Source organism: Calliphora vicina, chromosome 3 (assembly GCF_958450345.1).
Source record: "Calliphora vicina chromosome 3, idCalVici1.1, whole genome shotgun sequence".
NCBI classification, from domain to species: domain Eukaryota; kingdom Metazoa; phylum Arthropoda; class Insecta; order Diptera; family Calliphoridae; genus Calliphora; species Calliphora vicina.
In genome coordinates, this window is record NC_088782.1 from 72,505,279 (window position 1) to 72,640,204 (window position 134,926).

General features: G+C 30.4%; 2 protein-coding genes across 4 annotated transcripts; both read right to left on the bottom strand.

The window, feature by feature from the left end:
* Positions 1–708: 708 nt before the first annotated feature.
* Positions 709–118,988, bottom strand: stet (stem cell tumor). 3 transcript variants are annotated; one of them, XM_065504454.1, is made up of 8 exons: positions 118,853–118,988; positions 118,683–118,772; positions 118,520–118,543; positions 118,279–118,455; positions 15,645–15,875; positions 4,796–5,060; positions 4,371–4,517; positions 709–1,071 (listed from the first exon to the last, which is right to left on the bottom strand). In XM_065504454.1, the coding sequence occupies exons 3-8, from the start codon at positions 118,520–118,522 to the stop codon at positions 776–778; spliced, it is 1,119 nt and encodes a 372-aa protein (XP_065360526.1). In that variant the 5' UTR covers positions 118,523–118,543; positions 118,683–118,772; positions 118,853–118,988; the 3' UTR covers positions 709–775. The 3 variants fall into 3 exon arrangements, with proteins under 3 accessions (XP_065360526.1, XP_065360528.1, XP_065360527.1); XM_065504456.1 differs by lacking the exons at positions 118,279–118,455; positions 118,520–118,543; positions 118,683–118,772; positions 118,853–118,988 and adding an exon at positions 39,845–40,070; XM_065504455.1 differs by lacking the exons at positions 118,279–118,455; positions 118,520–118,543; positions 118,683–118,772; positions 118,853–118,988 and adding an exon at positions 39,841–40,070.
* On the bottom strand, positions 111,037–112,910 carry LOC135954660 (uncharacterized). Its single transcript, XM_065504875.1, has 4 exons — positions 112,737–112,910; positions 112,268–112,671; positions 112,089–112,208; positions 111,037–112,028 (listed from the first exon to the last, which is right to left on the bottom strand). Exons 1-4 carry the CDS (start codon positions 112,893–112,895, stop codon positions 111,059–111,061), a joined length of 1,653 nt encoding a protein of 550 aa, XP_065360947.1. The 5' UTR covers positions 112,896–112,910; the 3' UTR covers positions 111,037–111,058.
* Positions 118,989–134,926: the final 15,938 nt, after the last annotated feature.

The following is a 134,926-nucleotide window of genomic DNA, read 5'->3' on the forward strand; positions in this document are numbered from 1 at the left end:
AATTTTTTAATTAAAATTTTTTTTTTTAAATTTCTTTTAACTAATTCAATGCGTCTCTCAAAGACCTTTCATATGATACCAAATTTACATATACTTCCTTTGGAAGAAATATGGAAAAAATGTAAAAAACCTCAAAAAAGGACCTTTTTATCCTTTGATCCAGCTCGCCAAATATTGACCCCAGGACGAAAAAATTTCAAAACGTAGTCTTAGAATGAAGCAAATTTTCATTTTAGGCGGGAACATCGATACCTTATTTTTTCTCCATACAAACGGGGCCACCCTAATGTATATAGTTATTTAGTTGTGTTGTATATAAATGCATAAAAATTTATGTTATTGCACACAAATCAGTGTTTTTTTTTTGTGGTTTCAAAGTTGTTTTTAAAAACAAAATTCTGAAAAAAAATAATCATAAACAAAATAATTCAAATAAGGGATTTTATTTTAGTAAAACAAAAACAAAATAATAATAAAAACAATTCAATGGAGTGACAAGTTTATTAATATTTCTTTTTTAATAAACAAATAACGAAAATAAAATATGTATGTAATACAAAAATAATACATTAGAATGTATACATTTAATTAATTCATTTAAATTTTTGTAATGAAAACAAATAATACTGAAAATACAAACTTAAAAATAGAAACTAAATTAATTCATTAAATTTAAGAAAATAAATACTTAAACATACATAGTAGAATACGTATGTATCTAAGTGGGCTGTATAAAAAATTAAATTAATACAATAGATAAATTAAAGCTTTTACATCAAACTTGAAAATTATTGTAGTACGTTTCTGTTGCGTAAATCGGTTTCGCTTTAAGACTCTGCATTATCGCACTATTGAGAATGTTAAAGATGATGGCGAATATAATGCAGGCTGCATAGATGCCCAAAACAATCCACCACAGTAATTGTTCGTGCAGCTTTTGTTCGAAATTCTTCAACACTAATAGACCGATTGTTAGACCAGCGAAAGCGCCAGTTAAATGGGCAATAAAAGATACGGAGGGATAGTCATCAGCAAAACGAGCATAAACTGCAAAACCCACATCACAGGAAGCTAAAAGTGCAGTTACAAACAAGTAGACGACAGTAGATAAAGGAAATTGAAGAAAAAAGAAAAGAACGAACGAAAATGATATAAGAAGAACAGTTTATTTTTAGTTAGACAAGATAATTTAAAGTTTTAGATAAACAAATTATAAAACTAAACACAGTGGTTTGTAAAAGTTTTCAGAAATTAAAATACAGTTTTCTTAATTTTTTTTAAAGGAATTAAAGATTTTTAATGACGGTTAAAACAACGGGTTGTACTGCCAGAAGATCAACTTTATACACAGTACAAAACTCAATATATTATGCATAACGTGAACATTATAGTGTCCCTTATAAGCCAAAAATCTGTTCAGAATATTATAGTCCAGGTAATTTTAAATATAGTCTGAAAGTCTACCTAAAATCGGAAAACACCATTTCTCATCGGGTTGGTCTGCTAGTGTTAATCTTCAGAACGTAACGGCTAACTTTTCTGTCTACATATTTTATTTTGCGTTGCATGTCATTGTGTTGTTTGGGCAGCTATGTACGTCAGCTTACACAAGGTAATTCAGATCCCATTGTCTATTGGTGATGCTCCACAACTTGATGTTATGCTTTAAGAGAAAATATGGAGCGAAACCGGGGCACGGATCTTATTCCTGGTAAAATTTTTGTTTTTAAATTCGAAGCCCAAGGACTTTTTGTCAAGTAGGATCGTTGGTGAGGTCACTTCGGTGAGCACACTGTGGTTGTGGTTAAAACCCAAAGCGGGAAGAAGATCGTTGGTTTAAGTACTGATGTTTGGGCTAGTGACATACTTCGGGGCAACAAATGGATCTTATTAGGGTTGTTGCCAAAGATACTGAAAGTAGCAGATACGAACTAGCGTTGTGCTCAGGAAATGTATTGGGGTTGTAGCAGCGTGAACAATTTTACAATATTTAGTGTGGGGTTCTGCAAGATCAAGTCCAAGAAATTGTGCTACTTCTACTGGGTGAGTCTATAAAGCCACTGGAAGTAGTAAAGTTGGGTTCGCTGAACAGTTGAATATGTGGAGGCTGTCATGGGGACCCTGACCACATGATGGGCATAATTTGAGGACGGCACTGTTTATGCGGGACCAGAAGTTGTTAAAACTGTTGCTCCATCCTGATCTTAGTTGTGCCAGAACGACTTTTTTACGCGGCAGAATCTTCCTGGCGTCTGCTATCGGTGGTGGGCGACCTCCATGTACGACATTCATGTTATATACGAGCTGCGATCAAATGGATCCTGCACATACCTCTGTATGCTTTCCTCGTATTTTCTGAGATCCTGTCTGACATGCCACGTGGGAGACTCCAACTGCGTGATGTTGAAGTTTGGATGACTCCTCCGGTGACATCCCAGAAGGAACTGTTGCGTCAGCATGACGTTATGGCGATCATTAAGGCTGCATTTTGATGGCTTTGAATATTTCTACACTGAATATCACTTAACACTGGAGCAGCATAGTTAACCACTGACCGGCCAATCGTCTTGTAGGTTGACAGCAATGTTTCTTTGTCCGTACCCCATTGTTGCCGATGGCTTCGTTGTAGAGTTGGGTTTATTAGCTCAGTGAAGTGACCGTTCTTTTCAGCTTAGCTCACTGAAATGAACTAGATCGCTCTTTTAGCTCATTACCTCAGTATGTTGTATAATGACCATTTCATTTTGAGAATTGCTTGTAGTGAATTAAATCAATTATTTCTGTTGTTAGTTGTAAAAACACACAGTCTTTTGACAATTAGAGATTTATGCGTGAAATAATTGATTAAAATTTTAAAAAATCAAATTGTATTTAATTTAAACTAATATTTTTGCGGAAAAAAGAGTTAATTTTTATTATTTCTAATTTCCGATGCTAACCAAATGTTCAGACAATATTTGTTAAGCAGAACATTCACTAACTATAAGGCATTCTTTTACCACAAAATAATAAAATTACCAAAAAACTCAAGATATTAACTAATATATATGATCAACAAAATTTCTACTAAAAATACGAAAGAAAAATAGTTTTGTGATACAATTTGTATATTTTCAACATTAACTTAATTATTTTATGATATAACAATATATAAATAGAATTTCTGAATTTAAGGAATAAGATTTTATAAATCTTATTCCTTAAATTCAGAAATTCTAAACTGTCATTCCAAAAAACAGCGAAAAACCCACGATAGGTCGCTACTTTCAATTACAATTATTATTTTAACAATAACAATTATGTATTTCCCTTTTTCATTATTTCACCATACCATCAATAAATTCACATTCATTCAATAGCACAAACAAAATCGCTCAGTTGAATACGCTCAGTGCTGAGCTGAAAACGCTCAGTATGATGAATGATTCACTTCGCTCAGTTGAGTGAATAGCTCAATTGAACTAGGTCATTCATGAGCTACATAACTCTACTTCGTTAGTGATAGCTGCAGGTTAAGTGCTGTGAAGAAATTGTGGATTTCGTTAGGATAACCATTTACCAATGATGTACTAGTCGTTGGGCTTGGTTCTCGGTCGTGGTCAATAGTGTGTGTTATAGTACGCTCACATTGACTTTTATCGGCTGGGAGCTTTTGAAGTCAGAGACCATGCATCGGACTGGATTACCAGGCCAGATGTTGATAATTGTCCTGGGGTTGTTAGATGACTAGCTATGGGTGCAGGGATTAGATAGAACGAACTCTCAAGCAAGGGGTTTTTGCATTGATCTGTGCAGTCAACGTACAAGTAATTGCCGATTGAATGTTCCTTGCAAGTCATTCAATGGCGGTGATAGACCCATTAAGAGCATTGTTAGGTTAGGCCCGTACGGCAGGTATTCACGATAATCTTAGACACATTGTCTATTGCAGAGAGCAAAATTTCTTCTATGACAATGAGAGGATGAAAAATGGCGGAATTTTCAAAACATACTTGAGACAAAATAATATTACAAGTACTACTCCCATAATGTATATTTATGCAATATGCAATCTAAATTTTATAATCAAGGTTTGCTACAGTTACCGCTAAGCTACAGTTAACCATAAAATACACTTTCAGCTTAACTATAAATAATTTTAAATTAAGAAAACCAATTTCAATAACAGGGTTTATGAAATCATCAGAATTAAAAGTGTATTTAAAATTTATATTTATTTCATAATAAATTTTAATAAGTTCGAAATTACTGTAATGATGGCCTATTGCTCAGTAAAACATTTCCTTATAAACCACTGTGCTCACAATTTAAGACTCTAAACTCTAAAGAATAATAAGAAGAAAAAAAGAAGAAACCAAGAAAAACTTTACCAAAAAATAAAATGGCTGCCAAACGTAAAATTCCATAACGCATTTGATGATAGTTTATCATAACGTTAGCCAAATGGGCAGCTAGTAAAGCGTAAACACCACCACTGGCGCCAACCAAATAAACATCCGGATCAATTATGCTGGTGCCTGCAATAATATCAACAAAAACAAACCAACAAAAAATTGTACATTACAACAGAACACAAAGATATATACATCCATCCATATGTATACAACTTTTGCCTTGTTTCCTTCCATTCATGTTTCCTCTGACTTTCGGCCATGGACACACACTCACACACATGAGACACATGAACAGGAAAGGAAACAAGACGTATGAGCAACACATAATCAAACTGTGATAAATGCACTGGAAGTTGTATCGGAGAAAATGAACAAACAATGGATGGATGGCCACAACTTACCTAATGAACCTGCCAAAACACCAGAGAAATATATACAAGCAATACGACCGGAACCGTGTACCATCTCTAATGGTAGACCAAACACCAGTTGTATCAGCAAATTGAAGCCCAAATGAAACCAACCTGCATGCAGGAACATATATGACATGAAACGCCATAACTCATGACGTTTATCTGGATGGTATATAAACAAAGAATCGATGGGCACCGGACCCACGGGATCAGCTTCTCCTGTATTTAAGGTGTGATACGTAAATAACGTTAACTGCAAATAATCAATGAAACCAACAACAAAAAAAAAAGATACAATTAATTGAATTCATAAGCGTAGCATGAGTAAACTGCTCAAATGTTTATTAATACAATTTCACATTTAAATTCTTTTTATTTTAATCAAAAAGCTGAAAAATTGATTTAAATTGTGTACAAATTTGTATTTATTTGTTTGTTACCGCCTTTGACGAGACATTGCGTCGCGTCTGCATTTTAAACAAATTCATAGACAAAAAAAACTGAAAATACTAAAAAAAAAAGATTTGTTGACGATGACATCCATACAATTATACATAAATCATAATTTGCATTCATAAATATTTTACCATCATTTGCGTTTCGTGTTTTTTATATTGTCTAAATGCAATTTACTTTGTTTACTTGTAGATTAAGAAGACACCGTTGCGGCGCACAGTGGGAAGTTTTCGAAAAATCATCACAGCAATAATTGCCATTTGTTTATTGTGAAACACCAACAAATTGCGTGTTGTTTTTGTAAAAAGTTGACACTAACTTAGTGTCTAAATTTGGAGAATACTTAGCCAAAATAAAATTCATGGTTAAATTTAATTCGTTTTTTACTAAATCTGTATAATTTAAAAACTTCAGGTTAGTGCTAGCTTCAGGTTCTGTATAGTGTCCTTATGAAAGTGTTCGTCTCTAATTTGACTAAATGCAGGACATTTGTCCAGTGTTACGTCCTCCTCTACAGATATAATCGAAGGATATAACCCTAAACGCTAGGTGAGAACTCAGCTCTTTACATACAGTTAACACATAACTATATAGGTTCAGAATCTCCTTTGCATTCTCTTGGTTTGGGTTTCCTTATAGAATGTCGGTTATTCTGGCGACTGTAGAGTTCTGCAAGTTTCCGACATGTTAATTTATTTCCCCTTTGTTTAGTTTTTTCTAAAACTTTGAAATGATGGCATACCTGCATGATCCATCTTACATTATCCGATTCCGAAAATGACCATATGTCAAGTTTGGCGGTCCAGGAGACGAAAGTATTTACCTATCTGTATATATTAGGGTGGGTCAATTTGTTTGACTACTAAGCGTATAGCAAATTCGTAATCTACGGAAAATTCTAAGAACTTTTCCATGATTCTAAAATCAAAATCGAACTTCCGGTTTTTAACGAGAAGATTTGGAGCTCAAGACCTCTTTTGCTAGGAGACCTCGGGTATTTCAAAAAAATTACATATATGTATATAGAATCTTCTCGTCGAGTACTACATATAACATCTCGTAGCTATCAATTATATCTTATAGCGTAAGAGATATTGGCATTTGAATAATACATTTTTAATATTTTTACCCACCCTACTCCAGTTTTTTGGTGACCGCGGTTTCAAATATTTGCCGATTTTCTCAAATTTTAATTTATAGGACTAACAAGAAATTCTCGTGAAAAACCGGAAGCTCGATTTTTATTTTAGAACCATGTTTTATTCTGGAAAAGTTCTTAGAATTTTCCGTATCTAACCAAAATTTGAAGATGGAGTTTTGAAACTGTCGTTAAAAAAATTTAATTTTTTTGGTCATACCTGCGAAAACGTTAACGGTATCCTACAAATACAAAAACTCATATACAAGTAAATATATATTTTAAATAAAAATGAGCTTTTGTTTTAATATTTATCAAAATATGTTAATTTTGTTCCTACATTTCTTGTTCTAGTTGCCCGAGACACGTTAATGGCCTGGCGAATTTTTAGTAACTTTAACAATTTTTGACCACTTTCTATTTTTTATGTCTCATTAGAACGATAATTGCGTACACATTTCAATTCTTTTAAATTAAATTGCAAAAGTAATTTTTTAATGGCAAAATTTTTACAAAACCCCAACCGATTTACCTAAAATTTTTTCAGGATGATTTTTTAACTAATGTTCACCAAACTGTGGGGTAAGAATGGCCAAAATCCAACTTTCGTTTATTAAGGGCCACCCTAATATACATTTATGTTTCTGAGTAATTTTTTGCTATTTTTATTTCATCCGTTTCGTCCGCTTCCGGTATTAAGGACTGAGATCGAAAAATTCTTAACACACGTTTTTCATTAAAACTTTTAACCCAAGTATTAACTATTTAATTTCTTTTTTTCATCAAATTACCATTGTAAAGCATGTCAGTTATTATGTTTAATGCCAATTATATTCATTTGTTGTTAATCTGATTAAAATTCGTGACCAGAAAAAAGTGCGTATTAAAATTACACTGTTCTAGTTGAAAAAACTGTCAAGCGGGGCACCCGGTGGGTTCGAAAATGGAGGTGGTTGTACAACATATATTCGCGTAACTCAAAAACGGTTTAGTTTATTGAATAAAATGAAAAGAAAGAAAGGCTTAACATTTTTTAAAACGGCATGAAAAATTGGAAAATGAAGCTACTCTGTTAATTTTTTCAAAATTTTTCTAAAAAAATATTTTCTTTTTGCCAAAAAAAAATATATTGCTAAAACGACGGCGAAGATTAAAAACATGTTAAGCCTTACTTAAGGGTAATTCCATTGTGAAATTTTTTGAGTTACGCGAATATACTATGTTGTGCAACCTCCTCCATTTTCGAAATAACGGTATATCTCGAAAATTCGAGCTAACCTAAAAAAACGGTTAGCACCACTGAATTCAGCGTACCCGAATTAGTTTAACCCATTGGGTGCTCTTCTTGAAAGAAAAAAGTGTCAATTTCGTGCACAGTGTAATTTAAGAATATCGTCATTTCACATTTGCTAATAAAAAAGGTACTACACGACGTTATCGAAGAAATTTATAAGTATTACCGAACCCTATGGACTCCAATAAAATAAAATTGCTATATCTGTGAGAACCCCCATATTTTTTAATATACCGTAGTAAGTTTTTTTTTTAAATCAGGAGAATCATCATTAATAATTGGCATATATGTTGGAGTTATTAAGAGGGAAATCTTCGCGAGAAGATACAAACGCAGATTTACAATATAGACTATTAATTTCCTCCTATCCATAAATACATACGTAAAGTTTAAGTTAATCACCAAAATCTAAATTTTAAATTTGATCTCATTAAATCATTAAAGAAATACTTTCAAAAAAAGCTAATACTAAAATATATTTATGAATGCGCTTCTTTTGAATTTTGTTTATTAACTCATTAGCGTTTTATTACAGCAATTATCGGGACACCTAGTTATGTGTAATTTATTATTATTTTTTATAAATAAAAAATCCCATTAAAGAAAAAAGTTACAAACTAAATAAGTACATAATATTTATACAAGTAAGTAAATGTTTTGTAAATAATTCTAAATATGTGTATTACTTATCATGTTTTTTTTATTGTTTAAATAATAAAATGTGTAATAAACCCAATTAACTCAATGATTTATTTACAAAACTTGTTAAAACATAATTTGAATAATGAAAAAAAGAGTTAAACAAAATATTTCTAGTGAACTGTCGGACTAAATTAATATTCTGTGGTCATGTGCGACATAAAAAACACATTGATTTTTTTTTGGTTTTTTCTTCTTATAGAACGAGCAGGAATTAGCGGCATTTATTTGTTTGAACAAAATAATTATTATTATAAAAACAAACTTCAATATGAGTTTGTTATTAAACTACAACATTATAAACACACAAATTAGATTTTAAATAGACTATTAATGAATATTTAAAAAAAAACATTTGTTTTATTTTTTATGTGTGAATTTCATATAAATATAAATACATATGTAGATATAAACATAACCCAAAAAAAGAAATACTAAAACTGTTACAAATCAAAAAAATATTTTATATATTCGTTAAAATCATGAACGTTCTACAATTTTTTGGTAAATTTCATTTGAACAATTTTTAAAAAATAAAAATGTAACCTGTGTTGTACAATGTACATACAGCATTATAATCTACATAAGCAAATATTCGATTTAAGCTGAGAAGCAGAATTCTTGAACTATGAGTATTAGACTGCACAGTGGGTGGTTGCATAGAAGCAAAATATTTTGGAAATAAATTTTGACGTAATACCGCACAGACAATCCACGGGAGGCACTATGGGTATTTCTCAGATATCAATAAATTTTAAACGCTTGTTTCGTACGATTCTGATTAGCTAAACAATAAAATATATAAAAGAAGTTACAAATATATAATTAACACATTAATATTTATTTTCTAAAAATGTTTTAATAGTTTCAAAAAAGTTAATAATAAATAATTTCACCCAGCTCCTTCCGAATCTTACTCATTTTATGTTGAAATTTTAAATTTAGCCTATTTCTTCGAAAATCTTAAAGACGAGAATCCTCAATTATTTTAAATAAATTAAATTGTTTTAGATACTCTATTCTATTAAAGAATACATAAACTTCGGGCCAAATTTGGTCCTAATGGACCAAAATCTTAAAAACCACAGATTTGAAAAATCCAAATTCCTTTTTAAAATACAATTACATAATTACCGTTCTGACAAGAATAACGAAATATATCGTAAATTGTGCACGATATTGTGAAACTGGACCTGGACCAATAATTGTTACCGTACAAAAGTTAACTCTTTTATTTCTAGGATCAAAATTGTCTAAAACATTAAATTTAAAAATATCAAATAGATGAACTTTATTTGTTAAGAACCATTTCTGGACTTTATTTGGGTTCTTATAAAATTCTAAGACGATCCAGCAATGTCAGTCCGTCTATTGAAGGCATGTTTGGGCCTCGAGGGAAGAACGTAGGAGGTATTCTTTATTAAACAGAAATGTTTGATATTGAAAATTTGTTTGCTATTTTCTTAAAATATTGTTACGTTTTAACCTTTTGAAAACGGGGGTTTATTTCTTTTAAATAAACAGGATACTTTTGATTGCAAATAAAATAAGTTTAGTAGTTTAAAATTGTAACAACTCATTATTTATTCAAATGTACAACAAAAACAGAATTAGATAGTTTTTATACACGTTTATAAATTCGCAGAAATACAGACACCCTTTATAATGTACAAGGCAGTTGATGTTAACTCTAACAGTGCTTATAATAAACTTATTGACGACTGCAACCTCTGCCACAGCCGGTTCTACGCACGGGAATGACCCGAGTTCACTCGGCCAAGGGCTGTCAACTCAGCAAACACTGCTGCTACTACAACAACAACATTGTTGAAAAGTAGAAGCTTCAACTGATGGAAATGTTTATAAACACGATGAATGTTGCTGGCAGTTGTTACCGACCGTTAAATTCAAATCGCTAGTGCAAATTCGGATTCATAAGATTATTATGTTTTATTAAAATATGGTTAATTTTTCATATCAGCTCAATAGTAAGAAAAAGTCATTACATTTAGGTATTTATGGAAGTCAAAACTAGTGTTTATAAACCGGTTAACCTAAAAACCGGGTTTTCTTCGAAATCTCGGTTTTTTGCGAACCGGTTAATTTAAAATGTAGATTTTCGGTTAACCGGTTTATCCGGTTTTTATTACTCGGTTAACCGATTTTTAAAATTTGGGACTAAAATTAATAAATCTCACGTTTTTCTGCATTTTTTATATTCATTGTATACACATTATTGGTCTGATTTGAAACCTAAACTGCTGATTTACAACACAATCCTCTTTGGATTAATATTTTTAAGAATTACAATGATTCAAAATAGTAGAGGACGATGGTTTACTTAAAAACTTTTTCAGAATAAATTGCACATAATGAAACTATTAAAAATTAAAATTGAATTCCGCATAATTCTATAAGTTTAGGCTAAATCTTACTAATGATTCATTAAAAACTTAGTAATGATTTTACCACACTTAAATTGAATTCGATGTTCTTTCAATAAATTTGACTTCATTAGTGAGTTTTGTTTTTAAAATTTATATTTATTAATCATTTCGTTAGCTTTTCAGAAATATTACAGGAGAAACAAAAAACGTTTTAAAATCCATGATGTGAAATATTTTCGAAATCTGATAATGGAGTATGATTTACAGGGCAACCAAAAATATGCTCTAAAAAAAGTGTTTTATGCGCATAAAATATGCACTTAAAAACGAAAAATATGCTCTTAAAATATAAAAAAATATGAACTTAAAAATAGTTGGTTATTGTTGTATTTCAATGTTTTATTAAAAATAATATAAGAAGTAAATAAAAATTTGTTTAGTAATTAGTTGCATAATATTGTAGGGAGAGGATATTAAGAATTTCTCGAAATGTTTTTATTCTACATAAAGTTTTAAAATCTACTTTTTTATCATTTGAATTATGTTTCAAAATCGCTATAGAGAGCGTTTGTAATTGTTTGGTAAAAAATTGCAGTTGATTTTGAAGCATTTATCATATATGAAGATTAACATCTAAATTTGACTTCCAAAATTTAAACAGAATTATCAAAAAGCCATACAATAAATTTGAAATGATTTGTTTTCTTTAAAACTGCGGAAAAATAAAAAACCTTTTTTGCATTTTTATTATTGATACTCAAAATACCGTGACATTTCCTATGAAACATGAAGAAACTTCCTTTCTCAACAATTGATTGTTTTTTAATGATTTCCTAATATCTTTGTTACAATTTGTAACAGACGTGATATTTTCGATATTTTTGAACATGGATCTCAATATTCTGAACATTTGCTGAAAAGTTGTTTAATTTTACATTAGTGGTAAACTGTTAATGCCCAACCATAACTGTCTCAAGCAACCTTAAGTTTTTTTTTAAATGTATCCAACATTTTGTTAAGAAGTTGTCCATTTTCTTTACTTTTAATTTTGTATGTATTTTTTACTATTTGTTAAATTTTGATATTTGTGTGTGAATATTTTTAATTTAATTCAAATATATGGAAACTAAGATCCCTTAAGTCAATGAAAATTTAATGAAGATAAGTCGATTATGGGTACTCTATTTTTATCTTTAATTAGCTTAGGCAAATTATCATTGGACCTTAACAAAATTGTAAAATATAGAAATGAAAAATTACTATACAAGCAAAAAATTATATTTACAAAATAATGGAAATAAAGAAATTATGCAACAAAAATATGCAGTTATGAGTTAAATATGCAAAAATATGCTATAAAACGCAAAATATGCAAAAATATGCAGTAAGGAGCGAAATATGTAAAAATATGCACTAACAAATCGATGCCAAAATTCTTATAATTGTATGAAACGGATAAATAACTAACTCATATGTTTATACGACGCACAGCAAAAAATATGATATTGCATATTTTTGGTTGTCGAGGTGATAATAACTTTCAAAATTATAAAATATTTAATTAAAAAATCGATTTACATTTTTTGGTTGAAATTCAATGAATAAACCAATAATTAGAACAAGTATTATATATTTAGTAACATATTTATACTCAATTCCATTTGACTGAGATAATTACTTTGAAATTTTTACAAAATAAAATGGACTTAGCACTTTTGTATATTTATAGTTATTTAATATTAACCATTTAACATTAACCTGACTACTAAAAACTACAAATTTTAAAGCTGTGTATACTTTATTGGACATTTTATGTTTTCTTCACATATATGTCGGTTAACCGGTTTTTTCGATGTCGGTTAACCGAAAAACCGGTTTTTTAAAAATTACCAATTTTCGGTTAACCGACAAACCGGTTTTTTAAAAAGTCGATTTTTTATAAACACTAGTCAAAACCAATTTTGTAGAATTTTGAATACTTTTTTAGAGCACAATTTTTTTCAGAATTTAAAGCTCGAAAAAATTTAATATATAAAAATTTCACGTACTAAATGGTTAATTTTTTAACTTTAACTCCTGTGGGCGTTAAAAAACTACGAAATGCAAAAGTTTGTATGTGCTTTTTAAAAATATTTAAATTTGTTTCCTAACTTTTTTAATAAAATAATCAGACAACTACCGCGATGTATGAATACAAATTAGTATCAAATAAAAGCTTTAATTTAGCTGGATACCAAAATCCTGTGGGCATTAAAATATTTTAAGGACTTAAAATTTTATCAACCAAAATATACTTTTATAACCTCAAAAAATATACTTAATATATTTCGAATTTGAAAGTATTGAATACTGTATCTCCAGTAAAAAAAAATATCATAATACAAATTGTTATTATTTTTTTTACAATCACACGATTGCCGCAATACACCAATTTTATACAATTTTTATTGTGCTGAATTGGTGCCCAATAAAGAAAGTGTCCCAATCAAATTCTCTGCAATTACATGATTGCCTCATCTATATATGTATATAAAAATGAAATGGTCCATGTAAGTAATGTCATCACGTGAGAACGGTTGGAGCGATTTGGCTGATTTTTTTTTATTCGATTAAAAATTTTCAGGAGATGGTTTGGAGATTGTTTGTAAAGAAAAAAATCCAAAAATTCCGGGTAAAACTCTGAAATTGTTTTTTTGTGAGTCCAGTCAACTGTACTAAAAAAGCAAATAAATAAGATCAGGCTAATGTGAGTGGGTTGGAGAAACTTGAAGAACTAACATTAGTAAATGCTACCGGGCGAAGCCGGGGCGATCAACTAGTTTTATATAAATTTGATTGTCGTAAATTGCCGCAAAAAGGTTTAGTGACAATAATTGCCGCATTCCAGTCACACGATTGCTCTAGAATACGGCAACTATGAGAAACAGCTGTTGTGCTAGATGTTAAATTTTGTTTTGTTTACATAAATATAACAAATTTTAATATATTTGTGAAAAAATGATTTGTTCACTAAAAGAAAGAAGAACATTGCGTCGGCTTTAATTATCGTGTGTGGACTGATGAAGAAAAAAAGTAATAAAAGAAAAGAAGTATATGAGTCAGATAGTGGCTCATAAGAAGAAGCACTGATGGCCTTCTTCTGTATTGCCCCTAACACCATATCACTTTTTTAAATTATAATTATAATAAATACAACATGAAAACTTATTTTACTTTCAAAAATAAATGCTGCTACAAATAAATATTTTCATTTAAAAAAACAATGGAAAATTAAAGTCAACGAGCAAAAATGTACACACATTACATTTACATTGCGTAGAGAATCATGCCCCCCTATTCATATCAATAACCAAACAATAATTCAACAATCGGAAGTGAAATACCTCGGAATACATCTCGATCGTCGCCTTACATGGAAAACTCATATAGATGCAAAGTTGACTCAAATGAAATTGAAATCAATTCAAATTAATTGGCTTATTGGCAGAAACTCCACGCTTAGTTTAGATTGTAAACTTCTACTTTATAACATGATCATAAAACCGATATGGTGTTATGGCATACAGTTATGGGGCACGGCCTCAGCGTCAAATGTAGAAAAGATCCAAAGACGCCAAAACAAGTTTCTAAGAATGATCACAGTTGCCCCCTGGTATATCAAAAACGCGAATATACACAAAGATCTAAACGTGCCCATTGTAAAAACTGAAATCTCGAAAAACGTACAAAAATATTTAAAAAAACTTGAAGTTCACCCAAACCCGCTGGCCCGCAACATATTAGATAACCGTGGCCACACTCGATTAAGAAGGAGGGACACAGCAGACCTAATCTAGAAGGAAGAATGCCAATTTAACCAAAACAACCATGAACACAAAATTTGTTCGTCCGGCACTGGCTGGACTAATTAAATAATAATATTAGATATAAGATTTGAACCACTTATTGTTAGTTCATTAAATAATGAAGATACAATAAATAAATGATGGAAAAAAAATTAAAAAAATTAATATTGGCATTGTCTTCTTTAATTGCCGCACTAGGGTTAAAAATTTTAAACCTAAGTTTTTTTCATAAACAACATTTTTTTGTCATAAATTCTTTTTCCAACACTTTTTTTTAAATTAAAAAAAAATTTGAAAAAAACTTTTTTAAAAATAATTAAAAAATTTGAAAAAAAAAAATATTTTTTAATTTTTTTTGAAAATATTACTACTTTGATACAATACTCGAAGCTTTATCCGATTTTGCTTCAATTTCCAGGATTTGAGGGCAATATAAGGGTCACCCCAATGTGCAGTAGTTAAAAACGAAGTCCATTCATATCATTTCAAATATCGATATCTTCAAATTAAAATTTTGATATTATGTGGTACTTTTAAGAAGTTTTTCTCAGAACACAATAAAACTATATTTTAAAAAACAAAACAGAGCACTTCTTTTACTTTTCACTGTAGTACTGAATACGTACGTGTCATTGTGATGGTGATATTGATGTCTTCTTCTATTGTTTAAAATTTTGCATTAAATATTCAATTTTATATTTCACGAATATGAATTTGTGTATTGTTTTCTTTTTTATTGCTATTATTAAATATGAATTTTATTATATTAATAAACTAATAAATTTCATAGAAAAATCAACAACATATTTTCGAAATTCTATGCGTAGCCATGGAGCATAATAAATAATATTATATTTCATTTGAATTGAATTCGTTAGATAGAATTTAGGGAGTGAATTGTTTAGATCATCAATTTTAATGATGGTGTAGATGGATGGATAGACGGACGGCAAAAAGTTGACAACAATGATGATTTACTACTTGAAAAAAAAAAACGAATAAAAACCAAAATTCTTACCTCAATAATGGTGATGAGAATTATAAACCATGGCGGCGGACAGCATGAGTAACGATCTGCATAATATTTGCGATCACGCTCTTCGGGCAGTATTTCCATTGCAATGACATGAACCATTTTTTTAAAGAAGGGCGGTTCTTCTAAAACCAAATGAAAATCATTCTCAGAACAAACTTCACGATCGCGATGATGTACTGCACATTTAAAGCTGCGTGTGCGTTTACCACTCATCTGGAAAATAAGAAAAACAAAATTATACTTGTAATTTCTGAACAATTTGTGTTTTGCTTTTTTTTTGTAAATTTAAACAATAAATTAATACGGTAAGATGTGTGAAATAGAGTTTTAAAAAGTTCGCAGTCTTGTCAAGATTTAACAAAAAGAACAATCAATTAGTTTGTAATAGAAATTTTATGTTAAAAGGTAATTAAAAGGTTTAACGCCATAAAAATGTTGCACTAAACACATTAACCCTTTCAGGTCCGTTGTTGCAAAAAACATTGATATTTATGCTAAGAACTCCAATATATTTATAAGTAATTCGTCACTATAATCTCGACAACTTATTTGATACCAAACGACTTGAAAAACTGTTTATTGCTAATATCATTTTTATACCCTTCACCTTCGTGAGAAGGGTATATATAAGTTTGTCATTGCGTTTGTAATTTCCACAATATATTTTTCCAACCCTATAAAGTATATATATTCTGGATCCTTATAGATAGCGGAGTCGATTAAGCCATGTCCGTCTGTCTGTCTCTCCGTCTGTTTGTTGAAATCAATTTTCTGAAGACCGCAGATATCTTTTGGATCCAAATATTCAATAATTCTGTCAGACATACTTTCGAGAAGTTTCCTATTTAAAATCAGAAAAATCGGTCCACAAATGGCTGAGATATGAAGAAAAAACCAGGACAACCTCGATTTTTGATTTAATATAAACAATATGGATATCTAATGATAGATATTTTAAAGACCTTTGCAACGACGTATATAAGACCATAGTAAGTTGGACCTACAATGGGTCAAAATCGGAAAAAAATTTAAAAAAAAAATTTAAATTTAAAAAAAAAAATAACAATTCAAAAAAATGTTTACAAAAAATTAAAAAACAACTGAGGAAAAAAAAATAATTTTGTTTACCTAAAAATATTTGAATTTTTATTTTGAAGTATAATTTGGTGAATCGTATATTAGATTCGGCACAGCCGAATATAGATCTCTTAATTGTTTTTCTTTACTTCAAAGCGTACGAATGTCACTTTTGGGACCGTAGAAATGCCCATAAATAATTAAAGGTCCTTATTTTAGTCTTAACTACACAATAAATTGTATGTTTTACTGATAAAAATATATAAAAATTAAATTTTTAGTCAAAACCTAACCCCACACCTGCCACAATAACTATTCCAAGTTTCCTTTGAGACGTTAATTCTTATTCTTTACAAAAGTTTTCACATTTTTTTTCACTCATACAGAACAAAGTGTGCATTTGATACATTTTTTGTTTCTAATTGTTAAAGCAAGAATTTTATTTCTTTTGCATTTTTCTATAGAACTGCTACTACTTGTGGGGGGAAATTTGAAATAAAGAAAAATGCAGCAACGAAAAAATCTCCATAAATTTCCCACATGCATATTGTGTCATAAAATTATACATATGTACTATGTACTAGAGAGTGAGTTAGTCAATTAGGAATGTTTAGAGAAAAACAAAAAAAAAAATTAAAAGAAAAAATTTCATGCATGGGTTTTTAACCCCTTTTATGATGTACTTGCATATTCCATACATGGAATGAACGAATAATGTTGAGGAAGATGATGTGCTAAACATCAAAATTCATGCAATCGTGTTACCACTTTAGAAACTCAGAGCAGCAAGAGCAGATAGAGTGATTCAGTAGGAGATGCAAGAACTGCTGGGCTGCATTAATAATGTCCTAGGCAGAAGTCAATTAATTAATTGCAAAAAGAGACTGTCTGATAGCTGCTCGAGGCATGGGTTTTACATACCGGTTATATAGAGTCAGTTACGTTACTAGCTACCCAACTGGTTACTTCACTAGCTACATAACTATACAGAATAATAGTCTGCTCTTAATATTTGACTCATTCCCATGGAACTCACGTATTAGTTACAAAGAGACAGTCCGATAACCGTTTTCTTTTAAACAAACCATCCTCCTATATCTTTACTACAATTGAACCTATCTTCCTTATATCTGGTATAATAGGATGGTAAAATAACCAGAAATGCTGGGAACCAGATTGTATCGTATGATAGTCGGCCAGTATAATGATAGTTGACCCGATAGGAAGTAAAATAGCCTGTCATTAAAAGCATGTACAAAATTTAATAAGACAGTAGGGACAGTAACTTTTGTCTGCTAAGGGTTAATCAAATACGATTGACCGACTCTATATTATTTGGCTTAAGTAAAATAACTAGTCTCTAAAGTACAATATAAAATTATTTTCAAAGTCACATTTAATGCAAAGTATTAATTTTAATGATGAGTAAAGTAGATAGTCCTTAAATATAAATTTAATTAGACTTTTGAAACAAATACAGATTGGTCTAACAAAGGACATTAAAATGATAATACATCCAGCATTATAAGTATAGCTAGTAGTGAGTAAAATGGTTTATCCCAAAAGTTGAATCAAAATAAAAATTTAAATCTACTACATTTGTAATAGCAAAAGAGATTATAAAAGGACACTAAGTGGAAGTTCACTATCCACTAGATTACATATGGTGGGCACAATAACTACTTTCAAAAATTACACCCTTGACTACTTAAATGCACTAAAGTGAACATTGACTTCACGCTAGATTACCAGGGACGTATAATCTTCTCTATGCTTTTTATAATGATCCAAAACCTGATGTCAGCCAAATGATCAAACATTAGTGTAAATGACTGTCTGTAAAACTACTAGGTTGAATGTGTTCTTTTCGTTTCGTTTCTATTCAAATATGGACAATTCCATGTCATCGTACGTGATATTTGTACGCCTATAAAGTGGAACCCATTTTGCAAAAATAAGAGTTTCTGAAAAATAATTTGGTATTTATGTTCCATTCAGAGGGTACTTTTTTTTAAAATAAAAAATAATAAGTTCTTTAGAAACATTGTTGTCCAAAATATCGAGCGAAATAAGAGTATATCGTACGTGACATAAAACGGAAGTAATTTTGAGGTGAATGTAGAAATATGCGAAAATATTCTAATCGTGATAGGCGTTATGTTTTCTTTTATTTCTTACACTAAACCAAATATTTTGCCTTTACAATCCGTTATATTTAAATAAAAACAATCTTTGGATGATTTTATCTATATATGTATATAAAAATGAAATAGTCCATGTATGTAATGGCATCACGTGAGAACGGTTGGAGCGATTTGGGTGATTTTTTTTCAAAAATTCCGGGTAAAACTCGGATCTTTTTTTTAGTCCAGTCAACTGTAATAAAAGAGCTCCCTAAAGTATGCAGTACAAATTTAGATATTTTATTTGCAAATAAATGAAAACAGGCCGGTGTATGTGAGTTGGAGAAACTTAAAGAACTAACATTAGTAAATGCTACCGGGCGAAGCCGTTCGTGCCAACTAGTAATTTTTTTTTTTCATCATTTATTTATTGTATCTTCATTATTTAATGAACTAACAATAAGTGGTTCAAATCTTATATCTAATATTATTATTTAATTAGTCCAGCCAGTGCCGGACGAACAAATTTTGTGTTCATGGTTGTTTTGGTTAAATTGGCATTCTTCCTTCTAGATTAGGTCTGCTGTGTCCCTCCTTCTTAATCGAGTGTGGCCACGGTTATCTAATATGTTGCGGGCCAGCGGGTTTGGGTGAACTTCAAGTTTTTTTAAATATTTTTGTACGTTTTTCGAGATTTCAGTTTTTACAATGGGCACGTTTAGATCTTTGTGTATATTCGCGTTTTTGATATACCAGGGGGCAACTGTGATCATTCTTAGAAACTTGTTTTGGCGTCTTTGGATCTTTTCTACATTTGACGCTGAGGCCGTGCCCCATAACTGTATGCCATAACACCATATCGGTTTTATGATCATGTTATAAAGTAGAAGTTTACAATCTAAACTAAGCGTGGAGTTTCTGCCAATAAGCCAATTAATTTGAATTGATTTCAATTTCATTTGAGTCAACTTTGCATCTATATGAGTTTTCCATGTAAGGCGACGATCGAGATGTATTCCGAGGTATTTCACTTCCGATTGTTGAATTATTGTTTGGTTATTGATATGAATAGGGGGGCATGATTCTCTACGCAATGTAAATGTAATGTGTGTACATTTTTGCTCGTTGACTTTAATTTTCCATTGTTTTAACCATTTTTCTAATTCAAATATGTGGTTTTGTAAGTAACGAGACGCTTCTTGAGGGTTTTCATGAATGCTTAGAATAGCAGTATCATCAGCAAATGTTGATGTATGAGTGCGATTGTTAGTTGGCATATCAGACGAATACATCAAATATAAAAAAGGTCCCAGGATACTGCCTTGGGGGACTCCAGCTTCAATGGGTTGTGCAGTACTTAAAAAGTTTCCCTCTTTAACCTTAAATGTTCGACCAGTTAAATAGCTTTCCAACAGCTTATGTGTGTTTGCCGGTAAATTTTGACTCAATTTGTATATTAATCCAGCATGCCATACCTTATCAAACGCTTGAGAGATGTCAATGAAGAGTGCAGAACAGGGTCAACTAGTAATAAATACAATTTAATATCGTACCGTAAGCGTAAAAAAACTATAAAAACTAAAAAAATTAATAGAAAATACATATATTTTCGGTTTCTATAAACAATTTGATAATAGCAAAAGAAACAATCAGAGTCAAATTCATTTCATACTACATGCTAATTGGGAGCTTAGTTTTCGCCGCAATCTTAGCCTAAAACAATTAAGTTTTTTCAGTCGTGGTTTTCACTCTCGTGGAATTGCACATATGTTAGGTTAGGTTCCATGGGTAGCCACTCTTCAAGCAGCTCACTTGGGTCCATTCAAAACTGATCCCATTGTGCTGGGTATTAATTATACATCCATTGTCTCCAGGCTAAACCAACCAGATTCTCTGATGAAAGAGTAGATTCGTCTAAGACTCAACCTTGATAGCTCATCTAAGCATGATAGGAATGGTAATCCGAGGATGCGTTCCCTCAGGTTTATCAGTTATCAGGCATTGGCATAATAAGTGGGACACCGTCTCCTCCTCTTCGTCGTTATGACAGCTCCTACAGTAGTCATTGTACCGTAGGCTCAATCTCCTAGCATGTGTCCCAATTATACAGTGTCCTGTAATGAAGGAAACAATTAGCCTTATTTGCTCACGACGAAATTCCATAAGTAGATTCGTTTTGCTGGCATCATATACGGGCCAAGTAGACCTCGTTATAACACAGGAAGACTCATTGGTCCACCTGCTTTGTGCAGATTCATATAGTATCTGCTGGACAGCCATCTTGCAATTAACAAGGGAAATACCAGACAAGGGTTCGATCTCCTCATCATTCATCATCGCACCCCTTTTGGCCCATATATTTATTTGACTCCTATCTAGAAGGTTGCTCTATTGTATTTTTTCGTATCATGACTTTCTAAAGTGCAACACAAAAATAAATATTTCAAAATTACTACACTCTAGATTACTTAGATTACATGGGATGTAAGATGCAAGATTACATGGGAAGTAAATATACTTAAGTATAAATAAAATATACTGTACGAGAATTATACCACCACAATTTGCATAAAACCAAATGTGATAAAACGTATCACTTAAAAAACCGCGGTACAAAATAAACCTTTAAAGTGACTACACTTTAGATTACTTAGAGACAATTAAGCGACAATTGAATTCATGGGATGTAACAGAAAGACAATAAACTGTATGAGAATTATATAAACACAATTTGTATAAAACCGTTTGTACGATTTACTCACAAAAAAGTGTAGTGCAAAATAAATATTTAAAGTGACTACACTCTAGATTACTTAGAGACGCTTATGTGACAATTGTATTCACGCTAGTTTACATGCTATTTCAGAATAATACATTTATCGATGCATTTTATTCTTATCAAATATGTGAATACACATTTTGAAATAACACTTCTTGCCAAAACACTCTTTAAAGCTTTATAATAATATATATAACATTATGAATTGTTGTTTGCAATGCATTGTTGCATGTTGTTTGCATAGAAAACGAATGTTTTTGTTGTTTATTTTTATGGAAAATTAGAGAAACAATTTAAACAAATATTTTACATTTTGAAGAATCTGTTTGCAGAATCGTTTTCTTATTATTCGAATTAACTATAAAAAGGGGCATTTTTAATTAAAAACCAGGTGCAATAAATATAAATATTATATAACTTTGTGGTGTAACTTTTGATGATCGGATAACATTAATTCTTAAGTTTCAAAATTGGTTTACATGGGAAACAAATTTACTAAAATTTCGTAATATTTTTTTAATATTTGTAACTTTTCATAAATAACTTAGGGCCTGGGTCACTAAATGCGAACGAACATTTTCTTTCTTAATTTATATTGAAAACAATAAAAAAAAATTCAAATTTATTTGTTGTTTTCAATATAAAATACGAAAGAAAATGTTCGTTCGCATTTAGTGAACCAGGCCCTTCATAACTAAACTTGCATTAAAATGTAATTTTGAAACAAGTATTTTATACCAATGCTAAAAACTGGTTTCAGGACAATGGTGTCACAGTAATGGAATGGACTGTCCAGTCGCCCAATCAAAACCCAATCAATGATGAAAAAATAAAATTTGTTTATAAGCTCGCATTATTTTAAGTGCGAAAAGAAATAAATATTGATTAATTTCTATGGAATTGAAGCTATGTATATGTACAGTAGAAGACAAAACTGTTCACGATTAGATGAAATTTTAGTTTACAGATTATTTCTTGCACATAACAACTGCTCCGATAACATTTTCCTTTTGTAAAATGTTAAGCACTCTATTTACTATTATCGGGTATCTCACTCTGAAACTAATGGAACTTTTATACGTTTTTTGAATCACAGCTGAACGAAGTTACGTGTGAACAGTATTGTCCCCCAATAGATTTTGTGAAAAATTATATTAAATTCTGATATTAAAAGCAAGAAATTAAGTAAATAATCTCTTTAATTTCTTTATTACAAAAAAAACCAGGGACCGTAAATAACGGTTATCCAGAAAATTTTAAATCAAAAAATCACTATGTTAGAGTCAACGGAGACATATAAAAATCACTATGTTAGAGTCAACGGAGACATATACACTTATATACCAATAGATTCGAATTGACGTGCTCTTTCAGAATCTATGGTGATATTAAAAAAATGATCCCAACTCCAAAGTTAACAGTTATTTTTCAACGTAAAAATAAAAGTTCGCGTGAAACTCTTAAAAAAAGAGTTTTAAATATCCGTCATAAATAAAAGTCTTTTGAGGAATTTTATTTTTTCCGTCAGAAAAAAAATCATTTAAGGACTTATATTTTTTTCCGTCATAAAATAAAAGTCATTTGAGGACTTTTATTTTTTCCGTCAGAAAATAAAACTCATTTTTTTCTTTTCTTCTTTTTTCAGTCTCTTTTTTATTGAGTTTGTAGTTATTTATTTGTTAAATTTAACGAACATAATTTTTTCCAAATTTTCTGCAGAAAGATTTGAACGCATGTCACTCAAAACCAATTTAAGAGCAGAGAATTATTTAAACGTTTTAGACTCCAAGAAACGCATAAAAACATGCGTTTTTAAATTGTTATTGTTTTATCTCTTATCTCTTTATGCAGTTAGAATTGAGTTTTATTTAGCTGGTTATGATAAATAAAGAGATACGATGAATCAAAAACAATTTAATAATAGGAATCAATCAATAACAAATTAAAAACCCACATGTTTTTATTTTAATGACGATTTATTTAATTGCAATGCAAGGTGCTTACAAATTGTAATGATCTGACCAACGACAAGCTATTTAAAAAATAAAAGTCCTCAAATGAGTTTTTTTCTGACGGAAAAAATAAAAGTCTTCAAAAGACTTTTATTTATGACGGATATTTAAAACTTTTTTTTTAACACTTTCATCGGAACTTTTATTTTTACGTTGAAAAATAACAGTTTTAGATGGATTTTTATTTTTAGAGTCACAAAATAACGGTTATAAAATAACTTTTTTGATATCCCTTATAACCGTTACGGTCCCTGAAAAAAACAGAAAATAAAGCACTTTAATAACTTTTCAGTTCTTTATAATGTGTAAAGCTATACATTTTTTTGGAGCAAAACACCCTAGAAGATTAATTGCGAAAAATACAAAGTTTCTATCGGACTTATCAATAAGATAAAAAAACAAAATAATTTATCAGTCCTACGAAATTATGGTGGTCGTCCACCAAAGTTATTTATCGAAAAGTATATATTTTCGGCCTATTTAGCACAAGTTTTTGGGAATAATAGGTTTTCTAGAAAAAGTAATTCATAACTATAATTTGTTTCTTCTAAATTTTAAAATTGTAAATGATGATATTGTCAGAATAAATCTAGAGGCTACAAAACCCAAATCGCTTGGATCTAATAGAGCTAGAATTTTCAATGCTGCAAACTAAAAAAAAATTGGAAAATAATTATTGAGTTTGGCATTAAATTAAATAGTCAAAAATACTAAAAACACAAAAGCTCATGCTATTCCAAAATAACTTCTCCAACTAGGGTTGCCAGCCGGGCTGGACTTGGCTGGATTGTCCAGCTTTTTTATGCCTGTCCAGTTTCAAGCTAAAATTGAATTTGTCCAGCTAAATAGAATTTTTCGACAATAATATCCATAAATGAATTTGAATATGACTATTTATTTTATTTAATACAGAAAACATTATTAACTAATAATATTATAATTGTTCAATATGACGAACTCATTGTTAAGATATACGTTCTTTTTTTTAAGAGACGTAAAGAGAAGAAGCAATTAATTGCCTATATATTAATTGTGTTATTTTCTTTGGAATGGGATATATTGTAGAAGGAAAGATGGTGAAATGAGGAGAAAAGCTTTTATTTGACAGATGATTGTTAACAAATTTGTTATTTAATATGTATTACAAAATTATTGTTTAAACAAGTAAGAATGTATGGTCGTTCAAGCCCAGCCATATAACACCCTACACAAATTAAATATGCAGAAACATTTTTTCTTTAAAAATTTCAATAATTTATTTTCGTAAATGATTTTCAGAAGAGTCTTTGTGTAGGAGCTAATTATAATTAATGCTGATTAATTATAAACCCATCGCCAAGAAATTAGTTCGTGTGATTTATGTCTACATTATTATTTCTGTAGAATTTTATATTTATACAAAAATTTTCTAGAGATTAATTGCGAATTTTCGGAAGCGGGCCTTATATGGGATATATAGGACTTATTTGGAGCGACATTTGTGTAGATACCTATATAAATTAAACATTTATTACCGCTAAAGTCCAATTTCGGGAGGACATTTGTATGAGGGCTAGGTAAAATGATCAATAGACTTCGCCCTTGGGCCGAAAAAATTACAGGTACCAAATTTTAATGCAATATCAAAATTGCGACCTGTACTTTGATTTACATGGACAGCCAGCCAATCGAACGGACGGACATCGTTTAATCGACTCAGAAAGTGATTCTGAGACATATTTTTTCTATCTAAAAAATCGCTTGTTGGTGCTTTTGTAATTAAAAAATTAATTGTATTGACGAATATGGTAATTAATATAACAATTGATTTGTCGTATTTTTTTTGCAGTCACTTTTGCTCCATAGTGTTTAATGTTTGTTAATTAATTTTTCGAAGCTGCCTTATATAAGAGCTATGGTCAATTATAGACACATTTTCACAAAATTTAACAGTGCGATTTTTATTCATAATGATATGTAAATGTATATGGCAAAAATTACCATGAGAAAGGCTTAGAAGGGAGTTGAAATGATCTTACTAAATTATGTTTGAAGTTTTACTAACAGAGACAAAAGGAAAATTTTCACAGATACATTCATACTTATTGAACTTTAACCGCAGTATAATCAGGAGGTTATTAAATAAGAATTGAACCACATAGGTGCGGCACTCCAAGAGGTGAAATAACTAAAATATTTATGGAATTTGCAAATTTAAATGTCAGTTTCGAGGAAAAATTCTTTAGTAGTCAAAATGATAAATGATAAAATGAATTTTGGATGGGTACACATAATACAATTAATGAGTTTAGTAACCCAGAGAATCCGTAATGAAGCCTTAGTGGGAAGTCTGAAATAATTTTGTAATATGAAAAAATGTTTTTTATGGAAAATTGTACTGAGGAAAAACGTAAATTTCACTCTCTGTTTGTTTGCGGGAATAACTCTGTCAGTAGTCTACATTTCTTATATGATGTATTTGAAATTTATGCAATTCCCTTGCCAAATAGTCGCGGCGCACCTGTGCATCTTGTACCAACACCACCGACCTAAATGTCGTGAATGCATGTGAATTTTCGTACATGTGGGTACGAGTATTTGTTTTATTATTTTTTGTCTTTAATTTTATTTAAGTCTTTTGTGGTAAGGTCAACAATAAAATTGTGCAACTTTTTATGTGTTTGGTTTTTTTCTCTCCTGTTTTGTTTTTTAATTGTTGTAATTTTCACAAGGGTTTAAAGAGAATGAATGAAAAAAAAACAAATAGGAATTAATTCTTAAAAAAAATAATAATAATTTATGCTTTATGCTGCGTAATAAACATTTATGTATAAAATACACTTTTTTATGCTTTGGCATCAACATTGTTTTAGTTGTTGGGGTTTGCTTTTGACCCCTGGCAGAAACAGTTTAATTTAATTCCACAATTAAATTACACAAAGATCTAACAAATTGAAATGACATCTGATTAAATGTTTAAGTCATCCAACAGTGTGGGAGTTTAGGAATTTTACACAAGACAATTCTTAATGGGAAATGCATGTTCACGAACAGACTATTTGTTGCTGCAAGAAATTTAAAATATCTTCTTGTCGTGTTTAATGTTTACTTTCTTATTAGTTGACGGCAAGTGTTTAATCTGAGATAAATATAAATTACGAAATCACAATGAATTAAACATTTTAAATATGAAATATTTTTTGACACTACAACTGACTTTTGACAAAACAACTTTAAGTGGAATTTTCAAATATTTCAGGAGAGCGTAAAAACTGAATTGATCGATAATTATTTTCTTATTTGTCCTTAAAGAATTTCGGAAGGTTTTCGTATCAAAAAGTCTGAGTACTGAGCTAACAGGACTGCTTTGCTAGCGGTTGTGTTGGGAGCTCTTTTGAAAATGCTTTCTATTTATTGCCTTTAGAAACATTATGTGGACTATTCCTTCTACCTGAACCAGGTTTTCTATCAACGGACCATAGTTCTCCTGATACTGTTTAAAACACTGGAATCAGTTTAGCGGCAGACCTTTTCATGTTTGGCCAATTTTTGTAGGACCAAGTTTGGTTTTGTTGAAAATATTTAATAATTTTAGTACGCACTTTTTTCTCGTCACTCATTTTAATCAGATTAACAACAAATAAACATAATTGACATTAAACATGATAACTGACATTCTTTACAACGGTAACTTGAGCAAAAAAAAAACAAATAATGCTTGGGTAAAAAGTTTAAATGAAAAACGTGTGTTAAGGTTTTTTCTCAGTATATCAAATGAGGATACGTATGTTATGCATGTGATGTCGCGATACTGATTAGATTTTATGTCAAAATGGATAAATGTAAACCCAGAAAAAACGGAAATTTGTATTGCGTGTGAGAGATGGTTTCTGCGGTTCGTATGGGTACCATACGAATTGAAGCCGGGAGACCTTGAATCACGATTTTGCATGTCCGAAATTATTCTTGAACGCTATATAATAAAATCATTTTTACACCGAATGGCAAAATAAAAGCTAAACATTTGAAAAAAATCCACAAATCCCGAGAAAAATCCAAATTATAAAGGCATTGTTTTTCAAAACAATAAAATTAATGAATAAAGACAGATAAACAAGAGTACTATTCGATTAGAGAGAGCACATTGAAACCAGTGTAGAAAAGCATATAGAATATGGCCTTTCTGCAGATGAGCGTTTGGCTAGAAATTAGGGTTCCTAAACGGGAAAAATTTCCCGGGAATTCCCGGGAATATTTTTTTGTTAATTTTCGGGAAATGTTTGTCGGGAATTTTCGGGAATTTCTTCATAAGTTTTCATCTAAAAGTTACAATATTCAGATACGTTTCGATGGCCAAATTTGTTGCGAATTGAATAATTATATTATATCCATAGATTTTTTCGGTTCTAGCAACAGATAGTCTGTTGGCTAAGAAGTATTACTGTTGAAATAAGCGAATTTTTTGTTCACTCAACTCAAGCCACAGCAGAAAAATTTGGTTGTTAAGAATGAAACAAATTTAAAGTTTTTTGTTCTTAAAGAAATTATTAAGATGCCTAACATAACAACTTTTAGGGATATTCAATGATTATTATTCATATTTAGAGAAAATAATAACAATAATAGTGGTTCAAATTTGTTTATCTACAATCAGATTTAATAATTTCTCTAACTACGCATGTTTTAGAGATTTAAATTCTTATGTTTTTTAATTAAACAAAGAATATATTAATTTTATATTGATTAAAACTACTAGAAACCCTTATAAAGGCTGGACCAACATCGTACAACCAAATATAGTTATTTTATACTTCATTTAAAACCCTGGTGAAATTATAAATCAATTAATTTGAAAAAAATTTTCTGGTTTTTGGTTTAATTTAGTGTTAAAAAATTCCCGGGAATTCCCGGGAACGAAACGATTTTTTAATTTCCTCCCGGGAAAGAAAAAAGTCCGGGAAATTAGGAACCCTACTAGAAATGGGAAATAAACCTTTCAAATTTTTATAAGTTCTTACAAAAGCCCTTAGCGCCAAATTATCGTAAACGACATTTTCTAAATTTTTTGTATTGCAAAAACTAAAATTTTATGGACCGACTGATGTTTTAGCGTTCTCAGAATATCAAAATTGTTAATAACTTCAAAATTATAGGGGGAATTTTATCGTAAGCGACACACAGTGGTATAGAAATAAAAAAGGGGGAAATAAATCTGTAACTTCTAAATGGTTAGATTGGTTTGAATGAAATTTCACATGCGCAAAGAAGTGTTGTTGAGTTTAAGTTTTGAACGTGGACCTAATGGGACCACCAGGGGCGCGACCAAGGTTCCTCAAAGTAGGACACCTCGGGTATGTTACATTTTTACGATCCTATTTCTTCGTTTGTGTTCCGATTTAAAAATACACATATAGAGCACTACAAAAAACCTAGTCGTAGCTATCAATTATCTCTTATAGCTATGGAGATATTCGCATTTGAAAATTAAATTTTCAACATTTTTAACAACCCTAGTCCAGTTTTTTGATAACAGCGTATCCAAATATTTCCCGATTTTCTCCAGTTTTCCTTTATTGGACTAAAAACATATGTATGTGTCAAATCGAAAAAGAATTGTTTAAAAATAATGACAAAGTCCAGATTTTTCGCTAATTTTTTGGGAAAAAAATAACTTTTTTCCTTTTAAGTTATCGCAAAAAAAATTCTAAGAGGATGTATAAGGAATTTGTACTTTCTGAAACTTCCCATTTTTGGAATTTTTCAACACTTTTTTGGGAATTGCGGGATTGCTGTTAATAAATTTAAAAATTCGTTTTTATTTTTCCATTTTAAATAGAAAAATCTTAAAAACTGAAATTTCATTAAAAACTATTCATAAATAAAAATTTAATTTCAATTCGAAAAATTTGTATCTTTGCAAAAATTCAATAAAAACATTTTTTGTCATATTTTCCTATAAAGTATTCCATGAATTTTTAATTGTCAAAAGTTATAAATATTTTTGAAAAATAGACTAATAGCTTGAATGAAATTATATTATACATATCGCATCATAACATTTTTAATTCTATGTATAAATTTCAAAATAATCAAAAATAATAATCCTGTAAAATTTGTGTTTTGTCGCTTACGATAAGGGCTGGATATTATGGTCACTGTAATACAGAAAAATTACATGCTTTATCCCCATTAACAATTAAAACTTAAGTTGAAGTTAATACTTACAGTAGGTCTCAATTTAAAAAAAAACTCAGAAATTAACCCAAAATAAATGTGGCTTAATTTGACTTAAAATTGTGGTATGAAAAAAACTTAAAAATTGTTCAACATTTTTGATATTAAGAATTGTACATGGTGCAAACTACTGGTTAATACTGATGTTTAGCATTTTATATTTAATAAAAAACCTAAGTTTGAAAATGTAAAAACTTAAAATTATCAACAATTTAAAGTCCTACACTGATTTAAAATAGACAATTAAATATATAATTCTTGTAACGACATCTAAGAAAAAGAGCAGGAAAGTACGAATTAATGCTAATTAAAACAAGAAGAAAATAAAAATATATAAAAACGAATTAAAGTTTTGTGACATTACAGCAATTAGTTATGAGCTGACCAGACGGCAAACAGTGAACTATGAATTACAAATAGACAACTAAACTTTAAGCTAAATAAATAAAAAAAAACGTAGAGCAAAAATACGAAATCTACAAGATAAATTGCTGTTTCCTGTCGCTGGTTTGTCTATTTTTTTTTTATCTCGTCCAAAATTTGTATTCATTTCCATGGCAACCTCGGGCACATTCAAGATGATGATTTTATTTTGTCGTTATTTTAAATCTCTCTTTTTATGTTTTTATTATATAGTTGCTACTGGCAATTTACAACATCTACAGACTTATTATATAGTTCACAGACAATGTTCCTTCCTTCCCTCCTGCACTACCTCCCTTAGATATTCATGCAACAGAATCCAATGTAATTAGTTGTCGGCGACAATAATAAATAAATCTTACGTTTAAATTATTCCCGTTTAATGTCAACGAACAAAAAAAATCTGGCTAATTAGGAAACCGTAAATGGTTTGTATATTATTTATAGTTAAACTGTGTATTAGATATTATCATTAGAATACACTTTTTATATGAATGGAAATTATATCTACATATGTATGTATATACAATTATTTTTTAAAATTATTACTAAGTGTGAAATAAGTTTATTTTGTGGAAAGTTGGATTTAAAAAAAATTGCAAATCTATCTAACAAATCGCAAAATGTGGTAATAAATAAGAATCTTCTAAACCACTGGTAGGAGGATATAGGCTTTAAGAAAATTAAATTTGTGACCACCCAGTTAGAATACAAGGTGAGATACCGGGTGTCAAAGTTTACCACATCGGGTTAGCAAAACTTTGTACAACTTGTCACATCTACTTATAAACACAGATTCCAATGAATAAAACTTTGTTGTAAAGCAAATGGGAAAGTAAAGAAATTCAAATTTATTTCAGTAGTTTAAAAGATATATATTTTTTTTTTTTAACGTTTTATTGATTTATTGAATCTGTCTATTTTGACCTTACAATAAGTATTTAAATCTTATAACTAAAATTAAAACTATTTGCTCTTCAGCAAGAGAGCCATTATGGTAAACTGTCACTCATCTTAGCGGGGTGGTAGATCTGCTCTACGGAGCCTGGATCGGGTTTGGGTCTGCACAAGTTGTCTTGCAAGCGTATTGGGATGGTTTCGCAGCTTCACAATATATTTCTCACGGACTTTCTCGAACTCTTCCTTTACCAATGTCACTTCTAAGTCTCTGTGGATGTTTTCATTTCTTATGTACCATGGTGCTCCCGTCATGGTCCTAAGAATTTTAGATTGGGCCCTCTGTATAAGATCAATACTGGTGTTGCTAGCCATTCCCCATAATTGAATTCCATATGTCCAAATTGGTTTTAAAACGTTCTTATACATGATGACTTTATATTCAAGGCTTAATTTTGATTGGTCACTGATTAACCAATGAAAGCTAGAGGCTTTTAACTTCATGTGAAGTCTCTTGGTTTCTATGTGTCGGCGCCAAGTAAGCCGCCTATCTAGATGAATACCAAGGTAGGTGACATAATCAGACTGCGGTATATTAACGTTGTTGAGTGTGACAGGTGGGCAATTTCCTCTCCTTAGAGCGAACGTAACATGTTTACTTTTCAGCTCATTTACCTTTATTCGCCAGTTTTTCAACCATGACTCCACACGTACGAGGTAATTCTGTAGTTGACTAGATGCCATGAGTGGGTTTTCGTCTGAGCTAATAATGGCGGTATCATCAGCAAATGTTGAAATTGTTAGTTTATCGCACGTAGGGAGGTCGGAGGTGTAAATCAAATATAGCGTAGGTCCTAGTACACTTCCCTGTGGAACGCCAGCTCCAATCTTGCATTCTCTCGTCACATAATCATTGTACTTAACTCTGAAAAGTCTATTCGATAAATAAGACTCCAGCAATTTATGAGTACATAGTGGTAGTAAACATTTGATTTTATGTATTAGACCCTTATGCCATACCTTGTCAAAAGCCTGAGCAACGTCTAAAAAGATGGCAGAACAATATTTCTTTAATTCAAAAGATTTTCGAATCTCTCCAGTTAAACGATTGACCTGTTCAATGGTGCCATGATGTTCACGGAAACCAAATTGGTGTACTGGGATAATGTTTCCATCATTCAAAAAAGGTATTATCTTTTCCTGGAATATTTTTTCGAATAACTTCGACAAACAAGGGAGTAGGCTAATAGGTCTATAAGAAGATGGCAGGGTTAAATCTTTACCCGGTTTAGGTATCATTATTATTTGAGAAATTTTCCAATTTTTTGGATAAATTCCTAGTTTCAAGATCGCATTAAACAATATAGATAGCACAATTATTGCCACATTTGGTAGGTTCTTAATCATTGATGGCGTTATTAAATCATATCCCGGTGATTTTTTCAAGTCTAATTTATTTTTAATTACTCTATTAACATCCTCAGGACTAATATCGAATTGGGCTGCATTAGCCATTGTTGAAGCTGGCAGTTCTTCTAGTTCAAACTCATTTGCCGTGGAGTTGGGTTGAAATACTTCACTTAAATGTTCAGCAAATACTGAGGCTTTTTCTATAGCACTTCGTGCCCAGGTTCCGTCAGCTTTTCTTAAAGCGCTTTGTGCCTCTACCGGTGGCTTAATGGTTCTCGTTGCCTTCCAAAGAGAGAAATTTGTGTATTTTGTACTCGTCATACTTTTAATATAATTTTCGTTTATGCGATCCTCTTCTAAATGATGGGCTCTTTTCAATTTTTGTACTGCTGCGGACAGCCTCTGCTTTGCAGCAGGTGATCTATTATGTTGCCATTCTCTTCTGAGTCTTCTCTTTTCGAGAAGAAGTCTTTCAATATCCGAACTTGAAATAGGCGTATTAGTTTTTGGAGGGATCTGGCACCTAGAGTGTTCCAGAGCCGAAACAATCAATGACGTGAAGTCATTAACGGTCCTATCTATGTCTTCCTCACACTGTAAATTAGGATTTGTGTGGATATGACTGCTGATATATTTCCTATATTTTAGCCAATTTGTCTTAAAATACAAAGAGTCCTTAGGAAATCTTGGGGTGTTGGGTCTCTCACAATAATTAATAATTACAGGAGAGTGGTCAGAAGATAGATCATAGGATATTTCTGTGGATATTGCATTCCGAATAATATTTCTGCATATGGCGAAGTCTATTAGATCAGGAATTTTTCTAGGATCAGTTGGCCAATAAGTTGGGTGTCCAGGAGACACAAAATCTAAGCAATTTTTGCGATCAACTAGAGCTTTATACAGCTGTCTACCTCTGGGATTTACCAATCGCGAACCCCAATATGTATGTTTGGCATTGTAGTCTCCACATGCCAGAAACCGATCTCCTAGTGTTATAAAGAATTCTTCAAATTTTTCCTTGGTCATCGAAAAACGTGGTGGGCAATATATATAGCTCAGAGTTAGGTCTCCAGCTGGGTATTCAAGGCGAATAGATGTTGCTTGCATATAATCCTTTGAAAACGCTTCTAGGGCATAGTGTCTCAATCGGTTTCTAATTATGATACCGGTACCGCCATGTACCTTACCATCCGGATGGTTTGTGTAATAAAATGAGTATCCTGATATATTAAAGTTATATCTATTTGTAAGATGTGTCTCCGAAATTAACATCACATCGATGCTTTTATTTAACATAAAATGGGAAATTTCCGATTTGTGCTGGTTTAAACCATTTGCATTCCAGAAACATATCTTCAAAAAATTCATTTTCTTGTTAATAGAATTTGAATCATTTGGTTCTGTGCTCTCAGAAGCTCTTGTATTGTGTTTTGCATGGATGACATGAAGTTAGTCATATTTTGATTAAGAGAGGAAATATTCTCAGTAAGTGTTTGCATAAGGTTTTCCAACCCTCCCATATTTTGGGGGACTTTTGGCTTTTGATAACCTGTTTTTAAAATACTGGCGTATGAGCTGGCTCCAGCATTAATTGTAGCTCCCTGGCCATTTTCCTGTGATACTGGATGAGCCGCATTTATTTTATCATTTGAAAAATCTACTCCAGAGCTTAGTGGTCTAGATGTAGATACCGAATTTGTAGGTGTTGATTCAACTATTTCACCTCTCAACAGCTTTTGCCTCTCTCTTAATCTTTTTAGTAACTCCTTGTAGACCGGGCATCCGCGATAATTAGCGGAATGATATTTGAATTAAATCAAGTATTGAAATCAAAAATATGTATTTTCGTAATTTTAAATTATTTACTGAATAGCTGTAACGATATTTAGAGGTAACAGTTCTACGATTATATCGGTAACGGTAATTGCAGTTATTTTGGTAAATCTAGATAAGCGGTAACGGTAATTGAGCTGATAGGGTATTTTAGTGTTAACGGTAGCTTAGCGGCAACGGTATGCAACTTTGTTATAAAAAATGTTGCGATCCGATTACAAATATTAAAGACTAGTTGACCGCCCCGGCTTCGACCGGTAGCATTTACTAATGTTAATTCGTCAAGTTTCTCCAACCCTGTCTGTTCTTATTTATTTGCAAATAAAATATCTAAATTTGTACTGCATACTCTAGGGGCTTTTTTATTACAGTTGACTGGACTCAAAAAAGCCGGTTTTAGCCGTAATTTTTTTAATTTTTTTTTCTTTACAAACCATCTCCTGAAAATTTTGAATCGAATAAAAAAAAAAATTAGCCAAATCGCTCCAGCCGTTCTCACGTGATGACATTACATACATGGACCATTTAATTTTTATCTTATATATAAATAGGCCACACGTTTTTTTGTGGTACACTTTTAAGTATGTTATTGTCCACCAATATTGATGAAACATATATGGTTTTGAAGGTTATTTTCTCTAGATGTGCACAATATATATTTTTTCCAAAATTCTTTCTCTAAAAGTTAGCATAAAGAGTTTAAAAAGTGGTCGAATTTTGACCACCAGGCGATCCTAGTATATATAAATATGATAAAGATAGTATTTCAACTTCAGAGGCATATAACTCGGAAAATATAGACCAGCGACAAAAAAAATTATTTGTTTTCCAAAAACAATCTCTAGCATAAAATGTTGGTATCCACATAAAATTCAACAGAAATATGTTTCATATGGATATTTCAAATCACGCGACCTAATTTCATGGCGATTTTTATAGGATAATTGGTCATAGATCCTATAAAAAGCCAACAAAAATAAATTATTAAATAAACAAGTAAGAAAGTATGGTCGGTCAAGCTCGACCATATAATACCCTACACTAAGTAAAAGAGGAAAAACATTTTTCTTTTAAAATTTCAATAATTTATATTTTTGAGTGATTTTCGGAAATGCACCTTATATGGGGACTATGACCAATTATGGACCGATCACCATGAAATTAGGTCGTGTAATTTATGTCTATATGTTTATGTCTAAACTTTACTATGTTGAATTTTGTGAGTATACCAACATTTTTAAGCGATTTATGAACGTTAAAGTGATTTTCGGAAGCGGATCTATATGGGAGCTCTGACTAATTATGGACCGATCGTAACAAAATTTGGTGACATGAATTTTGTGTATATAAAACTAATTTGGAGCGGAACTTGTGGAGATACATATATAAATTAAACATGTATGACCGATAAAGTCCAATTTCGGGAGGACATTTATATGGGGGCTAGGTGAAATAGTGGACCGATTTCAGCCAGTTTCAATAGGCTTGGTCCTTTTGCCGAAAAAATAATATGTACCAAATTTGATCGGTACATATTATTAAGGTGGGTGTTAGACTAATATTTTTGGGCGTTACAAACATCTGCACAAACGCATAATACCCTCCCCACTATGGTGGTGTAGGATATAAAAACAACAGGCCATTAACGTGTCTCAGGCCACTAGAACAAGAAATGTAGGAACAAAATTAACATATTTTAATATATCCTATTTACTTGTATATGAGTTTTTATCTACCAAAACCAAAACAAAATATTTTTTTAACGGCAGTTTCAAAACTCCAACTTCAAATTTTTAAAAATTTTGTTAAACAAATTTCAGAATTATCATCACATGGGGATTTATTTACAACGTAATAGGGAATAAAAATGTGTAAAAAGTATGTCAATACCTCCTATAGGTTTTCCGTACCTGCGATATAAATTTTGAGATTTTCGAGAAAAAATAATTTTTTGGTCATATTTTGGAGAATGAACCCAATTTCCTTACTGTTATTAATTTTAAGTAAAATCTGTTCAGAATATTTCTGTTTTTGGTAACGTCACGCAGTCACATATTTTTGCTAATATGTTATTTAAATACGTATTTACTTAATTTTTACTTAAAATTAAGTTGTATTTAAATACAGTTTGAGTTTTTCAGTGCTACATAATAAAAGATAAAAGTATGGCAGCACTACTAAATATCAAAAAATTATCGATAGTTTTGCTTAAAACAGCTGTTCAACCAAAACAAAAATTGTTACATTTTGCCCAATAAGAAATGAAAGTTTATTAAACAATAAAATTATTGGTAGGAAAATGCACAAAAGAAGCTCCAATTGCCCCGCATCGGAATTGTAGTTTTTGCAAGACGCTTTTTTTTAGCAAAACGCTGCAGCGCGCTGCTGTTTGGTTTTTTTTCATTACAATAGAGTCGAAAAAAAAACTAAACAACAAAAGTCAGCTGTCAAAAACATATGGTAGTTTATGAAACTTAAATAGAATTTAAATGGCCAACGTTGGCCATTTAAGCATCATTTAAAAAAGCACTGAGAAACTCATTTTCGTATTTAAATAGAACTTAAATATAATTCATATTTAAATACGAAGTCAAAAACTGGCTCTTAAACACCTTAGGGTCAATTATTGCAATATTTTATCTGAATAAAGTGGTACTTAATCAGTGTTGCCGTTTTCGTTATTTATAACCAAAATTGGTTATTTTTTTTCCTGATGTGTAGATGTGTATTTATTTTTAATTTTGATTACTTTTTTCAAAACATTTTGTTATAGACAGATTTTTCAATATTTAAATATACGATCCTAAAGAGATCAACAATTGAAAAATTTATACGTTTTTTCATATATTGCATGCAAAATGTGTTACACCTAACTTTCTGTTAAGACAGTATGTTTTTGAATTTAAAAATTACATTTCCAAGTAATTTTTATTAAGCATTATATCGCCAGGTGATCTAAAATACCATAAAAAGATGGAGCAAAATTAAAAAAAAAAAAAATAAACCTAAATATCTCTTCAACTATTAGAGATAACCTAACATATAGGCGTAGATCTTCTTAAACACTATTTATATTTAAAATTTCAGCTCATTCGGATCATAAATGGATCTTTGGCAATTTTTTTAAAAAATTGAGACCCGAGCTGACCAACTTTGACCAAACATTAGCATTTTTAGCTATTAAGAACTTATTTTCATAATATTCTAAATGTTGAAATCTTGACATACAATTTATCTTGAATGTATTAAAAAAATTAAATTTCAAACTTCTGTTCATATTTTTTAAAAAAAAAAGTTAAAAACATGACGTCTGTAATAACCCAGCAAAAACTTTGATTACCTAGTAAGCCAGCAAGTATAATTGGAGCAAAGCGATAACTACTTATTATTTGACTGAAACACTACTTACCGTTGTTCGAGATTTTTAAAAAATTCAGGGGTCAAGCTTACAAATGTACTTACAATCAGTTGAGAAATAAGTAGTAAATTCACAACAAGAATATGTAGCTAAAAAAAAAACACAAAAAATATTGCGTTGTGTGGGAATCGTACAGTCACATTATTTGCTTGTGTTTGATAGTCAAGCTGCTAACTCACTGCTTATTTTATTGTAAGTTAACAATAGTTTTAACATCAACATATAAATGAATATGATATGAACAAAAAAATTAATGGCTTTGACAGGTGGCGAACCACTAACCTCCCGTTTTCCAGTCAAACACACTAGATAGCTGTGCTAAATGCAAAAGTTCATTACCAGCCTGCATAAAAATAAGTACTTATTCTAGTAAATAAAATAATGTGCTGGGTAACCACCACTCCTTACAAAAGAAGGCATGAAATAACTAGTGGTCATTACAAAAATTCACAAATTTTTTCCTGGGAATCCTTTTTTTTTGGTTACTTTTTTAGCATTTTTGTTATTTTTGTAATCAAACATGGTTACAAATATTATAAGGTTGTGGCAACACTGTACTTAATTACTTCCAAAAATATAAAAAAAAAACTTCTTACAAATTTGACTTTTTCATTATTTTTTTAACATTTTGTCGTACAAATGTCACGTCACGCCATAATGGAAATGCCCATATGTAGCATCACTGAATTAGGGTCTATAGTTAAAACCAGGGCACACTTAGAAAGGTGACTGCGATGAAACAGCTGATTATTTTTTTATTCAGTTTGAATTGTCAATTCACTTGTGGTTGTTGTGGCGAAAAATACAACTAACCCAAAAGCAAAAACAACAACAGGCAACTTTGACAGTTCACCTACTTTTTAACAAAAACAAAGTACCTGTTGTTTTTGTATTGTTGTAGTGATGCAGTCACCTTTCTAAGTGTGCCCTGGTTAAAACCAAGGCATATTTAAGCAGGTGGCAGCGTAACGCCAGCTGACTATTTTTTGCTCTACTCATGTTTTGTCTTGTGAAATGTCAAAAACTTGTTTACAAGCATTTTTAAATTTGTTATAAGATTAAAAAGATTATTTTATGTATATTTAAAAAAGTTTAGTATTTATATGCAAAAAATATTTAAAAGTGGTAAAAAAAAACTATTTCATTTATAAAAGTGCGTTTTGTGAATTTTTTTTGACACGGTTTTACACAAACAAAAATTACTATTGTTCTTGTATTGTTATAAATGTCTTAGTTTAGGTGACAGCGTAACCTTGTTAATACATCTTTGTTAAAACAAAATGTATACTTGTCGACTTTTTTCGAGCTTTCAAACGATCGACTTCTTGATAATTTATGAACATTCGACTTTTTTATTTGATTATTTTCGACTTTTTTCGATATCTTGTTTCTGCATTTATTGATACACATTTTATAATGTTTAGCAATAAAAATTAAATTTATCAAGACGATAATGTATAAAATAATTTAATTTTTGTTTATAATAGTAAGATTTAAATTTATAAAATAGTAAACTAATTCGGCATGTTTATTATTTTGCAATTAAATTTGTCTAAAAACTTTTAGTTTTTATAGAAAAATTTTGTGTAGAAAGATCAATATTCTATAAACATTTATTTATTTATTTTGCAATACACTAGAAAAAATGCAAGTGTACTAAATTGTTTTAGTATTAAATATTTTTAAAAAATCAAAAACTCGACTATATTCGACTTTTATCTACTATTAGAATTTTGAGATGACTTAATCGATTGTTTGACTTTTTCCGACCAAAAAGTCGAACAAGCAACTTATATAACCCTACACTAAATATTACTTTATACCGTACATGGCAACACTTCTCACTCAACTCTTTTTCATAGTAAAAAAAACAACAACAAAAACATTGTAACGGTAAATATTTCATTCAACAAGAAAATTGCCAAATAAAAACAACAACAACACACCAAATGAAGTTAAACAAAAATCAATGAATAGAAAAAATACTCACTCACACATCATTAATGAAAAAGAAACCGATACGACCAACGATTATTCAATTAATTTTTCACGTGAATGTAAGAAAACAGTTTGATATAAAGAAAAGGATTGACACAAACAACAACAACAAACTCGCGAAATTTAATTGCGATGAATGAAGGAGACGGATAAAATTCTACAATAGGAATGGAATAGAAAATAAAGAAGAAAACACACACAAAACAGACCGAACGTACTTTCACAGCTGATGAGCGCGATAAACTAAAAACAATTTGAATTTCTTTTTCAACACGGCTGCAAATTCAAGTACTTTTTACATATTTGTGTGTGGGACGAAGGGGTTAAAATGGGTAGAATTCAAATAGACAGTGATATACTACGTAATTATAGGACAGTGGTGTTTAAGTGTTTTACATCCAGTAAAACCTTTTTAATATAAATTTCATTGCGTTAATTGAACTTCATTGTTAAAAGGTGATTACTATTCCAATTAAAATATCACTTTAAAATGTGATTTAGGGTTAATTTAATTAATGCTTATTAGTATCTGCCCTAGAACACTTTTAGGGAAGTTGTTTTATGCCTACAATGAAATATATCGGACACCCAGTTAAAAAGTGACACAACTCAAAATTAATTTTTCGGGTTATATAAACCCGAAAAATGAATTTTGAGCTTAAACTATGCACAATACACTTGTTTATCTATACAAAAAATATCAGTGCATTCTGCTGCTGTTAACTGTTGCTAAAAAAAAACTAATGTCTTTCATTATGTTTCAATTTTCGATTTCTGAAAAATTAAAATTTTGGGTTGTGTCACTTTTGAACTGGGTGTGCGATATGTACGTATATCTAACGCCTCTAAACCCCTGTCTATACCTGATAAATTTGTATCATGATAAACTTCAAAATGGTTGTCAAGTTAAAAAATTATTAGGTACAGTCTCCATTTATTAGTATTATTGCTTCGTTATGACAAAATTGTCTTGACAACAAACGTTATAATAAATATTTGTCAAGTATAGGCAGGGGGTAATATACGGTTGTCATATTCTTACAAAGTTGTCAGAAAATGTTCAATAAATGGTTAACACCCATATGTTTCAACATAAATTCTCATGGTTGTGTTAACCATTTTCTGAGCATGTTCCTGACAATCTGACAACCGTGTGTACGTAACTTAACACAGCCCAAACGCCTGAAGCTAGAGGCATGAGATTTTGACTGTAGATCTCCCGCAATATCCAGTAACCAAGGTATTTTTGGAAATTCGCATGTATGATTGTTAAAAAGGATAATTTGGTTACTAAAATAACTTTTTTTAACCACGTGTTTATTCTAATAATAAACCTTAATACATTTCTATAACTTGTGACATGTTTTTCAATCGAAAAAAAATTAAAAATTCTTGCCGTTATAGTTAAATTTACCATTTTCTATTGCTTAAAGTTACCATTAACTATAACGGCAATTTGTAATAATGGCCCTAAGAGTCATTCCGGGTTTAACAAGAAGTTTAATTGTAAATTGTTTGAGTGAAACATTTCTCACTAGGGTTCTATAAGTCGATTGATTTTCATAAATTACAAAATGTCGAAAAGTCAACTTTTTGTTTCAACTAGTATGGAACCATATTTCTCACATACAATTTAGAAACGTGGTACATTGGTACTTTTTTGGAATTCGACTATTTGTTTCAAATATAGAACCCTAAGCAGCGTTGTCAACTTTAAAATTTCAAAAAGCTCCAAATTCATGAGAAAAACGCGTATTTCTCGTAAAAAATCACTAAGAAAATTAGTTTCCAATTTTCAAAGAAAATGTATATATGACACCTAAAATGCAAAAGACCCTATATAAAAAAAATTGTGAAGACGTGTGCCTTGATGCGCTGTACCAATATTCATTAAAAACTCAATTTTGAATTTTTTGGTTGTTAAGCCCTTGTCGTCAAATGTTCCAGGAAAAATTTAAGAATTTAAGTGCTAACAGATACAGTTTAGATTCTTGAATAGCAACCTTGGAACTAGTGATGTCACCATTACTTCTGGAACCATTTCAAGGAACATTGTTGTGATTCTATAATATTTATAATAAAGAGTTTTTAATGACCTAATTCTTAAACATTAGTTACTCACTACATCAATAACAAGGACACATACATATGTATATTAGCTTCGAAACAACTTCTTGGAACCGGTTCAAAAAAATGTTATAAAATAAAAATCAGTCAAAAATTAAATTAATTTATTTACTTCGAAATAGAAAAATGAATTAAAATAAACCACGAATGTACCGATAACAATAGTTGTAAAATATCGTCTTCAGAATATATTCACGTTTATCTTTTTTTTAATCTTTCAAGTATAACGATTTTTTTCACTTTGTTTTCTAATTATAATTATGTACATAGTTCAAGAACTCTTTTAAAGAAGTGGTATATGTTCTCTAAAACTAATTTTAGAGGTGACATACCAAATACAGAATTTTATTATTCATTCTAGTAACTGTTTCAAATTACATATGTTTCATATTAGGTCTGTTCATTTACTTTCCCAGTAAATACTTGCAACAAGAGAATAAATTCAAAATTTACAAAATTACTCTCTTAAATTCTCAAAAGTAGTAAAAAGTAAATGAACGATTTTCCAGTAACAATTGTTTTATAAGCTAGGTACTCTGTTCAAAATTCCGTGCGAAATGCTGTCAAACTACATATAAAATATTTGGAATGAAATATATGCGAAATAATTTCGCAAAAGCAGTACTCTGTTTTTATTGTGGAAAACATGTGAAATACATCTGGCAACCTTATTTTTCCACACGAAATAACATACGCAGCACATCTTTCGCACGAACAGCTAGCTGTCAAACAGCATGTACAATTTTTCGCATGAAAAAACCATAGTTTTTCGCAGATATGAACAGAGTACTAGGCTTAAAAATAAAAGTTCCGATGAAACTGTTAAAAAAAGAGTTTTAAATATCCGTCATAAATAAAAGTCTTTTTAGGACTTTTATTTTTTCCGTCAGAAAAAAAACTCTTTTGAGGACTTTTATTTTTTCCGTCATAAAATAAAAGTCATTTGAGGACTTTTATTTTTTCCGTCAGAAAATAAAACTCATTTTATGTAAATTGCTTGTCGTTGGTCAGATCATTACTTTTTGTAAGCACCTTGTATTGCAATTTAATAAATAATAAAGATATACGAAAAAACAAAAACAATTTAATAATAGGAATCAATTAATAACAAATTAAAAACACACATGTTTTTATTTTAATGACGATTTATTAAATTGCAATGCAAGGTGCTTACAAATAGTAATGATCTGACCAACGACAAGCAATTTACATAAAATGAGTTTTATTTTCTGACGGAAAAAATAAAAGTCCTCAAATGACTTTTATTTTATGACGGAAAAAATAAAAGTCCTCAAATGAGTTTTTTTTCTGACGGAAAAAATAAAAGTCCTCAAATGGGTTTTTTTTCTGACGGAAAAAATAAAAGTCCTTAAAAGACTTTTATTTATGACGGATATTTAAAACTCTTTTTTAACAGTTTCATCGGAACTTTTATTTTTACGTTGAAAAATAACAGTTTTAGATGGATTTTGATTTTTAAAGTCACAAAATAACGGTTATAAAATAACTTTTTTGATATCCCTTATAACCGTTACGGTCTCTGGAACAGAGTACTAGGCTATACACACAATTTTCTTATTTTATTCCTTTTAAAATGTATATATACTCACATTTTCTACAATTTTATTGAAAATTCTTTTTTTTTTTACATTCTTTCACCACAAAAATAAAATTGTAAATAAATAAACAATAACTCAAAACATATGAAATATAAGATGCTAACTATTACGAGTTCAAAATAGAACTTGTAATAGTTTGCAACGAGAGAACATTCTCTAAAATTTGATTTTTTCTCTACTTGCAAGTATTTGGAGTTAATGAACGCTTTTCCAGTAACAATTGTTACTAACTAGTAACAACTTTTAGTTATTGAACATAGCTATTATTATTCCAAGAAAATTGATTTAAAACTAACATTTCGCTAATATCTGAAATGTTATTTCCGATTTTTCTTTTGTAGGTATTTAACCAAAATCATTCTTTAATTTCCAAATAAAAACAAACACATCATTTACTTCCGTATTTAGGAAAATTCTCTGGAATTGAATTGTTGATTTCTAACAAAGGAACGAAAATAATTTGTATTGCCAACAATTAAACACCCAACACGAAATGTGTTTTTCAATTCTCCAAATGATCGTTTTTGTTTCCATAATTGTTGCCATAATTGATCTGTGATTGATCAATGAATGAATTTCGGCAATTATCAAATGAACTCAACAAACAATTAGAGTTCAGGCAGGGATCAAACGTCAAGACCGCATTAGACTTTAAATTGCAATTGTTGCAGAGATGAGCAAATTTACCGCACACATTCAACTCAAGCGTGCAAGGATTTGGCTTGGCCCTTTTCTGTTGCCAAAACTCAATACAAATTAAAGGTTAGAGACAAAATAAAACAAAAAGACAGTAAATTATCGAGCAAATTACCAGACTTCTTCTAACAGTGGTGGTTGAAATCAGAAAAGAAATCAAATGTCCTTCCGTCAGTCTGTTTGTTTATCATTGTTTATGTCACGCACATTCATACTCTTATTTGTTTTAATTTCCTTTAATTATTTCAACAAAAACAAATTCCAACTAAACTCCATTAAAGGCCAAAATTTAGTAGTACATAAAACAAACAAAAATCACCTTAATTTTATATTCTGGGTGATAATGTAGTTTTTGTGTTTTATTTTTACATTGTCAACGTGTTTTTTCTTTATTGGCCCGTACTAAATACAAGGTTTGTTGTAGAATTTTCATTATGGTCTAAAATAGTGTAAATGAAAATCCTTTGTTACTTATATTGTCTGTTTTTTATTTGTTTCGTTAAATGCAAAACACGCAAACATCACAACATGACGTCATTTCGGGTGATTATGCCGCCGTAACCTTGTCCAATTTTTGTTTTATTAAGTCAATACTTTAAGAAAAAAGTTATTTTATGAAATGTTTGTTACTCAAAAGGTTAAATTGGAAACTATTTTTCGAAATATTAATAATAATTTATCTAAAAAAGTAAATCCACAAGCTAAAGCTTGTGAAATTTAATATTGCACAGAAAAAAGAAATTCCCAATTGGAAAGATTTTTTTTTAAATATTATTGTTTCCCCAATCTTTTTTCATTTAGAATAACAACATGTTCATAAATATAATAAAATTGTACATGACGGAAATTTTAGCTTTTATATATAAATTAGTTGGTATTTTATAATAAACTAGCTGATCCGGTGCGCTTCGCCACCCCAATTAGAAGAGTGAAATAGTACTATTAAGTCTCCCTTTGTGAATGTCTAATTTCATATTTCTGGGTCCATTATTATAGAAAATGCAAAAGAAAGTTACCACTAAAGTCACCTTTTCTGAATTCAAATTCATTCAGAATCATGTGTGCCTAATTTTAAATGTTTAGGTTTATTATTATAAAATATTCAAAAAGTACCATTGCAATAAACAAATAGTACCATTGATTATCACTTTTGAATTCGCATTCACTAAACCATAACCCGTCAAGTTTGAATTTTAAATTTGTATAGCCTTTCCTATATTATCAACTAATTTCGTTTCTATAACAATTAATATTTAAAAATTATCACAAAACCCAAAAAAAAACGAAACCGCGGTTTTGAAATTCTTCGGTTTTTTGGAAACGCTAGGTCCATTATTATAGTAAATTCACAAAAGTACATATGAGAACAAAGAAAAAGTACCAAGAAGTATGGCCTTGAATTTTCACTCACTTGGGACCATAGACGCCTAATTTCATATTTCTATGTCCATTATTACAGACAAGTGCATAGGTTTTGTCAAAATTGAATTTGTCAAATAAAAAATAAATTTTATTTTGGCATCTTTTAAGCTGGAGGTCCACACCACGCGTTTTACGCTTTCTCACATTCTACGCGGCTGTCAAAAAAGTAGAATCAATGTATTTGTACACTGCAAGTTACAAGTACTAAAGCGTTGAATGCCATGACGCGTTGAATGATATACTTTCTACTTTTATAAGCGTCACAAGAGGCGCACGAACATGTCAGCTGATTTTGACAATTTATATTCTTTTTTTAATGTGTATTTTTCAATTTTAATAAATTAAAACAAGTAACCCCCATTAACACGAAGTCTGGTTATGCCTTAACTAATAGTTATATTGTCGGTTAAAATTATTTTTGTATGAAAACTGTCAGTATAACTATTAGTTAAAACATAACCAGACTTCATGTTACTGGGGGTAATAATAATAAAACAAAAAATTTACACTTAAAAAGCATCGCATGTAACTTGAAGCGTATAATACGAAGTTGGTATGAAAAGCACGCAATGCTTTGACGCGAAGACGCGTAGTGTGCAATTTTTGAGTTAAATTTTATTGATACTCACCTGATTATTTTGTATCTTTTATTTATTATTTTTATTAAAGTGGATTTTAGCAAAATTTTGCTTCAAAATGTTGCTTTTCAGATTTTTGTTAGAATTTTTAAATTTAGTTTTTATGTCAACACACAATGTGAATAAACTTTGTCAAAACCGTTACCAATATAAACACAAAGCTTTTGTTATTTTTGCATAAAAACGGCCATTAAATTTAAATTATATTTGAAAAAGAACAACGGTTTAATAGTGCTTTATCCAAATTTCATTATATGAAATCTTTTTATTCACATTTTCATTCATGTTTTTTGATTTAAAATATTTTTTCTTTGAAAATAAAATTTATTATTTTTTCAAAATAATTTCAGTTTGACAAAACTCAAGCACTTTCAAAATAAAATAAAAATCTGAAAAAAAATCTCAAAAATACTCTACCCTATAAGCTTTCAAATTATGCATGAGCACTAGAGTGACAATCAGTTGTATGGAAAAAAATTTTTGTTAAAATTTTGAAGAGTGACGGGTGGAATATTGGTACACTAGGCCTAAATGTTAAGTGCTGAAAATTTGAGCCAAATCGGGCAACGATTTCTGGACGCGCATCGAGGTCAAAGTTCAGATATATGCAAAATTTTACTGTTAATATGGAATAAATAGGTGAAACTCGTTAATTTTCTGCATTGTTTTCTAGAAATATGTAGATTTATTTATATTAATGAATGTTACATTAAAAAAAATAATTTGGAAATTAACCCTGTATCTCCTTTGGTTCAAAATGACCCAAAAACTGTATTATCGCTAAAATTAGAGAAAAATGCAAATTTTTAAGTTTTTGAAAAAATTTTGCTACTAAATAAATACTTTTGCAATTGAATGCAAAAGAATCGAAATATGTACGTAATTATCGTTGTAATGAGATATAAATGACAAAATTTGATTAAAAAATTTTAAAGTTATTACAAATTCGCCAGACCATTAACGTGTTTTAGGCCACTTGAACAAACAATTTAGGAAAAAAATTAAGATATTTCGAGAAAAATTAAAATAAAAGCTAATTTTTACTTAAAATATGTCCATATTTACTTGTATATGAGTTTTTGTCTTCGTAGGATACCGTTAACCTATTCGCAGGTATGGCCAAAAAAAATAATTTTTTTTAACGGCTGTTTCAAAACTCCATTTTCAAATTTTTAAAAATTTTGTTAAACAAATTTCAGATTCTTTCGATCATCACATTGGGGTTTATTGAGATCAAAATAGGGAATAAAAATGTGAAAAAATTATGTCAATACCTCTTACAGTTTTTCCGTACCTGCGATTTAAATTTTGCGTTTTTCAAGAAAAACTAATTTTTTGTCCATATTTAGGCGAATGAGCCCAATTTCCTTACTGTTATAAATTTTAAGTAAAACTTATTCATAGTATTATAATCCTGGCAATTTTAAATATGGTCTGAAAGTTTTACTAAAATCGGAAAACGTTAACCTTTAAATCGTGAAGGTCAAAGGTCAAATTTTTCAATATTTTGAATTTCTAATGAAAAGATAGCGAAATGTTATATATTTTTGGGACGATTTTAATGCAACTTAAGGAAAATATAACATAAAGTCTAGAATTTAAAATAACAGCACAAAAATGGAAATTAACCCTTAGCAGCACTTGGGGTCCAAATTACCATCAACTTTTAAAATCACGAAAAACACAACCATTTTCACCCCAAGTCCTCTTAAAGGTTAAAATCCATTTTTGCACTGTTGTTGTAAATGCTAGACCCCAATATATATTTTCCTCAAGTTTCATGAAAATCGGCCCAAAAATATATAACATTTCGCTATCTTTTCATTAGAAATTCCAAATATTGAAAAATTTGACATTTGACCTTCACGATTCAAAGATTATCGTTTTCCGATTTTAGTAAAACTTTCAGCAAATATTTAAAATTACACGGACTATAATATTATGAATAGGTTTTACTTAAAATTTATAACAGTAAGGAAATTGGGCTCATTCGCCTAAATATGGACAAAAAATTAGTTTTTCTTGAAAAACGCAAAATTTAAATCGCAGGTACGGAAAAACTGTAAGAGGTATTGACATAATTTTTTCACATTTTTATTCCCTATTTTGATCTCAATAAACCCCAATGTGATGATCGAAAGAATCTGAAATTTGTTTAACAAAATTTTTAAAAATTTTAAAATGGAGTTTTGAAACAGCCGTTAAAAAAAAATATTTTTTTTGGCCATACCTGCGAATAGGTTAACGGTATCCTACGAAGACAAAAACTCATATACAAGTAAATATGGACATATTTTAAGTAAAAATGAGCTTTTATTTTAATTTTTCTCGAAATATCTTAATTTTTTTCCTAAATTGTTTGTTCAAGTGGCCTGAAACACGTTAATGGTCTGGCGAATTTGTAATAACTTTAAAATTTTTTAATCAAATTTTGTCATTTATATCTCATTACAACGATAATTACGTACATATTTCGATTATTTTGCATTCAATTGCAAAAGTATTTATTTAGCAGCAACATTTTTTCAAAAACTTAAAAATTTGCATTTTTCTCTAATTTTGGCGATAATACAGTTTTTGGGTCATTTTGAACCAAAGGAGATACAGGGTTAATTTCCAAATTATTTTTTTTAATGTAACATTCATTAATATAAATAAATCTACATATTTCTAGAAAACAATGCAGAAAGTTAACGAGTTTCACCTATTTATTCCATATTAACAGTAAAATTTTGCATATATCTGAACTTTGACCTCGATGCGCGTCCAGAAATCGTTGCCCGATTTGGCTCAAATTTTCAGCACTTAACATTTAGGCCTAGTGTCACAATATTCCACCCGGCACTCTTTGAAATCTTAAAAAAAAATCGGCTGTCACTCTAATGAGCACCCATGAAAATAAGAAAACAAACTTTTTTTGGGACACACTAATATACATAGAAGTCAGCCTAGTGATCAGACATTAGTGACAATTACTGTCTATAAGGGTACTGCTACACGATCGCTATATCACAAATATCACAATATATATTGAACGTGTAGCAGTACCCTAAGAGATACATTGACTACTTGCTTAACTGCTGGGTTAGTTGTCATCAAATTTTTTAAATATGTACATATGTAAATAGAAAATGCTTGACGTTTCGAATAATAAAACCATCAGATGTTTGGAAGTTTTTCCTTTTGTATTGGGATAATTAATGATGAATACCTGTTGGAATATATTACAGTATTTTTTTTTTATTTATCTGCCCGTTTATACGTCGTAAAATATGCTGGTATTTAAAATGTAATTTGTCGTTTTGGTTTTCCGTTGCTGCTGCCGCTGCCACTACAACTTATAGTTCAGTTCTATCAAAAATGCCCTGCATCATTTTAGACGGACTACTACTTGGTACGTAAACAATTGAAAGCACCAACTAAATGCAATAACTCCGGTAGATAGATACACTTGAATGTCTGTACTTTGTGGCAATGAGTACGAGTCAGTAAATTAATCATTTTGAGACTCATCATTAAACACCAGGATAATTATAATACATACACACTTATGTTCTTATGTATGTTAGTAAGTACAAACACACATAAACTAACTTCCAGCAGTGACTGAGAAATGGGAGAATTTTTCCAACAAACATTACAAAGGACGTATCTATGTATTACGGAAGCCATAAAGACCAGCGAAAGATGTGGTCATTACAATTGTAATTATTCATGATCAAAAAGTGTAGACCGCAGGAGCAGCAAACGAAAGACAAAAACTAAATAAAAAAAGGTGTCCTTGATGAAAAATGTGTTGATTTATGTAATTAGAAGAGAATGCATGATAAGGTTCACCAACCAACTTAAAAATTACTGACTGACTGAATGATTGAAATCCTTCATGGATTCGATGTCTTTAAAGGGGTGTAACTTTCTGACAAACGAAATTTCTTACCTTTTATTATCGGCATAAATAAAAAGTAAACAATTTAAAAGCCATTAAAGCAGTTGCACATCCTAAAGAAGTCATTAGAAATATTTCAAAAGCCATTCCGATTTGGTGGTTATTTTCTTTATTTATTCTTCTTATTTCATTGATAAAACTCTGAGACGTGAACAACTAGGGTAGTAAATACGAGTAACAAAATTACCAAAGTCAACAATTGTTAATAATCTATGATGATTCCTTCTCTTTAGCTTTTCTATTTTGAACATGTTGTAAATGGTTGCAATTGCAATTCAGAGGCTTTCCAGAATATCACGTATTAACTCCCACAACTGCAATTTGCAGAGTATGGCAACATGACAAGTGGTGTAAAACCTTTTGTGAAAGGTTTAGAATTTACTATTTAATTTACAAAATAAAACGAGTTTGGAATAATGTTATACATAGAAAAATGTAGGTGAAAATTGCAAGGTTTAGCCCCTAAATAACCTTTAAGCTCGACCACCGTTACTTGTAAAATAACGTTACCGAAATAAGTACAATTACCGTTACCGCTTAAGTAGGAGTACCATTATGAAAATACAACATTACCGTTATTATTAAAGTACAGTTAGCAAAAGAAGCCAAACAACTGTTATCTGTAAATTACTGTAACCGAAATAAGCCAACAATAATCCAAATTAACGTTACCGTTACCTTTTAACAGCTTCGAGTCGGTAGTCGACCTAGGAAAATTGACTTAAATTGATACCCCATAATAATTCTAAGGTCTTCAAAATAATTGCAATAAAAAGTTCACAAATAGAGAAATATTATAACGGAACTGTTGGTAAAAGGAGATGAAAGTATTTTTATCTGACCAAATATTATTTAATATTTGAAGGAAGACAACTTTCCACTTCTACCACAATAAACAAATATATAAAGTTGAGGATACAATTGAATGTTGGTAAACAAATTTTACAAATTGGAAACTTCAACTTTAAATGTTTTCCAGACAAAAGACTGTATACTGAGACTTCGGTCGTTCCGGAACGACTTTGGAGTCACTTGAAACAGTAAGATCAAACAGCATTTTAAATAAATAAAAGAATTCAAATATATTTTATTTAGTGGTTACGTCTTTTTAGTCAAATATTTGCCATGTGTGACCCTACCTTAAGGGTTATGCATGTAGATCAAGTCCAAGGAGTTGTGCTAATTCGGCAGGATGAGCTTATAAATCGTCTGAACGTAGTACTGGCTGGACGGTGACGGTACGGTCTATGAGGGCTAGAAGGTATTAAGTCTCCTTAATCCATTCTGATCCGCTTTAATACGGTATCCTACTACCACGGAATTGAAGACGTCTCAGCTGCGATCAAGTGGATAGTTCCTGTCTGAAATACCTCCAACTGTGTGATGCTAAAGTTTGGATGACTGCTCCGACAACTTCTCAGAAGGAATATGAACTTGTGTTTCTTGACCGGTAGAACTGTGAAGATGGTGTTCGAAGTTAAACACTGCATTTTTACAGCTTTGAATATTCCTCCACTGGGTAACACTCAACGAAGGTGACTACACTGGAGTAGCATACCTGGTTTTCAAATAAAATCGGTTTCTCAAAAATAAACTTTCAACCGAAATACATTTCTATAATATCGGTTGTAGGGGACACAAAGGATTGCAAAGACATAGAAGTCTTTGTATATGTATGTACATTAGAGTGCTCCATGATTGTATGACCGAAAAAAATATTAAGGTACAGGCACTAGAATTGTTCTATGAATTGTAAGAACACGATGCTACATTTCTTTATTTAATTGTAAACATAGAATTTTGTTTAAAAATCATTATTATCGAACATTGCCTGCAGTAGAGTGCACGTTTATATCGATTTAAAAATGTATAATTAGTAACTTTTGTAGCTAGTTCTTATGAATATCATACATTTTTTAAACATCTTTGAGAAAAATTAAAAAAACAAAAAATTAAGTTTAATTTTTGATTTTATACCCTTCACAATCATGAGAATGGTATATATAAGTTTGTCATTTCGTTTGTAATTTCTATATTTTTCATTTCCGATCCTATAAAGTATATATATTCTGGATTCTTATAGATAGCGGAGTCGACTAAGCCATGTCCGTCTGTCTGTCATACATACACGATTCATACATCAATATCTCCGGAATTCTTCCGGCTCCACAAATGACTGAGATATAAGGAAAAAACCAGGACCTATATCTGCATTACTAAGTCATTAATATAGACAATATGGATATCTAATGATAGATATTTCAAAGACCTTTGTAATGACTTATATAAGACCATAGTAAGTTTGACCTACAATGAGTAAAAATCGGAAAAAATATTTTTTAACCCGATTTTTTTTCACCAAAATTTTTTTTCGTTAAATATTAAAAAAAGGTAAAAAACAAAAAAAAAATTTAAATTTTAAAAAAACAATTCGAATAAATTTTTTTTACAAAAATTTAAAAAACAACTTTGGAAATAAAATAAATTTTGTTTACTTAAAATTACTTTAAAATTTTTATTTTGAAGTATAATTTGGTGAAGGGTATATAAGATTCGGCACAGCCGAATATAGCTCTCTTACTTGTTTTTTTAGAGGTTTTGACAAAAAAAGTTTTGGAGAACATTATTAGTTTCTAGAAAAAAATGTTGACAACTATTACGAAAGATATTTGCGAAAAATAAAGTTAAAGTAAAAATCGAAAATTTTCAAATTGAATATTTTTTATTATCGAGGGTTTATATTCAAATAGACTTATAAGGAAAATCAACATTTTACAGGAGAACGAAAAAACTGTTTTTTCGTTAACTATAAGAGTAATAACTAAAGTTTATTTTACAATTGGTCGATTCACAAGGGTTCCTATCATGTCATATTGTCATAATGTCCTAATATTTCATAATGGTTTAAAAATGTTGTTATTGCATTTCAAGCCAAAATTTTCCTAAAATAATACTACTCTGTATGCTATGTTTATTGTGTTATCGTAACCAAACAGCAGATACCTTCGCCGAACGCCTATGAGTCGGTTAAGCCGAACCGACGCTTCGTGAAACATTAGAACATTATGACAATATGACATGTTAGGAGACCTTGTGAATTGAAAAAATGTTATTGGGTGCCCGGATAGGCTAGTCGATAGTGTGCTGGACTATTAATCTGAGGGTTGCGTGTTCGATTCCCGCCAGAGACTCTGGGTGTAGCTGCAGACAAGCAAAACGCTTCGCAGTTTGTGTTTGTTTTTTTTTAAAAAAAAAAAAAAACGACGTATAAATCCTACATATGTTTAGTTTTTATTAATTCCTGATATTCGGGCACTTTTACAAGTTGAAGTTTTTTCGATTCTAACAGTGAAATAAGCAGATAGCACTATTTGAACAAAAATAAAAATGAGCTTTAATGTAAACTTTGAGGTTTTTATGTAAGTAATGGAGCTGATACACAACACCATCAATGATGTGCCATCAAGTGATTGTGCAATTAAGCTGGACACACGCACTGCACCAGCATGCTGGTATAAAATAAATTTTTTATCAAAAATTGTGTGGAAAAGGTTGTAATGAATAACGATAAAAATTGTAATGCATTTATTATTGCTATTATCCTAAAACGAAAAAGGACTAATTTTACAACACTCGATTCAATCATACTGGTACAATCAAAAAAATATCAAACTATTTTTGATAAAGAACCAGCAGCTGTTACAATCACACTACAAACTCATAAACAGCCAATCAGCTGGCACAATCACTTGATTGCAAATTCATGATGGTATAGTGTATGGGCCTTGTAACACGAGTTTTTATTATTTGCTTAGTTGAATAGGATATAGTTTTACGTACATGAAGAACTTCGTAGTTGTAAGAAAATTTATACATAAAGCTAATCAACTTTCTAGAATTTTCCACAGAATTTCTTTTTGTGGAAATCTAAAAGAGTATTCAAAGATAAAAAATTGAAAGGACATTTTTAACATCTTTTGATCCTGATAAAATCAAAATAATACAAAATATTTTACAACCCTTCTTGATCATGTGACATCAAATTTGGCATAATAGGATGATCAGAAGTATTTTAAAACATGTTTTCAAAAATTTAATCCTCTGAAAATTTGAAGTCTTTTAAAAGGAAACAGGATCACGAAATGCAAAACTGAAAACCCGGTTAATTTCTAGTTTTAGGCGTATATCATCCGGTTCGTGTCTAATATTGAGTGTCGTACGGTGTAACACATATTATCTTTATATATATAATTCTTCTGTACGTGTGTTAGTAACTGAACTCCTCCTTAACGGCTGGGCCGATTTCGATGAAATTTGTTGTGTGTGTTTAAGTGGGTCCCTGGATAGTTTAGATTCACAATTGACCTATATAGCTACAACTGGCGTGGCACCTCCCATACGAAATAAAAATTTATTATTGCATATATGGAGTACTATTATAGTGGGAGTCTTCAAAATTTGTGTGAGCTATGGCAGAACAACGTTTGCCGGGACAGCTAGTATTTTATAAAAAACACTTTTAATATTTTAATATATACACGAATATTTCATATGTATATAGCACTTTTTTACTAACAAAATAAATTGTGTGTTAGATAGCACAATACAAATTTTATAAAAAAAACCATTGGAAATATTTTTTTTTTAAATTTAAATGACAGATTAGTCAGGGAATACGATGCTATAAAAAACTCATTTTCGAGAAAATGTCGTATAAAAAAAATCATTTTCGGGAAAATGTCGTATAGCACTATTTGAATATAAACCCTCGATACCATTTTTGCTTCATACCGAAAAAGCATGTGAGTTGTGCAAATGGTCAACTTTGACATCCTGTATGTATATCACATACTAGACAATATGTTAACGTTATGCTACGAATACAAAAACACATATACAAGTAAATATGGATATATTTAAAATATAAATATGCTTTTATTTGAATCTTAATAAAAATATGTATGTATGTTGATTTTTTTCTATATTTATTTTCAAGGGCATTTTCTTCCCCTTGATCGTATTTCTTCAATACATAGAACAATTCTAAGGGTGATAGTCGTCCAATATTCGAAATTTCCTTTTTTTGGAGCACTCTAATGTATTAAATGTCTATACATAGAATCATGAGATGGTTGGCTGGTTGGTCACATGTTTCAGTTAGCTTATCGTACCGGATGTAAAACAATCAAAACAAATGGCTACCAAATTGACCATTGACCAAGAAATGTGCATGTGTGTAAGTTTAACCCATTGTGTTTCTGAAACATAAACCTACTACTCCAACACATGCTTTTGCATTTACATGCCCCACATACATATGTCTGTTCATATGCATCCATAAATATTTAGATAAAAACAAAGTATCGAAATACATATTCGTGCATTCATTCATAATTTATAACTAACAGCATTTGTGAATGTGCTGAAGTCATTTAGATCTTTGTGGTAGTGTTGTTTTAGTTGCAGGCGTTTTTTTTTTTTTTTTGCTTAATACCGAAATTGTTTCAATTCAATTAAGCATATATTGTTTGCATAAAAGTGACTCAGTATTTTGTTAATTATCCCTTGATTTTTATTACTGCTCTACACAGTGACGATGCATTGAACCAATTAAATAATGAATCGTTATGTCCTTTGAAATATTTTGGCATTCCTTTATAAACGCATCTGATAAAGTGTCCGTACAATTTCCCATAGGTTTTCAAGGGATCGAAATCGGTCGATTGACCAGGCCTAAGACGTACCTCATTGGATAGAAACCACATTGACGTACTGGCTGGCATCTCCAATCTAGGGGCATATTTTCCATATGGATACAAACATCGTTTTGATGAATCTGTATCCGATTCTATTTATACTATCTTTCATTATTGGTCACATACTTTGATATGAAAAAGAGCCCCAATATTACCACCCCCAAACTTGACTGTCTTATTTGTATACTTGGGGGTCCACAAATAATCTCACATCACTGCCTCTTAAATTGTATTTAGATTCATCTGAAAAGAGAACAGTATTCCATTTCTAACTGGACCAGTTTAAATGTTCTTCGGCAAATTTTAGTTCGATTTTTTAGAATTTAGAACCCAGATCAGCCTCATTTCATAATGTTCAATGTGTATTTTTGGCCTTCTATGGGGACTTGAATCAGTTATGGTCCTAACTCTACAGAATTTGATACAGTGATCAAATATGAATGTTCAAGTCACTTTCTGAGGGAGACCTTGCATGGGGACTAGGGACCATAGATGGGCACTTTGGAGTACCAGTAAAATTTCAGTAAAAATTGATTTTTACTGATTACTGAAAAAATGTTCAGTATTCCATTATAATGTTTTACTGATTACTGAAAAAAAACAGTATTCAGTAAATTTTTACTTAAATTTTTTATTACCAGTAAAAATGTTCTGAATACTGCAATGCTTAATGCATTAGAAATATAATGTATGCTAGGGAGAAATGTTGCACGATTTTCGCCATACTTTCAGAGTACTTGGACCTAATTTGTGCAAAATTGTATTAAAAAATAAAACATTTATGACTGCTGAATCAATATTCCGGTGGGACATATATGTATATGAGGGCTTGGTGAAATCGTGGACCTCTATTGCCCATTTTCAATACCAAACAACCCTTTTCAACAGAGAGTAGTGTTTTCAACAGACAGACGGACATTGTCTTAGAATCTTATAAGGACACAGAATATATATAGTTTTTGGTTCCACGACCAATATTTCGATATTGGATAACAAAAATTATTGAAATAACTGAAAAACGTGATGATTTTACATCATTTTCTTATATATTCTATTTGCTTATGATTTCTTTCTTGCAGGAGTTTCAAAGTTTCAACTAACTAAATTTGAATTTTCAGCCAACTAAATTTGAATTTATCTGTTTTTGAAACTCTATATTAAAGTTAACTATGTTTAATTTTGTGTGTATAGCAATATTTTTAAGCGATTTATGCACGTTAAAGTGATTTTCGGAAGCGGGTCTATATGGGAGCTATGACTAATTATGGACCGATCGTAACAAAATTTGGTGACATGAATTTTGTTTATATAAAACTTATTTGGAGCCAAATTTGTGGAGATACATATATAAATTAAACATTTATGACCGATAAAGTCCAATTTCGGAAGGACATTTGTATGGGGGCTAGGTGAAATAATCGACCGATTTCAGCCAGTTTCAATAGGCACCAAATTTGATCGAAATATCTTCAAAATTGCGACCTGTACTCTGCGCACAAGGTTTACATGGACAGCCAGCCGACCAGCCAGCCAAACGGACGGACATCGTTTAATCGACTCAGAAAGTGATTCAAAGTCGATTGGTATACTTTAACAAACATCTGCACAAACGCATTATACCCTCCCCACTATGGTGGTGTAGGGTATAATTAATCGAATTATTGGAATAATTTAAATATTTTTAAAAAAGTAAAGAATGAAGTTTTGTTGTCAATTTTGAATATTTTATTGTTAAAGAAAAACAAAAAATAACGTTAAAGATAACAATTCAATTATTAAAAAACATTCGAAAACAAAGTCCATCATTAAATTTTCATCGGAAATATCCTGATCAGATTCCCTCCCGAACAATCTACAAAACAGTTGACTTGCAAACTCTTTAGTTTTCATTTAGATGATCATTTTGGATGATCATTCAGCCTTTTTCTACTAAAAAACAAATATTTTATTCCGTATCTTTTATTTTCATTGGATCAAGCCCTAAATTAAATATTTTGAAAGACTTGTTTTTAGAATTGTAACTTCTTGCAGTAAAATTTATATATTTATAAATATATTTATATTTAAAAATAGAAGGACCTATAAGACCAATCATCTACAGTGATCATAATTCAAAATTAAAATAAGTAAGTCATTATTACTTATTTAAATTTTGAATTATGAAAAATTTTAAGCAATTTTAAAATTGTACATTAAATTGTTCGAATAATTATTCGTTAGAATTTATTCGATTAATCGAACGATCATTACTCGAATAAATACCCTAGTAATTACCTACTTTCAACTAGAAATATTTTTAAACAAGTTAATATTGTTACGAAATTGTATTGGAATTCAAATATAACGGTTTTAACGGTTGGTTTAAAGTTGCATCTTTTTTCTCAACCTTTCTATTTCTGGAGACTTCTAATTGTGGGCAATACTGTTTACCGGCCGATTAACATCAGTTAACATAACTGTTTATATTATTAACATAGCTGTGGAACATACAACATTGAATAAAAGCTTTGATCATTGTTTGTTACTTACAAATTGTAAGTATTACAAAACTAAGGTCCATTATTAGAACTTGCCTTTATGTTCGTAATAGTAAAAGGTAACTTTAAGCAATAGAAAAAGGTACCCTTAAAGTTAACTTTTACTATTACGATCATATAGCAAGTTGTAATAATGGCCCTAAATGTTTAAGCTGCTAACATTAACATTGAAGCTGTTAAAAGCTCTAGAATTCGAACATTATAATTTTATCTGTTAATAACTATCATGATGTTACGAGAAGGAAGATGGCGCTGCGGTTGCAGTCGGAGATTAGTTTATGATAGACTCTGTTAGAAGTAACATCGACTGTATTAACCCTCCGTTAATCGCAATCATTTTCCATCGAGACTAGTCGCAATGTATCAATTTGATATCAATAAAAAAAGACGCGTTTGAAGATAATCTTTTCACTTTTTATTTCGAAAACATAAAAACAATATTAAATGTAATGTATTTAAAACAGTAATACAAAAAAACTGCAGTAAAAATATTATTTTATCAAAAAATTTAGGGTGATTAAAAAAATTTACAATAAAAAAATGTTTGCCTCTATCAACCAGATCAGTTGTGAGTAACGGAGGGTTAATAGTGTATACTTGACTTTTATAAAGTGTTTACAAAAAACGTAACAATATACATATTTGGTCAATTCATAATGTCCTAATATTTCACAATGTTTTTATTGCTTTTCAAGCAAAAAATGTCCTAAAATAATACTACTCTGTATGCTATGTTTACTATGTTATCGTAACCAACCAGCAGAGACCTGCGCCGAATGCCTAAAGGGTGGGTTAGCCGACTGTAATGTAATGTAACCTTAACGGAACGGAACAGCTGATCGTTTCTATTGTGTGTAAAGTAGTTAAAGCAGTTATAGTGACAAAATGTAACGTAACTGTAGTCTGAACCTGTTAAAAACATAATTTCTTTACGTTTCAACGTGACATTTACTAACGGTGTTGTCAACTTGTTGATTTTAAAAGTCTTGTATAAAAAATACTTATGCTCAGAACGCTTAACAATATTTTCAATGTTCTAAAAATGTTTTAAATATTTCAATAATATAAATACATAAATAAAAAACAAAATGTAAGAAAAGATAAGCTCACTGTTTATTGTTGATTTTTTGTTTAAGCTTTGATATTTTTACAAATAAAGCTTGAGTGTCTGTAATTCTCATTCACTCTATAGTTTGATTTGTATATCTTTAGTTTTTCTAAAGCCTTTTGGGAAAAGGTTTCCTGATGATCTGGCCTAAGCAACTAGTGAAATGCGCATAGTCTACGTTTACAATGCAGAAATTGAAAGGTAGACAGACGAAGTTTAAAGGCGAGGTGTTGAAGAGGTACAGTGTGTATTAAACAGGTTTAGGTTAGTTCAAAATGAGAGAAAAATGTCTGCCTTTGAGAAAAATGTCTGCCTTTCAATTTCTGCATTGTAAAAGGGGACAAAAGAACTAGCATATCCCACAACAATAAATGTCATTCCCACAACAGCCAGTTCTACGCACCGGAATGACCCGACTTCACTCGGCCAAGTGCTGTCAACTCAGCAATCACTGCTGCTACAACAACAATAAATGTCAGTGAATTTATCAATAATTGGGAAATTTAGCACAATTCTTACTAAAAACAAAATTTTTTTATTGTTATGATAATATTTACTTATTATACAAATTAGTTCACACAAGCATTTATAAAATGTATACTAATAATAGTCGAAAGTAATAAGTTTGAAAATATTAAATTAATATTTTGTATAGACAAATTAAATTAACAAATTAGGGCCATTATTACAACTTGCCTTTATGTTCGAAATAGTGATAGGTGAAACTTTAAGCAATAGAAAAAGGTACCCTTAAAGTTAACTATTACTATTACGAACATAAAGGCAAGTTGTAATAATGGTCCTTAGTATAAAGTACAATACAATATGAATTAATTTTTAAGTTATCGGACCTTTAATAAATAAAGTCTGTATGACAAGGTAATAAATAATATTTATAATTGTCTCCTAATGGGTTAATGTAAACATATATGAAGTCACTTCGAAGCACTTCACAATGATGATGAATACATTATGTGTAAAAAAATACGGTTTATATGTAAGTACTATTACCAAAAAAGTTTATTTTTTTTTTTTTGAAATCGCATAAAAAAATTATAAAATCGCTTGAACAGTATTTAAAACAATTGTGTTGATAACACTTTCATACAGCTGTTTAAATTTGTTTGTTTATGTCAAAAACATATGACACGTTTTTAATGTTCTATAATCGCACTAAAGTGTTACGTTAAGTCAACATTACGGTTACATTACATCAACGGTCGGCTAACCCAGCCTTAAGAGTAGGTTAAGCCGAGCTGCCGAGTCGTGATATATTAAGACATTATGATAATATGACTGATAAGACCCTTGTGAATTGACCAATTATTTATGTTGGTAGCTTAAGGGTAGACTCAATAAATAAAAAAGTTAGTAATTTCAAAGAAGTTTTGTTTTAATATAGACTAATTGAGTACAATTTTAAATGTTCGTTCAAATTATATTGCATAAAAGCAGGTCGTTTTCAAATCGGTCCATCATCGGTCCATTGCAATACCACAGAACAGTGTTATTATAATACAATCTTTGTCCTCATTGCAGAACCAAGCTGAGATCGTCATTGTAAAGCACACAATAATTTCTAATACAGCCAACTAGTGGCTATAGAAAAGAGAGTTCATTATTTTTAATAAAATGTTTATTTTATAAGACATTTAAAAGGTCAACACAAATATCATAATTCGATGAGTGTCCTTTTGCAGTTAATTGCTATCTAACATTAAAACAGAAAAGACAATGCACGAATATTAATTCATAATAAAGTCGTTACCTCCTTTCAACTCAATCGTTGGTTAAAACTCAGCCAGTGCAAATAAGAAGTTGAAACTCATTCCTTGCTTACTGGAAAACCATTTTTTGGCTCCTCACAATGAAATTTTCCTGATTGTTCGTAATTTGACTTCTGTGCGGGAGTAATAAATAAATAATATGAGCACATTACATACGCACAAATGTACGTGGTAAATACAGTTCCAAGAAAAATGGTAATGGACAAATATGCCAATCGTTACTTCTTCGTTATATTTTATTTTAAATATAAGCCAAATGTCAATACGATGACAGCATCTGTATTTAACTTTTGTAAGTTAACGCGTGTCAATATGTGAAACTCAAACTCACGCATCCAAACACATGTGTATGAACTATAACGATTGACAAAATACACAAAAGACAACAAGGATATTTTTATTAAAGCAAGGATATGAAACCTGTACAACTTGTATGTTGAATTTATTTCAGGTTTTATTATTTTTTGTTTGCACCAAGAATTCCTCTGGCGTGTGTGTTTGAGCATTCACTTCTATCATGATGATACTGATGACGACGACAACAACGGCAACGACAACGGCGTCGATGATGTTGATTTAAACGGAAGTTCTTTTGCACCTTTAGAATACTTCCGTTTCTGTAGTTAACGTACACAACCACGATTGTCATCGAAAATACACTGTGCATTAGACGGGACCAAGTTTTTATAACTATGAAAATATTTTTTAATACTATGGGCTTACAATCAGCATTGCCGCATTGGTCCGATATTGGCAGGCTATGACAATTCTGAATACATATGTATTTTCAATAGATAATAAGGACGATCATTACGAACAAACACTGTTATGCTAAAATAATAAAATGTTTAGTAAATATTAATATTGTTACGAAATTGTACTCAAATATAACGGTTTTAACGGCTGGTTTAAAGTAGCATAATGTTTTTCAACGTTTATACTTTATGTTAACAGCAGTTAACATATCTGTGGATATTATTAACACATAGCTGTGGAACATACAACATTGAATAAAAGCTTTGGGCACTGCTACACGTTCAATATATATTGATCGCGATCCAGTATCGCGATATTTATTGAACGTGTAGCATGCACTATTGATGGATCGCGATCCAAATCGCAGAATAACCTAATTTTGCGTGATCCATTACAATGGATCGCGATCCAAATATCACAATATATAGTGAACGTGTAGCAGTGCCCTTTGAGTTGAGCATTGTTTGTAAGTATGGCAACACTAAATGATTGAGCTTCTAACATTAACATCGAAAGCTCTAGAATTCGAATATAACAGTTTGAAGATCATTGTAGAAATAGAGCTTTCGAGAGGCATCTAGATGGTAATGCAGTTCCAGTTATACATATTGTTACGTTTTAACCTTTTCAAAACGTTGGTTTATTTCCTTTAAATAAACCGGATACTTTTGATTGCAAATAAAAGCCATTTAGTAGTTTGAAAATCTTTATTAATTTAAAATGTACAACAACAAAATTAAATAGTCACTCAGTGTTTTTTAAATACACGTTTATAAATTCGCAGAAATACAGACACACTTTATAATGTACACGAATTCACTTGAAAAATACAGCACACTTTAAGGCACTCAGTTGATGTTTATTCGAATAGCGTCTCTGATAAACTAACTAACGACTGCAACCTCTGCCACAATTTATAACAAAGCCATCAGCACTCTAGATTGTTCTTTAACTGTCAAAGCTCGAATATTCGAAGCCTAGAGCTTTCTAATACATACGCCATCTCTGGTGAACTTTCTACAATGTTCTTTAACTGTCAAAACTGAATATTCGAATTCGAATATACGAGTCGCAGCAAACATTCAGCGTTGCCATACTTACGATCAATGATCAACTGAAAGCTTTTATTCAATGTTAATAATGCCCACAGATATGTTACAGTTTGAGAGGCACTGCTATTTGAAAGCATTATGCAACTTTTAAATCAGCCGTTAAAATCGTTATATTTGAATTCAAGTACAATTTCGTAACAATATGTACCTATGTAGTAGAATTCAGTTCAAAAGTCTTAAGAAAACACTTCATTTCTAATAATATTTATTGTTATTGTTTCAAGATTTCAGTTTAATTTAAAACTTTACACTTATTATAAATTTAATTCATAATATCCATCCAATTCTTTCAGAATTATAATATGTGTCTAATATTGTCATAATGTTCTAATATTTCACAATGGTTTGATAATACTATTGGTTGGAATTGGTTTATATAAAGTTTTCTTTCAAATAAATTACCCTTTTTTCAATATTTTGCTTTGTCGGACCTATTGAGTCTTTAAATACAAAATTTACTGATTTTTTACGATTTTTCCTCTAACACATTCTTCAGATTGAGGTTTACAACTTGAACCCAACTGGAACTTTCGAATCTATGTTTAAAACTTGGACCTATCTAATATACAAGTTTGTAAATTTACCTTTAAATGAACACAAATACACTAAACTAAATTCTATTAAATCCAGACTTTTTTCCTTGAACATTTTAATGAAAACAAACAATGAGCTAATTATAATTAACATTTCAGAATATTGTTTTGTAGATAAATGAAATAAATTTGATTGCGAAGTTCAATTAATCTTTTAATAAAAAATTAACAAATCGTTGGTTTAATTTAAAAGGACATATCTCGATATTTCATTTGGTTGTCAATAAGAACCCGAGGAGGTATGTATGTAAAATTTGTTTTGATGGCTAAAATCCTTAATTTTATAACCCATACCTATCTTCGATCCTTTTTTTACAAATGTAGTTAGTAGAATACCATTCAACTCAATAAATAAAATTTTAAAATCACATTAAATATTAGATGTGATAACTTACTCGGCCTGCTGAATTTGAGTTTGAATACCAATTCATAGTAGTAGATAAGGATGTATCCATTTTTACTGATACTATGGTGACCATTAGACCTTTTGGGAATAAGTTCATCACATCTTAAATAGTCTTCGAATTCTGAATGTGTCTAAAGGAGATATAAAGACATTCATTGGTAAACTATGTACATTCAAGTTCCTTGCGATCAGAACTACCTTAAATTGTATTGGAAACAGCTGAAATGGAAATTACATCTCATTGTGAATAAAATATGAAAAAACAGCCCGATTATTTTGGAGTGAACCACACCATAATTTTGTTGTGCCTTTAATTGAATTTCGCTTGGTGTATTGGCAGACAACAGGGATGAAATTGTGATTATTGTGCAAATCCCGTTCGATGGGGAATAATTTTGGCAAATTAGCTTTTTGTATTTGATAGCAATATTTTCTAATTATTAATGTTGTTAATTGGACACATCTGACTGCAGTTCTTTTAATTTACCGAAAAATTGCACAACTTTAAAGAAATTGAACATTTACCCCGTATTAATTTTTATACCCTACACCACCATAGTGGGGAGTATAATGCGTTTGTGCAGATATTTGTAACGCACAAAAATATTAGTTTAGCACCCAAATATACCGATGGACTCAGAATCACTTTCTGATGTCCGTCCGTCCATCTGGCTGGCTGGTCGGCTAGCTGTCCATGTAAACCTTGTGCGCAGAGTGCAGGTCGCAATTTTGAAGATATTTCGATAAAATTTGTTCGGAGCCTATTGAAACTGGTCCATTATTTCACATAGCCCCCATACAAATGTCCTTTCGAAATTGGACTTTATCGGTCATATTTGTTTAATTTGTATATGTATCTCCACAAATTATGCTCAAAATAAGTTTTATATATGCGGAATTCATGACGCCAAATTTTATTGTGATCGGTCCATTAGTCATAGCTACCATATAAGACCCAAATTGAACATAAATAACTTTCATATAGACATAAATCACACGACATAATTTCATGGTGATCGGTCCATAATTGGTCATAGCTCCCATATAAGGCCCACTTCCAAAAATCAATCACGAAAATAAATTATTTAAATTTTGAAAGAAAAACGTTTTAAAGTGATTTCAGTAGTTAGCATTAACTACATAAAAATTTCGGGTTTTAGTTCATTTGGGGTCATTGTTCGCAGCGTCCACAATCGTCACTCCATCTATATTTTTCTGAAGTTTTTTTAAATATCGATCCAAGTGTCCTTTATTTCAGTATTTCTTTGCAGCTTGGGAAATACAGTGTAAATCTACACTATCCTTACTATTTCTTACTCACAGTAGTATTTGGCCGAAATTCGACCACTTTTAAAACGCTTTTTACCACTTTTATGGAAAGAATTTTTAAATATTTTGTTATATTGTGCACATCTAGAGAAAAAAACCTTTTAAACCATATACATATGTTTCATCAATATTGGTGGACAATAACATACATACTTAAAAGTGTACCACAAAAAAACGTGATGCCTATTTATACAGTAGAAGACAAACCCGTTCACAAAAAGTCACCAAATTTTTGTATTACAGAATAATTTTAATATTCACTATGTATAAGAAAAATATTAATTAATTCTAAAAGAGTATTGATTTACTAACTTAAACAATACATGAAAACTAAATTTAAAAATTTTATTAAATACAATTTACTACTTTTAAAACAAAAGTCGGTGTGAACAGTTTTGTTCCTTGTTTCAAAAACAGTGTAATTTTAAAATTAATATTTTGTATGACCACCACGTGATTTTTTTTACAGCTTTGATGCATACTATTTGAAATATTTTCTGAAATGTTTGGGCTTATATTTTGCCGTGCTAGAAGGGCTCGCTCCCACAATTCAACTACGGGTATTGGGAAGTCATTTTTGGCAAAAAAATTTCCGTTTCAAAATTGTCCAAAGGTGATCGATATTGTTTAAATCTGTGGACTGGGAAGGCCATTCGAGCAGTGTGATTTCGTTATCAACAAACCCTTTTTTTTGTTATTTTTTCGGTGCTCTTAGGATCATTGTCCTGCATAAATATTTCTTGTTGACCACGTTCAACACCGTTTTCAACACAGTTTTAGATATGTTGCGATCTTGTATCTCAAAGCGTTTAACAACCCATGTCAATGTGTGTCTATGTGACCCACTCGATTAATTTTAGTTTCATCAGACCAAGTAACTTGTTTCCAATCGTCAATGGTGAAGTTTTCGTACTATTTAGCGAACTTTAATCGAGCCTTACGATGCTTTTACTTAACAATGTTTTTTTTTATAATCGCTCTTGCTTTAAGTCCGTTATTTTTAAGACATCTTCGAATTGTTTTGTCACTGATTTTGACTCCATGGGCCTCTCTAAACATTTAATTAATCTATTTGCAGTGGAAACTGCAGTATTTGTGGCTCCTAAAACGATTAAGCTCCTTGAAATTCGAGCATCAGCAAGGTTATTTTGTTTGAGGCAATATTTTGAGATCCAAATCTTAATAAGCTCTTATTACATAAATACCAAGCTGTGTATCCAGTTGTTATAATAAATATATTGCTTTTTAATCAAGCTGTTTCCTTCAAATATTTTCCATTATTTTACTTTATTTCCACAGAGCAATTGTGATTGATTTCTGTTTAATCTCTACGTGCTGCTGAGTGGTTCACGTTCCATCTCTATCAAATTCAACTATTGACAACCTTTAACACTGATTGTATGCAAAAGAATGCAAATTATTGCGAATTTTTTTATTTTTTCTTTGGTAAAGACAAAATAAGTACCATAAACATGCATGCGGAAAGATGCTTAAAGGAAAAGAAGAAATGCCAAAAATAAATGAAAATGAATACAAATATGAAAATATACACAAGACATAATCTGGATTGTGAACTTCTCTTATTGGCTTTATGATTTCTGTCTTTTTATTATTAAGGAACAAAGGACATGAATGCAAATACTCACATACACACATTTCATACACCATGGATCCTTGAGAAATACAAAGGAAAACATACACGAAATTAAGGTAGGGTCCAACATATAATTGACGATTACAATTCGCGTATTTTTTTCTTTATCTTTAAATAAACAAAACTTCCTTTCACTCCATTCTACTCCACTCCTTGGCAGATGTTATTCTCCTTCTTCGATTGTTTTTTGTTTTTCATATTTCGGTTAGTGCTCTTAAGTACTTTTTGATTTAGGGAATTTATTTCGAAATGAAAAGCAAACAAACAAATAAACCTTAACCGGAAATCAAATGACACGAGTATATTTCCGAAAACAAACAATACAGTATGAAATTAAATAAAATAAAAAAATAAAACGTTATTGAGTCAAGACTTTTAAGGGCTCAACACTACAAAAAAAAAGAAAAAAAAATAGTTATAAAACAAATAAAAATTAAATCATGCGTAGATATTTTTGCGTGAACTATCAGCTTTTGTTTTTTGATTTTTTTTTTTTTGATTGAATTGAAAATAGAATTTTGTATTGTGTTGATTTTGTAATAAAAACGACATGTTCTTAAAGATCATACAAAAAACATAATCGGACAGAATTCAGTGAATAAAAACTTATTTTATATACAATAATTTACTACATACATATATGTATGTAGTATGTGTGTTTGAATGTGTATTTATAGGGTGTTTTACAATTCAAATGATATTGAAATCCGATATTTTTCTTTTCATCTTGCTATAAACTGCTTCTTTCTTTTCTCTCGATGATTATTTAATTTATTTTATAGTGTGTCTTTAAGATTTCAATTGAGTTTTAACAATATGAATATTTTTAGAAACTGACTTTAAATCATTTGAGAAAGTCAACACAATTTGTCTAGAAATATTCATTACAATATACTAAAACAAAATTGTGTTTCAAACTAAAACAAGTAAGAAAGTATGGTCGGTCAAGCCCGACCATATAATACCCTACACTAAGTAAAAGAGCAAAAAAAAATTTTCTTTTAAAATTTCAATAATTTATATTTTTGAGTGATTTTCGGAAGTGGGGTTATATGGGGGCTATGACCAATTATGGACCGATCACCATGAAATTAGGTCATGTGATTTATGTCTATATTAAAGTTAACTATGTTGAATTTTGTTTGTTTACCAACATTTTTAAGCGATTTATGCACGTTAAAGTTATTTTCGGAAGCGGGTCTATATGACTAATTATGGACCGATCGTAACAAAATTTGGTGACATGAATTTTGTGTATATAAAACTTATTTGGAGCGGAATTTGTGGAGATACATATATAAAGTAAACATTTATGACCGATAAAGTCCAATTTCGGGAGGACATTCGTATGGGGGCTAGGTGAAATAGTGGACCGATTTCAGCCAGTTTCAATAGGCTTGGTCCTTGAGCCGAAAAAATAATATGTACCAAATTTGATCATAATATCTTCAAAATTGCGACCTGTACTCTGCGCACAAGGTTTACATGGACAGCCAGCCAGCCAGCCAGCCAGCCAACCAGCCAACCAGACGGACGGACGGACGGACATCGCTTAATCGACTCAGAAAGTGATTCTAAGTCGATCGGTATACTTTAAGGTGGGTGTTAGACTAATATTTTTGGGCGTTACAAACATCTGCACAAACGCATAATACCCTCCCCACTATGGTGGTGTAGGGTATAAATATATGTAAGTATTTCTTAATCACAAATAAACTCTTTGGGTCAATTTATTTTATTTTGATCTATTTTGAATTTTTAACAACATTCTACTCTTAACTGCGCATTATATGGCGTATAAACCAAGCAAATATCGTATATGATTCGTATTTTATAGCTCTCTAATAGCCCTGACAGACATGTGGTTTCTATACCACGATATGTATACTACGGTTTTTGATACTACTTTAGTGTGACAGACATGTAGTATGCGTACTACTATTATTGTTTTTACATTTGATCATATGTTAGGAAAAATGGAAAAAGGAAGAATTTTGAGTGTAATTTTAAACAATAATAATAAAATTGCATATTTTGTTCACGTGAAGAATGTCAGCGTCATTATTAAAGCTCTTTGCATTTTGCACAACATCTGCAACAATAATAATGAGCTGATTAATAATAATTGGAAGCAAGAAAGTGTCACAGAAAAATTATAACACCAACCAAATCGTAACCCACCCCAAAAAAATAAGTGCAAATCACTTTTTTAAACATAAGTTTATTTGTATTTAAAATTCATTTTTTCAAAAATTAAGCCAACTTTAGGTCATTTTCTAATGACTGTTTCTTTTTTAGCTGAACTTGATCCAGGAATATTATTTGAAAGCAATGTTGCTGGAGATGTTGCAGTTGTAGGATTGAGCTGAAGCTAGCGAGTTTTCCTCAATAAATTCAGATCTTAGTGAACCAATTTTCTACAAAAATATATGTATGAATATATACTTTATTGTGTAATGAATAAAATTTAAACAAACCTGAACATTCGTCTGTACTCTCGTTCTAATTCTGTACACATAACGTGGTGGTGAACACCTCTTAATTCATTAATGTGTTTCTTCCAGACGTCTATCAGCATTTTAATTTCTTTGTTTCCTAAAATTTTTCTGATTGAAACCATTTTTTTGAAATAAAAATACAAACTATAACTGTCTTTTCAACTGACTTTATGACTAGGGTTTCCCAGTTCTTATTGAACAGAGCTGTGTTTAGTGAGTAGTAGTAATATACTACATTTATACCACGTACATTTTCATAGTATACGAACCAGCTTTAAACCATATTGTTTGATGGTTTAATTATAGTATAGGTTGACACACATGTAGTATACTACGCTAGTATAGTATACAAATCCTATGTCTGTCAGGGCTATAAAGTTGGACATGTCGGACATTTTTGTTTATGATCGAATAACTTGGGAATGCGTGATCCGATTTTAAAGTTTGGTGTCGTCGGATTACACAGGTCAACAGCAAAAAAAGGATTTGATGCATCATGGTTACCTAAGTACAAAAATGGTAAAATTTTTGAATTCTATGGATAGATTTTTTAAATTTTTAGTCCCTTCACCTTCGTGAGAAGGGTATATATAAGTTTGTCATTCCGTTTGTAATTTCCACAATATAATTCGATTAAGCCATGTCCGTTAGTGTCCCAACATTTATACTATATTTAACTATAGTTAAATATGAAATTTTGTCTTTCTATCATGATTGCAACCCGTGCCGACTTCCAATTTAGTTTTCAGGTGCATTTACAAGGGGAAAAACTGCAATTTTTTCAGTTGTTGTGAAAATTTTGCAATTAAATAATTACTTTTGCAATTTAATTTAAAAGAATCGAAATTGGTTAAAAAAATTTAAAGTTATTAAAAAATCGCCAGGCCATTAACGTGTCTCAGGCCACTAGAACAAGAAATGTAGGAACAAAATTAACATATTTTGAGAAATATTAAAATAAAAGCTTATTAGTACTTAAAATATATCCATATTTACTTGTATATGAGTTTTTGTCTTCGTACCTATTCGCAGGTATGACCAAAAAAAATTAAATTTTTTAACGGTAGTTTCAAAACTCCAATTTCTAATTTTAAAAAATTTTGTTAAACAAATTTCAATTTTTGATCATCGCATTGGGATTTAGTGAGAACATAATAGGGAATAAAAATATGAAAAAAGTATGAAAATACCTCCTATAGTTTTTCCGTACCTGCGATTTAAATTTTGCGATTTTCGAGAAAAACTAATTTTTTGGCCATATTTTGGGGAATGAGCATAATTTCCTTACTGTAATGATTTTTAAGTGAAAGCTATTCAGAATAATATAGTCCAGGTAATTTTAAATATAGTCTGAAAGTTTTACTAAAATCGGAAGACGATAACCCTTAAATCGTGAAGGTCAAAATCAATTTTTTCAATATTTGGAATTTCTCATGGAAATATAGCGAATTGTTATATATTTTTAAGCCGATTTTGATGAAACATAAGAAAAATATAACACAAAGTCTAGTATTTACAAAAACAGCAGAAAAATTAAAATTAACCCTTAATAGCACTTGGGGTTAAAATGACCCTCAACTTTTAAAATCACGAAAAACACATTCAATATGAATATGAATGTTTTTCAGAATTAAATAAACTGATTCATTCAAGTTATTTTTTAAATTTAATAAATCAAAAGTACAATAAAGGGTTAAAATCAATTTTATTATTCAAAAATCCTCAATAAAATATTAATTACGATATTAAATCAAAAATCATGTATAAATACAATATTTAGCCGTGTGAAAAATGTGTGGTCAAAATTGAACAAAATTGTGAAAATTTTTCAAAATAGCTTCGTAATACTATTTTCCAATACACAACACAATATTTTAAAGTTTGTTTCCTATAAAAATCAAATTTTCATCAGCACTATTGTAATTGACTATTTTTTAATGGTTTTAGAAGATTGGGGTAATTTTAATAATTTTAATTAATTTTAACTTTTCTGCTGTTTTTGTAAATAATAGACTTTGTGTTATATTTTTCTTAAGTTTCATTAAAATCGGCCTAAAAATGTATAACATTTCGCTATGTTTCCATGAGAAATTCCAAATATTAAAAAATTTTACATTTGACCTTCTCGATTTAAGAGTTGGCGTTTTCCGATTTTAGTAAAACTTTCAGACTGTATTTAAAATTACCTGGACTATATTATTACTTAAAGTTTATAACAGTATTTTAAAACACAAAAATTAGCTATTTTCATGTAAAAAATATATTTTTTGCTTCAATTTGTTATTATAACTCCGAAACTACTCAGCCGATTAAAACGCAATATATAAACAGATTAAAGGTTATGTAAATTTCAACTTTTCCAAGTTTATTTCAGTAATATCACTAACCCTTTTTGAGTTATCATAAATAATGCGGAGAAACATCTACAAAAATTCGAAATTTTAGAGAAAAAAAATTTAAAAAAAATTTCCATAGAATTTAAAATTTGGACCATATTTGTACTACTGGAACCACAATACATCAAAATTGTCTCTAAAAATGTTTCAATTTTGTTGACCTGTGTTATGTATGCTAAACTTCATAAAATTTCATTTACAATTACAACCTGTAACCTCATTACAAATTCTACATTAACGTACATTGCACTATGTTCTAGAAGGTGATTCTGAGACGACAGTGATTATAAAATGTTATAAATGTTTATATGTGCGGAAATAATACTGTAACTTTAACCGACAAACATTTCTAAAAAAAATATTCTTGGAGATCCCGGGATATTTTTCCCGAATAGGAACCCTACTTAGAACATAAGTACTTTTTATAAAATATTTGTAAAGATAAAGTTGAATCGTTTGCGATGACACCAAACTTGAATGACACGTTCCAAAGCTATTCGATCCTAAACATGGCTAATTGCTTACACGAATTGCTGGGGTATTATGCCTAAGGATAATGCTACTCACCGGAAGACCGTTGATCGAGTTCTCAGGACTATCGCTGGACTGTTGTTGATCCTTTAAGGCACTTTTTACTATTCTAAACTGGTTACCAGTGGATTTGATGGTGACACAAATGGCTATCAACTCTTCTGTGTGACTAAATGCTGGTTGTTCGTGATCTGGTAAGGACCTTGGACACTCTAGGATACTGAATTACTATGGGAACATACATAGATTACTTCATCGCAAAACCTCTTTTCTATAGACATTTCCATATTATGATCCCGAATAGGGATTTATGGCAGCGCGGACTCTCTTCCCCCTTACGATGTCATACGGATATATACTGATGGCTCTAATAGGGGCAATAGGGTCGGTGGAGGTTTCTATATTGAAAACTTTGGAATAAAATCCTACTTTAGGCTACCTAACTTCTGTACTGCTCTGCAGGCGGAAATTACTGCCATTAAACGTGCATCCAATTGGCTGAGGTTTTATCGTATATCTGGTGATATTTGCATATTTACTGATAGCAAGGCTGCCGTTAACGGAATAGCGGGTGTCTTCACGACATTTAGGTTAACCGAGGAATGCCGTATATCCCTAAATGAGATAGCGAGACATTTTAGGATAACGCGTATATGGGTCCCTGGACACGATGGAAATCAATGTAATTGTATTGCAGACGAATTGGCCAAAAGGGGTGCGATGATGAATAAGGAGGCGATCGACACCTTTTCTGGTATTTCCCTTGTTAAATGCAAGATGGCTGTCCAGCAGAAACTATATGAGACCCCTTTCACACTTGGCAATTTAGTTGCGGTAATGTCGGGTTAAGGATAAGAAAATTGTACATGCTGTTTTGTTGATGGGCAAGAGACTTGCGCAACTAAATTGCCTAGTGTGAAAGGGGTCTGAGACTGCAGATGCTACAACGAGGTCGATTTGGCCCGTATATGATGCCAGCAGTACGAATCTACTTATAGAATACCGTCGTGAGCAATTAAGGCTAATTGTCTCCTTTATTACAGGACACTGTATAATTGGGACACATGCTAGAAAACTGAGCCTACGGTAATGTTGATTACTGTAGAAGCTGTCATAATGAAGAAGACAAACCTGAGGGAACGCATTCTCGGATTTATATTTCTATCATGCTTGGATGAGCTATCTTAGACGAATCTACTCCTTCATCAGGGAATCTGGCTGGTTTAACTTGGAGACAACGGAAGTATGTAAATTCACAGCTGTTTACCCCTTGTGTATCACAATGGGTTCAGATTTGAATGGACCCAAGTGAGCTGCTTAAGAAGTGGTAGCCCATGGAACCTAAGCTAACCTTCTTATAAACAGTAGCCCAATAAAGTCTACATACAGGAATTCAAATTAAATTTATTTCGTTGAAAGCTGTATTTGTAAGTTAAAAGTAATGAAATATATTTGTTAAAAAAATAAATTCACACTAAAAAAAATTAAAACAACATCACTTAAGTCGGGTTTAGTAACATTTCCTATCACGTCCAAAATTTCACCGTTATTAGAATTTTTGATTCTGAGTCAAATAACTATTTTTTTTTTGGTTTTTTGGGCTTTTATGTTCCAAATATTATGAAACTTAATAGCCCCGCCCACCCAAAAGTAGGTGTGACCGAGAATAAATTTTTCGTTATTTTACTCAGAATCAATAACTCTAATAACGGTGAACTTTTGGGCGTTATTAGAATTTTTTTTGCTAAAATCGACATAAGACATGTATTATTATATATCTCATAAAAAAAAAAATGCTTTAAATTAAAGTAACATAATAATTTCTCCTGTATGTAGACTTTCTTGGGCTACTGTACATTCATAATTATGTACTTAAGTAGCTAAATTACAATACATTTCTTAGTTAAAGCCAAACATTTTCGAACCAGTTCTCTGTGGTTCGAAATTCAAATCTAGATGGACAAAATTATTTGGATGTCATATGATATGGATGTGTAACTTAAGTATTTTTTGACATATAATGGGATCTAGATTAGTCTTGCCAGTTTTGGCAAGACTAACTATGATTATCAAAACATACGCGGGACAAAAATTAAATAACTGATTCTTCCATTATCTTAATATTATATGTCCCTTAAAAATGTCTGTTTATACAATATTCATATATAATCTAAGTTTTATACTAAATCCTCATTATTTAAATTAAAGAAAGTTCTTGCTTGTTTTCATAAAATACAGAATAAATTCGTTTAATATATGTATTTGGGATTTCATGTCAAGTGAACCAACCAACTTTTGAAATTGATGTCTTCCGATCGGGATGACACAATTTTTCAACAAGATCGGTGGAGAACTGGCTGAGTTAGAGGGGGTAAAAATTTTACATTTTGGCCAAGCAGGTGTTTTGTCTCATCACTTATAACCTATTGTCTTAGCAAAATGTGTCCCAAATAGTTTAGATAGATATCTATTTCTTCAATCTTTCGCAAAAACAATTAAAAATTGTATATACTTTTTTTCCAAAATCAAACACTTTTATACTTATATCTCAAAATAAAGCTTAGATATTTTCTTTGAAGACCTACTATGTGCTCGCTTAGTGGGATGCGAGTTGGATATCTATCAAAATAAATGTTTTCTAACTCAAAACATAAACTTGTTGACATTTTTGCAAAATCAAAAACTTTGTTGATGTTTTTTTTTTGCAAAATCTAACTTTTTGGAATGTCAAAAAATCGCATCCCACTAAGCGACCAAAAGGATCTTCACGGAAAATATCTAAGCTTTCTTATGAGCAAAAAAAGTTAAAAAGGGTCCATTTTGAAAAAAAAAGTCAACAAAGTTTTTGATTTTGCAAAAAAAGTCTAAAATTGTATGTTTTGAGTTAGAAAACACTTATTTTGATAGATATCCAACTCGCATCCCACTAAGCGACCAAATAGGCCTGCATGGAAAATATCTAAGCTATCTTTTGAGAAAAAAGGGCCCATTTTGAAAAAAAGTCAAACAAATTTTTGATTTCGGAAAAAAATGTCAATATTTTTTTTTAATTATTTTTTCGAAACATTGAAGCAATAGCTATCTAAACTATTTGGGACACATTTTTCTAAGAACAATAGGTAATAAGTTAGTAAATGTCAAATTTTGACCCCCTCTAATTCAGAGAGTTCTCCACCGATCTTGTTGACCAATCGGAAGACATCGATTTCAAAAGTTGGTTCACTTGACATGAATCCCCCATATATTTTATTAGATCTATTTTAAAATTCGAACATACACCAGTTACAATTATGATCTTCGAAAGAGTTGCGTAAATTAAATCTCTCGTTCAAAAGGTAATAAGTATGGAAAAAATTATTCTTTTATGATTTCAATGATGATTGAGATCATATCAGAAATTTCAAATTATATTTTAAAATTTTCTACTTAATTTTATATCAGTAATTTCTAATTCTAATTCAGAATTTTCTATTTGTATTTCTGAAACTTTAAATTTCTTAACTACAATTGGAAATTTCTGTAATATAATTGCAATTTTCTGAAATAGAATTAGAACATTCTGAAATATGAAATTCAAATTGTTTTTAGGTCAGTTCTTATAAAATAATAAAAAAATATACACAAAACCTGAATCAATATTGAACTCGTTTAATAAAATCTCATCTACAAGAAAGCATAAACTGTAATCTCTGAATAGCAGGAATCAGCTTTCTTTAGCCCATCAACGATTCTCTATTCTGTTAAGAGTTAAAATTATCAAGCCAAAATCTCTACTACTAATTTACGGTAATTAAACGAAAGATTTTTAATTATATAGTTTGTTGTAAAATTTTACCACACATCCTCTGATTCGTATTACATTTATTTACCTTGACATTTTGTTTGTTAGATTTTTTTATTCAATAATAGAAAATTACATTTAAAATTAGTTGTTTTTATATTCAAAACATAATTATAGGAGTCAATTTCATAAATAAGCCAAATTGTAATGCATTCATGTTTATATAAGTACATCGTACAATATTACAATTATAATATGTACTAATTATAATATGTACCTGTAATAATAATTTAAACAACAACAAAAAACAACAATTATTGACACGTGTTTGATATACCACCACCCTGCCTGCCATCAGACCCTTTTATATGGCGTTTGCTGACTCGTGTCGTCGTTTTAGACCCTGCTTTCATTGATGGTCATTACATATTTGATTACCTATTTTACATACATCCAAAAGTATGTATGTATGTATATAAGTAGAAAATATAAATATGTTTTTGTTTTATAATTATTTTAGGTAATAATTAGTTTCAGTTGTGTGGTGATTAATTTAAAATATTTGATGCGAGTATGAATATAATAATGATGAACTCCATTATTTATTATTGGCCACAAAGGAAACATTAGTGATTAAACATTCACAAATATGTACATGGTACATGGTATCTACACATTGTTTGTTGTACCTTGTCTAGTTACTAGATGATACAATTATGTATTTAAATTTGAATATGCAAATGAAAAATTTCGTTTAGCATGAAATCTCCAATAAATACAGGCAGAGTACACCCCTATGATGGTCTGATAAGCAAACATTTAAAATCCTCACCACATTGTTTAATCATATTTATTGCATTTAACGATACACGGTACCATGACAACATAAACAACTGCAACAGGAACTGAAATTTAATGTTCAAAACCAATATGTGTAGACGAGTATCTCTATCTACATATGTAGAGAGTATGTTTGTGTAAAATGCATGTCAAACAATTATTTCAATCACTTGAGCTTAACAAAACTCATTCCCACCTGGCAGACAACCAAACATCTTTTAAACCAAGTTAAGCTTCGTTATTAAGTGATGGTCTGTTATCAACTTTTAATTGCACCAAACTCTATGCTTAACGATTAGAGGGCTCCCAGATTTTAAGAACGACAAAAACATCAGTAGACCAACACTGTTTAGTGGGGAAATTTATACAGAGAAGTGAAAATAAATATCTGTTACTTCTAAACGGATAATTTAGAGTAATCTACGTTGAATATTATATATCACTAGTTGGAAATGTGAAAACTATTTTAAAATGCAATAAAAGTTTTGTTTATGAATTGTTTTGAATGAATTTTTTTTTTTATCAAAATGCAAAATTGAACAAAAATTTTGATTTATTATTGAAAAAACTATTAAAAAATCCATTTTTTAATAGTTTTTTATTTTTTTAGATTTTTGACCATAAATTCTCTTTGTATAATATTTAACAAATGTTTCTTTCCAAAATGTTACTTTTGAGAAAAATATTGGGTGTATAACTTAAAAATGTGGAATTTTTTTTAAAATTTTTAGTTTTTGTTTTGATACATTGGTATTAGAGTGTCCAAAAAAACGGCAAATTTAAAAAACCGGTTGCCGGTTTAACCGAAAAAGTGTGTTTCTGAAAAAACCGGTTTCGATTTTTATCTTCAAAAAAACCGGTTTATATTAAATTTTTATTCAATATGAAAATTTTTTGAATTCTTAAGGCTCTATCTTTACGAAATATTGTCAAATACTACAATTTTCTTATTAACAATATTTATAAAAATGGCATCCAAGTTTTTCAAAGATATTAAATGAGCTTTATAAAAAATATGTCATTAAATCCGGTTAACCGTCTTACAAAACCCGGTTTCTCAAAAAAACCGAAAAGTTAAAGAAAACCGAAACCGGTTTTCGGTTTCGGTTTTGGATACTCTAATTGGTACAATATAAATTTATTCAAAGTATGGGCCATTGTTAACTGTGACCTTTTCCCATCTTTTTGACAACATATGGATTCAGAGCCAAAAGATCTGCTCGTCTTTAGGGGCCAAGAACGAATCAAGCCAATATAGGATACTCTGTTCCAAAGTGAAGTGTATCCCAGATAGAACATTCTGCATCGATCGAAACAGATAGTAGTCGGACTATAAAGCGGGTGATGCAAAACATGCAAAACTTTTTAACAGGCATTGCAACATGTGTTCGAGCGTTGTTACGATGGAATATTACGGTTTCATGTCGGGTCGAATATTCTGGGCGGTATTCGGCCAATGCTCGCTTCAGACGAAACAGTTGCATTTGGTACAGGTTCGCTGTCATGGACCAAATACTGCGCCAAATAGGCTTCGCAAGTAATGATTCGGTGCAATTCAATTCAATTCAATTTTGTATCATTCAAGCAGCATTTCACACATACAAAATCGTCTTTAAAGTCATCTCGGCATCAATTCATATGGTACCTAATTTCCCTGCTTTTGGATGAAACCTGCTGCGTTTTGAAATTGATGCTTGTGTAGCTCCCAATTAGTGTTAACTAGTGTATTCAATTAATCGGGTTTCTGGTTTAATCGGTTAATCGAGCAAATAATTAATCGGGATTTAGAATTAATTAACAAAACAATAAACAAAAAATTGGGAATCTTCTGAAATAATCATTTAAAAGAAGAATATAATTTAAATGGTTTCCTTTTAAACGATTTTTTTTAGTTTTAATAAAACTTGACTTGACAAAACTCTCTGATTGTTTGTAGATGTTGGAGAAATCGAAAGCAAGGCATGATAAAGAATATCCAATTACTCAGTTCATTTTTTAGTTTTTTCTAAGCATATAAAATTCACCATCATACCATTGGAGTCCTTTTCGGATTTTTTAGATTTTGAATACTTTAATATTTCGAAAAGTTCTGATAAAATACTCGTTTCAGTAATATCTTCATGTCGTTCTCCGACTCATTAAATAAAATTTGTATGTTTAAAACTATATTTCTATATAAATTGAAAAAAAAATGAAATTTCCGTTAATCGGTTAATCGATACAAATTAATCGGTTTATTTGTTATTAGAAAATCGTCAATTTTAAATTATTCGGTGAACCGATTAACGGTTAACGGTTTTTATAAATTCAAACATTATTTTAACAGGCGTTTAACTATAAATTAACATATGACCAGACCAGTTTTGTACTATCAATATATAAAACCTGTCATATTCTGAGGACCTATATAAGTTATAACGTAAATGAACAAGTAAGTTTTTTCTACAATTTAGCTTAGTTGTGTTTCCGATGACCCATAGCTTTAAAAATCTGCTTGTAACTTTATATTCAGTCAGATATTCTGTGTACACTTTATTGGCGCGTGCTAGACGAATTCGATCCCATTACAACTTCTTCATTTTCTATCTCAATTTTATTTAATAGTTAGTAATTGTAATTGATAAATGCAATAATGGACTTTTGATTTGCAATTAATGAGACTTAAAAATGCACAATTAGAACATTAAATACAAGCATGTATGTAGAAGTACTTACAAATAAATATTAGACTGATCCATAAAAACAAATTTGCTACAATAAGAGAGTTGATCTATTTTGTTAAAAACCGCAGACATTGTTAATTTGTTCGTTGTTTCCAAATAAATTTAATGTTTAGGATTTATAATACACAATTTCTAAAAATGTCTGTTCTAGAGATAAATCTGTAACTTCTAAACGGTTAGTCGTTACAGATTTATTTCCGTCTTTTTTTCTATAACACTGTGCGACAGTTAATGGAATATAACCACACCGTTTGCTAAACGTAAACATTAAAAAAAAAAACAACAACTACTCTAACAACTTTACACATAACAACGACCAGATCACTGTGGGAGAAATCAACAATTTAGTGTCGCAAAATAAAAAACTTTCGCATATTTGATATATTGTTATGTAGTTTCAATCTATAGTTGTTGCTGTACTTAAAAATATTTAACATTTGGTATTGACAACTATTTAAATGTAAAAACTTTTTCAGAATTTTTTTTATGAAGAATTGTTTTCAAAGTTGTTATTAAGCAGGATAGTACAAGGTTTTCTTTAAATTGTATTTTAATTTTTAGATGGAATATGAGGCTTGGTAAATAAGGAAAATAGAAATATATTTTCCGCTATTTGTGATAACCAGGGAAACCGGAAATATGCTCTAAAAAAAGCGTTTTAGGCGCTTTAAATATGCAGTAAAAACTTTAAAATATGCTCTTAAAATTTAAAAAATATGCTCTTAAAAAAACAAACTTTTACAAAATTTTTAACCAAAAAAAATTTACTTAAATTTTCAAATAAAAATCGTTGTCTATTGGATCTGAAAACATTTTTAAACATAGAAAATGTTCTTTCGACATCAACTGATGTTACAGGAGCAAATTTAAAAGACAATATTTCTTTAACACTTAGAACGGTTAAGTTTGAATTAGAACTAAAATTTGATATTTAGATGAAGCTATTATTAAAATAGTGCTTATTTTATATAAAAACAAGTAAGAGAGCTTTATTCGGCTGTGCCGAATCTTATATACCCTTCACCTAATTATAAAAATATTTTTTTTCAGTTTTTTCATTTTTTGGATAAAAAAATTTTTCGAATTGTTATTTAAAATTTTAAAAAAATGTCTGTTTTTTAAATTTTTTTTTTTGGTGAAAAGCCATCTATTTTTCAATTTTGAATTTTAAACAAAGGAAGTAAAAACCTGTAACACAACAGCGAAAAATAAGTAAGACAATATTTGTTTTTGATAAACTCAAAATATGCTATTAAACAGTAAAATATGCTCTAAAAACGCAAAATATGACATAAATATGCTCTTAAAACAAATATATGCAAAAATATGTATTTATGGGTAAAATATGCAAAAATATGCACTAACAAATCGATGCCAAAATTCTTAAATAGTTCTGAAACGTGTAAATATCTTATCCATGTGCTCATTAGACTCACCAGAAAAAACATGCATTTGCATATTTTGGTTTCCCTGGTGATAACCAATGGCCATATTCTTATAGAATTTTTTTTTTTTACTTTTTAAATTTTCGGAAGGTTGCCAATTACTAATGCTGTGAGATGCAGTCCTAATTTTTTTACCAATATCAAGGCAATATAATAGACTACATATGGTGAAAAATTTAGCTGCGAAAAAGAGGGAGGTGAATTTATATAATTTTTTTAAGAAATTATTATCGTTGGGACGATGTAAAATCTCGTACTAAATTTCTTCCTTATTTTTTTTAAGATTGTATATAAGAAGTGTTATTGGTAATTATTACATTATATAAAAATGAAATTTATGTAATTCTAACTACTACAAGTTGCTAAAAACAAATGCCCATATACCAAATTTGACATAAAATTATGAGTCCTTTTAAATATGGTAGTGCTTTATTTATATTAAAAATATAACATTTGCAAAGCGTTTTATGTCAATATTATTATATGTATATGTTTTAACGCTGTGTTATATCCACATTGTCCAGAACTTCATCTGCAAGCTATAAAAAAGTGGAACCGCTATCAAAAGATGTTAGGCAACTTTTGTTGGATCCATTACATCCTAGTGATTCATCAGACTCTGAAGACGACTAATTTAAATAAATTTTAAAAATCTCATAATAAAAATTCACAAAATTGTAACAAGTGTTAGTTAGCCTAATTACTCTTTATTTCATTGTTTAATTATAACTAAATTATTTATAATAATTAAATAAAATCATTTCATAACTAATAATTGTTATTCGTTTTTAAAAATAAACTTATCAATAAAACTAAAAAAAGTTTAATTTTATATGAATATTTCGACATATGCCGGCAATAGGGTAAATGTCCAAAATCTATAGATTTAAATAGTTACTTGCTATAAATAAAATTACTTATAAAATTTAAATTTTTTGAAAGATATATTAAAATAATTTCTTACAATTGAAAATAGTATAGAATTTCTTCCGAGGTAGTGTAGTTTAGCAGCCTCTCCCGCTCATTCTACTGAAGTAGCAATACCAATTATGCATTACTTTATTAGCTTACCTCCTTGCCTGCAATATTTCCATATAAATGAAATTAATATGGCCAAGCGTTTAGAAGATACGAATTTAATTCCACTAACTTAGGGTTTTCTCCCACTGTGCAGCTGTTCCATTAGTAAGCTGATCGTGAGCTGGATCAGAGGACAAACCGTCCTCTTTTCCGGATCTTCTTATATGGTTAATTATATATAATATTGGGCCATCCTAATGTCGGATACATACATATGTATGCATGTGGTTTGCAGAAATGTATATTGATATAAGTATTGTGGTTAGTATCAAAAATATTAAATGCATTTACTATGTATGTAGGTATAGTAGATATAGTATATTTGTTAGGTTTGTATGCGTATGCAATACTGCTAAACGCACACAATTTATTACATAAATTATATCTATATACATATGTATATAAATGAGTAACGTTACTCAGTGACTGAATGATTCAAAATCGCCAAATACCAAATTTGGTACTTTTTAGAAATTTATAACCATTAGGGGTACAAACTGGAAAATACATTTTATTTATTTATCAAAATCTGCCTTCACTCAGAAAAGTTTTTTGCATTGACGGCCTTCGGCCTGGCACTAAGGTTTTCTCCTCTGGGGTGTATTAAAATCTGGCTTCGCTCAGAAAAGATTTCTTTCATTTCAGAAAGGTTTTATATTATTTCAGAAAGCCGATTTTCATTTCGCACCAGATTAAGGCCGGCAATGCAAAAAACTTTTCTGAGCGAAGCCAGTTTTTGATACACCCCAGAGGAGAAAACCTTAGCGCCCGGCCTAAGGCCGGCAATGTAAAACAAATTTTCTGAGCGAAGCCAGTTTTTATTAATATTTTGCTTTTGCAAAGTAGAAACCAACAAAAATTAAATAACTCCCAATACAGTGAAATAACTTCAAATTCCCAAAATAAAATGAAATAAAACCCAACAAAAATTTCATTGGGAGTTGTTTCATTGGCAGTTATTGCATTATGAAATAACTCCCAGCTAAAAATTATAAGATAACTCCCTATGCGTTAGGAGTTGTTTCATAATGAAATAATCCCAAGTTGTATGAAAAATTGTTTGGGTGTTATTAAATTTTTTCGTGGGGAGTTATTTCATGGTACCAAGCCTGTTTATGTGTTAACTAATAGTTATACTGTCTGTTAAAATAATTATATAATGCTATATCCTTAAAAACCGTTATTAAACAAATTTTGAATTAAGATTGGGAAAGCGAATCAAACCGGGTCAGCTAGTTTCTTTATAAAATAAAATTATTCAATGTAATGAAATTCATTCTGAATTCCTTTATAGTTTGTTGGTTTTTTTTGTTTAGGCAACAACTTTGTGGTACATAAACATTTCAATAAAAAATAAACATTGGTAGAGGAGAATTTTAAAACATGAATATTTTCCATTTATGGTCATTCATTCAATACCAGCATTGAGAATGTAATAAAAATAATATTGATGTTGGTATACGAGTAATATTATTGATACATGAGTAACATGTCTGTAACTTGCTTACACTCGATTACATTAAAAAGTTTAAATCGTAGCAATGCATCGCAAGATTTTGATATTTTAGTTTATTGGTGAACTAGGGTCATTCAGGTGCTTTGAAATGGAAATTGTTAGTAAATGGGCCTTATTTTTTATCTTAAATTTTAATAGTTGGACAATTTTTTTTTTTTAAAATTCTAATTTCACATCTCTCATCGTCTATCATGGGGCATATCAAGGTTGCTGGAAGTATTAATGAACTACAACTATAACTAACAAACAAGAGATTTTGCAACAAGTACTAAAAGATTTTTTTAAAAGCCGTCTTACAATAGACCAAAAAACTTTTTGTCAATTGGCCTGACGTATTCTGTTTTGAAAACCATGGAAAGGAAATTCAAGTTGTCGATCAGTTGAGATAGCCGAATAATGTCATTATCTGTATTATGAAAATTACTACAGACCTCGTACTCTTCTTGAGAAAGTGCCAACCTACCCACGACTTAATCAGGAGCAACTCAGGATATCAAAACTATCATGGAACGTAAACACCCAAACGAGGCCATCAAAGGCAGCAATTGTAATATTATACGCATGCAACCTTTCGGTTGCGCAAATGGAGCCGGCACTGTATATAGTTCAGGATATCACTTCATAAATCCACCTACTGGCGGATTATCGAACCGATGATGCGATGAATGTTTTACTCTGAATACATCCTCGACATCGAGGCGTATATAGGCCCTATATGATTGCCGTAAGTCGGAGGCTCTGAAGAGATTTTCATTATATCGGCTACGGAATCTGGTAGCTGTGTTGATAAAGCACAGTTTGTAGGTGAATCTATATTTTAATAATCTCTGCAGAAGTTCACATAGTTATGACGATTAAGAGTCACTGAAATATCTCTCCTGACTCGGTGATAAGTATTGCGACATTGGACCGCAAATTTTTACATGAACTGAAGGATCTAAGGAGGTTGTAATTCTAAAAGCTTTTATGGTCGTCGGTGGTATATGCAAAGAATTTTTTAGAACACACATTCTAATAGTTTGTGCTACAGTCTAATATTGAAAATTGTATATACATAGTCAAGTACACATAGTGGTACTAGTCATATCGTATTCGTCGCACCAACATTCTTAGTTTATCTATGACTTGTGTCCCAGGAGCTGTAAGCGCGATGCATTTTGCACCTTGATCACGATGATGATGGCGCTGAACATTCATCAAACCACCGCATGATCAATGGATCACAAAATAAAGCCAGCCACGGCACAAAGATTTTGCAGCAACAATAGCTTAGATTGTACAGTGACAGATCTGATTCTGTTTATCATCACAGCATTATAACATTGCGGCATCAAGAGTCAGTTATTCATTCATTCAGACAGACATACAGTCAGTCAGTCACTTAACAAATCATTCTCCACTCGTACACCTCAGGCTCTTTATACTTTTGCATCGATTTTGACAGCAATTCTTGTTTGTTAAAAGAGGAGGAGATGTAATCTTAACACCACTTGTTGCTGCTGCTGTTTGTGGTAATGATGTGTTGATGATGTCCATCGAGATGGATGGATGGTTGGCTGGATGGTCGTTTGGTTAGTCGGTGGTAGTTATGTATAATAAGTAAGTACATGCCTGTAGCATTCTAGGAGTGGGCAATAAAAACATAAATATGATATTCCACAATGAGGAGATAAAACACAAAAACAACAAACGAGATAGTAGTATGCACATACATAAATAATAAAGTTGGTCAAAAGAAACATGTAAAAAAGCTAATATGTATTTGCAACAAAAAGAGGCAACACAGCAGAAGCATAAGAAACATTTTATAGCGCGTGCTATACGCATAATCATCACAAGCTTGTCTGCTTAAACAAAAAAAAAAAACAAAGAAAAAATCGAATTGTATTTGCAATTATTTGCGCATGTGCCCCTTCACTCGAACTTCAACTGAGTGTTGTATGAGGACGTTGCACAGATGTACAATGATGCATTGTTAAGTTCTGCTAAAAAGCTGTAAAAGATTCTACTTTTTGCAACATTTGCTGTGCGGTTTATATCTGTCGTTGCATTGTTGTTTTGTTTTTCGTTTTCTTCCTGCGTTGCACTTAAAGTATTTTGTAATGTTTATTCAATAAACCTGCCGCATTTTGCCAACTCCAGCTGCTTGTTTAAATCGTCGTATGTTGAATGAACCAACTGCAGACGAAAAGACAGACAGAAATGATCTCTAAAACAAAAAAACAACATAATTTTCGTGTTTTTTTTTTGTTTGCGTTTTGCTACCGTGTTTAAAAAGTTGATGTGGTTGTTTTAGTATTGTTATGTGTTGCATTCATTCGGTCGTTTGTTGCAAACCTTCTGCAGCAATGCACTGCTGCATAACGTTGCATTCTTTGGCATTTCTTGAATTTTTTCGTTCAAGAACAAGACTGTGGAATTTTCGTTGGTGCGTGTTTGGCACATGTTACTTATTCGTACAAAAACACTCACACTGACACACTCGCAGTATGTCTTGCAACATCTACCTCTTGGAAAGAGCATAAGCATGTATTGCATCAACAGTTGTTCATTCAGTTCGCAAAAGTAGTTAGTGGTCCACCACATGCGCTAAATGCTGTAAGTTACATGGATGTTGGTCGTTTTTTTTTTGTCTATCTTAATTCTTGCTGCCGTGTTGTTTATAATGATGTTGATGATGAATATTGAGTGGCAGCACTTGATAAATTCACGCATTACAATTCATTTTTATTAAAGCGCTACATTGTAAAACTGCCTTTAAAGTATGTTTAAGTACATGCGACGAAAATAATTAATTTAAGGTTTATTTTTTTTAAAAAAAATTACAGTGGGTTCTCTGTTTAACGAACGATATAAGTTTAAAGGGAATAATTTTATCTGTTATGGTTAATTTTTAAAATTTCTTTTTACCAATTCACAAATAAGCTATTTTATACCACTGTCAGCATAGTCAATCAGCTCCACTAGCACAGTTTATTTATGCCCTTAATCAGACCGAAATATTGACTAAGTCCGAAAGCTAGGAACTGATCACTCATGCCGTAGACACTGTCCCCATTCACATATTACAAAAAACCATATCCATCATATCGGCTGTGATAGCGGCACCTAGAGATATGTTTGCCACTTTCACAAACATTTAACCAACAAAACTATTCAGTCAATATTGTGTTGAAACCACAACCACCACGTGATTCCCTTATTGATACCAGCCTGGACTAGATAGGACTCTTAATCAGACACGAGAATAAAACTTGGCCTTTCAAACCCCCTTAACCCGATGAGTTGGTCGCCTCTTTTAACCCGGAATGCAATAACATCAAGGGCAGAGTTATAAATGCGAACCTCTTAACATAAATTATAAATAAAGTTCCAACTAAAAGTTTTCATCAATAATATCTGGCTAAATCCCCTTGTAATTGGATTTGAATGATATAGTAAATTGTTCTTGTAGTTCGAAGTAGATCATTTGTTACAATTTCTGGGGTACCATGGAGCACCTGCTATTATTATTTAGAGTATTCACGTCTTCTTTGTATATTTTCTATATTTGAAGAAGACGATGTTCCCCATAGCTAGATGCCATACCATTATATTGGTTTTATAGCCGCCTTTCACAAGATAATTTTGTAGTGCTGACGAAGGAGTTATCTAGTTAGACGGCGCACAGTGGCACCATTTGAGTTTTTTCGTTGCGAAAATCATAACTTTTGAACCAAATGAGATAATCAAAAAATTTAAAAGGCATATGATAGCTAATTGATCAGCCTATGAAATGACTGTTTGGAAAAGGATCTACGCTTTTCAGGTGCCTACTTATGAGTTAGCAAAGTTAAAATTTGTAGAAAAACCAATTTTATGGGAAGTAAAATAAAATATTTTTTAACATTTTTATTTTTTTGTTTCGTTTTAAAGGCTTTTATGAATTAAAATTATTCCAGAAAAGATTAAAAAAACATTTTTTTTGAAAAAAAAATATTTTTGGTTGGTTTTTCACGGTTATATGTTGGGGCAAGAACGGACAACTGGGGCAAGAACGGACAACTGGCATTAGGTAAAGGAATTATCAAGGAACTGATTTTGAAAATATGGCAAATATAGAAATTTATAGTTTTTGTTATTTTCCATCAAAGTTGAGAAATATTAAAAAAAATCTATAGTTGGTAAATATCGATTTACCTGGACAAATACAAATAGATCTATAAATAGAATCAAAAATAATGACGATCCGATAAATAGTTTTCGATATGTTATATCTAAAAGCGGACCAAATTTCCTTAAAAATAGTCTGTTTTTTTGAAAACTGAAAATCAGTCAACTTTGAAGGGATATATCTTCTGAACCAAAAATCTGATTTTAATAAGAGTAGCATATTTGAAAACGTTGTACAATTTACTGTAAAATAGGTTTATTCAATATTTTTTAGGGGCAGTAACTTTTATTTCCCATTTGTGTCATGGTTGTACATCTTGGTGATACTCCACACCTTGATGTTATGCCTAATAAGGAAACATGGTGCGAAACCGGGTCTACGCAGCTGACTTGTGTCTTATCAAGTTTCATGAGGATCCTTTGGTCCCAGAACTTTTGTCCTGTGTGTGGGATCATTGGTGAGGTCACTTCGGTGATTTAAGTACTGATGTTTGGGCTAGTGACATTGAATTTTATCGGCTGGGAGCTTTTGAAGTCAGAGATCATATATCGGTCTGGATTGCCGGATGTTGCTGCTTTGATAATTTTCCTGGGCTTGTTTGTTGACTAGCTAGCTTCGGGTGGCAGGGAATAGATTGCCCGAGCTCTCGAGCAATCTAAACTTAGACACAGTTCCCATTTGTGAATCCATTTCTCCATCTCATGCATATGTAGTTGTATCTGCGTATTTAATATATACATTAGGGTGGCCCTTAATAAACGAAAGTTGGATTTGGTCATTCTCACCCCCCAGTTTGGCGAACATTAGTAAAAAAAATCATCCTGAAAAAATTTTAGGTAAATCGGTTGGGGTTAAGACGTGTCGCAAGCCGTCTGAAGTTTTGAGATGCATTTACAAGAGGAAAAATATTAACATATTTTGATAAATATTAAAATAAAAGCTAATTTTTATTTAAAATATATCCATATTTACTTGTATATGAGTTTTTTTAATCATCTCATTGTGATTTATTAAGAATATAATAGGGAATAAAAATGTGAAAAAATTATGAAAATATCTCTTATAGTTTATCCATACCTGCGATTTAAATTTTGAAATTTTCGAAAAAAAAACCAAAAAAAAGATTATGATTTTAAAAGTTTGGAATCATTTTAACCTCAGTGCCATTAAGGATTAATTTCCATTCTTGTGCTGTTATTACATACCCTAGAGTTTATGTTTATACTTTCGTTTATTAAGGGCCACCCTAATATACATACATATATATGAACAAAAATACTTCTCTGGGATACACCAGCAGAAATTTGTCAACGTGAAGAGATCTTTTGATATGTATAAATAATGCAGAGCAGTACTGTTTGCCCTCGAAGACATTTCTGATATGGGTTTTTATTCGATGCACCTGTTCAATATTACTGTGTCTCCTTCTGAACCCAAATTGAGGAGTAAACTTTTAAGGAACAACATTTCAAATAATTTTGAGAATATTGACAACAGACGATATGACGTCACTTGACGTACGCTTTTCCTGATGTCGCTATCGTAACTGTCTCTGAAACTATACATGAGGCCGGGAAGTATACAATACGTAATATGGAGATAAAAATAAACAAAATTAATCTCAGTGCTGAGCTGGGCAGCTTGCTTATCATTGTGGATGTGATTTTCATTAATAATACAGTGATACAAAATAGAAATACCTGGGAAGTGATATTATTTTTCTGGTAGCTGTTATCGAGTATAACAAAAATCTGTTTTTGAAATTTCTGACTGGCCTAGGGTATTATAACAATATATATTACAATTTGTTGGAGTAAAAATATTCAGAATACATCAGTTTATCATGTTATAGAATTATAAAAAAATATTATTTTAAGACCAGCCATCAACCAAACATAATTCTGTAAGTTAATGAAGTTCCTACAGTTTTTGTGTTAGGTCCCCGTGGTGTGTTAAACACTAAAACAGTGATGCATCGGTTCAAATATACGAAAAAATTTAAAGATTTGCCAATAACTAAACTATTAAACAAATAAAATTACTTGACTTACTACATATATATGATTTATCATATATATTGTTAAATGTTTAAAATTGTTTCCCTGAAGATGCTACTCAATGAAGTAGCGAAACATTGGAAATAAAATAAACATTGTTTAATATAAAAGTTGACCTAAAGCTCAATAAATTATAAAATTTAAAAATAAATATAAAAGGTCGAATAAAATAGAGTTAAAAATAAATATAAATATCTTTGTTCGCCGGACATTTTCCAGACCATCTGTAGTGATACAGCAGGAAAAATTTGCTCAACAGACACAACAACAGGGAGATAGACGTATAAAAAAAATTAAAAAAAAAATAAACAACGGACACGTCAAAATTAAAACGCTCCAATCAATCGAACGATCATCATTGCATTCGTTCGTATCATTAAAATCAGATGCGGAATGTTGATCGTGTCGTTTTTTGCGTTAAACACAAAAGAGAATAAAAGATGCCAATGTAAAGCCAAATAAGGATTTGTCACGTGCGATTTGTTACTTTATATTCAGTAATCATACAATTGGCGGTATTGAATCTCCAGGCTTCAGAATATTGAGGCAGTAGCATCAACATCATCGCCATCTCATCATCTATAAGTCATACATACATACATAAATAAATAATAAGTTGTATGGGGATGTGGTCAGAACTTTAAAAGTATTTAATTAGGTTTTAACGATTTTCAGCTGTACTGAATCTTATATAGAAAATTTTTTTTTTTTGAAAACCTCTCGTTGAGACCCCGATTTTATGTGAAAACCTGGCAGTGTGGATAATATATCCCGAATTTGAACAGTCATAGAGTCTTACTATGCCTTAAATTAAAATGAAATTAAAAGGCTTTACAACGCCTCTATTTAGATACTTGCTTATAAAGTTATTTCCCAGATTTAACAAATTTTCTTTAAAAAGTCGGGATTAAATATTAGATGATATTGTGTTTATATAAATAAGTTTCACTAAAAACAGTTTTTGTATGGGTTTTTGCTTATATCTCGGCTTTTATGACTAATTGATCATGACTAGGTTGCGGATTTATATGCAAATACATGTTTTTTCTCGAACGTCCAAATACAATGTAGACTAATTACCTATCCGAATCACACATTTAGCAGTAAAATCGCATCGATTTGTTAGGGAATATTTTTGCATATTTTATTATATTTAACTTCAAAATGTATATTTATATGCATATTATCGAAATTTTTAATATTTTATGTCGTCAATGGGCAACATAAGTATTGTCTGTACAAAAATTTTTTTTGTCGAATTTATTATAGAAATAGCATTAAATGTTATCAACTAACATCTTTCGACATTAAGAAACTGGCATTAAGTCTTCTTAATTTCTCCATTGTCATTTCAAATCACTTAGCTTCAAAAAAGTTCAGAATTTTTTATGCATCAAAAATTCATTAAATGTATCAAAAACATTCATATTTGTTTTCATTTCAATTTCGATTTAAAGAGATTTCGTTATCGAAAGATTTTGTAACTTCACATACACAGTTACTGCTTCAGGAGACTGTCATGAACTGGTGATGTTACGTTTCATTTAGGGTGACAACTAGTTACATAACAAGCTACGTGAGTAGTTATTTTAACACGTGCAAGTCCTAAGCAGAGAATCAGTTGACCCTTTGGATTACTTAGAGACAAATGCACTACACAATTAACTATTAAAGTGACTACACTATAGATTACTTAGATACACTTATGTGACAATTGTGTTTAAAGTAACCAATTGACTTCTCTCTGCACTACAAATAGCAAATACGTGTCATATGAAGTCATCCAAGTTATCAGACATTATCTATAAAGGATACATTTACTACTTGCTTAACTGCTGGGTCATTAGGAGATGAAAATTAAGATTGGATGCTACTTTACAGCACAATCAAAATATTGATGATTTTAAAAGGCAAGTCACTAGATAGATGCCTTAAAGATTATGGCTTTAAACAAGTATTCATACCAATTTCTTATAATCAATATAGACATCGTTTTCTCAGAAGAACAATTATAATTTTAAAACTATAACTATTTAATTCCTGGTTAAATTTAAAAAGTCCTAACTGTTGGGAACACTGTTGTGTATTTTTTGAACATTGCGCGATCCATAGTTAATTATTTTATGTAAAAATTTTTAGGTCATATTTTGTTTTTTTTTTTTAAAACATATTCTAGGCGCATATTTTCCAATAATAAATGCATGAAAATCCGCCCCCTAATCATGACTATATGTGGTATAATGATACTGTAGGTTACCTAGGAACTTCGTAAACCCTATTTTAACCAACATAATTCTTATTATTTATTTTCCTTCGAATGCTTACGATTTTTACTATTTATATAACAAAACATTTCCAAAACAAAATTTTAAAAGTTCCCAGGAATTCGGCAAACATTGTTCTATCTCTTCCCACACTCAGAAGATAACTTATATCTAGGAATGGCTAGGATTGCAAATATTCAAGAATGGATATTTGCAATCCTAGCCATTTCCTTTCATCCTTTACAAAACATTCCATCTACTATCCATCCACTTTATGATAGTTTGTAGCAAGATAGTTAGGATTTCTCCGTATTTTCTCTACTTTGATGGATTCATCTCAGCGGCACTTAAAAAATGAGCTTTTCAGAAACTGCAAGAATGAGATGTCGTGTATACAAATGTGGCAGAGGTTGTAGTCGTGAGTTGAGTTTAATTTGAAACATCGTTAAGTAAAGACATCAACTGCATTACCAGTGCATACTTCTACATTATAAAGTATGTGTATTTCTGCGAATTATAAATGTGTATAAAAACTAAAGTATCCAAAACAGAAACCGAAAACCGGTCAACCTGGTTTTTCACCTTTGTAAACACCACCGGTTTCGGATTTTTTAACTTTTCTGTTTTTTGACAAACCGGTTTTTGTAAGACGGTTAACCGGTTTAATGAAATGTATTTTCTAAAGCTCAATCAAACATATTTATGAAAAACTTTGACACCATTTTTAAAAATATTGATTTATTTTAAAAACAAAAATAGCCATTGACAATATTTTGTAAAATATATAAAATAATTGCATAAAGATAGAGCTTAAAAATTCAAAAATCCTAAATTTCCGGAAATAAACCACGTTTTTAAAAAGGTAAAAACGTAACAATATTAATTTTATTTTTCGAGTTGAAATGAGAAGAGATTTTTTTGGAAAATCTTAGGATAGCAGATTTAATTATATTTATATTGTATTATATAAGTGATTTTTGTGCATTCGTGTCACCTTCCCAGAACCACGTCAATGATTTTCAGGAATTTTTATGTATTACCTGAAATTGTTTTAATGTATATTTGATTATTTCAAGATGATTATTAGAATTGGCTGTCGGAATATTTAATATGACCGGAAAGAACAATCTCTGAGATTTACTTTTTAACGATAATTTCATTCAAATGTCTAGCAATCTAGCGAATTACACGAGTGATGTTAGCTTACAAGTCTTGAATCGTAGCTGGCTTATCGACGAAGACAATTAACTTCACATAACCCTAAACAAATCCAGAGGTGTGGTATCATACGATCTAGGCGGCCAGTTAAGAGATTTGGAACGCGTTCGTTCTAAAGGTCGATGATGCAAACCATATGTTGGTGAATTCTTTATAGGATTTACAAAATATCCTTACGCTTAAAAATAATTATAATTGTCAAACAATACTCAATAAAAACAAGTAAGAGTATTATATACGTCTGTGCCAAATCTTGTATACCCGCCATCAATATGTGACAATGATGTTAAGATCAATTATGGACCGATCCTCACAAAATTTGCTAGTTTAAGTTCTCATGTGTATGTCCAATTTCATCACGATATTTATTATTTTAAGACAATTATGAATGTTCAAGTCATTTTCTGAAGAGGACCTTGTATGGGGACTAGGGACAGTATAATTTTAGAGTACTTAGAATTAATTTGTGCAAACTTTTATTAGGATTTCCTAACATAATCAACATATTTATAGCTGATCCAACAGTATTCCGGAGTGACATTTGTTTGGGGCTAGGTGAAATCATGTACCGATATTGCCCATTTTCAATACCAAACCATATCAACTGAGAGTATTTGTGAAAAAGTTCAGCCAGCTAGCTCCTTTCGTTTGGGACCTACCGTGTTTTCAACAGACATACAGACGGACGGACATAGCTAGATCGCCTTAGAATTGTATGAGGACCCAGAATATATATATTGATGTGGGTCTACGTCAAATATTTTGATGTGTTACAAACGAAATGACAAAATCCATCTAAAAAGATTGGAACATGCTATTAAGAATAAGAATTATCTCCAAAAAGAATCGTCCCACTTTTGTTTGATTCTTTTAAAGTCCTGCGCCAGCCACATGGACCATCCATACAGCGAAGGCGTTAGTTAAATGCCGTTGCATCATTGATTTTCCTTCAATGGCTGTGTTTCTTCGTTCATTCAAGTGTATGCGGCATTTTTACTTTAAATCATTTATCCTCCTAATATGGATTTCTTTGTTCAGCTCGACTATGTATGAGCCAGCCAGCCATCCACATACACTGTTTTGAAGGGGACAAACATACATTCATTTGTCTGAATATGTATGAATATGATCAAAATGACAATAAAACTACGCATAAATACAGATACTAAAACACATTCGCAAAGGAATGTTCTCGTACCCGGTAGGCGCCGCTTTTTAACCATATTAAAATAGTGGACATTGTAGACTTAGTACCAATATTAATGACCAAGTCCATATGGCTACCAATATCTGTATGTACATTCGTTCATACATATGTATGTACATTTATGTACTGGTACATGTGTAAACACAAATCATTATTACGAGTGCATGATTTCATTCCTCATTGGGATTTAATTTATCACTAATACTGCACGACGCACAGTGGGGTCAATCGCAAAAAAAAGTTGTTATAAATCTGAATCTTCTAAACTATTGATACGATTGCAAAATGATGTATGAACGAGTTGTAGGGGATGCACCACCCTGTTTGAATACAAAGATACACCTGCTAACCACCTCTGGTTAGGAAATCTTTGCACAGCTTGTAACTTGTACAAATATTTCAATAAATGCAACTTTGTAATAAAGAAGGTAAACAAATTCCTGTTTATTTCACTTAGTTATCTCTTACAGTTCAAAAGATATACATATTTAGGTTTAAATTTTGTAATTTCGTTTTTTTACCTTGACTTAATATCTTTGGTCTAAAGATTTTTCTAAAAAAATCCTCTTATTTCTAATAAATTAGTAAATAACACGCAACAAGTTCTTTGACAATAAGTGTGTTCGCGTACTTTCCAGTAAAAATTATCCAGTAACTTTAATTTAGAGCGTAAAAATACATTTACTCTCAATCTAAAAAAATATCCAAAAAGTACGCGAACAACTATTTGTAAAAATAAGTTGTATTTTATTATAAATCAATTTAAAACGTTTGTTTTGTGTTATTTTACTTCTTTTCTTTGCAAGACTTGTAAATTGTGTTAATTTTCAACATTTTTGTTTTGTTTACATTTGCAACAATTTGTTTTAAACATATTTTTCATGTTGATATTTTTTACTGGACAAAAAATGTCCTGTAAAAAATATCATGTTCTCTATCTACGAACTGTCACTTTTAACACTCTCTTGCTCTCTCGTTACAAGTTTTTAAAAGTAAACGAACGGAATCCCGTAACTTCCAGTGATAATTTGTACAAATTATTACAAATTATCAAGTACGCGAACACAACTAATAACTCAATCTGGCTAGTCGTGAAAAACATTTAAAGTCAAAATGTTTAAATGAGTTAGAATAATGGCGAAAATTTTACAAAAATGGAACTTAATTGTTTCTAATATTTCTCAAATATTTTTTAAAAATGTTTTAATATTTTTAATAAGAACTGGCTGCAAAAATTATTAGTAATACATTTTTAAATCGAGAAAATAATAAATTTTTTAACCCTTAAATGCATGATTTTTACTTTTATTTTTCTATAAAGTATCAAATATTTAGTTGATTTTTATTTATTATATTTCATGTAGCTTTAGTTTGATTTAGAATTTCGTTAACTGAAACTTTTCGTACTCTATTTGATTTTTATTAATTAGAATCTGAATTAGTATCAAGCTTAATAATTAAAATATTTATTGGAATTACTCTGGCATTTAAACGTTACCCGCCCGCCTGATTCGTTCATACATAATTTTGCAATCGGAACAGTAGTTTAGAGAATTCAGATTTATTACAACTTTTTTTGCGATTGACCCCACTGTGCGACGTCTACAGTGCTGCTCTTAAAAAAGAATACGCACTAAAATAAAACAATTTTGTTCGAGATGAAATGATGTGCATTAATAAGGAGGGGGGACTTTAATTACACGTTTAGCACATTTGTCGCAAATATAACGAAATGTTGATACGAGTAATTTTACACAAAAACAAATAAATGTTTATAATCGTATTGATGATATTAATGTACTATTAAACATTTGTAAGCGAGTTTTTAATAAACCTCAAATATTTTATCATTAATTTTATTGGTATTTGCACAACAAAATTACATCGACTATGATGGCACGTGGCATGCTGGACTACTGCAAAGCTGATTTTCTAACGATAGTTAATGTTTAAAAATCAGCAAATTTATTTTTTTACTTTATGGTAGTAGGATTCTCAGTATGGCTTCTAATTAATTAGTATATTGTGTTGGTACTGGGAAAATATATTATGGAATGGAGGATACAGAGAGTAGTTGTTGTAGACTTTAATTAATTTAACCCATTTTCGGCTGGTGGTCGAATTTTCGACCATCAACTTTGTAAGTGAATATCTAAGAAGCTGACCATATTTTTTTAAATATGTTTTAACAGAAATGAAGTTTTATATTTTTTTAACATCTTTGATATATTTATTTTTTGTCTTTAAGTAAAACCAGAATTTTTTCTTGATGGAGCAAAAAATGCAATTTTTAGTCACTTTTCTAAAATGTTAAAAAAATTAAAAAAATAAAAAAGTAATTTATTTTTATTACTTTTCCGTGAAGACAAAATACCAAATTATCAGAAAAGAAAGAAATCATATTCAAAATGATAAAACTCTTATTTTTGAGAGGCCGTAATTTTTGGTGGTCGAAAATTCGACCAATGGCCGAAACCCATCATATAGCGTCATGCATATTAATTTAATTATTTTCTTTTCTTATTATATTAAAATGCTTCAAAATCATAACATATGTTTTATTTTTACCCTTGGGTAATTTTTGTGTGATAAATGCATATCATTTTGTTTTGTGGGACCTAAATCTCCCTTTGATATTTATGCACTACATTTGGATAATTCCATTATTGCGGAAATGGTTGCTTTTACAAATGTCTATGTGCGTGAAAATAATGCTACTGCTAACCTTACACCAACAGAATTGCGTCGGTTCATTGGAATTTTATATTTGTCTGGTTATCATACTTTACCACATATCGATCAATTTTGGTCTTCTCAATTCGACATGGCATTATCAATGTTGAAACAGGTATTTGCATCTTGCCGATAATACTAATTTGGATATATCAGATCGTTTTGTTGCACTCATGTAAGATGTTTATAAAATTCGATTCGGCTTTAAGTCGTGGTGCTTATGTTCAGAAAAGGGCTACTTATTTTATAGTATTTGATACAGTGGTTCAGCCACATCTTATAGTAAGAGCATATGTCCTGGTGCCCAAAAAGTTTTAAATATGCTTGCTAACGTACCAGATCCGGAGTTTCATACTGTTTCCTTTGAAAATTTTTTGTTCTTCTTATCAGCTTATGTGTCTTTTTGAGCGAAAATTTTATGCAACTGGAACTATACGTGAAAACAGAATGGAAAATGTTCCGTTACAAAATCTAAAGAAAGGTAGCGAGGAGAATTTGTTCCTTTAGTTGATAGTCAACAGTAATGTTATAACAATAATTCCACAGTTGAACCACTGGTCAATGCAAAAGGATATTGTCGCAAGTAGAAGAAAACCATAACAATTCCATAGTCGAAAGTAATAAAAGAATAGAAAAACTTCAAAACAACAAACCATTATCGCAAATTGATTTTCATTCTGAAGTCACAAGTAAACTATTGACATACGAAAAGGATAATGAGTCTGAAAATGAGAACTTGGAATATCGAATTATTCGAATAATTAAAATTTTTTTAATAAAGTAAAGAATGAAGTTTTGATCTCGGTTTTTTAATATTTTATTGTTAAAGAAAAACAAAAAATAACGTAAAAGTTATCAATTCAAGTATTGATAATGATAAAAAACATTCGAAAACAGAGTCCATCATTAAATTTTCAACAGAAATATTCTGATCAGATTAACTACCGAACAATCTACAAAATAATTGACTAGCAAACCCTTTAGTTTCCGTTTTGGAGCTATGCTTTAAAAAATTTTACCTAATTGGACATGATCCAGAATTCAAATACAATATAAACGTATTAAGAACTTTTTTATGTCGTTCATTAATTCGGGTTTTAAATTGAGTAACTAATTCTTTAGTAAATTAATTATTCACTATTTCTAAATTATTAACAATCTGTATTATACCCTCAAGCTCTATCAACGTTACCGAATCTTTGCTTAATAAAGTGGTCTTGGGGAATTACACAATAAAGGAAATCTGTCCAAAGTTTGATATCATTGTCAGTGAACATCACTAATTTGAAGTCAGAGAGTGTATGATTGACGCATTTATAAATACGCAAAAAGTTTATTACCATGTTAGACAAAGCTGTTCAACGATGTTCAAAATCATGTGTAAGACGAACTCCATGTTTTTCTTGCAACAAAACGTTAGTTTGCAATATTTGTGTTTATCATTCGATTTATTAAATATTTTGCAACACTTACGTACGCGGTTAATAACATCACTTATATACATATATTTTAAAATCATGGCTTTCATCTATTTCAATGAAATCATTATAAATGTCATCCTCAATATCACTTTCGACGACCGTTTCAAAATCACATTCAACTCCTCTTTAATCTTTAATCTAAGTTATAATTTTGATTATTAATTTTAATTCTTCTACTATTTCGCCAGCTAAATAACAAATATTTTATTTCGTACCTTTTATTTTCATTGGTTCAAGTAATAAGTTAACAATTTTGAAAGATTTGTTTTTAGAATTGTAACTTCTTGTAGTAATATATATGTATGTATATATTTATAGAAGGAGCTATCGGAACACTCATCTACAGTGATCGAAAGTCCCTTTGTCTTTAGTTAGTTGTCGAATTTCAGAAACAATACAATTTTTGTGAGTCATTATTACTTATTTAAATTTAAAATTATGAAAAATTTTAAGCAATTTAATAAATTTAAATATATATGAACATAAATAAAATTGTTCGAATTATTCGTTATTCGAAAATGGCCATTTTTAAATTGTTCGAATAATTATTCGTAAGAAGTTATTCGATTAATCGAACGATCATTAGTCGAATGAATACCCTAATATATAGGATATATTCATTAGAGTGTCCCTTATAAGCCAACATTTTTTTTTGAGAATTTTGGAACGGATACCTTCTATTTTTTATATACATACTAGTTGATATTAGTTCTTCAAGTTTCTCCAACCCACATACACCAGCCTGTTCTTATTTATTTGCAAATAAATGATCTATATTTGTACTGCATACTTTAGGGAGCTTTTTTATTACAGTTGACTGGACCCAAAAAAAAATTCCGAGTTTTACCCGGAATTTTTTAATTTTTTCCTTTACAAACCATCTCCTGAAAATTTTGAATCGAATAAAAAAATCAGCAGAATCGCTCCAGCCGTTCTCACGTGATGCCATTACATACATGGACCCAAAGTAAATTAATAAAGTAGCGACAGTACTACAACAAATACAACATTTACAAAAACCACAAGCAATTTTGTTTTTGGTTTAAGGTCTGAGCTGTCAAAGTTGCCTGTTGTTGTTTTTGCTTTTGGGCTTGTTGTATTTTTCGCCATAACAACCACAAGTGAATTGACAGTTCAGACCAAAGTAAAAAAAATAGTCAGCTGTTCTACTGAGTCTACTTTATTAATTTACTTTGCATGGACCATTTCATTTTTATATATATAGAATAAAACTATAGTTAAATATGAAATTTTTATCATGATTGCAACCAGTGCCGACTTGCGATTTAAATGCATCTACAAGGGGAAAAAATGCAATTTTTTCAGTTTTTGTAAAAATTTTGCTATTAAGTAATTACTTTTGCAATTTACTTTAAAAGAATCGAAATGTGTACGAAACACGAAAAACACAGTCATTTTGAACTTTCAGACTATATTTAAAATTACCTGGACTATAATATTCTGAACAGATTTTACTTAAAATAATAATTGGGCTGCTCATTCGCCAAAATATGGCCAAAAAATATATATGTATATAGTATATCGCAGGTACGGAAAAACTAAAGGAGGTATTGACATACTTTTTTCACATTTTTATTCCCTATTATGTTGTCAATAAATCCCCATGTGATAATCAAAAAATTCTAAAATTTGTCAAACAAAATTTTTAAAAATTTTAAAATGGAGTTTTGAAACTGCCTTTAAAAGTAAATATGGATATATTTTAAGTAAAAATGAACTTTTCTTTTAATATTTCTCAAAATATGTACATTTCTTGTTCTAGTGGCCTGAGACACATTAATGGCCTGGCGAATTTTTAATAACTTTAAAATTTTTTAACCAATTTTTGTCTTTTATATCTCATTAGAACGACAATTACGTACACATTTCGATTCTTTTAAATTAAATGGCAAAATTTTTAGAAAAACTGAAAAAATTGCATATTTTCGCCCTGAAAATGCACCTCAAAACTTTGAGCGACGAGCTGCACGGGTTGCCCTTCTTAGAACAAGCTAAAAAAAATGTTGATAGTATTGTTACGAAATTGTACTTGAATTCAAATATAACGATTTTAACGGCTGATTTAACAGTTGCATAATGCTTTCAAATAGCAGTGCCTCTCAAACTGTAACAAATCTGTGGGCATTATTAACATTGAATAAAAGCTTTCAGTTGACCATTATATTCGGATATTCAGTTAAAGAACATTGTAGAAAGTACACCACAGATGGCGTATGTATTAGAAAGCTCTAGAATATACGAGCTTTGACAGTTAAAGAGCAATCTAGAGTGTAGATGGCAGTATTATAAATAGTGGCAAAGGTTGCAGTAGCTAGTAAGTTTATCAGAGACGCTATTCGAATAAACATCAACTGAGTGCCTTAAAGTGTGCTGTATTTTGTCAAGTAAATTCGTGTACATTATAAAGTGTGTCTGTATTTCTGCGAATTTATAAACGTGTATAAAAAACATTGAGTGACTATTTAATTCTGTGGTTGTTGTACATTTTAAATAAATAAAAAGTTGTTACAATTTTTAAACTACTAAGCGGCTTTTATTTGCAATCAAAAGTATCCGGTTTATTTAAAGGAAATAAACCAACGTTTTGAAAAGGTTAAAACCTAACAGTATTTTAGGTCATTGCGAAAGTATTCACTACCGTTTCAACATTTCAAACTTTTAATTCTAAGGGACACTCTAATATTCATGTATCAATCATATGAGCAAGTTATTTCGGAAAGTTGATTTCAAACTACAAATTGACATATCTATATCGATTCAAGAGGTAGTATATTTAGGATTATATCCTAAAGAGAACTATGTTGAGAGTGTGGCGGCAAGAAACTTACTTAGGCTATTTGAGTCTTCGTTAGAGAAAACATTGCGGGAAGTTCACACTAGGATATTGTATGAGACCGGTCTTATCGGTCAGGGTCAGTAGGGATGAATGAATTGGATCCGATCAACTGTTCGAAGGGAGTGCAGTTTTCACTGATGGATTCAAGATGGACTCTGGTGCAGAGGCCGGTGTTTATATGGTTGACAATGAAATTAAACGGTCATATAGACTTCTGAGATCTTCGCGATCTGTAAAGCTACGGAATTGATAAAAAGACACTTCACATAGGGGTCTTTAGTGACAATTTATATAGACAGTCAGGCGGCACTTAAGGCTTTGAAATGTAGAGCTATTGAAGATATAGGAGTAAGAATTCCTATTTGTCACTACTACAGGCTAATATTTGAAATATTCCGTGACTGCACCAACCAATCCTGGAATATTAGAACGGATTGTCAAGTGTCCAAGACCTTTTGGCCAAAACTGGATGCAAAGGCAACCAAAACATTAATTGGATTAGTTAGGTGTAGTCTCAATTGGGGCCTTTATAGGTAAAAAGGATAATAGCATACAGGATTTTTGTAATGTGTTTGGGGATGTAGAGGGGTTAGAGACAGTAGAGCATAATATGTGCTGTTGTCCGAGACTACAGATTCATAGATTCAAATGGCTAGAAACAAGATTTCTAGATCAACTTGGGAGTGTTGCTGGTTATAAATTGGTTAAAATACTTGGTTTTATCAGAAGATTTGATTGACTATTTAAATTATTTCAAATCTGTAACCACTTTCACCCTTTTACGCAGATTTGCATTTTTCTTTTTGTTTCTCCTTTTGCTATCTCTAATACACCACCATTATTTTCTTTATTTCTATTTTTTTAAGGCATGACATGGTCTGTGACTCTTGAAGGGAAGGGCTTCCAAGTGAAGACCATTTGGGGTCGCAAATGCAAAATTTAGAAATTACAAACGGAATGATAAACTTATATATTATCTTACCACTTATGGGCAGAATTGCGGCAACGAAGTGAATGTTTATATTATTTTGCGTTGTTTGCTCTTTGATAGAAACATTCGCAGAATACAGTGAAAATAATAAGGAATTTCATTTTCATCCTTGGGTCTAACTAATTAGTACCTATAATGAAACAATCCTTTTTTCAATTTACATTATTTATGTTGTAGTGTGTTTATATTTTAACATCAATCAATCGATTGATCTGTACACATTATTTTGTTGACACTAGAATTGCTTTTTGATTGTGTCTATACTTGAGTGCATTTTACTTTATTTGTTGTTAAATAAAGACGTTCGTTATAATCTCGAATACACTTGTATCTACCCAGCAGTTCTGGGTGACTGTCCCAAACTATCATTTAGGATCACCACCTCTAGTTACATAAATAGCTCCGTGACTAGTTATTTTAACATATGCATGTCCTAAGCAGAGAGAAGGTCAATTAACATTACAAAAATTATAAAGAGATAGAGATATAATAGGTGGTCCAAAGTAGTTAACGCATCAGATTCACATACCTGTTACTAGTTACCTAATTGGTTACTTGATTAGCTACATCACTAGTTATTTTAACAATGTACGTGTCTTAAGCGGAAGCTAATTAACCTCAAATAATCAGTTAAAAAGACATTTCCTTGACAGTTCAATATTCGATTGCTTGCAAAGAAACCTTACTTCGACTACTCTCCAATAGATGGCTTCTGGTAGGTAAAATAACTACTTTCTAAAGTACAGTACAAAATGGTCCGTATAAAAATTCCAGGGGAAGGATTGTTGCGAAGAACTCAGGAAAACATGAAGCTTTAACAATGTATTCTAATTTATTTTCCAATTTTAATTTGACAACATAATAATTTTCTTATTGATCAACTTTGATTTATAATCTTTTATTTAATTTATATCTGTCAAAATACTTCACGTCAAAATCCTTTTATTATGTCTGTTGATGAAATACTTGATATATTCCAAGACGAAATAATTGAAATAAACTGCAACTCGTGTGTTTAATTTGATTTTGAATTAGTTGAAATCTAAAATTTTGGTTGATATATTACAAAGTTTTCCTGCTTGTTGGCTTTGTAGCGTTAAAACTATTAATATATCTGTCATCATTGACTTATTTATGTGAAACTACACCATTTCGAGTTAAAATTAAGAAAATCCTAATTTATTTTGTGAAAAAACATACAGAATTTAATATTGAAACAAGTAAGATTGCTATATTCGGCTGTGCCGAATCTTATATACCCTTCACCAAATTATACTTCAAAATTTTAAATATTTTTAGGTAAACAAAATTAATTTTTTTTTCCAGTTGTTTTTTTAATTTTTTTGGAAAAAATTTTTTCGATTGTTATTTTATTATTTTTTTAAAATTTTTTTTTTTTAAATTTTAAACATTTTTTTTTTTGTTTTTTAATTTTTTTTTTGTGAAAAAAAAATTCGGGTTAAAATTTTTTTTCCGATTTTAACCCATTGTAGGTCCAACTTACTATGGTCTTATATACGTCGTTGCAAATGTCTTTGAAATATCTATCATTAGATATCCATATTGTCTATATTAATGTCTTAGTAATCCAGATATAGGTCAAAAATCGAGGTTGTCTTGGTTTTTTCCTCATATCTCAGCCATTTGTGGACCAATTTTGCTGATTTTAAATAGCAAAATTCTCGAAAGCATGCCTGACAGAATTATTGAAGATTTGGATCCCGAAGATATCTGGGGTCTTCAGAAAATTGATTTCAACAGACAGACAGACAGACAGACAGACAGACAGACAGACAGACAGACAGACAGACAGACAGACAGACAGACAGACAGACAGACAGACAGACAGACAGACAGACAGACAGACAGACAGACAGACAGACAGACATACAGACATACAGACATACAGACATACAGACATACAGACATACAGACATACAGACATACAGACATACAGACAGACAGACAGACAGACAGACAGACAGACAGACAGACAGACAGACAGACAGACAGACAGACAGACAGACAGACAGACAGACAGACAGACAGACAGACAGACAGACAGACAGACAGACAGACAGACAGACAGACAGACAGACAGACAGACAGACAGACAGACAGACAGACAGACAGACAGACAGACAGACAGACAGACAGACAGACAGACAGACAGACAGACAGACAGACAGACAGACAGACAGACAGACAGACAGACAGACAGACAGACAGACAGACAGACAGACAGACAGACAGACAGACAGACAGACAGACAGACAGACAGACAGACAGACAGACAGACAGACAGACAGACAGACAGACAGACAGACAGACAGACAGACAGACAGACAGACAGACAGACAGACAGACAGACAGACAGACAGACAGACAGACAGACAGACAGACAGACAGACAGACAGACAGACAGACAGACAGACAGACAGACAGACAGACAGACAGACAGACAGACAGACAGACAGACAGACAGACAGACAGACAGACAGACAGACAGACAGACAGACAGACAGACAGACAGACAGACAGACAGACAGACAGACAGACAGACAGACAGACAGACAGACAGACAGACAGACAGACAGACAGACAGACAGACAGACAGACAGACAGACAGACAGACAGACAGACAGACAGACAGACAGACAGACAGACAGACAGACAGACAGACAGACAGACAGACAGACAGACAGACAGACAGACAGACAGACAGACAGACAGACAGACAGACAGACAGACAGACAGACAGACAGACAGACAGACAGACAGACAGACAGACAGACAGACAGACAAACATTTTCGATTTCTCGACATCAATTTTTAATTTTCTAAATTTTCTTTGGAGTTATCTTAATATTAATTTCTACTATTCAATATTAATTTTCTATTCTGAAATTAAATTTTTTTTCTCAATAATAGTTTGCTTTTCTGAATATCAATTCGCTATTTCTCAATATTAATTTAAATTTCTTAGTTTCAATTTCAACTCGAAATGATAATTTTAATTTTCTTAAAGAATTATCTTTATATATATAATTCTTCTGTACGTGTGTTAGTAACTGAACTCCTCCTTAACGGCTGGGCCGATTTCGATGAAATTTGTTGTGTGGGTCCCTGGATGGTTTAGATTCACAATTGACCCATATAGGAACAATGGGCATGGCACGTCCCATACAAAGTAAAAATATTTTATAGCATATCTGGAGTACTATTATAGTGGGAGTCTCCAAACTTTGTGTGAGCTATGGCAGAACAACGTTTGCCGGGACAACTAGTTAATTATATTATATTTTCTGTTTTTAATATGAGAATATGAAAAAGACGCTTGTGAGATTCCCTGCTCCAGATTACTTAGAGACACTAAAGTGACAATTAACTTCATGCTTGATTACCTGACATGTAAGTTTGCTTAAGCAAAATGAAAATAAACTGTATGAGAATTATATCAACACAATTTGCATAAAAACAATTTGTACATAACACTACATTCTTCACACTATATTACCTTGGATGTATAAAGATACCAACTGGCTTATTTCTCTCTGCATTACAAATAGCACATGACCCAAAATATATAAAGTGAAAATTACTGCCTATAAATAAAATATATTTTAATTCTTTTATTTATTTAAAAAAAATCCTTTTACTAAGGACAATTCAAAACAAATATTTAGTTTTATTATATTTGACTCTGTTTGATCTTACAAATCACTTGTAAGAGCAAACAACGTCAAACAAATTTGTTGTAAAAAAGTGGTTACGCTTTTTTGAGTAAATATTTGCCATGTGTGACCATACCTTATGTGATACATTGACTACTTCAAAAACTGCTGGGTACTTACACACATGTATACCAAATCCAAATAAAAAGATACTTAGACACAGACTCATACATTCAAGATATAAATACCAATCAAAGAAATATTTAGAGAGTGTAAAGTGCACAGTGTACGATATAAAAAATTATTGGTAATCAAAAGTGTTTTTGTATAAATGTTACTAAAACAGCACTGTGTAAAATCGGATATTATTGACCTGTGGCGCGTTGGCTCTGATGTTTAGTTATAACTAAACAGAATTATATTCCTAAAAAGATATCCGTAAAGCCAGAAACCGGTTGGAAATTGTTCGATTTATTGAATATTCCTACAATTTTAAACATTTCTTAAACAATTTCTAAAAATTTAAAAATTGCTCTTTAGGATTTTATTAAATAGACAAGAATAAAAACTTAAACAATTAGGTCAATATCTCCCAAAATTTCGCTGTACCTTGTTTATAAAAACAATACAATAACATATGAAAATCTATGAGAAATACGTGCTGAAGATTTTACTGAAATCGGGAAAAGTTAATCCTTTCACCACCTTGATAAACTTTTTTAAGCGAATTTTTCAAAGTTTAATGAAAAAAGGTTTCTTTAGTATATTTTCCAGGCTTTATGAAATTTTCAACACCGAACTCAAAATTCTTTTATTCCAAATGTTTGGAAAGTTTGTTGGCTCGGGTTTTGATATCTCAAAATTGAAAAATCTCCCATTGTGTTGTGTAGTAAGTGTGCAATAGCACTTTTTTGTTTTTGATAAAAATAAATTTAAGATATTTACTACAAAAACAACATACTCACGCACAGAATACACTCCATGAATAGATAGATGTTATAGTCATTGTCACTGTCTGTCAATTGTCATTCCATTAAGGTGTCCTGATTGTATTTACTGTCTAACATATCTATCTAAACATACAAAATTATCTGAGAAAACACATTTGATTTGCTTTTATTTATGTTCAATTTTCGATTTTGTCATTTTTTTATTATTGTATTGAAGTGTGTTTGTAAATGTGTTGTATAGAAGTGTGTCTGTAGTGTGGCTACATGTTTCCCCTTCCGTTGCATGAATTTTGTTTTAAATTACAGTGGTATTAAGTATTAAAATCACTTACTGTATAATAAATAATATAAAAGCCCATCTAACTTTTCACTGAATTGAACACAAAAACCACTAATTTGATTAATTTATTTTGCAACAAAAAATTACTGTTTGTTGTCCTCAAATATGGCGATTTTGAACGGCTCTTGGGGACTGGAGATTTTATTGGAAATATGTACTTTGAAATATGTCGGCGATTTTATTGGGGTAAAGTAATTAGGATTAATTTATTATACCCTACACCATCATAGATGGGAGGGTATAATAAGTTTGTGCTGATGTTAGTATATCGATCGACTCAGAATCACTTTCTGAATCGATTAAACGATATCCGCCCATGTAAACCTTGTGCCCAAAGTACAGGTCGTAATTTTGAAGAAATTTCGATAAATTCTGGTACAACCAATTGTTTCTGCCCAAGAACTAAGTATATTGAAACTGGCTGAAATCGGTCCAATATTTCACATAGCCCCCATACAAATGTCCTCCCGAAATTGGAGTTGTCGATCATAACTGTTTAAATTATGTATATAGGTATCTACTAGGGTATTCATTCGACTAATGATCGTTCGATTAATCGGATAATTTCTTACGAATAATTATTCGAACAATTTAAAAATGGCCATTTTCGAATAACGAATAATTCGAACAAATTTATGTAGAATAATAGAATAAAACGAATAAATGTTCATATATATTTAAATTTATTAAATTGCTTAAAATTTTTCATAATTTCAAATTTAAATAAGTAATAATGACTCACAAAAATTGTATTGTTTCAAAAATTCGACAAATAACTAAAGACAAAGTGACTTTCGATCATAGTAGATAAGTGTTCCGATAGCTCATTCTATAATTATATAAATATTACTACAAGAAAATACAATTCTAAAAATAAATCTTTCAAAATGTTTAACTTAGGACTTGAACGAATGAAAATAAAAGGTACGGTATAAAATATTTGTTATTTAGCTGGAAATTGGAAGAATCGCAATTAATAATCAAAATTTTAACTTAGATTAAAGTGGAGTTCAATGTGATGGAGAATGTGAAACGGTCGTCGAAAGTGATATTACATTGAAATAAATGAAGGCCATGATCTTAAAATATATGTATATAAGTGATGTTATTAACCGCGTACGTAAGTGTTGCAAAATATTTAATAAATCGAATGATAAACACAAAATATTGCAAACTTACGTTTTGTTGCAAGAAAAGCATGGAGTTCGTCTAATACATGATTTTGAACATCGTTGAACATCTTTGTCTAACATAGTAATACTTTTTGCGTATTTGTAAATGCATCAAACATGCACTGCCTGACTTCAAATTAGCCACGTTCACTGACAATGATATCAAACTTTGGACAGATTCCCTTTATTGTGTAATTCCCCAAGACCACATTATTAAGCAAAGATTCGGAATTTGTTATAAATAATTTAGAAATAGTGAATAATTAATTTACTAAAGAATTAATTACTCAATTTAAAACCCGAAGTAATGAACGACATAAAAAAGTTCTTAATACGTTTATATTGTATTTGAATTCAGAATCATGTCCAACTAGCTCAAATTTTTTAAAGCAAAGCTCCAAAACGGAAACTAATCTACAAAACAATTGACTAGTTTTGTAGATTGTTCGGGAGTTAATCTGATCAGAATATTTCTGTTGAAAATTTAATGATGGACTTTGTTTTCGAATGTTTTTTAACATTATCAATACTTGAATTGTTAACTTTAACGTTATTTTTTGTTTTTCTTTAACAATAAAATATTAAAAATTGACATCAAAACTTCATTCTTTACTTTTTTAAACAAATTTAAATTATTCGATTAATTTTAAACGTGTGATCGAATTATTCGAACATCGAATTATTCTCTTATTCGAATTATTCGTTTTATTTGAACGAGAGAAAAATCGAATAATTCGAATACCCTAGTATCTACACAAATTTCGCCCAAAATGATAAATTTATATATAAGGAAGTCATGTCACGTAACGAGCATAACGAGCTCTTTAAAATGTTGGTATAAAAATATTTTCCAACAAACTACGAAATGACAGATCCGTATAGGAAATTATGTTGTAATTTTAACGAAATGTTTAACTTTATAGACTATTTATATTTAAAATTTCAGCTCATTCGGATCATAAATGGATTTTTGGCGATTTTTTTAAAAAATTTGAGACCCGAGGTGACCAACTTTGAGGGGCTATGCACTGGCCCGCATCATCGCTAGGAAGCTGAACAAACGTAAATCAACTCGAAATCAGCTCAAACCATGTACAATTTCGTAACAATATCTTCCAAAAAAAAGTTTGTAAACCACTGTGCGACACGATACTACGATATTGTATATTTTTAGTTAGCCTGGTAATAACATTCTGAATTTGTTTTATTTAAACTGAGCAACACTATAAAATAATGGCATATTCACCAATTAATGGAAAAACATAACGTACAAATTATAAAATTATATTATAACTATTTTTTTGGCCTTTAGTCCTGCATAAAATCCTATAATTTTTACCCCCATATTCATAATGAGTTTTTAAATTTAGCGAACGTTTATAGAACTGAATTTCCATACAAAATTAGTTTTCTAAACCTTTAATAAATTTAAAAATTCAATATGAATAAGTCCTTTAAATTTTAAGAATTTGTTTAACAAAATTCTAAAAATATTATAAAGTTCCCCAAAACAAATATTTGTTTTTGTTTTTTCCTGGGACATATGTAAAATCGAAGGAAAATTTTTAATAATTTGAACATTTTAAAACTTGTAGATCTTTTTAAAATGATTCTAAAAAAATAAATTCCAAAATAAATACACATTACCGATTTAGTAGACATTACCGATTTTCCTCAAATTTTCAGAGTTGGATTATTATTTGAAGTGTCACAATAATTCGAAAACCACCATAATATACAAACACATTTAAATGAAACACTTTTCTTGATTAATAAAATTAACAAAAAAAAAACATTTTATAAAACATAATAGTACTTTATTGAATATTTCTGCTGTACAAATTATTCCCATGGATATTTTCACAGATCTTGGTAGCCTCGCGGCGAAGAGTCTTCCCGGATATGGTACGCGGTAAACTATCGAAGAAATAAACACCACCGCGCAATTGTTCGAAATGTTGCATACTATTAGCAACATGATTACATACAATTTGCTCAGTCAAATTGCTCTGTGGAAGTTTAACGACAGCTGCTGCTGGCAAATGTGTGTATATTATGTCGGATATACCAACCACACACACCTCAACCACATCCGATAGCTCCATGATGACTTTTTCAATTTCGGTAGGATAAAAATGGAAATTATTGTATTTTAAAATGTCTTTCTTGCGATCGATTATATATAAATTGCCATCAAAATCGAAATAACCCACATCACCGCTATGTATCCAACAATCTTCATCATACATACTGCTAGTGGCAACGTGATTGTTGAAGTAACCAGCCCAGGGATGTAGCGTACGTATACACACTTCACCAACTTCGTTTGCGGTCAAATTATGATCATCATCATTGATAATTTTAACCTCAATGTTGTTACCTAAGGGACCAACTGAATCTTTGGCATCCATTTCGTGATATGCCACCCAATTACAAACTTCACTCATACCATAACCAGTGACAAAGGTGGCATTCGAGGCAAACTGCTTAAATTTTTTAACAAGACTGTAGGGAACAGCACTGCCACCGGCCATATACAGATCAATACTGGACAAATCGCTTTCATATATTCTCTTCGATGTGAGAGTCATTGCAATCTGTGAAGGTGGACTTAAAACAATATTCACTTTGTAACATTCGACTATATCAAAGAAATCATCTGGTGAATAAGGTCGGTTAGAAATAACGCGAGTTAGACCATTTATAGTACCATGGACCAACGTTACAAGACCCGTTAACCAATAAAGGGTACTAAAACAAAGGAATTTATCTGTTGGAAGCATTTCACTAAAACGAAAACTTTATGTATTAAGTGGATACAAAATTTTAAAATTTCTTGGAACTTACAATTTCTTAGCATTTAAAATACTGGCATGTGACATGGTTACGCCTTTTGGCAAACCCGTAGTACCCGATGAACACAAAATCATGGCTACTTGATTGCAACCATCTTGCAAAACTGGCGCTCTAAATGATAAATACTAAAATGAATTACTTTCGACTTGCGAAGATTTATGTAACTTTACTTGAATTCATTTTCTCCTTCAGTACTCTTCATTAATTCCATCAATGTTGGCACCTTGTCAATGTGTTTACTCACGGTGTATATAATTGTGCTGGAAAGTTTGCACTCTTCTAAAGCATCCTTTACTTTATCATAAATTTCACCATCACAGAACATTATTTTGGGTCTTGTTATGGCATAGGCATGAGCAATTCCTCTTTTATCAAAACTAGGATCTAAAGTACTAATGCTCAGGCCACATAGCAGGGCACCAAATGTTAGAGGAGCCACAAAATCACTATTGGCAGCACACAAACCAATTACATCCAGCTGTACTACGTTAAGTTTTTGCAAATTAAGGGCCACTCGTATTGAGAGGGTAGCTATCTCCCGATTTGTATATTCTTTACCACTTGGATAACAAATCTATTAAAATAACAAATCAATTATAAACCTAAATGCTCTCTCACTATGTATTTCGTTTTCTTTACCTGGGCTATATGATCGGGATCTTTTAATAATGCTGTTATAGCAGCAGAGCCAACGGAATCTTGGGCTCCAAAAACCGTTTCAACAATTTCACCCCGCCAAATTTTGGTTTCTTCGTTGAAAGTGGTTTTAGCAAGCTTCGAACGCAAACGACTTATCATGATTGTGGTTTAAATTCGACTATAGTACTTGAATGTCTTGCATCTCCATGTTATAAATATTCAATTTTGTTGTTTACAAGTAATCGAAGTAAGTTAAATGCAAATAATCTTCTGAACTACACATGTGTGATAAGAATGCCAGTAAATATTGAGAAGACAACATGACCAGCGATACAAGATTATGGACGTCATAGCATCTCCCGCAGTGACTTGCAGATTATTTAATGTAAAATAATTGTATTGATGATAACAAAATATATACTGAAATATATTTTAACTCTTATCGCAACAGTTAAGCAAGTAGTCATTGTAGACAATAATTGTCACTAATGTCTGATTACTTGGCTGACTCCAATTAATATATTTTAGGTCATTTCACACGTAAGTGCTCTTTGTAGTGCAGATAGATGTCAATTGGTTAATATATACATCCCACGTAATCTATCATAAAGACTATTGTTCTTTAGTGTCTCTAAGTAATCTGGAGTGTAGTCAGTTTAAACTTTTTTGTGAGTAATTCGCACAAACTGGATTTATACAAATTGTGTTGATATAATTCTCATACAGTTTATTTTCTTTTTGCTTCAGTATACTGACATCCAATGTAACCTAGAGTGAAGTCAGTTGTTACTTTAGTGTCTCTAAGTAAACTAGAGTGTAGTCACTTTTAACGTTTATTTTGTACTGGTGTATACAATGTAGTTATTTTAGCCAACAGAAGTAATTGGACTGCCTATAAGATAAATTAGTTAAACATGTTAAAACCAGTAGTTATGTAGCTGACTGCAACGCTAAGCATACATATTGGGATTCCAGATTAATGAATCCCGAAGGCATACAGCTGTACAGGACTCCAGTGGATCGTAAAAATTGCTTAGATTTTATATCACCTGGTAAGTCCACTTATTGGCCTTCTGATCCTAGAAAAATCACTGATCTAATAGATTTTGCCATATCAATGAATTTAAATAGAAACTCTATTACTGCAGAAATTATATATGAATTATCTTCTGATCATTCCCCCGTTATACTAAACTATTACGACCAATATCCATGGTCTCATACAAAAGCTTCATTGTTCAAGACTGATTGGTTGAAATATGAAAAATACATCAGCTGCCATATCCACACTGAATATAACAAAAAGTGTGAGGAAGATATCAATAATTGTATCAGAGACTTCATGTATCTAAATTTTCTGCATTGGATCATTCTAAGTAGAAAATTTCTAATACAGAAATTAATAGATTCCCCCTAGAAAAGAGGAGATGTAGAAGATATTGGCAACACAACAGATCTTCTGCTGCTAAGCAGAGGCTGTCCACTGCAAGTAAGAAACTAAAAAGAGCCCTTCATTCGGAAGAGGATCGCAAAAACCGAAACTATATTGAAAGTTTAACCAGTACTATGCTCACAAACTTATCTCTTTGGAAGGCAGCTTTGAACATTAAGCCACCGGTAGAGGTTGGCCTTCTATTACACACAAAAAATTAGAGTCTTACCAATCGAATAGTTTGTTTAGGATAAAATGCGGCGATTATGTGACATGGGACTATGCAATCAATACCTATTATACATCTCTGATTTACCCAGATGACACTGTAATTCTTAGATCTCATGTAAACTTAAATATAGCATCTAGAAACCTAGATAATTATCTCAGGCACGTGGAGACATGGTTATTAAATTGGAGAATACAAGTAAATGAAATTAAAATCAAGCACATAACCAGGGCAACCAAAAATATGCAATATCATATTTTTTGCAGTGCATCGTATAAACATATGAGTTAGTTATTTATCCGTTTCAGACAATTATAAGAATTTTGGCATCGATTTGTTAGTGCATATTTTTGCATATTTTGCTCTTTACTGCATATTTTTGCATATATTGCGTTTTATAGCATATTTTTGCATATTTAACTCATAACTGCATATTTTTGTGGCATATTTTCTTTATTTCCATTATTTTGTTTTCTAAATATAATTTTATTGCTTGTATTGTAATTTTTCATTTCTATATTTTACAATTTTGTTAAGGTCCAATGATAATTTGTCTAAGCTACTTAAAGAAAAAATTAGAGTACCCATAATCGACTTAACTTCATTAAATTTTCATTGACTTAAGGGATCTTAGTTTCAATATATTTGAATTAAATTAAAAATATTCACACACAAATATCAAAATTTAACAAATAGTAAAAAATACATAAAAAATTAAAAGAAAAGAAAATGGGCAACTTCTTAACAAAATGTTGGATACATTTAAAAAAAACTTAAGGTGGCTTGAGACAGTTATGGTTGGGCATTAACAGTTTACCACTAATGCAGAATTAAACAACTTTTCAGCAAATGTTCAGAATATTAAGATCCATCGAAAATATCACGTTCAAATCACGTTGATAGATTTACACAAATTGTAACAAAGATATTAGGAAATCATTAAAAAACAATCAATTGATGAGAAAGGAAAAAACATAGAAAATGTCACGGTATTTTGAATTCCAGTAATAAAAATGCAAAAATGTTTTTTTTATTTTTCCGCAGTTTTAAAGAAAACAAATCATTTCACTATTGTAAGGCTTTTTGATAATTCTGTTTAAATTTTGGAAATCAAATTTAGATGTTAATCTTCATATATGATGAATGCTCCAAAATCCAATGCAATTTTTTACCAAACAATTACAAACGCTCTCTATAGTGATTTCGAAACATAATGCAAATGATATTAAAGTAGATTTTAAGGAAATTCTTTATATCCTCTCCCTACAATATTATGCAACTAATTACTAAACAAACTTTCTTATATTCTTTTTAATAAAACATTTATAGATTTTTGGTAATTATTCGAATTTTTTTATATATATAATTTGAAAGTAAATTTTTAATTAGGCTTAAGTTCATTTTTATTATAATTTATTTGTAATAATTCAAAGAATATCACTGAATACTAAAATTTTTTTAGACAATTGGCAAATTGGAATGCATTTTCTACCCTGCCAAGGGCGTCATCAACAATCTTCATTGTCAAGGTCTATTTGTAAATATCATCTATTTAACTTACTATTATTAGGAATTAGAATATGGGAAGCCTAATTCATATTTTTATATTATTTGTAAATTAGACGAAATTTCAAATATTTTTATTATATATGTGTATTCTTATTATTACAAATTTATCATTTTTATTAGTGTTGCTGTAGTCAACCTTTGGTTAACAATTCAGCTATGAATGTTTTTGTGTTTTTATTTCTTTCTCCTTGGTGTTGATTCGTTGAGTCAAACTGGAGATTGAAAACTGATTTTAGTCTTTTACTGTGCCATGTGTATATTTTATTTATAGATTTTTGGTAATTATTCGAACTTTTTTATATATATAATTTGAAAGTAAATTTTTAATTAGGCTTAAGTTCATTTTTATTATAATTTTCTTGGCAGGGTAGAAAATGCATTCCAATTTGCCAATTGTCTAAAAAAATTTTAGTATTCAGTGATATTCTTTGAATTATTACAAATAAATTATAATAAAAATGAACTTAAGCCTAATTAAAAATTTACTTTCAAATTATATTTTTAATAAAACATTGAAATCAAACAATAACCAACTATTAAGTGCATATTTTTTATATTTTAAGAGCATATTTTTCGTTTTTAAGTGCATATTTTATGCGCATAAAACACTTTTTTTAGAGCATATTTTTGGTTGCCCTGCACATAACGTTTTCACTTAGGAGAGGAAGTTATCCACTATTGTCATTAAATAGTATGATCACGTTACATACCTTGGTATTCATTTGGATAGACGCCTTACTTGGCTTCGCCACATAGAAGCCAATCGGCTCCACATGAAACTAAAAGATTCTAATTTACACTGGCTGATCCACCATCAGCCTTAACTGCAAAATCATCGTTAACTGCAAAGTCATCCTGTATAAGACAATCTTAAAACCAATTAGGACATACGGAATCCAATTATGGGGAACAGTAAGCAATACCAGCATAGATCTCATACAGAAGGCACAATCCAAAATTCTATGAACCATGACAGATCAAGGCTGCGTAGAGCTTATTTACCACTCATATAATTTGCCAAATATGATTCTATACTGAGAGAACAGTAATTGGATAGTTATAAGATTTAATTACTCATTGTAAGACCTAGAAATTAAAGGCAGAAATCAAAGACCTAACTCAGTTGTCAGAAAGTTAGGTCACTAAGTGGTGAGAATGTATTAGTAGAAAAAACTATGTGAAAAAAAAACAACAATCGTATGTGTGATTATTTTGAGTAATTTTTTTATTTGAGTTTTTCCGCTCTATGTTTCTCTATGGCAGGAACAATATTATAATATACTTGAGTTTCCAAAAAACCGAAAAATTTCAAAACCGTGTATTCGGTTTTAAAAAATTGAAAACCGGTCGGTTTCGATCGGTGTTGTGATAATTTATTAAATATCAAGTGTTATAGAAACAAAATCATTTGATAATATAGGAAATGCTATACAAATTTAAAATTCAAACTTGACGGGTGTTCAAAAGGATACAGGAAAATTGGTAATTAAAAATTGCCATCGTTTTCGTTTTTGGTTTATAGTAGTTTGTTTTTTCAGACTGAAAGACAAAACTCAGATTTTTCTAACAAAAGAAACAAGTTTAAATTTAATTTCAGAAGAAAAAATTTTTGATCTTTTGAATTTGTAACTTTATTTCATAAAACGAAGTGATCGAGAAAAACTAACATTAGTTTAAGCAGTTGCAAAATTTTTCCAATAGGAAATATATACCGAAGACAAAATTATGCGTGGCTTTAATCTAATTCTTTTTTTCCTTTTTTCACGCATATAAGCGAGATAAATAAAATAAAAAATAAAATCATAAAGACATTTTTTTAGATTTTTTTTATCAAAATGTTTTAAACTAGAGTTTTTAAAAATGGCACATGCACAAGAAATTTATCTTTTATGGCTGCAAATTGGAATGGTTAAACTTTGTATATGCACATAATATATCTATTTAGAAATATATCTAATTCTGCACAGGATTTTTAAACTTAAAATATATTACTTATTAAAAGAATGCACTAATATCAAATTAGTTTAAGGGCAAACCGTTTTTGTTTACATTGACTCCAGGATTGCAGGATAATGCGAATTGTTTTGTTTACATAAAGGACAATAGTTATTTCTATTGTGTAACATCAATTAAAAATTTCAACATGATGTTTGTGGTAGACAATAACAACTTTCGCACACCTGTATTTACATTTAACTGTTAATGGAATTTTTAATTACAGTCTTAATAATTATGCCTATGTACATAAGTACTTGTACATGTTACTAATTTGTTTCTATTAAATTTAGGAATGATAATTTTAAAGCACTTACCACATTAACAAAATCTTGGAATGTTATGTAGCCCGGTCCAATGGGTAATTTAGCCTTTTTTGCTCTCTCCAATAAAAGCTCACGTTTATTCATAGGCACTTGTGATATAAATTCTGGTGATTTTAAAGCATTTATAAACTCATCCACAGTGATTTCACCAAATCCTTCAGGATCAAACTAAAATTTAAATTGTAAATTAATATTAATTCGTATGGTATGATAGTCAACAAAAATCACTTACCATATCAAATAAAAGTTTCCATTTCTGTAAAGGGAAAAAAAATATTATTAATAATGTTCGAAAAGACAAAAATCTATAATAAAATATAAGATTTCACATTACAAGGCATTAATTTTGAACTTGATAGAATATTTAAATAGTTTAGAAATACTATTTAACTTACATCTCTCAAAAGCTCTCTGCGTAATTCCGCTTCATCGAAATCCGAATTAAGCGAAGTGTGCTCTGTATCATAGCCAGCATCATTAGTTCCCTAAATTAAATTAGAAATACATTTTTTTAAATTAAAAATACAATAAATATTATTTTACATTTATGTATGTATGTACTTACATAGCGTGGTTGTGTGTGTGATATTGAACCAATTGATACCAATGAGCCGGCTATCGTTGATATATGTTCGATGTCAGCCAAAGTTTCGTGTTGACTGCTACCAGGACCTCCAACATTAACACAACTGTCACCTACACCGCCAGTCCCTCCACCACTACCATTGCCATTACCATTAATGGTCGTTTCGATGGCCCGTGATGAACTGCGTTCGCAACTGGTCCACATAATCGAACATATATAACGAATTGAAATGTTATCTTTTCAAATGCTGTTTTTGTTGCTGTTGCATGCACAAAGCAATGATGATAATGATGCTTTTATTATATTTGATGAGTTCCATTCATGTATTTGTTATTTATCTTTACAGATCATGAGATATTTTCGTCTTTTATTTATTGTACGGATAGATACATACAAATGTATTTTAACCGAATGCCTAAAAGTATGCAAGTTTTTGATGTGTATTAAATTGAAACTAAAGTAAATGCTTGTAGTGGCAACACCGCAGCTGAAATCACAAAAGGGGGGTCTATGAGCCAAACACTCCCATAAGAAATACACAGCCATGAGCATGTGAGCTGCTCATGCTGAGCGAATACTTAATGTGTGCGTATTTTAACCGAATGTCTAAAAGTATGCAATTTTTTGTTGTGTATTAAATGGAAAATAAAGTACATGCTTGTTAGCTGCACGAACAAGTAATGTGTGCGTAGCTGAGTGGGCAAAGTGCTGTGCTTTTGTACGAACAAAACATGGAATTTTGTTTTCTGTGGTCTTAGGTTCAAATTCCAGCCGAGGCAACAGAGAAAAACATTTGGTTATTCTATAATAATGCGCCCGCCCTCAAATGTTCATTTAGAAGTTGTTTTCCTCAATTGAATCTACTTCAAGGCATTAAAGGGGGCCAGATCGATAATCCCGATTAATCATAGATGAATGGTTTTCAATACTATAGTCTATTTCATGCTCGGGAAACATCTTTTTACAATATACACCATATATTTTTAATTTTTAAATTCATTTGTAATCCCAATAGCAATACCTAACCATAGAGAATACACATAGAGCGGAAACTCTCATGTCAAAGACCTAACTCAGTTGTCAGAAACCTAAGTGGTGAGAATGCATTAGTAGAAAAAACTATGTGAAAACAAAAATAACACTCGTATGTGTGATTATTTTGAGTAATTTTTTTGTTTGAGTTTTTTTCTAGTTTCCGCTCTATGTTTCTCTATGTACCTAACTATTTTTATTCAAAATTAAGTACATAACATTAGCAACAACGTTAGGGTAAATCTAAATGTTGGTTTATTTCTTATAGTTCATTTCAATCAAAAGCTATTAGTTTTTTATTGGTGTAAACGGCATGTGTACTCGAGTACACTCAGGTCACGTTTTATACGATAGATGCGTTCCAAAAAAACGCATAAATTGAATTCGCATAAAACGATACGTTCCAAAATTCTGAAAAATTGCATAAATTCAAATTTTAATTAAAAAACCAAAGCAAAATCGCATAAAAAATCAACATAAATATATTTATTTCATTTACTTAAACAGTAAAAACAAAACCCGTTTAAAAAAAAATAAACAAAAATATAATATTAATTCATTAATTACAGAAAAAACTGAAAATGAAAAAAACAAAAAAATAAGCTAAAACATTTTTTAAGGAAATTCTGTAAATATGTGTGATTAATCTGAATCACTGAATCTGCATCGTTTGGAATTGTCAACATATAGTAAAATATCATTTTCATCACTAGAATTTAAAAAAAAACATCTAAAATTTTAAAATCTGTTAAAATTCCAAAAATAATCGTTAATTTAAAAATCGCATAAATTTGAACACGCATAAAAAAACCGCATAAAACGAGACCTGAGTGTATTAAATTTACAACAAAATTATTTAACTCTTTCAGCCACGCTTTTTTGTGTATAAGTTTAAAATCAAAACAAACGCATTTTTACTTTAATCAAGGTTAGTTTATTATAACAAGTAAGAAAAAATTAATAAAAACATGAAAAAAACACCCCATTCCAAGGTTTTTTGTGGAGTAAAGTGGTTAGTTTGGCATTAAAAATAACTATGATAAACATATTTGTTTCGTATACATTTTTTTAAATCGAATATTTTTGACTAAATTTTCTGATCAAACAACCAAAATATCAAAGTAACACTGAAGTCGATGAACAATTTATTGAATGAAGTCTGTGCTTTTTTTATTGAATGCGTGAAAGTCTCTTAAAAAATCTGATTTTTACAATATTTTCAAATTAATATAGTTATTTAACCAGAATAGTTTTGCAAAAAATCATAAACGATGACTTCAAAAAATATAATTGTTTATCAAAATGGCAATAGATGCCAATAAACTATGTTTTAAAGACTATCGAAAATGTGGTTAGTAAAATAACCACCAAACCGCAAAGAGTTAACATACAAAATTATGTTCATATTTAAGTACAGTGCACTCGCGATAATATGAACACTTTTTTACTGGCTACTCTAAAATATGAACTAGAGCAAAAGCTTTAAAATATGAACAGCTTATTTTTGTTTTTTAACGGATTTTATCTATCTACAAATCTAAATCAACAGGGTTGTGGCTAAATTCTAATTCAACTGCATAATAATTTGGAGATTTCCCAAGCTGTTTGCTTTTAAATTGTCTTCAACTGTCAATCAAAATTTCTAATATACACGTTTTAGTTAATGCTCACATTCAGCTGGAATTCCATATATTTTTTTAAATATAAATTTAACGTGAAAAGTTCTTAAAATGCATACAAAAAAACATAACATTTTAACTTTAATAGAAAAATCAGAAAATTTAGAACAATTAGGAAAAGGTGCAAGTGTTACTAATTTAGCGAATAAATTTTAGGGTGAAAAAATCTACAATATGTGGCATAAAAAAAATTCTATTATTAAATGTGTTAACAATAGGTATATTGGACCTGGAAAAAGAAAAACTGTGCGGCCTTCCAAGTATCCAAAAGTGGAAAATGCTTTATACCGATGGTTTTTGAATATGAGAGAAAAGATACTTATGTTAAAAGAAAAGGCCAAAGACCTTCATACTGATTTTTTCGCATAATAACTTTAAGTTATTTTTCCTTTTTTCAAAATAAACAATAAAAAAATTAACTTTTATTTTTATGGGAAAAATGTTTGTAGATGGGAATTAGATGCCATTCGCAAATATGAACAATTTTGCAAAAGTGAACTGGCCTGGTTTTAATTAGTTCATATTATCGCACAAAAACGGAAATGTCGATTTTTTGTTTTCACATGTACAGTATTGGACATAACTAAAGCACCCACTCAATGGATTTTTTCAAATCATAATTTTTGAGATAAAAATGGCTTTTTTGTGGTGTATTTTGTATATATTTTATTAACTAATATTGTTATTATTCATTTAATATTCATTTAGTAAAACATAATTTTATTAAAAATTAATTTAAAATGATAAATCATATAAAACCTCAAAACACAACGGACAAAACAAAAGCACCCTCTTATAAGATGTTTTACTCATTTCGCTCCGCTGCACAGTGGGAGAAAACCCTAATTTAGTGGAATTAAATTCGTATCTTCTAAACGCTTGGCCAAATTAATTTCATTTATATGGAAATATTGCAGGCAAGGAGGTATGCAAAATGGGTACTGCTACTTCAGTAGAATCAGCGGGAGAGGCTGCTAAACTACACTACCTCGGAAGAAATTCTATACTATTTTCAATTGTAAGAAATTTAAATTTTATAAGTAATTTTACTTATAGCAAGTAACTATTTAAATCTATAGATTTTGGACATTTACTCTATTGCCGGCATAGGTCGAAATATTCCTATAAAATTAAACTTTTTTTAGTTTTATTGATAAGTTTATTTTTAAAAACGAATAACAATTATTAGTTATGAAATGATTTTATTTAATTATTATAAATAATTTAGTTATAATTAAACAATGAAATAAAGAGTAATTAGGCTAACTAACACTAGTTACAATTTTGTGAATTTTTATTATGAGATTTTTAAAATTTATTTAAATTAGTCGTCTTCAGAGTCTGATGAATCACTGGGAAGTAATGGATCCAACAAATGTTGCCTAACATCTTTCGATAACGGTTCCACTTTTTTATAGCTTGCAGATGAAGTTCTGGACAATGTGGATATAACACAGCGATAAAACATATATAATAATATTGACATAAAACGCTTTGCAAATGTTATAGGTATTTTTAATCTAAATAAAGCAACTTGTAAGTAGTTAGAATTATATAAATTTCATTTTTATATAATGTAATTACCAGGGAAACCAAAATATGCAAATGCATGTTTTTTCTGGTGAGTCTAATGAACACATGGATAAGATATTTACACGTTTCAGAACTATTTAAGAATTTTGGCATTGATTTGTTAGTGCATATTTTTGCATATTTTACCCTTAAATACATATTTTTGCATATATTTGTTTTTGCGTTTTAGAGCATATTTTACTGTTTAATAGCATATTTTGAGTTTATCAAAAACTTACTTATTTTTCGCTGTTGTGTTACAGGTTTTTACTTCCTTTGTTTAAAATTCAAAATTGAAAACAGAATTTTTTTTTTAAAATTTAAAATAACAATTCGAAAAATTTTTTTATCCAAAAAATGAAAAAACTGAAAAAAAATTTTTGTTCACCTAAAAATAATTAAATTTTTTATTTTGAAGTATAATTAGGTGAAGGGTATATAAGATTCGGCACAGCCGAATATAGCTCTCTTACTTGTTTTAATATAAAATAAGCACTATTTTAATAATAGCTCCATCTAAATATTAAATTTTAGTTCTAATTCAAACTTAACCGTTCTAAGTGTTAAAGAAATATTGTCTTTTAAATTTGCTCCTGTAACATCAGTTGATGTCGAAAGAACATTTTCTATGTATAAAAATGTTTTCAGATCCAATAGACAACGATTTTTATTTGAAAATTTAAGTAAATTTTTTTTGGTTAAAAATTATGTAAAAGTTTGTTTTTTTAAGAGCATATTTTAAAGTTTTTACTGCATATTTAAAGCGCCTAAAACGCTTTTTTTAGAGCATATTTCCGGTTTCCCAGGTAATTACCAATAACACTTCTTATATACAATCTTAAAAAAAATAAGGAAAAAATTTAGTACGAGATTTTACATCGTCACAACGATAATGTAGTCTATAATATAGCCTTGATATTGGTAAAACAAGTAAGAAAGTATGGTCGGTCAAGCCCGACCATATAATACCCTACACTAAGTAAAAGAGCAAAAACATTTTTCTTTTAAAATTTCAATAATTTATATTTTTGAGTGATTTTCGGAAGTGGGGTTATATGGGAGCTATGACCAATTATGGACCGATCACCATGAAATTAGGTCGTGTCATTTATGTCTATATTAAAGTTAACTATGTTGAACTTTGTGTGTATACCAACATTTTTAAGCGATTTATGCACGTTAAAGTGATTTTCGGAAGCGGGTCTATATGGGAGCTATGACTAATTATGGACCGATCGTAACAAAATTTGGTGACATGAATTTTGTATATATAAAACTTATATGGAGCGGAATTTGTGGAGATACATAAATAAATTTAACATTTATGACCAATAAAGTCCAATTTTGGAAGGACATTTGTATGGGGCTAGGTGAAATAATGGACCGATTTCAATAGGCTTCGTCCTTGGGCCAAAAAAATAATATGTACCAAATTTTATAGAAATATCTTCAAAATTGCGACCTGTACTCTGCGCTCAAGGTTTACATGGACAGACAGCCAGACGGACGGACGGACATCGTTTAATCGACTCAGAAAGTGATTCTAAGTCATATACTTTAAGGTGGGTGTTAGACTAATATTTTTGGGCGTTACAAACATCTGCTCAAACGCATTATACCATCCCCACTATGGTGGTGTAGGGTATAAAAATTAGGAATGTATCTCACAGCATTAGTAACTGTCAACCTTCCGAAAATTCAAAAAGTAAAAAAAAGAAAATCTATAAGAATATGGCCATTGGTTATCACCAGGGAAACCAAAATATGCAAATGCATGTTTTTTCTGGTGAGTCTAATGAACACATGGATAAGATATTTACACGTTTCAGAACTATTTAAGAATTTTGGCATCGATTTGTTAGTGCATATTTTTGCATATTTTACCCTTAAATACATATTTTTGCATATATTTGTTTTAGGAGCATATTTATGTCATATTTTTGCATTTTAGAGCATATTTTACTGTTTAATAGCATATTTTGAGTTTATCAAAAACAAATTTTGTCTTACTTATTTTTCGCTGTTGTGTTACAAGTTTTTACTTCCTTTGTTTAAAATTCAAAATTGAAAAATAGATGGCTTTTCACCAAAAAAAACAGAAATTTTCTTTTTAAAATTTAAAATAACAATTCGAAAAATTTTTTATCCAAAAAAATTAAAAAACTGAAAAAAATGTTCACCTAAAAATATTAAAATTTTTTATTTTGAAGTATAATTAGGTGAAGGGTATATAAGATTCGGCACAGCCGAATATAGCTCTCTTACTTGTTTTAATATAAAATAAACACTATTTTAATAATAGCTCCATCTAAATATCAAATTTTAGTTCTAATTCAAACTTAACCGTTCTAAGTGTTAAAGAAATATTGTCTTTTAAATTTGCTCCTGTAACATCAGTTGATGTCGAAAGAACATTTTCTATGTATAAAAATGTTTTCAGATCCAATAGACAACGATTTTTATTTGAAAATTTAAGTAAATTTTTTTTGGTTAAAAATGATGTAAAAGTTTGTTTTTTTAAGAGCATATTTTTAAAATTTTAAGAGCATATATTTAAGTTTTTACTGCATATTTAAAGCGCCTAAAACGCTTTTTTTAGAGCATATTTCCGGTTTCCCTGGTTATCACAAATAGCGGAAAATATATTTTTATTTTTCTGATTTACCAAGCCTCATATTCCATCTACATAAAAAAAGTAAAAATACAACTTAAAGAAAACCTTGTACTATCCTGCTTAATAACAACTTTGAAAGCAATTCTTCATAAAAAAAATTTCTGAAAAATGTTTTACATTTAAATAGTTGTCAATACCAAACCACTGAAGTTATTAATAAATGTTAAATATTTTTAAGTACAGCAACAACTATAGATTGAAACAGATATTTGCAATCAGGGGGTCTTAATTACCCTAAAAAAGTTTATTTTTTTTAAAAAAATAAATAAAAATTTTATCTCGGAGCGAAATGGGTTAAAAATTTTACTCGGAATCATAATGAATGCATTTAAAAATTCCAAAAAATAGTGTGTAAAATTTAAGTTTTATACAGTTTATTATGAAACAAAAACAATGACAAGAAACAAGTACTCCAGTGAATTTAAAATTAAAGTAAACTTTTTAAAACTGGTCGCATATGACCGGTGCGTTCTGGAGGTCGTTCGCGTAAAACCACACGATATGATGATTCCTTGATCAAAAAAGCATTACAAAAAGATTCTACAGCATCAGCTAGTCATGTAAGAACAAGTATAAGATTATGCCTTAGCGAAAGAACAATCCGTAGAAGAGTTGTAGAAGCCCGATTATTCAGCTGACGACCTGCAAAAAAAACATTTCTATCAGCTAAGAACAAGAAAGCTAGACTGAAATTTACCAAAGCCCATATCGACTGGGGTGTCCAAAAATGAAAGACACTACTGTTCCCTGACGAATCCAACACGCTGGAATAAGGCGTGTACACAGACCAAAAGAGAAAGATTGAATCCTAAGTATTGCAAAGGAACAATTAAACATGGAGGAGGCAATGTAATGGTCTCATAAAATCATAAAATTTATGGGATTATGGATCGGTTCATGTACCGTGATGTATTGAAAGATGTAATGTTGCCTTATGCCAGTGAAGAGATGCCACTTATAGGGAGCTTCCAACAGGATAACGATCCTAAGCACACCTTCAAAGCTTGTAAGACTTGGCTACAGAGCAATAAGATTCAAGTTCTTCATTGGTCTGGTCAATCTCCCGATCTCAATTCTATTGAGAACTTGTGGCACATTGTTAATATGAAAATAAATCGTGAAAATTGGTGCCGTTAAAATAGCCTGGGAAAGAATATCGAAAAACGCCATAAAAACATAATATCTTTTATGCTAAGAGATATTCTTCTGTCATCCAAAACAAAGGATTTGCAACAAAAAATTAATTAAAATTTTTTTATAGTATATCCTTGAAGGGGTGCTTTAGTTTTGTCCGTTTCATTTTCTACTTTAAAATATTTTTGGATTTAAGTTAACATATTAATAGATATTTAAAACTTTGATTTTATACAAAAAATGCCATATGAAAAAAATCCACAGAGGGGGTGCTTTAGTTATGGCCAATACTGTATGTACTGTTAATTTTTTTTAATTTTTGGAAATTTCTTTTTATTATTTACTTTTATTGAAAAATATTTGCAATTATTTGAATGTATGTGTTCAAATTGTTTTGAAAGCTTTTTTAAAATATTTCTTATGTTAAGCCTAGTACTCTGTTCATATTTGCGAAAAATTATGTTTTTTTCACGCAACCTTATTTTTAAAAATAAGGTTGCGAAATTATTTCGCAACAGAGTACTTAGCTTTAGTTAGACAACTAAATTACCAATAATAAACAATAGTTTTCAGAGCAATATCAATTATGGATCCAAAAATAAACGATTTTCAATTTAAAAATTCAAAAAATATCAGATGTTTTGTTGTTTTTGGGCGAAAAGGTGACTTAACTCTTTTTTAATAAAAAAAACTTTTTTTTAGGAACAAATAACAATTTTTTGTTTTTCTTTATGTAGCCCCTAAGCCCTTTTTTTTTATCAAAATTTCAACTTTGAGCATGTTCTAAAATCCCAAAGCTGGGATCAGAAAACTGAAAGCAGCTTTGGAAACCTTGATATATTCCCTATTTATCCCCAAAATACTTTCACAACACCAAAGGAAATGTGGACCCTATGGTCAAAATTTTAAAAAAATCCGATTTTCCCTATTTTCCATCCCTTTCGTGAATGCTTAATGTAATAGGTGTCTTTTACTTCTCAACTCGTATTCAGAATGAGTAGGCAAGCACAAATTAGTTAAAATTATTTCAGATACTTTTTGGCACAGAACAGTGTTATCAATGACGCTACAAGTTTCTACCTCTCACCCTTAGTCCCGGTCCACACTGTGAAACATTTGCTGCAAAACATTTTTAAATTCTCCTTTGAAACTACATTCGTGTCCACACAGTGATCTTTTTGCTTTTCAGTTTTTGACATTTCTGTACAGAACGAATATGAACGAATAAATGTGGATGACATACTCAACAAAAACTTCATGTACATGAAACAGAGTATCCTTTTCCATTCCTCTTTCCCCTTTAATCAACAAACTCAAATGTTTTGCAGCAAATGTTTCACAGTATGGATGGGGACTTACGAAACCTTCCTAACCAAATTAAATAACAAATAGCATATTAGACAACACTTTCGAATAAGTTTTCTTACCATATTCACACTTCCGGATACCGCAAAAATAAACTTCTGCTTTTTGACAGCTTAATCCAAGTGCCGCGCTATTTCTTAACAGAATTGCACATGGCTCTTACATACTATACACTTACTTACATACAAACATACGTTTTTGATTAACGGTGATTTTTACAACTTTTTATTATGATTTATAAAATCAAAACAGAATAAACAAATACCGGTATTTGACAGATGAAAATAGCACGAAAGATATAAACTGCGCAGAATCTCATATTTCTTTTCATACAATTTTTCTATTTATATTTTTTTCCATTCACTTTTTTTTCAATTTAACAAAATATTTTGTTGAAAATAAACATTTAAATACATTTATTTGTTGGGATAAACAAAAATAACGAGCAATTTGTTTTAATAACTTCTAAAATCAGTCTATATTAATAAATAGTTTTCACAAAATATTCAGTTTATTGACCGCCATTTATAACTACGAGTACAATATTCTTGTTATTATGAGTCCATTGACCGTAATTGTGGAAAAGAAAATTCACACACATTCAAACGCAATTGTTTCTTTCATTAGATTTAAGTTTTAGTTAAACATTTCTATATTTTTTATAGATATTTTTCTTTTGAGGACGAATTACTTAGTGTATTCATTGTGTTTAATTTGGTTTTAATAAATAAATTTTAATTTCACATTCACCAACTCTTTCACGAACCACCACACACATAAATGTACACACCCCCACCGAACCGACCAGAGACTAATTGACAACTAAGAAAAAAGTAAAGGAAGTTTTGAAAAGCGGAATGAATATTCAGTAGTTAGTGTAACTGACAATAAGGGTTGTTATTGTTGCCTTTATTTCTTTACCATTTTTCCTAAAGTTCGTACATATTGTATGTATGTGGGGTTTAACATTGTTCTTTGGCACGAAACCCATTAAAGGGACTACAGTATCAAACATTAATAAAAACAACAACCGGTTAAAATTACACCGTATACGAAACAAATAACAGAAATGAAAATAATGTAAATATACAACATATAGTAGTAGATGTTATGGTGAGGGGACTATTGCAAGTTGTTCGAATACAGAATTTCTAAAGTATAATTTCCAAAATCGTTCTCAATTTTCAAAATTTAGAAAAAAAAAACAAATCATTAAGTCCATATTATGGATGAACACAAGCAGAGTATTGTACGCTTAATTAGAGGTTAATGTCCTGACTATACCTATGGAATATCCCAATGTATCCCTTATATACAGTAATTGTCACTAATGTCCGATCAATTGGCTGACTCCAATTTATATATTTTTTGTCATTTGACACGTATGTGCTCTTTGTAGTGCAGAGAGATGTCAATTGGTTACTTTATAAAACCCCTGTAATATATCATAAAGACAATTGTCACTTTAGTAACTCTAAGTAATCTATAGTGTAGTCACTTTAAACTTGTATTTTGTACTGCTATTTTTTGTGGGTAATTCGTACAAACTGATTTTATACAAAATTGTGTTGATATAATTCTCAAAATACATGTTAAAATAACTAGTTATGTAGTGTACCAGCTATCAGACAGTCTCATTGTAATCAAAAACGTCCAATTAAGCCAATGTTATGCATGGATAAATTGTATAAAAATAAACATGAAATTCTTTTACAGCACTGAACCTATTGTAACCAAATTAATAACTAAAGGGATGTTAAGGATGAAGCGGACTAAACAAGGAGTGGGTGGTTGTTACAAACACAAGATACTTGCGCAACTAAATTGTCTAGTGTGAAAGGGGTCATACATGAGTTTTTGAAATGAAAAATCAGTTATATTTGCATTTTTGCGATGAGTGCCTTGGGTATGTTTAGGCATTAGAGGGTAAAGTAAAAATTTTTAACTGAATTTTGAACCAGTTCAATACAGCTGATGCACTGATTATGTTCGAAAAATGTTTAAGCAGATAACGAAAATGTTTGAAAGCTGTTAAAATAATCACTAAATCATTAGGATTCTTAAATAAATAATTTCAGAATATGTATAAGCTTTACAAAATATACGAAAATTCAAATTCCAAATAATCAAGGTGATCACAAATCTGGCGATAAATATTGAACGTTTAGCATACTTCGTGATATCAATTCGCGATACGTTGCACAGCGGGTTCGATGATACCCAAAGTGGCGATTAATTCATAGAAGCCGTAGTTTTAAAATGTTATATATTTTTATTGATGAATTATTTATTATAAGCACATAAAAACAAAGCATTTTAGAAAAAAAAGTAAACAAACAAATTTTTTTCAACCCGTTCACAATTTATGCTGTAACTTTGGAATGAAAATCGATAAATTAATGAATAAAATTGGAAATTAAAGCATACTAATTCAAATAATAAATTTATTATATGTATTTATATTAGTATAAATTTTATTTAAAATCACAAAATTTTATAAATACACAGAAAAAATTATATTTCAATTCAAACATTTATCCCATATTGAACTGGTTTCAATTATTTCATAATTAAATCAAGTATTCATTTGCTCAAAAACAAAATTTCTTGATATTTTCCAAGGCGTATTAACAAGGTGAGTGCATAAAATCAGCTGTTTGTTAATTCGCTGTGGTTTTATGTACACTATATGTCAAACTTTGTTTATATTTACATTTGTTATTGTAAATAACATAGTAATATTTTAATTCGCCTTGATTTTGACATTTACCGTACATTTTAACAAAAACAAATTGCCTGTTGTTTTTGCATTGTTGTATTTGTTGCCGGGACGCACTCACCTTGTTAATGCGCCTTGATATTTTCTATTGAATTTTGAGTTTTGTATTTGATTATTTTGACAATTGAATATACAATTTTCGTTATTGGTTGAATTTCAAATACAAAAATTATTGAATAGATAATTTTCGTAATTGAAACACAAAAAATATCAAACATGTGTTTTTTGTTTTTCGGTTTAAACATGATCCACAATTTTCGCTGCAACTTTGAAATCAAAATAAATTTAAAGAATATGTATTCCTATTAGTATAAATTTGTATCCAGTTTTTGCTTTCACTAAATTCAGTAAATGTAAAAATTAACCTAAACAAGTAAGAGTACTATATTCGGCCGTGCCGAATCTTAAATACCCTCCACCTAAATATGATGGTATAAAAGCTGAAATAATATAACAATTGTTAGAAAGACTAGTTTACGCAGAAGATATTTTATTTCAAATGTACAAAAAATTATATTTAATTCAGCAAATTATAACTGAAATTCCTATTAGAACGTTTGACACAGTTAATTATTGTCTTTTAATTGAGAAATTGTCGTCTAAATTTAATTGTTCTAAATCTTCGTGTAAATTATTATTTTCTTACATAGGTAACCGTAAACAGTTTGTTGGAACTGGGTTAAACGATCTACAATATCTGAGTGTCAAAGTGGCGCACAGTGGTATGAGAAAAAAAAGAGGGAAATAAATCTGTAACTTCTAAACCCTTAGTCCGATTTTAATGAAATTTCACATGCGCAGAGGGGAAGTGTTGTCGAGTTTAAGTCTGGACCTCATGAAATGAAATTTAATTTTATATACTTAATAATTAGTTAATACGTTTGGATCAACATTTTTCCCTTTTAACCTCAAGTGAAGAAACAGAGTATAAAAAAAGGGTATACAAATATATTTAGACAAATTTCAAAATATTTGGTTGTGGGACTTATGTGGGAGCTATGACCTATTATGATTCGATTGTCATAAAATATTTTTACGTGATTTTTATGTATTTATATGAGAGCTGTGGCCAATTATGGACCAATATTCACAAAATTCAGTATTATGATTTTTGAATACAAATTACTGATCTGTGTACTATTTTGGTTTAATATATGGATGCTATGACCTATTATGATCCTAAGTATTTAAGGGCTTTTTTGTAGAATTTCATATAAACAACGCTATTAACAAGAGTGGACCTTATGTGGGAGCTATGCCGAATTATGCACCAATATTTAAAAAATCTTGTATTACGATTCTTGGATACAAATTACTGATCGGTGTAAAATTTTGGTTGAGTGTAGATTTTTATGGATATTTGTGCACGGTAATGTGTTTTCCTGAAGTAGTTCTTATATGGAGGTTATGACCAATTATGGGAATATCATCATAAAATTTGGTACATCGATTTTTGTATATATTGAATAAATTTCAACCTGATAACTATATTTGTAAGATATTTATGAGGATATTAGTGATTTTCGGGAGTGGACCTTATATGGGAGCTATGGTTAAATATGGACCGATATTCACAAAATTCAGAAGTATGATTACTGGATTCAAATTACTGGATCTGTGCGTAATTTCATTTTGATATCGATATGTTTTTAATACTTTTTAAGGTTAATATCTTTTTTCGGAAATGGGCCTTATAGGGGAGCTATGACCAATTATCGGCCAATCTGCATAAAATTTGGAACAGTGATATCTATATATATGAGTATAATTTGTGTGGAATTTTAGCATGATAAATGTATTTATAAGAGATTTATGAGTACTTAACTGATTTTTGGAAGTGGACCTTATATGGGAGCTATGGTCAAATATGGACCGATATTCACAAAATCCAGTAGTACAATTTCTAAATATAAACTATGGATGTGTGTGAAATTTTGTTTTGATATTGATATTTTTTAGATATTTATGTAGGTTATTGTGTTTTTCGGAAGTGGTCCTTATATGGGAGCTATAACCAATTATCGGCCGATCTTCATAGAATTAGGTACAGCGATTTTGGTATATATGGGGATTATTCATGTCGAATTTCAACTTGATAGCGATATTTATAAGACATTTATGCTTATTTAAGAGATTTTCGGAAGTGTACTTTATATGGGGGCTATGGTCAAATGTGGGCCGATCCACGAAAAATTGTGTAATATAATTTCTTTTACCACGAAACTTATTTTTGCTGAATTTCATGTGGATATTCCTATTTTGTAGGCATTTATAGACCATAGAACCATATTTCGGGAAGAAATTTGTATGGGTGCTAGGAGAAATCATGGACCGATTCTTATAATTTTCACCAGAGTTACTCCTTTTATCATAAAAGTAACGAGTGCAAAATTTTATGATATTAGCTGCAATATATTTACAAAAAATGTCCAAAAATATGTGAAAATTATATTATAAATTATTATTTTTTTGAGGTTGTCCCACATTTTCATTCATAACTTTGGTTCCACTGTACCGATTTCGCTTTTCAATACCAAACTGCTTAGGACAATAATAAACATATTTCTTGCAACTCTACTAAGTTTGTTTGCGTATTTTGGACGTGAGCGTGTTTTACACAGACGGACAGACAGACGGACATTGCTCAATCGACTTAGAATTTCATAAGGATCAATAATATATATACTTTGTTGGGTCTCAGATGAATATTTCTCAATGTTACACACGGAATGACAAACTTATATATACCCTCATTCACCACTTATGGTGGTGGAGGGTATAAAAATAGAAAATTTACAACTTTTTGGGGAATCTTTAAAATTTAATGACTTGAATTTAGCTAAAAGTATTAAAAATATGTTTTCATCTAGTAATGGCCGGGCATTGTCTGGACTTTTTTAAAAAAAATCCATAAAACTAATTCCAACTCTTATTAACTTAATACTTGTGGCCCATTAAATGCGGAAATTATCCTAATTTTGGACCTTTTTTAAAAAAATTATTAAGGTCCGCATCCGGATATCACTTTAACGTTAAACATTAAACTCAACAGAAATAAATTTCATATAGACATAAATCACACCTAGGGTTTTTAATTTCCCGACCTTTTTTGATTCCCGGGAATCGAGAAATTTTTTTCTACATTCCCGGGTACCCGGCTATTCCCGAAATATATAATGATACTGTAAATTAGGAATATTATAGCCAAATTTCATATAAAAACTTAGTGTTATAATTATTAAATATCAGAGCTTCGAATTAATTAATACAATTTTGAGCTTAATTCACTAAAATCTTAATCCGTAATTACAAAAATGTCAGCATTTCGTCCATAAATCCATTCCTAATATTTAATTTTTTAGATTCATTCCAAATCCTTTGTTTAAACTGAATTAATTTTAAAGTTAATTAATAACAGAATTTATTCAAACTTTGAATGATTAAATTTTTGTAAAATCAAATCATTTACAAAATTAATTGAAACAATTTTCTTTTTGTACTAGATTTTAATTGAAGAAAAATTTAATCATCTAATAAATTTTTGAAGCGATTTTGTTATGGATTTGAAGAAGAAATTTAATGAAATTAGAATGATTCAATAAGAAAAAAATCTGTAAATAATGAATTCTCTTTTTAAATAATGAATTTTCATACGAAAAACCCCAAATAAATATTAATAATAAGCGGTCTATTATTGCCAAGATATAAGCAAAAAACTGTAAAAAACTTTTCACTGGTTTTTGGTGAAAAAAACAGAGTTCTAACTTGTTTTCTACGTATTTTCGTCAGTTTTTAATTCTCGGGATTCCCGACTAAAA

Excerpts from the sequence above, each read along its gene's own strand:
- stet (XM_065504454.1), bottom strand. Across the intron at positions 15,876-118,278 it reads TCCAAGATTTTGTTAATGTG|ATGAGTGGTAAACGCACACG; the intron begins GTAAGTGCTTTA and ends CTTATTTTCCAG. Across the intron at positions 5,061-15,644 it reads TTCTCATCACCATTATTGAG|TTAACGTTATTTACGTATCA; the intron begins GTAAGAATTTTG and ends GATTATTTGCAG.
- LOC135954660 (XM_065504875.1), bottom strand. The coding sequence starts at position 112,895 with ATGATAAGTCGTTTGCGTTCGAAGCTTGCTAAAACCACTTTCAACGAA. Across the intron at positions 112,672-112,736 it reads ATCCCGATCATATAGCCCAG|ATTTGTTATCCAAGTGGTAA; the intron begins GTAAAGAAAACG and ends TTATTTTAATAG. Across the intron at positions 112,209-112,267 it reads GAAGGAGAAAATGAATTCAA|AGCGCCAGTTTTGCAAGATG; the intron begins GTAAAGTTACAT and ends TTTATCATTTAG.